Source organism: Abramis brama (genome assembly GCF_963993115.1).
Source record: "Abramis brama genome assembly, chromosome: 4".
NCBI classification, from domain to species: domain Eukaryota; kingdom Metazoa; phylum Chordata; class Actinopteri; order Cypriniformes; family Leuciscidae; genus Abramis; species Abramis brama.
This window is the reverse complement of record NC_139966.1, coordinates 8,689,763-8,833,941: the sequence shown is the minus strand read 5'-3', so window position 1 is coordinate 8,833,941 and position 144,179 is coordinate 8,689,763. Positions and strand designations below refer to the sequence as shown.

At 38.3% G+C, this 144,179-nt stretch overlaps 4 protein-coding genes and 1 long non-coding RNA gene across 9 annotated transcripts; 2 read left to right on the top strand and 3 right to left on the bottom strand.

The window, feature by feature from the left end:
- Positions 1-7,496: 7,496 nt before the first annotated feature.
- LOC311082050 (uncharacterized protein) lies at positions 7,497-9,925 on the top strand (the record flags this gene model as incomplete). Its single annotated transcript, XM_084112794.1, has 2 exons — positions 7,497-7,624; positions 8,956-9,925. The coding sequence occupies 2 exons, from the start codon at positions 7,497-7,499 to the stop codon at positions 9,923-9,925; spliced, it is 1,098 nt and encodes a 365-aa protein (XP_083968920.1).
- An 8,225-nt stretch (positions 9,926-18,150) lies between these two features.
- LOC311081886 lies at positions 18,151-21,288 on the bottom strand. The gene is made up of 5 exons (XR_014606042.1): positions 20,844-21,288; positions 20,553-20,618; positions 20,244-20,309; positions 19,352-19,511; positions 18,151-18,344 (listed from the first exon to the last, which is right to left on the bottom strand). It is a non-coding gene; the product is annotated as an uncharacterized lncRNA (long non-coding RNA).
- Positions 21,289-47,558: 26,270 nt separating this feature from the next.
- Positions 47,559-60,216, bottom strand: LOC311081696 (uncharacterized protein). Of its 3 annotated transcripts, XM_084112324.1 has the most exons (12): positions 60,185-60,216; positions 57,392-57,478; positions 52,760-52,831; positions 52,526-52,614; positions 52,326-52,428; positions 51,942-52,035; positions 51,792-51,844; positions 51,345-51,399; positions 50,251-50,446; positions 48,947-49,419; positions 48,695-48,849; positions 47,571-48,475 (listed from the first exon to the last, which is right to left on the bottom strand). In XM_084112324.1, exons 1-8 carry the CDS (start codon positions 60,212-60,214, stop codon positions 51,373-51,375), a joined length of 555 nt encoding a protein of 184 aa, XP_083968450.1. In that variant the 5' UTR covers positions 60,215-60,216; the 3' UTR covers positions 47,571-48,475; positions 48,695-48,849; positions 48,947-49,419; positions 50,251-50,446; positions 51,345-51,372. The 3 variants fall into 3 exon arrangements, with proteins under 3 accessions (XP_083968448.1, XP_083968450.1, XP_083968449.1); XM_084112322.1 differs by having other exon boundaries at positions 47,559-48,849; XM_084112323.1 differs by having other exon boundaries at positions 47,571-48,849; positions 48,955-49,419.
- A 13,509-nt stretch (positions 60,217-73,725) lies between these two features.
- On the bottom strand, positions 73,726-118,011 carry LOC311081635 (protein NLRC3-like). Of its 3 annotated transcripts, XM_084112222.1 has the most exons (8): positions 117,573-118,000; positions 117,001-117,294; positions 104,628-106,494; positions 104,104-104,277; positions 103,827-104,000; positions 94,972-95,145; positions 79,410-79,456; positions 73,726-75,208 (listed from the first exon to the last, which is right to left on the bottom strand). In XM_084112222.1, exons 2-8 carry the CDS (start codon positions 117,272-117,274, stop codon positions 74,670-74,672), a joined length of 3,249 nt encoding a protein of 1,082 aa, XP_083968348.1. In that variant the 5' UTR covers positions 117,275-117,294; positions 117,573-118,000; the 3' UTR covers positions 73,726-74,669. The 3 variants fall into 3 exon arrangements, with proteins under 3 accessions (XP_083968348.1, XP_083968349.1, XP_083968350.1); XM_084112223.1 differs by lacking the exon at positions 103,827-104,000 and having other exon boundaries at positions 117,573-118,001; XM_084112224.1 differs by lacking the exons at positions 73,726-75,208; positions 79,410-79,456; positions 94,972-95,145 and adding an exon at positions 103,253-103,532 and having other exon boundaries at positions 117,573-118,011.
- Positions 118,012-118,508: 497 nt separating this feature from the next.
- LOC311081874 (zinc finger BED domain-containing protein 4-like) lies at positions 118,509-123,540 on the top strand. The gene is made up of 2 exons (XM_084112574.1): positions 118,509-119,166; positions 121,569-123,540. Exons 1-2 carry the CDS (start codon positions 119,149-119,151, stop codon positions 122,475-122,477), a joined length of 927 nt encoding a protein of 308 aa, XP_083968700.1. The 5' UTR covers positions 118,509-119,148; the 3' UTR covers positions 122,478-123,540.
- The last annotated feature ends 20,639 nt before the right edge of the window (positions 123,541-144,179 follow it).

Sequence of the window (144,179 nt, the reverse complement as noted above, 5' to 3'; positions counted from 1 at the left end):
AAGTAATGTAGGCTATTTAAAACTTAAAACTTTTTTAAAACGTTAATTGCAGTTTAATTCATTATGAATAATCACCGTGTTTTTACTTAGTTTAGCCTACTTATTGTTTTCATGACTGTCATGTTCATGCCCCGTAGGCTATTAACCCTCTGGGGTCTGGGCTGTTTTTGGGGCCCTTGAGATGTTCTGACATGCCCTGACATTTGTGCTTTTTTCAGTTGCTTATAAACATATTAATGGCAAAGGTGTAAATTCACTCTATAAAGCACAAACAGGGCTACCATAATATGTGAGCCATGTGTATGTACATGTTTTCATTTTTGAGAGAATAATGTTTATGCGTGGTTATTGAAAAAAATAAAAAATAAAAATTCTGAAATAAGGCCACAAAACACATAGTAAATATGTGTCAATAAGACTTTTGACTAATGGATGTCCTCGCCTAGTGTTTTTTCTTCAAAATTATGTGAAAATAGTCTTGCTTTATCGTTCACATAAAACCATACATTGATTTAAATTGATGTAAAACAGGTTTTGCTTGGAAAGCCAATATGCGAGGGGGAGGAGTAGTTTACACCTTAGATTACAGTGTCCCACCCACTTTGCATAATGATGAGCCATTCACTCAGGTGTGAAACTGACTGAGCCACAATACAAGGACAACAGATATATTTAGAAGACTTATATTGACCATTTAAGATTTTGCTTACATCTATCTTGTAAATATGTTTTGCTATTTTATTAAAAAGGTTACAATTGCAACAATAATTACAATTTCAACAATATTTCAAGTGTACTCTTTCTTTGTAAAAAAAAAAAAAAGATTATAGGCCTACATTTTATCTATGTATATGTATGTATGCATGCATATTTCAGTCGATTTTTACTCATCTCAGTAGCAATACAGTTTGCTAAAACATCATCATTCATTCACACACGCGATTTAAATTTAACTTCTGGCAAAGATGAAGTTGACCATAGGCTATTGACTCGCGATCTTCGCAGTAGGCTAGTGTTTTGAATGGTTTGTTTAGAACCAGCTTTCTGTAAATATATTTCACATTTTTTAGACATGTGAGGCGAGTAGGCTATACGGTCTGGTTCATGATGATCTCCAGTTCAAGCACCTTATGTTGTGATTGCTAGCCTATATTTACTTTAAATCCAGGAAATTTGTTAATGAAAAAATTATTAAAATTAAGATACAATTGATACAAAACGAAATTCGTTTTAAAGAAAGGATTTGTACTTTCTGTTTTGAGGTCTCTGTGAAAGTTTGAAAGTCTTTTAGTGCTTTTTTTAGAGCGCTCCCGACCATAATGGAGAACTGTCACGTAATATTGTTTTTTCCTCATAAATGCGAACACGAAAAATAAAAGACAAAAGACTTTTAAGTAAAACTTACTCCGAAATTGTGTTCTCGGCGGAATTCGCTCTTCAAAATGCTGCCGTTCGTCCTCTGAGGAAAAGGTGCATTCTTCCTCGCTGTCCAGAATCATCTGAAGGGAGTCTTTATTACCGGAGAAGCGTGTCATACTCAAAACGCGATGAACTATCAGTCTGAAGTCTGATGAACAAACTGTGTTTTTATGGCATTGATCGGGGGGCGTATGCGATGCATACTAGATCAGGTAAACTATTTACATGTGAATCGCGCCGGGGGCGGGGCGGCTGCAGCTCATTTAGAGATAATGAAGGGAGAAGGAAAAACGGTACCTCTCCTTGCTTTCAAAGGGATTACACGAGTTAAAAACATTTGTTTTTTATATAAATTACTTCATTTAAAAGAGGAGATTTCAAGCTTCATAAAGACATATCTCACGTGCCTGTGTGAGAAGTATTCGCTGAGTTATGATTCATTTTCGGACGCGTTTCAGAATGGACTACACGGACAGAGAGAAGGCAGAACTCGCTTCGTGATTATTTTTCTTTATTTGGCAAAAAGCACAACATTTTGTTTTTATTGTGAGTATACACAAAAATAATACACATTTAACAGAATCGATTGATGTATGAAACTTGTTTTATAAAATCAAAGTCAAAAGAGTATTTGGGGTCTCAATTCAACTCATAAGGAAAAAAGCGAGCAGATCACGCCGGCGTGATCTCCGACCTCTGAGGGTTAAAAGATGTAGGCTGTCAAACTGACAAAATAGTTTCACACTTTCTATGTGGACGGGCTGATGCATTCTTAGTTGTGTTGATGGTTCATTTCCTCTGATTCCGACTCAAACATCATTGCAATCGCCATCGCCTCGCACGCATCACCATTACTATGGTAATGGTAAACACAGCAAAAGAACAGTATGGCTGCGTCCGAAATCGCGTACTATGTGAGTAGGTACTACATTTAAATTAGAACGTACTTCGCGACCGTTAAAAAAGTACGTTCTATATAGTATGAATACGGGTAGTATGAATGAAGTCCGGACGTACTACATGCGCCATGTTGGAAATGTCACGTGACATACGCTGTCAACAGAGCATGTCACGTGACATACGCTATCATAACAGCGCGAAAATTTAAAGAGCCCATTCCACTGACTGCATCAACTGCGAGCGATGTTTTTAGTTCTGCTTTCTGTTTTCATCGGCGTTTTTACGTCGTTCGAGCTTACAATCCAGAGGAGGCGTCGGTCAGCTACTCGCAGATCACGCCTTCGTCGAGAGCTTTTACGGAATTTCTCAAATAACGTAAGTATCATAATTTATTTAGCTAATAAATTTTACCTCAGAAAATTTGGCAAGGAAAAAGTAATTTATTTGCTTGTGCTATTACCATCGATGAATAAACATGAATGAATCAATAGAGATAACGATATGTAACTTATGTGTGTGTGTGTGTATCTTGATTCATTCAGTGATGGTAATAGCACAAGCAGTGTGCCTGTGTGCGTGTATATGTAACGTTATATATATATATATATATATATATATATATATATGTATATAAAATGTACAGCTTGTGAAATTACCATCAATGAATGAATCAATAGAGATACATTTTTATGTAATTTTAATGGCAATTTTAAATTTAATTTTAATGGCAGTAGCTCCTTTTCATTACCATTAGTGAAATTACTGAACATAAATATACAAGCTTGATACAAATAATATTTACATTTTTAATAATTATAATTCTAGGATAGAATTTCAATTGGCAGTTAGAGGCTTTTACAACTGATGTCTTCATTATATTTATAATATATATACATATATTCAAATACATCATGCATAAGAAATGGATTGTATACATATAAATACAGACATACTATATTTATAAATAAGCCAACACAAGAAACAATCTTGTTAATTAAAATTGTATTCTAATATAAAACTATATACACATTTACAGATTGTGAGCCCTACAACCTACTGCCACCTGAATGCTGCTGTGCCAATTCTTCGGCTGTATTTTGAAGATGGAGCTGACCTCTGCCCCAACCTCCGACTTTCACGGCAGTCCATCCAGTCCTTGATTGCTGCAGTGAAGCCTGAATGCGACCATGGGTGGGAAAAGGATGTTGAGGTGCTGGTTTTCCTCTACTGGCTGGCCCATGCAGCATCATACCGGGTAGTGTCACTCGCCTTTGACATCCTGAAGTCTACTGTGCACGACATTGTGCACAGAATGAGCAAGGCAGTCATCGGCATTTTGAGGCAGCTCATCGCTTTCCCCAGTGCAGATGACCTGGAGGTGGTGGGAGCAGGTTTTGCTCAACTGGCAGGGTCTCCAGCGTTCAGTGTAGTAGCTGGGGCAATAGATGGCTGTCACATCCACATCAAACCACCAGCAAGTGACGTGCAGTGCTATTTCAACAGGAAGCTGTTTAATTCTGCACAGCTGCAGGCCATCACTGACCACCAGGGGAAGTTCCTTGACATTTTTGTCGGGTATCCTGGGTCGGTGCACGATGCCAGGGTGCTGAAGAACAGCCCTGTGTACACTGGCCGCCTGTTTCCACCTGCAGGAAAATGCATCCTTGGAGATTGTGGGTATCCTTGCCTGAGTGCACCCATCTGCCTCATGACGCCATACAGAGAGCCTGTACAGAATGCAGTAGGACAATTAACACAGGTTAAAATCAGTTCTTGTTCTTAGATTGACAGTGTTCCAGGTTGTCTGTTAGTTATGTTAGTTATTATGTAAATAGTTAGGTGTGTGTGTGTGGGCACAGCCCACAGGGTGCTGTGATGCGTACAGTGCAGTAGTAGTAGTTAGAGAGGTGCATGGCTATCTGTGTGCATCCCTCTGTCTATCAGCTCTCTGCCGCTGGACAAAGCCTCTCCATCACCAAGACTCCTGTCGGGCCTCCTCGCGGCTGCACATGGTAACTGGGGATATTGCAGACCCAGGCTAATCGACAGGGGATCTCGGAGCTACAGTGGTCCCTAGAGGTGACACCCACCAACCACTGGCGCACTGCCTTAGGCTGTGTGTGAATTTGTATACCAAATCTTTAAAATTATAACATCACATACTTGATCTTAATTACAAATTATTTACTTCAAATCCAAATCCAAAATTACCCAAGGTGTAAAGTCCTCATCTTGTACACATACTTTGAAAGAATCATATATTGAATTATTTTAAAGTGATGCCCTACAAATGAGATTGCTAGTATCAAAGTCCCTTTAGATCTTTAAGAAACCTGTGAAAATTACCTTACTGAAGCTGCTGAAGTTCATTTTCTTTCCTCATCATGACACTATAATAAAAATGTTATTATACTTTTATAATACTATTATACCTTTTGGTGGTGCTTTAAGCTCTATTACACTACTTTATGTCAAAGTTGTGATTTTGTTTTAAGCTTTGTATTCTGTAAAAGTTATATACACAAAAAATAAAACAAATACACTTTAAAGGGTACATAACATGCACAGTTTCACCTAATCTCACGTTAATCTTGAGTACCTATAGAGTAGTAGTGCATCCTTAATATCTCCAAAAAGTGTTTAGTTTTATTATATTTATAAAAGAAAAATACAGCTTTCCGATTCTCTCCGGAAAAAGCCGAGCTCCTGGAGGCGGAGCTATAGAGTCAAGCAGTAGCTTTCCAGCAAAAGACAGAAATCCGATCCAGTTGTACTTACATGAATGGGGTCTTTTATCACTGGGACCGCTCCACGTTTTAATAGCAAACGATTTGCAAATCCAGCGTCGACCTGGGCCTTGTTAATAAAACATTCGTCACTGAAATGACCAGAACACACAACCGCACTACACTCCGTTGCTGCCCCGGAAAAACAAACTGCATCCACTGTTCCTGTAACACTGGGTTCTTTGGAAAGCTGAACACGGTAAGCTTTCCCTCACATCCAAAAACACACTTTTTTGGAGACATTCTTGAACAAATCCTATGCAGCGCTGCCGATGATTTCCTGTTGAAGCGCGTTGATGTGCGCGGTCTCGCTCTCCTCTGGTCGACGTGTGCGTGGGCGCGCTTTTCCGAGAGAAATGCTCATATAAGGAGTTCCACTCTGATCTACGTCATTAGATCCACGATCGGAAAAAAAACAGCCGAAACTTGTGCTGCGTTCTATAGAGCTGGTAAGTCCCGCCCCTTCCGCAAAACCCCGCTGGACCTCAAAGTTGAAAAACCGTCAATGCAAGTGAATGGGAGAAAATAATTATTTTCTGGTCCCGTTTGAATTGTGCCATGAATGTGAACATATGTTGTCTGTGAATTTTTTATATAACTTTTCGTGTAAAGAATGCTACAATTTAGCGGGTAGAAGTTTAAAACGGTTAGACTTTGTGTGAGAGCACTTTGTGGACTACAACCAGGGGCGGACTGGCCATCTGTGTGATCTGGAGAATCACAGAACGGCCGGTACTCCAGGACGGCCGGCGGGCCGGCCCACCACCCGCCACGCACGCAGTCATCGCCTGTTTTTTCCCCCCACTAATCTGTGTCACACTCCAGTACTGTAGGTGGCAGCAATGCACCTTTAAGTTGGATGCCAGCTGCACTGGCTGTGGCCGCCAAGTAAGGAAAAGCAAAGACGTTAGATAGAAGCATAGAAACAAGCAAACAATATGCATAACGCGGCCGCGGGTAAAAAACGGAAAGAAAAGGGTGTGAGAAGGCGAGAGAAAAAAAAATTGCGGAATTTAGATACTGAAGCCGCTAAATATCGCAAACTAACTGAAATATTTAGCAGCACAGCCAGCAGCAGCACCTCGCAGTTAAATATTAGCAGCAGTGAAGAAGTGAGCCAGACAGCTATGCAGCAACATGCCACCAGTGATGAGGGACAGAAAGATGAGCTGGTTCCACAGGCAGATCCAGGGCAAGTAAGTATGGAACATGAGAGGAGAAAGAGAGTTACTTGCTAGGGATGATGTTAGGAAGTGATATTCAGGTTGCTACGTTTTTAATGATTACAGTAGTTAAAACAGCTAAACTTCAACATTTTAGCTGTAAAATGCCACATGCAGTAGCTAATATTAAGAAATATGTTGTGCTTTTACTTTTAAAAATGTTGGTAACGTTACAGTTAATGCTTACAAACTTTGGTTACATTTGTAATGGTGTATTTTCATTTAGATGTGGTATTATTATTTGTGCAGTAAGATTAATTACTGCATACATTAATTAAGATTATTAAGTAATAAATTCATTTTAAGACAGCATGGAATAGATTGTATAATATGCTGTTATATCTATCTTTGAATAAAACCTGTTTTTTTTTTTTAAATCCATTCCATCATTTGTTTATTCAGGTTGAGCTTAGACCAAGTCCATTTATATGTGAGTATTCAAGTCAATCTAGAATAATATGCTTTTAACACAACATCTACTCAACATCAGTGCTATTGCTATAATTTGGATGGTATAGTATCATGAGCCACAATTAAAGTCTTGTGACACTCATGCCAGGCGTTATTGTTGTTGTTTTCGAGTTTCCGCGCGCCGATTGCTTTGGGCCGGGCCTAGTCAAAGTCCAGGGCCGTTTTTTAGTCCCAGTCCGTCCCTGACTACAACTCTCGACGCGTTTGAAACGTCAACACCACTAGCACACGGACTAGCTCACGGATCCCGCTAAACATGGCTGTGCCTTTGGTGCACTTCACCGCCTTCTTTCAGGGAGAGGACAAAATCGTTGAGGTTGGCGAAAACCACGGGTAAGTCAACTTTATGGGGTGACGTCACATAGGCGACATGTAGTCTTTTTTCGTTATGTCTTTTCCACAACTGCTAGCTGAAGAATCATACCATATACTGTCAAACTCGTAACATGAAAAGTTATATAAAAAATTCACAGACAACATATGTTCACATTCATGGCACAATTCAAACGGGACCAGAAAATAATAATTTTCTCCCATTCACTTGCATTGACGGTTTTTCAACTTTGAGGTCCAGCGGGGTTTTACGGAAGGGGCGGGACTTACCAGCTCTATAATGGTCAACGATCCGACTCGGCCCTCGGATATGACGTCACTTCCACACTTCAAGCGTTTTGCGCGTCCGAGTCGGAGAAAAAACATGGACGCCACCCGGAAAGCTGTTTCTATGGTAGCACTGGCCGAGTACCAGGCGCTCCAAAATAAGTATGTGCTTCACCTACACAACACAGAGGAAGAACTTCAGGAAGAGAGCACAAGACGCAGAAGGTATGCTCATATTTTAGTATGTTTGGTGAAGTTTGAGCCACGTTATAATAGATAATTTTGATGGTGATATTGAACTCCTTGCAGTATTGCTCTTCTACAGAACGTTTTTTTTGTCGTCATAAATAGATGCACTTAAAAGCTAAATGTAATGTTTCATGCATGTTTTTGACAACTTGTGCAAGATGCAAACTTTGAGCTGCCAACTCTCACGCATTCACCATGAGGACTCACGCGATTGACACTTTTCACACACTCTCACGCCACACATCCATTTTCTCACGCACAGAAAAAGAGGACTCGGAGACCGACAGACTAGACAGAGCAGGTTCCTTATCATGTAAAAAATCTCAGCTCTCAGATTCTGTCAATTTTATTACGAAATTCAAAAAATAAATACCGTTTTGGCGCTTTGTAAATGTGACGTGACAGATCCCTAGCGGCACGTGACCCGATCATCTCTAGCTAGATAAAAGTGACAGAATCTGAGAGCTGAGATTTTTTTATATCATAAGTAACCTGCTCTGTCTAGTCTGTCGTTTTTTCCGAATTGTTCTTTTAATAGTAAATAAACACGAATGAACACTGTTGAAAGATACAGTACAAGTTACCGAAATGTATATTCCTCATAAATGATATCGACCAATCAATCAAACAAAGGGGTCAATAAAACAGCTGGAGAACAATCATGTCACATAACAATTAGCCTACCTTAAGCCATTTGATGACCATAATATAGGCTATAGCACGTTAGTTGGCTAGAAAAAAAGAGCTATAGAGAGTATTTTGCTAAATATGTGTACTATATTACATATTTATTATATTTTTTACTTATATGCTATCATTAAATAAAGTTGTTATTATAATTAAAAAAAACGCATTATATTTAATTTGAGTTATTTTTAACCTTAAATAATACTGTCAGCTGATATGGCTCTCTCTATGTTTACAGGCGAGTTGTTTTTTTCTTGAGAAAAATTAATGCCTATCTTGTGTAGCCTACCTAATATTTATCCAAATGAGTCAATATTAAATCAAATCACAATAATTGAATTGAAATAATAAAAAAAAGTAACTTACCAGAAATTGTACCATGTAAACATTGTAGCATGTTGTCACTAAACCTACTAAAATTCAGTTTAGTTACTAAAATTGTTTTGGCAATCACAATACACTTATTGTGATGCAATATTTTTTTTACATCCCCCAATCCCCCCTAACCTATCCCCGCCATAAATCTCACTCCAAGCAAAACTCAAAAGTTGGCAGCTATAAATGAGTTAAAAGACATGTATTAACTTTTTTATCTCTATTTCTTTTTCTCATTCACGCAGGGCTGTGGTATCAGCTGTGCTGCTGTCCAGGCAGCAGATCATCCTCAAGTCTGGAATGGAGTGGGAGATCATGCTGGATATGGATGACAATACATTTGCCCGTCATTTCCGGATCAGAAGAGCCAGGTTTGAGCAGCTCCTTCGACTGCTTCAGGAGGGGGGCCTGCACAGCGAACACAGCCATGGACTTCCCCCCTTGCCTGTTCCCAAAAAGGTCCTCATGTTTCTCTGGTATATGGCCAACCAGAACAGCTTCAGAGAGATATCTGATAAATTTAATGCTTCCCAGTCAGCGACGCACAGAGCCATCCTTCAAGTGCTGACCATCATGTCAGGGATCGGCACAAACTTTGTGTCTTGGCCAAGGGGCTGTGAGAAGAGGATGTCTTCTGCTGTCTTCCAGCGCATCTCTGGCCTAGATGGAGTCATTGGGGCGATAGATGGTTGCCACATCAGGGTCCAGAGGCCACCCATCAGAGGAGGGGATTACATTAACAGGAAGTCCTACTTTTCTGTCCTTCTTCAGGGAATTGTCAATGATGAAGGTCGCTTCATTGACATCTTTGCTGGACCACCAGGCAGGGTGCACGATGCCAGGATGCTGCGGGGCTCCACTTTCTACACCGAATGGCAGGAGAAGATGGGGGACTATCGTCTGCTCGGGGACAGTGCCTATATTGGTCAGGCCTTCCCCTTCATTGTAACACCTAAGCGTGACAACGGGGCCCTCACTGATGCTGACCACCAGCAAAATTACAACATCAGTCGGGGGAGGGTCATCGTTGAGCAGGCATTTGGCAGGATGAAGTGCAAGTGGCGGCGCTTAAGAGACCTGCAGAACACCAGGATGGACATCGTGGTAATGGTTATCATGGCTGCATGCTTCTTGCACAACTTTGCGCTTGGAGCTGTGAATGGCTGTGATGAACACCCAGAGGGATGTCCAAGAGAGGAGGATGGCAACGAGTAGTTGTGACTATTTTCATCTAATAAATGTCTTTTTACACCTTTTAAACAGTTTCATTGTCAATTTTCTCCCCCTTTAAGTCGTACCTAGAACTGTCCTAAACCTAAAACCCACAGAGTTAGGTTAGATAGATAACACTCTCCTAACATAACTTTATATTTTTTCTTAGTAGAGTGGTGCTACATCATGTGATGTAATGTTCATGTATTTCTAGGTGTTGTAATACAAAGTGTTAAACCTTAACTTAATGCTTCATTGTGCTTCACAGGCCAGTGAGGTGTTTTTTGTAGCTGAAAAGACTGGTAACATTCAACCATGACAAGGCTTGGTTAATATTAAAACAATATTTTATTGAAATGACTTCTATAAATTGCACAGAACTGTGCTTTGTTTCCTTTTTTGTGGTCATCCACAAACACCATCCTCGCAGTCTGGGCCACTGACAAAAACGACAACACAGGATAACACTGAAAAACTGGAAAGTTAAGGCACTATTATAAATAATAATATTAATAAACAAAATAAATCAACTGTATAACAGCATGTAAACAATTCAACCCATACCAACATACATTAACATTAACATGAGAATAAAAATAATAATTTTACATCTTCTCCACCATCTGGGCAAGCAACCTCTGAAATCCCTCCTGGGATTCCTTCATTTGTGCCAGGGTCTCAGCGTGGCGTTTTTGGGAGGCTGCTTGGGAGGCTGCCTCTGACTCCCTAAGAAATGCCAACAGCTCATCCTCCCTCTGGCGCTTGCGTGGCCTCCTTGGGGTGTCAGGGGGCATGGTGGTAACAGTGGGATGAGGAACACAGGAGGACGAAGGAGGGCTAGATGGAGCTGGAGAGGGGGAATTGGTTAGACACACAGGTGAGGGAGTGCTAGTGGACTGTGCAGGTGAGATGTCTGGTGCAGACACATTGACCTGTAGTGCATCTGGCCTGCGCACATCCAGGCCCATGGTTGTTCCCACAACAGGGAAGACGATATCATGGTGACCTCCCAAGAGGTCATCCATCTCAGCAAAAAACTGAAATTTACTTGGGCCCCTCCCTGTGGACGAATTGTTGTCCTTTACTTTTTTGTATGCCTCTACCAACGTGTTCCATTTGCGAGCCACCTTGTCTTGCACAAAGGTCTGCTTGAAATGGTGGCTTAGCTTGCCAGCAATATCCTCCCACAGCAGCTTCTTGGACTTCCTGGCCAGCTTCAGGCGCTGGTTCAGGTCATGGAGGGACCTGGGAGGGCCCTTACCCTCTGCCTCTATTTGCAGCCGCATGAGGTCAATCAGAAATAATGTTTGGTCCTTCAAGAAAGTCTCGTTGGCAACAAGTGAGGCAGTGGCAGGCAGTGGGGCGTTTGAAGGCAGTGGGGTGGTGGCTCCCACCTGGCTGATATCTGAATCAGAAAAGAAAAAGAAAGAAAGATGTTAGCACAGCCCTCAGGGTTTAAAACAGCGCATGTGCATTAGTATCTCACCTGTGCTTTCAATGCACACCAAGTTAACCGAGGTCATGAGCGCCTGGTCCAAGTAATAACCAGCCGCTGGGTTGGCTTGTTGTTGAAACAAGGGCCCTTGAAAGGGCCGGGTCCTCTCCTGGTCCCAGTATAGATCCATCTTCCCATCAATAAACACTAAAAATGAAACGCTGTACATTACACTATGTATCTTTTGGGCAGTATGCTATAATGTACAGTTATCATTTTATCATTTTAAAGTCTGTGTAGAGAGAATGGTGTCGTCTTAGCGGCCCCTAATTTAATAAAAAATGATCGTTGCGACGGAGGCGAATCAATCTAAGCTAACTTTAGCTGTTAAATAACTTTATTAAAGAACCGCTATAAAGCCAAAACAATCTTACCTTAAATTATACGTTTATCTCTGTAAAGCTGCTTTGAAACAATCTACATTGTTAAAAGCATATAAATGAAGATGACTTGACTATCACACTTTTTTATTTTTATATAGGCCTGTGTTTTATATATAATATATACGATTTTTTTGTTAATATATCTTCATTACCTATATATATATATATATATATATATATATATATATATATATATATATATTATTATTATTATTATACAAAATTCAAAAAGTAGTCAAAACACAGAACATAACAGAATTTTTTTTACAACATTATGTGCATATTTTTTTAATTAATGAAATGTCAATCTTCATATTTATAACAGAAGATACAACACAATACAAAAGCAGGCTAATGATAATAAATATGTCTTAAAAAATAACGATGCATTTTAATTGTTTATTAATAAACTAGTGTTTTCTAAATCAGTGTCGGTTGCAAACATGTCTCCATACATCTCCGGTGTAAAGTGCGCTCCTTTAATAGAGAGAAATACAGTTTACATAATCCGATAATATTTGCTTTCGATTCGATTTTTTATTTTTATTTTCCGTTTAAAAAGCTTTACATATCAAGCTTTATATAGATATTTTTCTCATATATGTGATGACGTTATGTTTCTGCTTATTTTTTTTTTGACGCGCTCCAGTTCACGGAGATCATGAAAGCGCGCACTGATTGTTTTATTTTACGAAATCAAAGCGTTTTCTTGTTATTGTTAATTTACACAAATAAAAGTATTGCGACTGATGCATTATTCTGTTCTGTATGGCCAGAAATGTTGATAGGAAAATGCAAGTAATCGCGTCGGCGCCTCTATGTCATGCAGTGCGCGCTCCACACTCCGCACACACACTTGGTTATGCGCCTAATAATAGCGAACAATTATCTAGGTTAATGTTAAAGTGAGCGACCATGCCAGACGGATAATCCTCTTCATGTTTAACAAATCAAATCATGCATTTTCTAACGTTACAGCGAGGCGCTGCGCCAGTTTGAAAAAGGCGGGTGTACAGGACATTTTTTTAATGAACGTTTGTTGTAGGTCTACTAGGCATAGAGATATCTGAAAGAGATATCTCCCTAATACGAGTGATTAAACGATTAATTTCATTCATATATTAATGAAAATAATTCATACTTACAAGTCACACAGGTCGCAGCCATCTTGGATTCCGTCTCGGAAATCTTGCTCGGTGTCCTCAACAGCTGTCCAACTTCCGAGAGGCGAGATCCGAGGAAAAGGGGCGTGTTGGTGCGTGTTGCTAGGCAACGTCTGTCGTCCTAGTCGGAACTCCGACACGGATAAATAATAGAACGCACCATTGTACCAACCCGGAAGTAAGATTTTCGGCACAGAAATACTCCGTTATTCGTCCAAAATATTTTTTTTTAAACTTTGCCCATGTTTAGCATGAGAATTCATCTCTTTAACAGTGTAAACAACTCTGAATACATGAAACACCATTGTACCCCCCCTTTAACAGTGTCTGGAGTGTGTGGGTATTTCTCTACAGTGCTGCACTTGTTTCAAAAACCATCTGGAATCTGCTACAAAACACACACACAAAACACCTAAAAAATATTAATTACTCAATGCCACATATTAAGCACTTTACAACTGACAATCTAGCTACTGTAAATCCCTGGGAATTAAGTGTTTTGTAATAAAACTAGCAAAAACAGCATGCAAACTTACTAACAAATAAATGAAAAGAGAGTGTGTACCATTTGATTTCTTTATTTTTTTGCAATTATTTCTAACAGCTGAAGAAATCTTTCCTCTCTCTCTTTTGTCTCCCTTTCTCTCTCTCTCACTTCTCGGTCTCTTCGTTCTTCTCTTTCTCTGGCCTCCTGTTCTAGTCTCTTCTCATGCTCTCGTCGCTCTCTTTCTTTTCTTTCCTCCTTTTCCTCCATCTCTCTCCATCGCCTCTCCTCCCTTTCAATGGCATCTCTTTCTCTTTCAGCTTCCCTCTCCTCCATCTCTCGGATCACCTCCTCAAAATCTTTCCTTTTCCTCCCTACTCTTTCCCGCTCTGACCTCACTGAGGGTGGAGAGGTAACAGCAACATCCGGGCCAGATGAGGCAATAAGGGTGGGTGGTGTGATGGAGGGTCTGCCCCCTATTGCCTCATCCATGGCAGAATGCCATTTCCAGGATGCTGCTGTTACCCCCCCATCCTCAGTGCTCACCCCAGTCTGTGGACATTTCAGATCCTACAAATATTTGAAAACAGAATATCAAGACAAAATAAAAAATGTAAAATTAAAAAATGATCAAAATAAAAAATTGATTTGTTAAATGATTGCATTACAGGGCCAAACATGAGCATGATTCAATCATGACAGAATTCTCATTTTAGGGTGAACTACAATAATAATAATAAAAAAATCTTACTTTATATTTCTGTTTAAGGTTCTCCCATTTCTTTTTAATCTGAAGAGCAGACATTTTGCCCTCTAACCTCTGCTCTGTGATAAAAACTCTGCAATAAATGCACAGAAATCAAGCATAAAAGGAATGCAGTAAGAGCCAAGAGTAGAAATGTTTACATCTACAACTAACTTACCATTGAATCTACACTTGAATAAATTAACATATTACATTTGTCTTGTATACTTACTCAAAACCTTTAATTGCAGCGTTTCTTTTTCCAGTGAAGAGGGCTTCATTAGCCACTCTCCACTCAATGAGAACACGTGTGTGTTCATCAGCCCCTGCAAAATCAACACAGAATTGAACGTGATGAACCATGGTCAATCTATTAATACTGTTAACAAGTGTAACTTTACCTCAGCTTTTTTACCTCAGAAAAGCTGAGGTAAAGTTACACTTGTTAACAGTAGCTTGCTATGTAACCAACAATAGCAACACTGGTAAAGGAGAAATAAAATCGTTTTAATTTACTGTAGTTTTGTATCTCATTAAACTGCTAAACAACGAACGTCTTTGTTTAAAGAAAACATTTTTTCTTTTCTGAAAATATTTTTCTGAATTGGCTGGAAAAGAACACCCTCAATTTACATTATTTAAACTTTTAACAAGTCAATCGTTTACTTAAATGATGTTAAAATAATACGATTTAACCACAAAGAAACAAAAACTGTTTTATAAAGTACTTACACTTGAAAACTGCCGCGTCTCCGCTTTCCGCCATTTTCAAATATAACGACAACAACTCCTCCCCCGTGGCATCATGGGATAGTAAAGTGTCCATCGTATGCGCACTTCGGAATCTCGCCGGATGTAGTTGGTCATCCAGGTACTTCTCGCCTACTGTTTTTCGAATTCTATGATTTCGGACATACTACTCTGCTCGCGTACTGTTTTTCGCATACTATATAGTAGGGAAGTATTCGATTTCGGACGCATCTTATGTATTTGAAATAACAATCTTTTATAGCATTGTTTTTACTGTCACCTTTGATCAATTCAATAAAATAATTTTAATTTGACACGTGTGTGAGACACTGCAAAGGACGTGAGTGCAGAAGTCAAATATGTCTTTCTAGCACGTTTTCTCACAAAATCAGTGGAAAAGAAGTGCAGTGGAATGAAAAATGTTCTGTGTGAAAAGTTCCATATAAAATTACAAGGTGAAGTCTGTGAATAAGGGCAATCACTACTAAATTGAACACACCATACAGATTGCTACTGCTGAAGAAGAACTTTTTTATTTTAAAGCATTTAAATATATATATATATTTTTATGGTGACAATTAGAAAAACATTTTGCCTCAAGAATCATTATTAACAATAGATTTCCCCTACCCTTACTAAAAAAAAGCTGCTATGATGGTGTCTGTTACAGGAGATTCTGTTTTCATTGCTAAAACATGGATGCTGACAATGGAGGGCAGAGTCATCATGGAGCAACAAGAGCTAACAGATTTTCAATCTGCATTAGCCATCTTGTTTGGCTGCTACTATGTATTCAATGTGCAGTGCCAGGAAGAGGCAATGAATACGCTGGAGTTCATTCAGAGGTATTCATAAATTAATTCAAAACCATTATGATATTGACCAACAATGATGAAGATTGCTGCTGCATCTGGCGAGAGCCAACACTTACAATTTAAACATTTTTAAATTGCTAAAATGTGTTAAAAAAAAAAAAGAATGAATCTGCGGCTTTGAATATTTTATGAAAGCCAATAATTCAATGATTCATAATCATTCATAATTAGAGCCATTTGCTTCCTTATTGAATGAATGAATGCCTCACTCATAAAGACTGTGACTCGTCGCCACCTACTGGCGGTTTTAATTTAATAATATTAAATTAACCCTCTGGGGTCTGAGCTGTTTTCTGGGCCCTGGAGGTGTTCTGACATGCTCTGACATTTGTGGTTATTTCTGTTACTTGTGACATTTTCATGGCTAAAGTCTAATTACACTGTATTCAGCACAAACTCTGCTACAATAATATATCAGCAGCATGTATGTAAAAGTTTGTAGTTTTGAGATAATGACATTTATGCGTGGTTTGTGAAAATACAAAAATAAATTCTCACTGAAATAAGGTCATGAAACCCCTACTGATTATTTCTTCACAAGACTTTTGAAAATTGTATGACGTAGCCTAGAATATTTGCTCTAAAACTATGTGAGAATCACCCTGACTGCTCATTCAGAGAAGACAATATATTGATTTAAAAAATTTACGACGTGTTTTGTGTTAGAAAGCAATATGCGAAGGGGCGGATCATCTCATTAATATGAAAGCTTTCCACACCTGAGAAAGACAAAGAACCTCCCTAATGGCCCTATTAGGAGCTTATCAGGGCCCATCATTCTGACCACCCTTGCACAAAGAATGAGGAGATTTAAAAAAGAATGGCTTTTAAAATTGTTTGGATTTATTTACAACACAACATAATCCAAAGATACACAACAAAAAAGCACTTATTGAAGAAAGAGACCTTTGTGCCATTCCTAAAAACATTGTACATACCTTTCATTTTCTAAGGTGTTTGATTTTCACTTTACCATGTTCATGTACAGAGACATGTACTGTGAATGTTGAAGTCAGCAGGACTCAGTGGCATCTGGGCCCTGAAAAAAAAAAAAAAAAAAAAAAAAAAGTGAACATACTGATATCAAGAGAAAGGCCTGCACGATTTTGGGAATACATTTTAGATTTTTCTTGTTAAAATTGCTTTTTAAAATTCACAGAATACACACACTCACATAAATGTTTCCAACAATATATTATATAATGAACACCAGTTTTGTTGTGCCTTGTAGGTATAGGCTATGCGCAGTGCTGCATAAAATAATAACAATAGCAGCCTATATATATTTTCAAAAAGATTTCAGTAACAACTAAGCTAGAGAAAAATATATTGATTATCATGTTACTTCAAATGTTTCCATTCGTTATGATGATATGAAATGAGATAATAGAAAAAACATGAAGCCGTTTGGAGCGTTTTGCTTTTCCAAAATATGATACATTCAAACGCGATCGCGATCCAAAATATGATACATTCAAACGCGATCGCGATCAAAAATATGATACATTAAAACGCGATCGCGATCAAAAATATGATACATTCAAACGCGATCGCGCTCAAATATAAAACATTATGGTTAGGCCTACCATATCTACGTTTGAGCAGATATCCACAAACACAGTAACAGTAAACACGGGTCTAAATATTAAAATATTCACCATATATCTAGCAACAGTTCAACTGCAATGTGAAATTTATGCAACAATAGCAACCCAGATAGCAAACTGACTCCAGACCGGATCCGCCGCGGAGGTACCACAAGGTCCGGAACGGATCCGCAAAACGGGTCCGGAATGGAGTCCACTTGCACAGCGCAACGAATCCGGAACGGATAAGGATTGCGGATCCAGACCAGATCCGCGGCAGACCCTACCCGTATCCGCGGATAAAGCAGCTTATCCGCCGCGGATCCGATCTGGACCCGTTTATCAAGCAGCGTATCCGCCACGGATCCGATCTGGACCCGTTTATGAAGCAGCGTATCCGCCGCGGATCCGATCTGGACCCGTTAATTTCGGTCAGGAAACCTTTCAGATCCCACTTATCTGGCCAAAACTATAGCTACAGATATATTTAAAATCTAATGGTGGACGAACATTAGATAGACTGGATTGCTCTATAAAAGCTTGAATAGTTATTAATGTATCTGCCTTTATTAATATGAATAAAACATGAAATCATTAAACATTAATAATTGTTAGCCAGTAACAATAAAAAAATAGGCTATTACAGACTATACATGTATTTACTAATTTTTTTTAATAGTTTTATTCATGTATACATTGAATAGACATAACAGAAAAAATGAAATCAACCATTAATTGTACCAAGAACATCATTTTATTTAGTGAACATTACACTAAAATGATCAAGTATTTCTTTCATTACTGTTGGGTCAAGGTTTGCTGACAGGGGGGACGGCTCCTTGAGCTTCCCCTATCTGATGCCAGGTTGAACCACCGGATTACATGTTTTGTAATGTCGTCATCGGTGGCGGCACGGGAGACATGGCTCTTTCTCACAGCACCTGTAATACATAAGCAGATTTTCATTACATGTCATGAAATCACATTGAAGCTACCAGGTTGTTGTTTTTTAGAGGATAGACATAATCCTTTTTTTAAACTTAAAATAATGTTTCCAAAATCATTTCAGTGTTCATCAAGTCGTAACAGGGTGAAAGGCACTTCTGCCTCCGCTTTGCGGTCCTTTATCTGCTATATCCACGCTATGTAAGTTTGCCAGATCGGGTGGCGTTTCTGTAGTTCTAATGAGACATAAGAAAACTACAAATTTGACTTGCTTTACGTCAAGCATTACAATAGTCATTATTTAGTTTTTCTTCGTTTCTGATGTCGCAATACATCATATAAAATCATGCATCATACTCTACCTTGTCTCTGGACATCGTTCATTCCAAAGCCGGTGCTAGATAAACAGCGAGCGTGCGTGTGACGGTAGGATACAGTGGGCTAAATTATTTACGACAGTGGTAATGGACAATTCCGCTTCCAACCTGTAGGGTGATCGCAGAGGAAAAGTTTCTTGGTGTTGCTTTAAAACAAAAGTGTACAATCTGACATTTTTAGGTACACTGTAACTTTTGGTGCACTAGCGGTTAATGAACCGTATGGATCTTGAAGTAGAACATTACGATACTTCACAACGGTTGGCATCCTGCTATAATAACACTTATTATAGGTGTATCGCAGTAGTAAAAATAAAAATAATAATAATAATAATGCGTTACATTTATATAGCGCTTTTCTAGGTACTCAAAGTGCTTTCACATATGGAAGGGGGAATCTCCTCAACCACCACCAATGTGCAGCTCCACCTGGATGATGCGACGGCAGCCATATTGTGCCAGAACGCCCACCACACACCAGCTTACTGGTGGAGAGGAGATGAATTCATGATGTACTTGCTCCTTACATACATTTTTTAAATTTTAAACAAAAAAAGTGACAGTGTACCTTCAAGGGATAAGTTTGACTTTTTTTTAGCCAGACAATACTTTATACATTTACTTACACAGGAGTAACTTCTTTGACTTCATCTGGTTGAATGATTTTTTCCCATTCATGCCCTTCCAGTTGATCCTCCACCCAACATCGTCATGGAACATGCGGGAAAGGATGTTCCATGTGACTCGTTTCGTGTCATGGCCCCCAATAGTTGCCAGGGAGGAAATCTAAACTGTAACAAATATCTGTTATTTATTATAGGCATAAGAATAAGACTTTCTGATTGGCTGGAAGACCATTCAAAACATTTATAAAATGACTGATAAAAATATTTTTCTTAAAACATTCAAAATAATTAACTATAACAAAATCCCAAGGTCATTTTAAGGCTTTTAAGGCATTTATTATGGCTTTTAAATATTCCCTTTCATGCAATGTGTAAAATACATAGCTGTTTGTGAAATGTAAACGTTCTACAAATAATCATAAATAAAGTTATTTTCTCCCAATAGAAAGAATCGACTCTGAACAAAATTAGGAAATATCAACATACTTTAACAGTAAAATACTATGTAATGTAAACTAGTGATCGACCGATAAATCGGGCTAAATCAAGTTGGAAAAGTATTAAATCTTACTTTACTCAGATTACTCGGATAGATGAAACCGTAGATCAGACTGGTAGCACTTGAACAAACTGTAAGCTGAAACAGAACACACACACACACACACACACACACACACACACACACACACACAGTCTCTTAATATGATATTAAATAATTATCTGAAACAACATTACATGGGGAGGTGGTTGAAAATATATTTGTCATGATGTAAACCAAAATGAACTGAACCTAACCAAACCAGTGTACACTGTTAAATGCTGTAGTGGGGACCAGTGTCAGTATTTGACAAAATATCTGGCTAAAACAAGTTGGAAAAGTATTAAATCTTACTTTACTCAGATTATTCGGATAGATGAAACCGTAGATCAGACTGGTAGCACTTGAACGAACTGTAAGCTGAAACAGAACACACACACACACACACACACACACACACACAGTCTCTTAATATGATATTAAATAATTATCTGAAACAACATTACATGGGGAGGTGGTTGAAAATATATTTGTCATGATGTAAACCAAAATGAACTGAACCTAACCAAACCAGTGTACACTGTTAAATGCTGTAATGGGGACCAGTGTCAGTATTTGACAAAATATCTGGCTAAAACAAGTTGGAAAAGTATTAAATCTTACTTTACTCAGATTACTCGGATAGATGAAACCGTAGATCAGACTGGTAGCACTTGAGCAAACTGTAAGCTGAAACAGAACACACACACACACACACACACACACACACACACAGTCTCTTAATATGATATTAAATAATTATCTGAAACAACATTACATGGGGAGGTGGTTGAAAACCAAAATGAACTGAACCTAACCAAACCAGTGTACACTGTTAAATGCTGTAGTGGGGACCAGTGTCAGTATTTGACAAAATATCTGGCTAAAACAAGTTGGAAAAGTATTAAATCTTACTTTACTCAGATTATTCGGATAGATGAAACCGTAGATCAGACTGGTAGCACTTGAACGAACTGTAAGCTGAAACAGATGCACAGTGTTAAATACTGTAGTGGGGACCAGTGTAAAAAAAAATCTGTTTGAATGTCCGCTGCAATATCTTGTCCTTTTAACAGTAAAGGGGTTTTTCCGTGCCCATGTCAGTTGCGTTTTCCTTCTCGGTGATCACAAGTTTGATTCCTTTCAATGTAAAAGTCTTCTCTACTGACTGACTCACTCATAAAGACGGTCTTTGCCGCCATCTATTGGCGAAATAATGTATGTAACTTTTGTTGCTGTAGTCAGGGACTATTTTTTCCAGCGGAAGGAAGGCTTTTAGTGATTCATAAAAGTTGCATAGATACATGTTTTTCGGCTTTAATTAGTTGTATTGTGTGGTAACCGTTTTATAAAAGCAATAAGGTACTCGAGACAAGTGCTGTATCGTGAATAAGTCACGGCTGAAGGGGTTGCAGGCACTCCACGAAGGCGCGAACCCTTCAGCCATGACTTATTCACGATACAGCATAGCCTCTCGTACATACATATTACATGGGGTGGTGGAACTGTCAAAATTAAACAAAAATCGACATAAACTATAACTTTATACTAGACATTCCGTGAAAAAGGTAACTTGTTGTTAGGTAACGTAACGTTAACGTTAGGCCTAACATGATAATTTCTCGCCTGACTTACTGGAAAGGGGAGAAAATATGCTCAGGGTTTGATAAAAATACAGACAGCTAACGTTAAATCATATTAAATCACCTCACCTGCCAGAGAGAAATAAATCCATCCAAAAAAAAGCTTTTTACTCAGTTATTAATTACCAAAAAATGTTTTACTCAAATCTCCGCCAAATCTAATGACCATTTGCTAACTATAAGTTAACGTTATGGTTTGACACAATCATTTCAGAAATAAAATCATCGGTATGTTGTACCGTATGAACGGTAATGTTACATGTTAAGTAACTGTACAAATAAAGCATATTTGAACTATTCTTACCGTGTTCCGTGTTTGTCGACTCGACCTGCCATTGAAGGTTTTTCACAGTGCGGGATTCAGTGATAATGGCGACAGTTGAAATGGGCGCGTTTGGTCAGCGGGTCCGCCCAGCGTCTGTAGCGAGCCCGCGAGTTGACAGTGCGCTGTCAGGAGGCGGGGCATATTCTGTGCGCATGACCGAATTGAGTCTAAAAGAGCAGCGGACCCAGAGCGGACCTAGCGGCTTGAGGGCGGATCCGCCCCGGAGTCTATTGCTATCTGGGAAACTAATATGTAAGAATTTCTTACCTTATCTTTCTTGTCTTCAAATATCGTTCTTCTTCTTCTGATGTAAATCCAATGTAAGCTCAGGCACGTCTTTCAAACTCGACGAAAAGTGAAGTGAAGTGTTTTGTTGTTGAGGTAATGAGGGCGATCGCGTTCCATGTGGAGATTTGCATGTGAATATCTTTTGCGCGAGTGGGCGTGGTAAATTAAAAAATAATTAGGAAGCGTTTGAGAAGCTGGACATCTTGTTGGTTTTATACAAATTACTTAAACAGAGAATATTTGTTTTCAGTTTGAATCCGATCATTTAAAAGTACACACTTAAATGTTTATAAAGGTATATGGCTCATAAATGTGTGACAAGTATTCGCTGAGTTTTGTTTCAGTTTATAGACGTGCTCAAGAAAAAAAAGTTCACCGCGACAGAGAGGCAGAACGCACACCCTGTTTATTTTCTTTATTTTACAAAAGCACACTGTTTTGATTTGATTGGAAGTGGACACATACAAAAGTAGAAATACCACAGATTCTTTTTTTATATTTCTTTTTTCTGTATGACCATAAATGACGGAGAAATTTAAGTTTATAGTGCTACAATGTGGAGAAAATGCAGCAAAACGCGCCGTCGCGTTTGTCGACCTCAGAGGGTTAAAACCGCCAGTAGGTGGCGACGAGTCAAATACATATTTAAAGCGGGGCTCAGTAACTTCGGGATTTCTTCGCTGTATTCTCGCTTTTTGCTCGCAGGTTTCTCTCTAGAGCTCCCCCCACAGCTTCGGAATAGATATTTGACAACACTGTTGTAAAAACTCGTAGGCGATTCTCGGACACCAGCAACGACATCAAAGCAGATGGGACATTCTTTAAAAACGTCTTCTTCATTCGGGTTCGGACAGCGTGAGGGAGCGCAATAATGACAGCATTTTAGCAGATTTCTTTTGGCCGTAAAGCAATTGTTTACATCGCGAGACCTGATATCACGCGAGACTTCCTGACGCGGCGGCCGCCCGGCCCGCCGGCTCAAAGTTGCAAGTGCGAATTTTACGCTCACGGGCACCAGGGGGGTGCGAAACGACCACCATTCAACCCGAAATAAGTAATGTAACCATTCCAATGACTCCGAAGCTGTTCAGTTAAGGTAAAAAAGTTACTTAGTTCACCTTTAAAGCATCACTTCGTTTTTACCATCATTGCATATTTCTCTATTGAATTTTTTTTGTTGTTTATTTAAAGCATTATTTATTTTATAAAGGTATTTGTAAATGTAAAAAAAAGCTAATATTAGGAGCAAATATTGTCCCTTACTGAAAAAGGTGTGACTGCAGAGAGGGGTTACGCAGATGGATGTTAAAAGCCTCAGGGGGTACAACTCTAAAAATTTTGAGAACCAGTGTTCTAGACACAACACATCCCAGCATAAACATTCCCAATAAATTATCTAAATTCACAAACCACTGTTAAATTGAACAGAAAAGCAAGAATAGGCTACTGGATGTTTGATTTGGCATGGCAGAAAGCACACAAAGAGCTGTCCCTTTATAATCACTAAAAAAGTGTCCCTCGTTTTAATTGCAACCTCACAAAGTTCCATTAAAATCTGTCTAATTTGTTTATAATCTGTCTACAATGTACAATTAATTATTTATTTATATAGTACATATTGCTTATAAGTCCCCATTTGTATAGGTAGAGATCGTTCAGAAAGTCCCCACTTGTATAGGTAGAGATCGTTCAGAGTTGAGATTCCATCTTGGCATGTTTAAGGTTTTTTTGTTGTTGTTGTTGCATATTTGAAGTTATATTATGAAAAAAGACCTTAAAAGAAAATTGTGTATTTCATTTTTGTTTCTTCAAAATGACCAGATGCAGCAAGTCACCTCAAAAGTTTTGAATTTGATCTTCAAGAAAGGTCCACTGTTGGATGGTAACGAGCGACATACAGTATGTTTGGTTGCATTTAAACTGAGCAATATTTCAAACACTGAATATCTCTGTACATCAACATCCAAGAGACAAAGGAAACAGAAAAATAAGGACATATCTATTGATTTTATTAGAGTAGAAATTATGTTTTAATTAATAGGCCACAACAGAGAATGAATTTCTTAAAGCAATAACTTTCCTGTAATGTCCACAACATAACGCTTCTGATGTCTGATAGTGATTTCATCGAAAGTGTTATGATATTCTGTATTATTTGTTGGTATGGAACTGCTACTGAGGTACAGAAGAAATTATTAAGAAAATTAGTAACAAGTAAATTGTTAGGGACTGCATAACCAAGCATAGAAAGTATCTATGAAGAGAGAGCGTTAAATAAGAAAAATAATATTATGAATGATAAGAGGATATTCTCGCCTCTGCTTTTGAAATGTTGCCGTCGGGCCGTCTGTATTTTTTACCCCGTTGTAGATTTAAATGGTCTTTCCTAAAAAAATTCAATTTTTTTAATTTTGATAACTGATGGGTTATATATATATATATATATATATATATATATATATATATATCGTTACATAATGAAGACAGACTTCACTGCCAGTTCACTTCACTGTTCACACACACACACACAGTTCCATTGCAGGCTATAGAGTCCCCACTTGTATAGGTAGAGATCGTTCTGAGTTTCAGGTCCCCACTTGGCATGTTAAAAAAAATAAAATAAAAAACTTTTTGAAGTTATATTATGAAAAAAGAGCTTAAAAGAAAATTTTGTATGTCATTTTTGTTTCTTCAAAATAGCTAGAAACACTAGTCCCCTCTTGGCCAGTGTAGAGCGATAGTCCCCTGTTAGTAATATAGACGTGTGTGTGTGTGTGTGTGTGTGTGTGTGTGTGTGTGTGTGTGTGTGTGTGTGTGTGTGTGTGTGTGTGTGTGTGTGTGTGTGTGTGTGTGTGTGCCCCCTTCACGTGTGAGCTCTGACATCTGAAACAGGATCCCCCATCCACATTCCTGAGCACAGTGAAAGTGATAATAATGTTGTATATCTCACACAAATAATATAATATACAATAATATAAAATAAATATCTTACTAAAAAATCTACTGAAACCAATTATTTTAGTTTTAGATGAATAAATACAATTTATCTTACATGTTTAGAGAGTTGCAACTCTTGAACTTACATGTTCAAGAAGGTCTTAAGAGAGTTAACATAAATCACAGAGTGGTTCTCTCTCACACCAGCGTCTCTGACTCAGAGGAGTGTATTCAGTGATGGGATGAGACATTGTGAATGTTGTGCTGAATTTACTTCAAAGTAAAATCTTAAAAGTTTAAATGATATCTTTTAAAAATAACAGATGTTTTAAATACATTATTAAAAGTCTTAATAAAAACAAATATTCTACAACGATGGTCTGTGGAAAAACTTGACTTGAACTTAAAGTATATTTTTTTATTTATCATGGGTATGTAAAATAATTTGACATGTGAAGTGTCACAAGTCATCTCACGCCTGTGAAATGTTCAATAATTCCTTAAGTTGTATCTGTGAGAAAATGACAACATAGGCCTATCTTCAGAGAGAGCAACCATGAAAACATTTAGAAACCCTCAGACTGTCAGTCGGTCTCAGTCAGCCGGCTCTGAACGAACACGCGTTGATGGTGACACGTGTTGGGGTAGGCTAGTGCTTTTGGTCCCTCTTTGCTATTATAGTTTTTCAAGATGGCGGAACGACATGGAAGCCTCCATGGACTTACCCGCCCCATGTAAATAAAGATAAGAAATTAAGTCAGATCATTGGCAGAGGTCATTTTACACCAATGAAAAGACAATGATTTTAGCTAATAAAATACATTTAAAAAACTACTGTACCTTTAATTTCAGATGTTTAAATGACAACATACCATTTTTCAACCGAGTGAATCTACACATGAGAGACCTTCAAAAGTCATAACTTCAGGGGTCAACGGTTTAGGTCAGTTGGCGAAAACACTACATGTGTAAAAATCAAATACTGTATTACACTTTTCAAAGGATAATCTAGCTTTAAAGTTAGAATAAAAAGTAAAAATCCAAACATATCTTCATACCTGCTGTGTTCTGACACAAGGCCATAACTTGCTCTTTTTGTTTTATAAATGTATTTTATTAGCTAAAATCTTATTAGCTAAAATCACTGTCTTTTCATTGGTGTGAAATTACCTCTGCCAATGATCAATTATACTTTAGGTCACCGTTAAACAAAATCATTACAGTAATCTTGTAAAAGATAAATAGAAGATGTGTATGTATTCAAACTTTAAAGATTTAATTTAAACAATCAGTGGGAAGCAGACAAGGACATCAGTGAGAGGCGCTGGTCACGGCCCCGGCACATCTGAAAGGCTGCACTGCACGGTACAATATAATGCTGGATCATAGTTATGCAGAGCCACAGGAGAAGGAATCATCGTAGCCAAAAAGCAAAAATTTTATTTAAAAGGAAAGGTGACCGGCAAGTTCAAAACAAGGGTAAATATTGGGATAGCTTTTCCCAGGTGGAAAGAGCACTTGTAGGGTCTTTAACAACAACAAAAGCCTCCAAAATCGAGGAGGTCAAAGGTCATGCTTCCTGCTATAGAATCATCAGCTCTCCCCAAAGTCTGTTCATGCGGCCACTAGACAGACAGACAGCCTGTCGCATCAACAAATGCTAACATTTTAAACTTCTACATATATTTTGAGTAGATAACCGATAGTATATTCTCAGAAAAGGGTTTCAACCCGTGTGTTTCCACACTGCTTAAGGATAGTTCGGGAGATACAAGTAAGTATGCTATTGTCTTGCATATAATAAGTTTCAGACTCTTTTAGTGTGACTGCCCAAATTAGTCAGGAGGGTGGAAAATTATTTTATTGTCAAATAGAAATGAGAGAGAGGTGCGAAAGATCACAACCACCAATTGGGTTGAGACGTTCAATGTCCTGTAATGATAATACATTAGAAAAATATACCATTTGTTTTGTGAAGAACAATAATATCGTACTCGCGTCTACTCCAAATATGGGGATAGTCAGATTCAGGAAATCGACTCTTTTGGACTACAGCGCATGTGCTTCCACAGATCCTCAGCACATCACACGTGGAAGACGGCTGTCCCTGTCACAGTGTCTGGTTTATGTTCCTTGGGTCACCACTAGATGTCCTCCTTCCTCACGGTGTCCAGCACACTCTTGAACTACATTCCCCATGATCCTTGTCTTTTCATTGCACTCAGCTGTCCCTTATCACTGATCACTGCACTCAGCCTGTTCCCCATTAGCATTGTTATTTCCCTGTGTATTTATACCCTGTCTGTTTTAGTATGTGTCACGGAGTCCTTGTTGTATTTATCACGCCACTTCTGTGTTCTGTTTCCTGCCTGTGTCTTGTTTTGGATTGCCTATTCGGATTTTGACCCTTGCCTGGACTTGACCACTGTTTTTGGATTTTCCCTTAATAAATTGATTATACTGCAAATTGGATCTTCCCTGCTTCCCGTGTGTGGATCGTGACAGTCCCAGCGGGAAAACTAGGTACGTAGCTAATCTGATTAATTGTCATTAATATGTATGGTCAGTCAAATATATGTTTGATTTTATATCAAATAAATGTAATAGATAAAGTTCTAACCTCATTAAGGTTGCGATGAATCTGTGTTTCTGTGGTTTAATCGTGTAACGTTTAGCGTTTACGGTAACGGTTGATGGTTTGTTGAAGTGGATTAGGTCTAACTCCTTTAAGTTCTAACAAACTGTTCTTTAAATTTAAAAGAGTAATAACTGATGACAGACTTGCTGTAAAACATTACGAATAAATTACTATAAACGTGCACACATGCATAAGCTATAATTCAACGGTTCTTTGTCACTTATCACCAGTCGTTGTTTTACCTCATGAATGCCCGAATGTTGAAACAAATGTTTCCATATCTAAAACGTTCATGAGTCTGTAAAACAACATTTTACACCGTTTAAACAACATATGGCTGCTATATATATGTAGCCTTTTTGAAAATTCAGGGCTATAAATAAAATAAAAATAAAATAAAAAACTGGCAAAATAGTGAGTTTTATGTTTGTAGTATTTTTTTTCTTTCCTATTTTTTTTTTTTTTCTTCTAAAAACAAAATTGTTTGTTTAAAGGTTTTGCCAATGTAAGCTTTGTAACAAGAGTGTACCTTTAAAGCTACACTGTGTGATATTTTCCCCCATCTAGCGGTGAAATTGTATATGACTACCCAGTGAATATTAGTTTGTTACGTTATGTGTATTTGTTTTTGTGACTGTGTATGTTTTGTTTTTTCTTTTTCCTGAGTTTCAGATTACCGCTGATTTGATAACAGCCTGCCAGCGGTAATTGGGTGATCATATGATGACTCTGCCTTTAAAGACGCCTCTTCCGCTTGACATGGAGGACGGTTGCGGCTTCGGGTCGGTCGCAGCGGTTCTGGCTTCCTGTTAGCCGCCAGATCAAGATGTTGTTTTTCTTGTGTTCTTTGGTTGTGTACTTTGTTTAGAATGTGGTGATGTAGGAGAGACCTGACCTTTTGGTTTGGAATTCGTTTATTATGTTTTTGATGAGCGTAGCTAGGTAAGCTTAATGTCGTTTCTTTTGTTTTCTTTGTGATAGGTTACTTACGTGGTTTAATTTTATTAGATTGGGTTTTGTTTGTTATTTTGGGCCTTGGGTCTCTCTGACGAGAATACCACTTTATTTAGTTATTTCTGTTGATTCCATTGTTAATGAATTATATCCTTTGCTTTATTTGGGCCATGGGTCCCTTTGATTGATTTATTCTCGTTTGTGTTTACAATAAATTCCTTGAATTCGTTTTCGTTTGCATTTGTTCTTTTTGAGGATTTTCTTTTTTTTTTTTTTTTCCTGGTTGATCTGACGGCCTGCGGGAAGCTGGCTTTATTTATTTAACTACTTATTGCGTCTTACCCCTAGCGGACGTAATAAGTTTCTGTTCCTTTCAATTTCGAGGGCGTTTTAACTCCTACAGTGGCCGTATTATTCCAAGATTAACATGGCTTCCAGTTCGACTTCGTCCAATTGCGCCTTTAAAACTATTCATCACCTGTGATCCGTCGCAGCACAGAATTATGTTACAAGGTAAACAATACTTTTTCACCATTGACATGAGGAAAAGTAACGCAAGTTATATTAGAGGTCATTCTGGCGTTATGCACAACCATGCTATGGTTAGACAAGCAACTATAAAACTTCGAATTTGCACAAATAGGCTGAATTACCTGTCGAGAAGAAAGCAGGCAACTTCGGCGTCCGTTTTAAAATCTTTGCTCCTCATGAGCTCTTTCTATCTTGGAAAAGTTACTCCAGTATTGATTTTGGCTGATTTGCCTGTCGCGTTGACGTTTTAATTCTCTCTTTCGCTTCCTTGGCGACTCTGCTACATGTCCTCGAAAATAGGCGTGATCCTCCATCAGCAATCTTTCAAATCTGCCGGCAGTCGCGAGTAATCTCCCCCTCGCATTCGTCTCTGTGTCACTGAGTGTAAAGCGCGAAAGGCGAAGCTTGAATTTACAGGTATGTCCCTCTTTGGCTAATGTAGTTTCAAGATGGAGGGACAACATGGCGACCGGCATTCGAACCCCTCACCCGTATGTACTTTTAATGGCAGATTATAAAGTTAAGAGAATACTTTATTACTTGAAAGAAGTAAATATACATTAATGATAATGATATTTTTGAAAGAACTAAGTGTTTTTTGCTAAGAATCAACTAAAAAAGTTACACAGTGTAGCTTTAAGTTCTGTAAAAATGTTGACATTGTATGCATCTGTTCTTAACCAATGAGAGTTTGTGCTGGGGGTGGAGAAAGATTCCCTTTTTGAGAGAGGGGGAGTTCGGTGAAGGAGAGAAGGGTGCGTGATAATTTGTTGGTTGGATGAGCATTACGTTGGACCAGACTAATTCTTCTCTGCTGTCTGAACTGAGTTGATGAACAATTTTGTTTGCGATTCGTTACGAAATTTCGAGCGGTGAGGAGAAGACTGGATTAGAAATCTCGAGGGAGAGTGGAGGACTCGTTTGGAGCTCCTGGCGGAAATTCGCACGGCCTAATGGAGGACTGATTCATCGGGCATCTTTGATTTGAGATTGCTACCTCCTGATTTTTTTTTCGGTTTGAAGATATTCGGGACCTTGGACCACCATCGCGCATGATAGCCTTTGTGTTCATGCACATGCAGATGAGTGAGTAACTTACACTTGGACTGAGCCAGTGGCGTCATGCCCATTCAAAGTGAGGGGGCACGTGCCCCCTCAGATTTTTCCTCCCTGATCATTTTTTTGTCACAACTTTATTCCTATTATGCTCCATAATATACCAGAGCCTATAACGACTCAAATGTATTCTTCTGGATGTGTAATAAATCGGTCAGCATCAGCCCGCCTCTTTTTCCTAATGTTTTCCCTTTTACCTCAGGGTTTATTATAACTTTCTTATGTTCAACCTGTTTTTTTTTTATTCTCAAACCCCTGAGAATATATGTTTATTAACTGGAGGCACTGCGCTATAGAACAAATTATTATGATAGTATACTTGTAGCTAATGCCGCGTTCCAGGCAACCTGTAACCTGTGTTTTTCCAACTCGTAACTGGGAGTACATCGTTCCAGGCAACCTGTAACCCGTGTTTTTCCAACCTTATACCCGTGAAAGTGCACTGGAACGGCAGTCAAACCCGTGACTTCCCACCCGTGAACTCGTACTAGATCGATGTACTACCAGTTACGAGTTGGAAAAACACGGGTTACAGGTTGCCTGGAACGCGGCATAACTGTTCATTATTCAGGGGAAGGACCAGACATTACCCTTTACTCCCAGCAAACACAAAACGTTTTTACGTTTCACAACGTTGTTTTTTGGTTGCAATTAGGTAATGTTGCAGTGCAACGTTTTAAAAACCACACCTAAAATAAAAAAAATAATTTAACCAAAATAAAACGTTTTAGAAACGTTGTGAAAATACCAACCAGGTATGTTTTCTTTAGGTAGTCAAAAAAAACGTAAATATCACGTTTGTCTACTACGAGAACAAAACCAGACCAAAATGCAACTTTGGCGAGACGTTTTATCTAGGTGTTAAAATAACGTAGTCTGCACGTTGAAATAGGTTTTAAAAGAAACGTCACGACAGTATTAATACAACCATGCCAAATCTCCAATGGTACGTTCTGTTTGTGTATAAAATAAAAATATAACAGTATAACATTTTAACATTAAAGCGATTCTTCATTGACCAAGTAGCCTAACAGACGAGACCGCTGTAGGCAGTCTGATTATCAAGTATCAAAAGGACTTAGAGGTGATATGTGAATGCTTACTCTCAGTTGTCTCATTTAATAGCCTATAAATTTTCTGATAACATTTTTTACACTAATCATCACTGAACATGTCATACACACTTTTGGAAAAATGTTAATGTCCTTGCATTCATGCAGCCTGAGGGTGACGCTCTAATGATGATTGACATACTTTATGAAAATAAGTTCATAATTATATCATGTAGTTTTTGCTATTTTATTTCTACACCTCGTTTACCATTTCTAAAGGTAGACCTAATCTAAATGTAAATGCTGCGTGACTTTTACGAATTTAATGGGCGCGCGCTGAACATTCAAGCCGCATTTGAACTGCATTGGAGCGGAGGGCGTTACCATGGAAACGAGGCAGCAGCGAAACTGACAATCAGCGAAACTCCGTCTATCACTGTTGTTTTAACAACTTTAAGGTAAGTTTAGTTCATAAAATTACACAAATAGTACATACAAATGTTTCTGAGACTTTCTTTCATGTAAATCACTCGCTTCCATTGAATATTTACTTAATAGAAATGGTTTAGTGTCTTCGAAAAGTCTGTTAGCATCTAACTAACTTTAGCTAGCTAACGTTAGAGGTAACGTTAGGTTGACTAGACTTGAGCTGGAAGTTTGGGCTTTTAATCACTTGTGTGTAGATGAGATATTTTGATAGTTTTGTAAAGGTTTTGCTGACAATTGTTCAATGGATGAATGGAAATAAGCTAATTTATTTAACCTAAAAGTACGCACTGTATGGTTAATTCATAGTAGAGGTCGACCGATAGTGGATTTTACCGATAACGATAGCTAGGTAGGGCCATACTTGCCGATAACCGATTAATCAACCGATAGTTTTTAAAATTGATACTGGATAAAAACAAACATAACACTCCAAGTAAAACAGTGCTAAACTTTATTATAAAATAATAAAACTGTATTGAACCATGAAAATACGCTAAATGAAATAAATATATAATATGAATAAATATTGAAGTCAATAAAAGACATTCATTCAAACTGAAACAAAAAGTAATACTCTAAATAACAAATAAAACCAGTTTCATTCAAAATGTAACTGTTTAACTGTTCTTTTTCAAGCCAACTTAATGAATAAAAAAGTAACAAAATTTGATCGGTATAATATTTGAGCAATACAATTGCACCTTGATCATTCATGTTAGTTTGATAGTGCATTAACTATGGTTAACAAATAAAAACCTTAATTTAAAAATGTATTAGTACATGTTAATTAACAAATAATGAACAATCCTTATACAGAAGTTATTAACCTTAGTTAAAGGTAGTGTAGGTAGGATTGTTATAAAAAACTTTTTTCCAAATTTGTTTAAACTTTTTATATATATCAATGCATAATTAAAATGTAAGTACTCTGATAAAAAGAGTATAAAAATCGAGTGACTCTAGACCATTTAATCTGTATTAAACACAGCTCATTATTTCCATTCGGGACGAAACAAAGGATTGGCTTAGGCGACTGTCACTCTCTCGCAACCATGGCAACCACCCTTTTGCCACACAGGATCTGCCCATATGCACGCGCACCCGTTTGATTTGAGGAATTCAAGAGGCACGGAACCTAGGAATAGCAAAACAATGGCAGAGAAAGAGCAATCAAAAATTCACATTACCGGCATATGCAGTTAGCGAAGGCAAACAAGGCAAAAAAGGAAGACAGTACTAGAAAAGGTAATGAACAAAAAGTCTTTGAATAAAACGCGTGTCAATATCCTCGGACCCCAGTTGCACGGCCTCTTGCACGACCTCCTCTGCTTCGCCCTCGACCCCGGACCTGTCCTCGAGCTGATGATGCGGTACTTGTCTGGAGTGGTCCTCATCAGAGTCAACAATGTTTCCATCATGGAAACTCTTACATGCAGAACACCATATATGTTATGAATCTTACACGAAATTCATCTTCATCACAGTGTAAATGATGGTAATGGAAAAACGTGTATCATGCAACCTGTTTTAGCTTTGCCTTATAGATAATAGCTCGTTAGCGAATCAAAAAATATATATTTTAAACTTTACCAATATCAATATGCTAGCTTGATAGTGAGTACTAAAATACATCTTATTTGTTTATCTTCATAATGATAAAGTTAGATTTTTTTTATTACATGTGATTCTGACATGATGTCACTACATGCACTGTGCTCCTTCCTCTCCGCTCGTCTCAGGTAAATAATGCGTCTTCCAGCTCAGCGGTTGGCGTCGCGCGTTCATGTGTTTTGGGGGCGTGGCTTTGGAAGGAGCCCAGAAGGGAGGGGGTGGAGTGAATGGAAATAATGAGCTGTCTTTAAAGGGATAGTTCACTTTGAAATTAAATTTTGGTATGTTTTGGCTTACCTGAAGGGCATCCAAGATGTAGGTGTCTTTTTTTCCGCAGTAGTTTCAATTTTGATATTTTTAGGTCAAACCGTTCTTGTCTGTCAGTCATATAATGCAGGTCGATGGTCCCTGTCTCAAAACACAAGCACAGAGTCCAAATTAAAACAATTCCCCATCGTCCAAATTAAACAATTCCCCATCATAAGTACACATTGATGGCCTAAGACACGAAACGAGCGGTTTGTGTGAGAAACCGAACAGTATTTATATCGTTTTTACCTCTTATAAAACAACCACGTCGAAGTGATCTGAAGTCGCGGGCGCTTCCTGCTGTGTGACGTGTGCGCAGACCGGTGCATAGATATATATACTAGATTTCGCCTTGGCTACGGCAGTTCATTGGAACGAATGTCTTTAATGCGACATCTAGTGTATATACATCTATGCACCAGTCTGCGCACACGTCACACAGCAGGAAGCGCCCGCGACTTCAGATCACTTCGACGTGGTTGTGTTATAAGAGGTAAAAACGATATAAATACTGTTCGGTTTCTCACACAAACCGCTCGTTTCGTGTCTTAGGCCATCAGTGTGTACTTACGATGGGGAATTGTTTAATTTGGACGATGGGGAATTGTTTTAATTTGGACTCTGTGCTTGTGTTTTGAGACAGGGACCATCGACCTGCATTATATGACTGTCAGACAAGAACGGTTTGACCTAAAAATATCAAAATTGAAACTACTGCGGAAAAAAAGACACCTACATCTTGGATGCCCTTCAGGTAAGCTAAAACATACCAAAATTTAATTTCAAAGTGAACTATCCCTTTAAAGGGATAGTTCGCCCAAAAATGATATTTAAGCCATGATTTACTCACCCTCAAGCCGTTCGAGATGCATATGTCAATCTTTTTTCAGACGAACACATTTTCAGTTATTTTAGAAAATGTCTTAGATCTTTCAGTGGTTATAATGTGACGCAATGGGGTCCAGCTGCTTCAAGTCGCAAAATGTGCATGCATACTTCACAAAAATAATCCATCCGGCTCCAGGGGGATAAACGAAGGCCTTCTGAGGGTAATCCGTGCGGTTTTGTCGTAAAAATATACATATTTAAAACTTTATAAACGAAAATAACTGGCTTCCGGTGGCGGTCGCCAGTAAATCAATTATAATTGATTTACATAATTGATCAGTCTTTTTTCTATAAAAACAAATGACTTACTCTGTGTTCTTGCCTGGTAAGTACTTGAGGGTCTCGGTTCAGAGATTGTGTCCTCTAATGGATTATACAGAAAATTGTACATTTCCTAGTGTTAGGCTGTTATTCATTGGCAGTGTATGTGTTTCCTGCAGGGCCGGAGTGGGGCCACTTTTCAGCCTGGGAGTTTCAGGCCAAGACCGGCCCTCTTTTTCCATGGTGGAATTCCAAATTAGCACTTTTTCCAAATTGGATAAATGAAGCAACAGTTCAGCTCTTACCATTGTGTAGTTTTTATTAATAACATGGTTCAACAAATAATGTAAAGGTTAAATAATAATTCACTTAAGCTGAGAAGATAACAAAAAATGTTCCACTATTCCACAAGGATAGGTTGATAAATTAACAAAAGCAGAAAGAAAGAAAGAAAGAAAGAAAGAAAGAAAGCATTTGAAATGTATCCCACTCTTCCACAAAGAGGCATATTGAACTAATGTTTACAGATTTATTTGTATTCAAAAATATTCAAAAATAATGCTTTTTTAATCAAAAAATGTGATACCTAATGACATTTGAGGTTATTAAAACAGCAAGTCCCGCCCATCGACTGCCAAAAATAAAAGTGTTCGAGCGAGCAAAAGCAGGAGATCAAGAGCGTGGGGAATGATCATGCGCGCGCGAGGGCTTGTATTGCGTGCAGAGGAGATGTCATGCGCGCGCGCTGGGTTTGAATGAGCTCGCGAGTTCCCGTTTTCCTCGCTTGTAGATCTGTTATCCTCTCGCGAATGTCATTTACTGCACGCGCCAAGCATCAGTTGTGCGCTCCGTTAATTTTTTCATTGATTTTCCGCCATAGGGCATAGTTTGTATTTGGAAAACGGACTGTAGCCTATAATAACATGACTTACTGCTGAGCTATATATAAAATAAAGACATGATCTCTTTTGCAATTATCCTTATGACTTTGCATTATTTTACCTGCTGTGTACTTACTAATCCAGGGAGAACTCCCTCTCATGGTCCAAAAGTGAAGCGGCCCACCGGGAATTCTCCCGATTGCCCACCCCGGGCCTGGTTTCCTGCATGTGCTAGCGAATGTTCTGTTACCTCAACTGTTAGGCGAGTGATCACTCCAAGCATCTTGGGGCTCGTCAGCCTGGGACAAGCTCACTAGAGCAACTGGAGCTGAGAAAGGTGAAGTTGGTAAGTTGCATTTACTAACATGACAGTGCATGAAACTGGTACACAAGGCTCTTAAGTAATACCTCAATAATGACTGAAATTGACTTTAAAAGACTTCCCTGATGTGTAGATGGTCTTGGGTGTTGATTGGGTCTCGGGACAGAGAATGTGTTCTCTAATTAATTATACAGAAAATAAATGTCGTATTACTTTGTGTTAGGCTGTGACTCATTTGCAATGAATGTGTTTTTGATTTCCTCCATATACCAATTGATGCTCTTTTACCTTGAATGGTGTTCATGCCAAGGCTCGTCTGCCTGGGAGAAGCTCACTGATACATCTGGAGCTGAGAATGGTGGAATTGGTAAATTTTGTATGTAATTAAAATATTTACAAAAATAACAGTTTTAAAAATGTAAACCCACAATCGCTGAAGGATTTTCCTGCTCTACTTGGTGTGAGCAGGGGTCTTACAAAAGGACCTGGGGAAAAAAAAGTGCACTCAGCAGTTACATACACCTGCGTCTAGCAATCATCTAACTGGTTTCATTGTATTTTTACCTTTTGTCTTGATGTTTGCAGGTGGGGCTTTTGGTGCAGGCAGAACTTTTTCTCTATTAATAATTTTCTTTTTTTTGTGGGGGGTATCATGAGGCTCATCATCTGATGTGTATGATTTCTTTCTAAGAGTAAAATCATGGTATTAGATTATTTTACAAAGCAGGATTACATAAGTAATAACACTGGCCTGTTTGTCAACTACAAGCCATTACATTATTACATTTAAGTGTATCTATTCTTAAAGTAAAATATGCTTTGACAACTTACTTGTGAATTCTTTATCCAGGCATTTCTGTTTCTGAGATGTCAGAAGTTTAGCATGCCTTTTTCATTTTTTTTGAAATGTCGTCAAAAGATGCTGAAAGAAACAAAGTACGTGAATTTAATTCATGCAAGCATTAAGCCATGTCATGTATTAGTGATTTTACCATCTTTTTTGATAATGTTCATTTGCAGTGTAGTTTAACCTGCTTACCTGATTGGTGTACAATTCTGGTCTGATGTTTGGTCCACCCTTTGTCTGGCTGTGGTGCCTCCATCATCCTGACACTCTTCAGCAACTGGTCCAAGTCTCTGAATGGAGTACCAGGACTTTGCTATAGGTCCAGTTGTCCCTTCTCCCACAAACTCCACTATCAGGTACATGGTTTTTTTTACTGCAACAACCTAGAGCCCCATGATGTTGAACGACACTTCTTACATTTCAGTTGGTCATATGCATGAACATTTTCAATTAAAAATTTTCATGATTCAAATGTACAAAATATCTAATAAAACAAGAGCACATATATGTGTAAAAAAAAAAAAAAAAAAAAAAAAATATATATATATATATATATATATATATATATATATATATATATATATATAGTGTAATTATTGTGTGTGTAAAAGAGGCACTGAAACAAAACAACGGTCATAAGGAACTAAGAAAGCTTTCCCCTCAATGTTCTCAAACTTGCAGAAATTGGTTGTTCTTGAGAGGTCATCAACTAGATGAATACCAAGTGCCGAAGATGGAAGGGGATAGTCAAAAACAAGTACTGTAGGCTACATAAATTTCATCCCTCACTGAAATTATATTTTGCAGCTTTGCAACTTTACCCCCAATGTAAACAAAACTGTTAGCCTGGTCCAGTTTCAGAGTGTAAGAGCATGTTTTTAATTCTCTGTACTGTGAAGCTCCCTGAAAAGATTTGGGTAGAGGACCAGCTGTATGCAGTTTTCTGAGCATCTTTGGGTTGTTTTTCTTTTTTTCTTTGCTGCAGCTTTGCATCTTGGAGAACCTTCTTACAATTTGATTTAACGGACATGTAGGTTTCCGCAGGAGTCTCTTCAGCTTGTTCAGGTGATCCTCGAACTTGAAAGCGCTGAAGTTGTCGAGTACGCCATGGTGTTTTGAATCTTCTGCAAGATGTACAAGAGAGTGGACGTTGTAGGACAGGAATTTGGGGCCATATAGCTGTCCAATTTGTGTGACAAAAAGTCGCAGGATATCATTGGCATATTCAATGTGATCTCCAATTAGGCTGTTATTGCTCAGGATGAAAATTCTTATATAAAAAAGTTTTAAATATGTATATTTTTACGACAAAACCGCACGGATTACCCTCAGAAGGCCTTCGTTTATCCCCCTGGAGCCGGATGGATTATTTTTGAGAAGCATGCATGTACATTTTTGGACCTGAATCAGCTGGACCCCATTGCTTCACATTATAACCACTGAAAGATCTAAGACATTTTCTAAAATAACTGAAAATGTGTTCGTCTGAAAAAAGATTGACGTATGCATCTCGAACGGCTTTAGGGTGAGAAAATCATGGCTTAAATGTCATTTTTGGGCGAACTATCCCTTTAAAGGGATAGTTCACCCAAAAATGTAAATTCTTGTGTTACGCAGCACGTGTGAGCTAAAGCAAGAAGTTTGTTCTTGTGTGTCAAGCAAGTTCGGATGATCAATGTTTATGTGAATGAAAGCCTACATTCAATCTGTTCATCATATAAAGCAATCAAGTCTCTTCAGAAAAGTTGGACTAAACCACTCAATTCTTATGGATTAGTTTTACAATCAGTTTATGAACTTTTTGAAGTGTCAAAGTTTCAGTTGTGTAGCTGTCAGATTTCATTAAAATGATGTTCATTTGTGTTTCAAAGATTAACAAAAGTCTTACAGGTTTTTGAATGACATGAGGGAGAGTAATTAATCAAATAATTAAAATTTTTGAGTAAACTATCCCTTTAAAATGTGTATTTCCAAAACATTTTTCATATTCTGCATTTTCTTGGAGTGACAATCCCTATTCTATCGCCTTTTCTTAAACAAACAAACAAGAAAAACCCAGAAGTATTGTCATAAAATGCCTTAACGCATAACTATTGTTTTAGTGCAACTATTCTCGAGAAAACTATATATTTTCACAGAGAGCCGCTTCTGGATCTTCTGAGGTCACATTTGACCATAGCCAAATCAACTGTGTGAGACGGAGTGCTAGTATCTGGTGGAATAATACATGTTCCCTTTTCATTAATTTTACATTTTGAATCCAGCCCCTTCTCAATCATAGACTTGACACCATTAGAGAAGTCATCAGCCCACTTGATGCGCCCACCTGCTGCCAGCTCATCCATGTAACTGAAAATCACACAATCATTCATTAGAAATGTAAATTAGATGTATGTATGTATATATATATATAAGAATATATAGAAGCAAGACCACCAACTTGCCACAGCAACAAGGACGAGATATTCAAGACATCAGGTCTACTCTTGCTAGAAACATCTTTGATAGTCACTCGTATATCAGATGATGAAAACCTCACGGTCTTTCACAGTGATGAGAGTGTAGCAGAGTGATTCTCTGAGATGGGTGCCTTTTGGGTCATACCTTTTTTTTTATACCTTATATAGTTATATTTCTGATCATTTTATGTGATAGTGGATTAGTCAAACCTTTAAGAAAATACATTTTCCCACCTCAGGCATGAAATTCTAATCAATATTGAGTTTTTTCTTACTGAAAGTTGTTTTGGAGTTCAACCCCGTCACAGACCACTTGGACCCTGTTTAAATATGATTTTAAAAGATTTTCAAGTAAATTCTTGTAGAAGCTTTTCAATGAGATGTCCCTTGTTTGATATTATTTATTGCATGTAGAATTTTATTTTTAAATACTCATTTGAATACCAAATCAGGCTATGAAAACTGTATCTAACATTGGTCTTCATATCTTATCACAAAATATGCATTAACATTAGGATTTAATCAGGCTTTCATATTTTTCCGACTGTCCTGTAAATTCTGCAAACAGCAAAACGAACATTGACCTAATTTGTCTTCTTATCACGAAAATATTAATAAAAACGATTAAATAACAGGGTTGAACTCAGCATAACGGGGTTGAAAATGATAACAGGGTTGAAGTGATGATCATTATTTCAATATAGTATGGATTTCTTACCTGTAAAATTAATGATATCACATTCAATAAAATTGTATTTTATTAAAGTTGGCAAAAACAAACAAACATTTTAGTAAGTTTTTAACATTAAATCAAAAGCATTAAGCATTAATTAATCAAAAACTTCAATCGATCTTTCCATTTGGTCCAAAAAATCCCTTATAAAAAGAACATGGAAAACTACCTGGCTGGGATCTCATTTTTATTAAAACTTGTTTTTAGTGCTTAACATTGAACTTTGAAAACAGGACTTTAAGATGTCCATTAATTCATTCTTTATTCAGAAAGCCTGGCCCAAACATCTTTTTGAATTTCCATGTGCCGTGTTGTCACTGGCTTAGGAGGTGGGATGAGCTCAAGCACATCATCAAAAACATACCAAAGCACATCATCAAAAACATACCAAAGCACATCCTCACGAGCAGGCCAAAAGAACCTGTTTGGCCCGACACGGTGCATGCATTTTACTTGCACATGCGTTTCATCCATCGCAAGTATTATTCCTGGGAACAAATCTTTATCATATGTGAGCACACACCACTGCCCTAGCACCTCTGGGTCTTCCCAATGGATTCGTGTCTGCCTCTGTGACACAGCATCTGGTACCTTCTTAACAAAGCTGAAATGATTTGTGTTCCAACACTCGCATTGTAACTACTTCTGGGTCGAGCACATACAGCTGACATCACGAGACATTATATCTCTCCTGGAGCAAGAGTTACCACCTGATGTATCCGCATGGTTGCTGGGACTGCTGGTAGGTTTGATGGCATCCTCTCAAGTGCCTGCTCAACAGTATCACCATTGGCAAAGAACAACTTGATCGATGTGTTGGTCTCCAAAAGGGCCTCGAAGAGCTCATGTGCATCTTGGATGTCCCGGCCATGGCTTATTAGCATGTCAGCAGTCCTATTCAAGGCTGCTCCAACACCATCTGGTGCTCCTTTGCCATGGCTGGCCTCAAAAAAATTCCATGTCCCTGCCTTAATGCCTCTTATCCAGGGTGGGAATTATACCGCAGCCACGCGGCCATGGCCGCCGTTGCCCTACACTTTGGCCTTCATGCCCCGTGAAAAAAAAATCATCGTACGGCCACAGTGGCCTGTGTGCCCTGGCCCTGTCCAAGTTCCATGTATAAAGCAGAGCATGTGAGCGGAGTGGAGCGGGAGCGAGCGGGGGGATCTTGGACAGAGCGCAGAGCGGCAATTTCAAAAGGACGGAGCGTCGCCCTATTTCTCGCTCCAGTTTCGCTCCGCTCACACTACGAGTCTGGAGCATGCTCAAGCCTGATCCTGAATCCATCTGTCTTGCACAGTCGTCAACAGTAGACTATTTTCAGTCAAAACTCAGCTCAATAATGGAGTTCAAAAAGTACTTCAAAAAGGAAAATGAGAAGTCATACAGGTGTAGCCTACTATTAATAAGTCGCTCCGGAGTATAAATCGCAAATGTCAAAAAATGCGCCATGAAGAAGAAAAAACACATATAGGCCTAGCCTAAGTCGCACTGGACTATAAATCGCATTTATTTAGAAATTTATTTCACACACACACACAAAAAAAAACAATGTTACAGACTGGACAGTTCTCCGTTACGGACGTGAGCGCTCTGAAATCGGCACTAAAAGACTGCTTTATAAAACTTTCAAAGAGACCTCAAGCAGAAAGCACAAAGCCTGTCTTTAAATTTAATTTCGTTTTGTATTAATTGTATCTTAATTTTAATCAATGTTTCATCAACCAATTGTCTGGATTTAATAAATTAGAAGTGAATACATTAGAAAATAGATAATCACGTCACGAAGGCGCCGGCGAAACTGGAGCTTGTCTCATAAATGAACCGAAACTCAGCGTATAGCCTACTTGCCTCACAGACCTAAGACATATATATAAAGCTTGAAATGTATACCGTATTTTCCGGACTATAAGTCGCTCCGGAGTATAAGTCGCATCAGTCAAACAATGCATCATGAAGAGGAAAAAAACATATATAAGTCGCACTGGACTATAAGTCGCATTTATTTATAAATTTATTTCACAAAATCCAAGAACAGACATTTAATCTGGAAAGGCAAGTTATTCAACTACACAGTAGCACACAGAACAACAGGCTGAGTAGGTGTCCGGTATGATAACGCAACACATTAACAGTTATTCAGCTACACAATAGCATAAAGAACATTTACCTGGGAGGCTGAATAGGCTAAATTAACATAAGCCAGCGAGTCCAACAAGCAAGTTACCAGTAAACAAGTTCACTAAGCCCCCGCGATCTCATTCCACATCACTGAATCCATTGAATTTTCTTCATCCTTGGTGTCGCTTCTGAACAACTCCGCCAACTAGAGCGCCCTCTCGCGGCTGTAGACGGTAATGTTTTCTCTTGGTTCATCTCAGTCTGAATTAATTTTAATATATAAGAGGCACCTGATTATACGTCGCAGGACCAGCCAAACTATGAAAAAAAGTGCGACTTATAGTCCGGAAAATACGGTACTTTTAAACAGAACAATTCAAAACGAAAGAAAACAGACTTCTCTCTTATGTAATTCGTATGAAATGTGTATTTCTCTCTGGCGCGTTCACTACTGCGAAGATCGCGAGTCAGCATCTTTCCAGCCGACACAGACATATATATATATATATATATATAACAATTAAAATGTCTCCTGCTATATTTTACAAATTCATAATCATTAATTTTGCCGGTTCGTTGTGACAGCTTTTAGGTGCTTTATTGGCAGCAGCGCCACCCTTACATCGCATCAGCACCGAAAACATAGAGATTATTTTCTTTTGGGGGCATTTTGTTTGTGTTTCTCAGTTGTTTTTAGGCGCGATGTTAGAGGACGCTGCTAATAAAGTTGCTAGTAGGCCCACACATTGGATTCACGTTTATTATTATAGGCTAAAAAAAAATACCCCAGTTTTTATGCCGTTCGTATAATTTTATTTTGTTGTATTTATCCGCCACACCTTGAAGGCCGGTCCATGAAAATATTGTCTGATATTAAACCGATCTGTGGCGCAAAAAAGCTTGGGGACCGCTACAAGTGATATACATGTAGATTTTTTTCCTTTTTTTGGAGCGAGCGGGGGGCGATTTGAGTGGAGCGCGAAGCAAACTGCGTTGAGCGCAGAGCGATAATGATTGTGAGGGTGTATACCTTCTGGATGAAATGGTTCTCTCTCTCACACTTACATGATATAGAGCAGTGGTTCCCAAACCCACCTGATTCAACTCATCAGCTCATTATCACATGGGTTAATGAGCTGATGAGTTGAATCAGGTGTGTTTGATTAGGGAGACAAAGAAAACGTGCAGTGTTGGGGGTCCTACAGGACAGGTTTGGGAACCACTGATATAGAGGACTGAATGAATATTTTGAATGCTTTTATTGGCATTTGTGTTGTTTCTGAATGCTTTTATTGGCATTTATGTTGTTTCTATTGTTGTGTGAGGGTGTATACCTTCTGGATGTAATGGCGCTCTCTCTCTCTCTCTCTCTCTCTCATTAAAAATGTTTTTATTTTTTTTAAAAAAAGTCATAATCCATGTCTTATTCCAAATTAGGATGTTATGGTATCAATCTGAATGGGAAAACCATCGAATTGTACTAATGGCCTTTGTGCCCTGTCATATGGCCTTGGTGCCCCTAAAAAAAAAAAGAAAAGGTGGAGGCCAAATGGCCTTGCCCCTAAAATTACATAATTCCCACCCTGCTCTTATCTCCAGCTCAGTGCTAAAAAGGAAAAAAATTGCCCTTCTGCTTGTACTGGGTACAAGGCCCATCACTAAAAAAGTGTATCACAGAAACCTCTGAGTGTGTTGCCTGCACATAATCCAATACAGGGTTCAGATGCTCCCAAATAGCTGCTGGGCTTTTGTGCTTTGATGGAGATATTGTGCTGAAGCAGGTCGGTTCTTGGCTACCGCCTACACAAAGAATCCCTGTATGTAGTGTCGCCTGTTGATGAGATGATCCAAAGTGCACTGCTTGTATTTCAGAACTGTACTTGCAGGTGAAGTTCTCAGAAAAATCTATGTGTATTAGACATCATCAGTGGCCATGCTCTTTTTCAGCTCACGGTAGAAGGCATACTGTTGCCTAATATTGAATGAATGCTTCTTGAACTTGCTCAGGTGTGTGTGGAACTGCTCAGCAAGTTGCTCCTGGGTTCCCTCAACAATTTGTTTAACAGATATCTTTACTTTTGGCCCCTCCTAATCATCCATTTTTGCCTTCTCTTCTGTCCCCCACTGAGTATAGGACACTTTTTTTACACTGTCGTACATACTGGAGTGGGGAACTGTTTTATCTTTACAGTTCTCACACTCCCCATACATACAATCCTTGCGAGTGGTTTCACAGGACACAGTTTTAGTAAGTCTCTCAAGATCTGAAGTCTCGATCAACTTCAGCTGATTAAGCTTTTCTGCTAGAAAGCTTAAATTTTCATGCAGTTTGCACTGGCATGTCTCACGATCAGACAAAGAGGGGTGCACAACCCAACAAAGGGACGTAGGCGGCAAAATGAAGAGTATGTGATCCTCACATTATTCTCTGCTCGAAATCTTCTGTGGAGGTTTCTCATTGTGTCTACAAGAAACCTTTTTTGCATCTTTACTTTGTTTCTAGTAGTGGTTTGTTTTCTTCCTGTAGTTATCCTACTGACATCATCTCTGTTAAAGAAGCTCTTTATGTTCTTCTGAATAGATGTATCTGCAAACCTGTTGACAGTCTTTCTGGTAAAACTGGTCAGGCTTTTGCTCTTCAAAAGGTTTCTGCGTTTCTTTGAAAACCCCAACGCCTGTTCTGACCATCTCTGCAGCCTATACTTTTTGACAATCTTTCCCACAGTAACCTTGGCTAAGATTTGCTTATCTCTTTCATTTCTGGCATTCTGGTATTTTCTCTTGATGTCAGAAATGAGTGCTTCATGAAGTAGTAATGTTTCTCTGATTCTGCTGTTCACAGGACAGTTCTTCACCAGTTCACGGACTTTGGATCTTGGAGATTCATTTTGTTCTGGAGCCTCTTTTTGTACTTTTCTTTAAGTTTCCTCTCCTTTGTGAGTGCATGTTGGAGTTATGCTATCTCTTTGTGCAGTTTGTATCTTGCTCTTCGGGATTGTTTTTTTCCCTCCAAAAGGGAAATTTCTAAATAAATAATAATTTATAAATTATTATTATTAAATTAAATTATTAAAATAAATAATTACTAAAACTGCAGCCAACATTTAAAATCTCACATGGACAAACCCCTATATACACTTACAGATACAGTATACACTTACTCTCTCTAACACACACTAATTTACACTCAACTTCATCTAATCTAAATTAACTCCTTACAAATGACCTTGAGGACCCAGATCTAGGTTGCTCTGCATTTTGATTATCCGGACTTTGTGGAGGGGTGTCGCTATTCCTCAAAGCTTCCCTCTTCTTCTGTCTTTTTTTTTAGCATTCCTCCACATCTTTCGCTTATGTCGTTTAGCTCTGTCACCCAGATTGCTTATTTTTTTCTTTTTCCCTGCCTCTGTGTCCCTTTTCCACCTTTCACGCTCACTCCTGAGATATGTTTCCCTTCTCTCTGCGTTTGCATCTCTTCTTGCTCTGTACTGTCTTTGCCTCTCTGCTGCTGTTTTTGCCATTGGGATGTCTGAAAATATTGAACATAAAATACCATAATCGATTATTTCTGACAGTTCAGTTCACATCACAATACAACAAGTCTGCAATTGAGTAATCTACTAAGAAGTGTCAAACATTCAACCCTGTCACAACGATTCAACCCTGTTATAATAAAAAAAATGTGACGGGGTTGAAGTTTTTGGCTAACAGTAGCTGTAACTCCATAATTAGCTAAGACAGTAGCACCACATGGCATTTAGGACATCATAAAATTTGAATGTTTTGCAAAACTATTATTTAATTCTTCTTAAACTGTTGTTTACTATCATTTAGTCATACAACAGAGTTGAAATGTTGAGCCTGACAATCTTAATCTGACATTGAAAAACATGAAATATATGTAAGAAAAGATGCTGACACTTGCCTTTATTTGCAGCATGTTCTTCAAGAGACTTGTGTGATGTCACTTCCTGGATGTGATGCCACAGGGATTGATCCATTATTTTTTATAGGGGGGTAAATAGTATGGTGTGACGGGGTTGAAAACAAACTGGAGGACGTGTATAAATATTGCAATTTCATATATAATTAATGCATTTTTATATATATATGTATATTTTAGTTAAAGTAGACCAACATATGATTATATTAGCAGCAACATTTTGGTGTTAATTGCACTTTTTATTTGTTTAATATTCAATGAAAATGTAATGATGGTTAGTGAGGACATGCAAACATGCTTGTTGTCTACTACTTAGACAACCCATTATCTTTCAATTAAAATTTTAAAAAAGCAATTGTGTTGCATTATAATGCAAAGGCACCTGGTTCTATTAATTGACAGCATTAAAATGCATTTTGTGATTTCCTTCAATTGAAAATCTTTGAAGTAAGTTTGGGGGACTTGAAGACACCCAATTCAGAGAATCACCCAGCAACTATAAATCACAAAAGCCCCAATTTTTGTACATGCATATGTGATGCCCAGTAAATTGTTATCACATTTGTGGTAGTTTTTGTAATTTTATAAAGAAATGTTTTTGAACTTTGTTCAGGGGTAATTAACCTGTTTCTACCATTTATTTGCGCTAATATATTTTATATAGAAATCAGGAGTGATTGTGGAGTTCGTCAGCAGGGGCAGTGTGGCGCTTATTGTGCTCCCCGGGGCGTTACGTCAGTTTGTCCCACTTTGCGGTCTTTCTCTTTCTGCTGAGCTGAAAAACGAGATGAGAAACGGACGCAGACTTTGCCGTGTCTCATTTATTTCTCCTGTTTCAGGTTGGTAGATTTGTAAAGTTAAATAACTGAAATGTAATATGTTTACATGTCGCTGAATGTTTCAAGGTCCGTGTAACAAGGCTGTTTTATGAAAATATGGACACATATTATGTATAGCAGCAGTTGTATTTTCGCGCCCGATGACGTCATCTGTGATTACCAAGTCATGTCGAACAGAGTTTTATTTCTAGTTCTTTGAACATTTTTGTAAAGTTTAATAGTTTTGAAATGTATGATATTGTGTAATATGTGAAAAGCTAGTGTTAAAACCAAACGTTATAAAGTGGTTTAAAAACAAGTTAGAAGTCTGTCAGCTCATGCATTGTGGAAGAGTAAAAATGATTGCTAATTGAAAATGGTAAATGAATTAAGAAATTATATGCAAGTGATAACATAAGCTAGGTTTTATATTAAGTTGAAAAGAGACAACTTACAAGGTAACAGTGGTTATCATTTTGATTTATTTGATCAAATACAATTTATATCTCAGTAATTGCTGAAAGTTGAGAAAAGACAAATTGTATTTTATTTCTGAAACTGTCTATTTCATGAGAAGACATTGTGTGTTTGTAACCAAGTACGATTTTAATTGTGATTGTGTAATAAATCCTCTTGGCTCTCTTTCTGCTGAGCGAGATGAGAAACGGACGCAGACTTTGCCCTGTCTCATTTATTTCTCCTGTTTCAGAGCAAGAGCATATAAGCCGTTTACCTGATACCAGCCGGTACCTGTAACACATAGCAAATAGTCATAACGAAAAAATGTGACCGCATTTTGGTTCACAACATCCTCTACCTTCCACTTACACCTTCTGAATGAATCTCCAATCATCCAGATTGCCAGAAATCACTCAAAGAAAGCCAAAACCTGAACTCCAGACCATGTTAACAGACCTTATGGAATGGAGCCAATCAGAAACATACATTGAAAACAAGGAGCTGTACAAGATGGTAGAGAGGGCACACAAACTAGTTTTTTCAAACTTCAGTATTTTGTCAAGAAAAAGAAAAATAACCTCACTACATGCCTATCGGCAACTGGTAAAAAAGGCACAACAGGTAGTCACAATGAATTGCATTTGTAACCGAATAAACAGAAGAAAATGTTTTATTAAAGACTAAAAATATCTTTGGCATCTGCCATTAATAAACTGCATATAAATAGAAGCAAAACATCTGATATGACAATAGAATCAAAATATAAATGGGTGGTTCAGCGATCTCTGTGACGGGAGAAAGAGTTGGGAGACGAGCGGCAGTGATTGCCGTGAGGAAGCATAAAAGCCACCTGGAAGCGAGCACCATGGAGAGAGAGAGTGGCTGTGGATCCGTGTGTCTGTCGCCCCATGAGAAGAAGCCGCTGTTTTGTTTGAGGAGAAAGTTATTGACGACTATATGAGAGAGCGCACTGAGCGCAATTATTGTTTTGAAAAGACTTATCTAATAAAACACACAATCCACAGCTAGCCGACCCCGCCTCCTTCCTTCTACCCACAAACAAACCTTGCTACATGTACATCAACAAGAAACAGGCATTTGAAACAATGGAAGTACAAAATAAAGTGGGGGAAAACCTTACTCATCTGTGGAGTCTTTTGATTTCAGTGCTCTCATCTTCTCCTTGAGACACGCAAAAAAGTACCCTTTATAACAGCAGGGCCAAGACCACATGTTGCCATTTCAAATGTTTCCCAGTTAGTCTCTAAGGCATCCTTTACAGCTTTCAATGTCTTCCTGCAGTTGAAAATAGCAACAGGTATTTAGTTTTCCAGTTCAACTGATCTTTGAATCATTCAGTTAATGTCAAGTGTAGTAGTAAATTGTTACTTACTAAATTACCTGCAGTCTTCTGTTTTGGCCATGGTTTCATGAAGAAAGATGAAGTATGTGGATGCACTCAACGTCCACTTTATTAAGACCACCTATACATTCATGCAGTTATCTAATTGGCCAATCATTTGGCAGCTGTCATGATAAATCACTGGAAGCAAATGCGGGTGAACTAGTGTTTATTAGAACACAGCACTCAAAGAATAATATCAAAGTCAATGAGGAAGGTTCTCTCAGGGGAATAACTCGAAGACTCTCTCAGGAAGGACAAACAGGCTCTCTCAGGAGAAGACGATCAGGCTCTCACACGCAGGGATGGTCTGGTGCAGCGGTGCTCAGCAGTGAAGACCCCGTGGTGATCTCCGGTGCTCGGTGCTCGGGTGCGGTGAAACAAACAGGAACATCCACAGACGACGACAGGACCCGGAAGAACGGCACGAACACACATGAACAACTGCAAACAACGGATGGACACTGGAACGGAGAGATGAATGAGTATATATAGAGAGCGGGAATGGAAAACAGCTGAAGCGGGGAATTAGAGTGATTGCTGACAGCTGGAGCACTGAACAACCACGCGAGCGGGACAACGCCCACTCGCGCACACTCACAGACACGTAAACAAACAGTGACACGAGACACAAAGGAAACAATGCATAAATCAACCGTGACAGCAGCAGCACAATGTAAAAACAACAACAACAACATGCAGAAACAATTCAAGAGCTTTAGATAATGTTCACATCAATCATTGAATCAACAAAAACATAACCGTGGCATGGTTGTTGGTACCAGATTAGCTGGTTTGAGTATTTTAAAACCTGCTGATCTACTGGGACGTTTCATACACAAAAGTCAGCCCATCTAGAACCAAAAACAGAGATCACATTTTCCCCATTCTGATGACTGATGTGAACATATATTAAAGCTCTTGACGTGTATCTGCATGATTTTGTGCAGGGTGCATTTGCCACATGATTCTCCGATTGGATAACTTCATGAATGAGCTAATAATAATAATAATCGTGTACAGGTGTTCCTATTAAAGTGGACAGTGAGTATATATTATATTATATATTATATTCCAAAACTAGTTGTTAAGGGGTTATTAACCTATGATTATATTTACTTTTTATTTATACATAAATGTATAACAATACAGCTACAAGTAATATGGAAATTCAGTGGAAATTATGTTATGTAAAATATTACTATTAGAACAATTTTATAATTAAAAACCACAAAACAAGGATACAGGTCTCAGAATTCCCTTTAAAGTTATTACTACTACTATATTATTAATACCTTCACAAAGTTTGGAGCACTGTGAAGTTAACTTTGTGCGCTTTGAGGGCATCACCTCCAGCTCCTCCAACTTCTCTGTAATTTTCTTTTTTTGTCCCATGGCCTTCCGTAGATAAGCCACTACAGTGTTCGCAGAGTAGCTCTCTGGTAGAGAGCACCTCCTCCGTAGTTCTCCTCATCTGACGTGACCAGGTATCTGAAATATCAATGTGTTATGTACATTATAATGACCAAGTCAACCAAATTATAATGAGAAGTCTGAGGTGCTTTTTACACTTGGTATTAAGATGCGTTTTGGTCAATTGGATCACAAGTGGACGAGGGTAAATACAGGTGTAAACGGAGGCTCAAACGTTTTGATCTTGTACACTTTCGAACACTTCCAGAGGTAGGCGAAAACGCATTATACCGGATTGCTTTCGTAGTGTAAACGCTCATGTGGGCAAATGTGTTCAAACAGCCACTAAAAGACTGTCTTCTCTCCACCTACTGAACTAATGCGTGAACATTATCGGAAGTGCTCTAGCCAAACGGGGTCTTTGTCGGCTGAAGACCCAAGTTTGGTTTGAAGACGAAAAATGTACCACTCACAATGTTCTCTCACCATTCCTGATTTCTAACACACACTCACAGCGTTCGGCTAGTCTTGCAGCTGTCAGAGCAGAAATGAAAGCTGATTCTCTCCGTGTGTTTTTCTGTCGTCTCCGGTTGCGTTCATGTGTAAATTACGCAAATTTATTTTGTCCATTAGATAGAAAGATCTGAAAAAAAACCTTACATTTACCTGCTTACAGACCCTCCCCTTGAAGAAATCAGGACAGAAGGGGTTGAAAGTGGACAAAAGAGACGGATTAAAACACCACGTGTAAACGGGAATGTGTCTCCCTCGTCTACTTGTGATCCGATCAACCAAAATGCATCTTAATACCAGGTGTAAACAGGGCCTTAGATGCATAGGAATACAAAAGAAAGAATGATTTGAACCATGGCAATGAGATCATTAAATAACTCGTTTTAAAAAAATAATGGGGCTGATCTACAGGCAGCATAATTTGCTATAATTAAATACCCATTTAATGAAATATTGTCTTCACCTTTTTGCTTGGTGAAAATCTGAAACTTTTAAAACACTTTCCACCAGGAATCCCCCTGTAAGTGTGGAAAAAAAGAAAAGTAACTGTAACAATGGGGTTTCCTTTATTAATGCAGAATTTATAACATTTATATCAGTGTCAACTTGTTCTTTACCTGGCAAACAAATCACACTGTTCATAACATTAAAACTACTGACACTGTTCAGCCATAACATTAAAACTACTGAAAGGTTAAGTGAATAACATTGATTATTCCTTTACAATGGCTAACCTTCCAGAGGATATCATAATGATGGATAAACATAATGGCTAAGTTTATGTAACTGGCCCCAGGTGTACCAAATCAAAAGACCACTGGAAACAAGAATTGGAGAAACATCTGTTTAAGCTTAGAATGCTTCTTTAATTTCAGTTTAAAATATTGAAAGTGTCATTTGTGTCACTTGCCTTGTTCTTCCTAGGCACCGTGTTCTGACAAATACCGCAAATACCTGACTTATCTAAAGCACATAGAAAACATATTTGCTGCATTGTTACTTTTTCAACAGGAAACAACCAATGAGAAACTCTAAATACATCCATGTGCAAGGTACTTACCAAGTGAACGGAAAATAAACCACCCCAATCGCTCCCTCTCTTGCTGTACAGGTGCAAGGTATCCCTTTGTGCCTTCTAGAATGGCCTCAGCAAACTATAGGGTTTCCAAAAAGAATGATTAATTCAATGCCACAGAAGCAAAATTACTTAAGTTTAGCTTCACTTTTCAAAACGGTAGTGCCTTCAGTTCCATAATCAACTGGAATTTTGTGGTAGAATGAAAAGACCATTTGATCTAAAACCAATAAAAAAAATTGTCATATGGAATAAATACAATATCATTACAAATGACACCACAGTTTCATGATACAAAAATTACAATCATTTGCTGTAGTACAGTAATAATAATAAATAATATTAATGATAAATTAAAAGCATTTTTACCACAGCTGTGAAAACACCACAGGAAATACTGTCATACTGGAGGCTATGCTTTCTTGTTGCCCTTTGCCATGGCTCCTGGTAGCCTTTTGATGCAGCAAATGTGCTAAAATGTAGGTAAAGGTTAGAATATGTAAAGTAGATGTGCAAAACAGTTTATACAGAGTTTATATAGAAATACCTATAAATAAACTTGCCAGTACCTCCAGTTTTCTGCTATTTTATTATACTGCTGCTCAGTATCCCCAAGTGAATTCAGGTAAGTAACAGTCCGATCCACAATACTGCAGTGCTAGAACAAAGAAATTGATACATATACATATATATATATATATATATATATATGAATAAGAAATATGCCAATATGCTTGACATGTTCATAATATGCACATTACTACTCGCAACAAAATGTATGTTTTCTTAGTTGAGTGACTTACAAAAAACATCCAATGATTCCCGTCCTCCAAATAGGGACCAACAACCTCCGTTTTATTTTCAAAAATGTTCTTCTTAAAAGGAGAAAAAATATGAATGTAAAAGTAAAATGTATGTAATATCTTTAATTTAGTAGGAGCAAATTGACAACTATTGACTAGCAATGAATATTGGTTCTACCTGTAACACTGGCATTCAAAGTTTTCAGGGCTCAACAATAAGGACTATCCGGTGGCCCGGGGTTGGTGTGAAAGACACTCGGGCCAGTTGACGGAACTGCCATTTGCCCGATCGAGTCAGTGCTACATCTTCACAGAAGTTCATAATTTGCGTGTGTTTTTAAGCTTTGTCAACTTAAATATTCTAGCGCAAGCAGACGCGAAAGCACCCGCATCTCTCAGTTTGGTATTCGCATACTGTGTGATAAGTTTTGTGTGCTCAGCAACACACAACGAAAGCTCTGCGTCTCACAGTGTGTGCAGGCTCTTTCACGTCTTCCTGAGCTTGAACGGACAAATTCACACAAAATTGTCAAAATGACTGTTTTGTCGAATATCATCGTAAACATAGTCTGTTATGTCTTAAGTGAACGTAAACAAGAAAATTCACCATATATTGGATTCGTGCAGCTCTTAAAGTGACAACAGCCTAACATATTCCTGCTGAGAACTTGTAGTTAAGGATCGCGGTGATGATGATAGTGATGAATTGGATCCTTTTGTATCACATGATTTCAGTTGTTTTACAGGGTAGCCTTCATTCTTTCTTTTTAATGTGTTTCAGGCAACTAGTTCATAGGCTCGATGGATATTACTCGATGGTAACTTGTATTGTTAAGCCCATGGCTGTCACATCGTTTCATTTTTTTATGCTGCCAATAATCTAAAGGCGGTCGCACACCGTACGAGAAGTGCAGCGCCGCGTCGCGTCTATGACAACTCGAGGTATCGCACACCAGACGCGCACTTTGTCAGTTTATGGCTAGCAATATTGTTATGTTTAAGGATATTGTGGAATTAAGATCATGTCTGTACTATGTTATGATTGTACTGTACAATTAAATACAATCGTTGCTTAGTCTGCAGTCTGAATTCACTTTACCTCAGAGCGTCCGTTAACTGAATGAATTGAGAGTATCAGCTGAAAATCCGATAACATCAGCAATTTTCATTCAAGCAGCTGATTTCTGTAAATGAATGTAAAACTGAATGTATATTGCAGCACAGGGTGAAGTCAGTATATACATTAATGACGAATTGAGACAATGTACACTCATAGAGAATAATGTGTTCAAATTTTAAAGATCTGGGCCCGTATGTATAAAACTTCTAAGAAATGCTCTTAAGAATAGTCTTAAGCTTTGACTTAAGTGTCAGAAAATACTTAGTAAAGAGTAGGACTTTTCTAAGAGTAGGAGACTTTTATAAAGCAGCTAAAAGCAACTTTCAGTAAAGTATAAGACTGATTCTTAAGTGCTGACTGAAGTGGCACTTAAGTGTTGTGAACTAAGGACTACAGTGATGTCAACCCAAAATGGCCGCCCTCAACCACTGAATCAGCCAATAGTGAGCCTGCAAGGATGAGGTCACTACAGCATGACACCAATCATTTAATTTTATTATAATAAAATCGTTTAATTAAGACACTTTAATATTTAAATTTATTTAAAAAAATGCTTTGCATTGTGCAAAATTTTCGCAAATTAGTATTTATGCTGTGGAATCCTCTTCTGTTGATGTGTGTCTCCTCATTTACAATTATGCAAACATGTGTTCCATCAATGGATCCAACAACTCAGGAAAGCCCGAAATACTCATTAAAGTGGCTTTATTTTGCTGCGAGATTTGCATAGTCAATGAACTGCCATACAGTAGTGGCCAAAAGTGAGGCAAAGGAAAATTGTCAGATTCACCCTTTATTCAAATAGGGTTACAAATGTGTTAAAGAGTTTGTACGCGTATTGTGTAGTTGTGCTTAGAGTCAATTGTTTATTTGTGATAACACAATGAAACATGTCAAATTGTACAGAGATAATAATTTAACAGCCAGGCTGTCAAACAAATGAACAAGAGAGGACAATGAAATATTAATAACTGACTATGTTGCAGACAATGTATGATTTTTTTTTTCTCCTGTGAGCTGTTTAGTTTTTTTTTATTTTATTTTTTTACCTGTAGCTGTAGTTAGGCCTTTTTTCAACCATATTATTGATCTGCCTGCATTGACACCATTGTCTGAGCTGAATGATGACATCACTGTTTTCTCCAGAGCGACTGTATAATGAACTAAATAGATAACTAATGACTAATGATCTTTTACAATGGAAATGAATCATCATCGAACTTACTTAAGCTGTACAATGGCACTATGTTCTTCTAGAGCTGCTGTACAGCCCAAACTAACTTTGTTGCATTATTTTCCTGTTATCACTTAAAAGCTGCTTTGAAACAATCTGTACTGTAAAAAGCGACTTGAAATAATTTTGTCAGATAAATATCTTCACTAAGTTTATTTTTATATTTATATATTTCAAATATTGTAAAATATGAGGGAAGAACAAAACACCATTTTCCTCATATTTTGATGGTTTAAGCAAACTTGTAGGGTCATTAAAAAATTAAAAATAAAAACAAACTTTTATTGTTTGATCAACTCCGTCATCATTTACTGTAACTCCAATACATCATATTTTCATTGAAAAGTGTGTGGCCTCCTCCTCTCTGTGGCCATCTTGTTACTCCTAACTAGGGTTAGGAGACCTCTTCAGCTCTCTTAAGTAATTTAGGAGCTGAGACCTAGTCTTGACACTTAGGAACCTTTATGAATCATACTTATTCTTAAGTCTAGGAATAAAAGTAAAGTGACGTCATTCTTAGAATTTTGAGAGACTTAAGACTAAAATTTTACTCTGAGTGGCTTTATACATACGGCCCCTGATCTGTTAAACACAAACACATATTTGGTAACCTCCTATTATCATGCTCATCTCAACACTAAATGAAAGGCCTGTCTCATATAGACGCCTGTCTCAAATACAAGCCGGTGCAGTTCGGCGATTTGGGAAAATAAAAGCCTGGGGCCGTATTCACAAAGAATTTTAAGGCTAAAAGTAGCTCCTAACTGGCGAATTTAGGAGCAACTCCTAAAAATAATGGGCGTGTCTCTCGTAACTTTAGGACTCCTAATTTTTTTGACTAAGAGTAATTCACGAAGCATTTTAGCCCTAAAAGTAGCACCTAAGCCTGGGACAGCTTAAAAGAAGTCGAGAGGACTCCTAACTCACTAAGACCTATTCAAAAAAACGCTTTTTGTGGCATTTCACGTTGCGATGTTTTGAAATGCGTATGCGGCGGCTACAGGAGCTTCCAATCGCGAGGGAACAAGTTTGCATTGTAGGCATAACTAGGGATGCAATAATGCCACCAACAACAACCAAAACTAGGCTACTCATTGCATGTAAACTAATTGTAACGTTTCATTGTGAATCAAATTAAAATGTTCTTCTCTTTGCGTAGGCAGAGGCATATAGTGACAGATTAATTCAATAATGTTGCAAAGATATTGCATCAATCCATACGTTTCATTAGGCTACTAGGCTATTTGTTTTGCCTTACTCTTTATTCATTTAGGCTATTTATTCAGTTATTCATCATCTTCCGTCCTTCGCACTACTTGTGTAGCGCCTGTCACCTGTCAATCATCATCGTAGGGGAGGGGTTTGGAATCATTCCCGCGTTACAATCATCCGCCAATCAAGGTGGTCACTTCAGTCAAGCTCGTGCATGAGTAATGACGTCATCCATAGCAACAAAGACTCACTCTTAGTTTAGGAGTTGTCATTTTTCTTTACTAAGAGTAGGTCTGAAAGGCGTTGTGAATAACTTTTAAGAGAAAACTCCTAGCTAAAATCTTTTAGTGCGATTTAGGAGTACTCCTAGTGGTAAGATAAAATGCTTTGTGAATACGGCCCCTGGGCTATTATTTGAAGTTTTACGGTATTTTATTACTGAATGTCTTTAAAAATATTTAAAATGTATATGAGTTAGGCTAGTAGTTTTTACATGGGTTACACGGATAAAAAACAAAACTACTAGATAGATCTAGATTAGATAGATCATTTAATCTTGTAACAACTAGATAGATAGATAGATAGATAGATAGATAGATAGATATTTTTTATTTTTAGAAAATTGGATGATATTTCCGATAGTTTTTTAATTTGTAATATTTATTTGTACATTTATTGTATTTCATTTGACTTTTTTCAAGATAGGATCAGTCAAATGAAAAATGAAAATTTTAGTTTTTCAAGCTCAAAAATTTTCCCATCTCATTTGTCTCTTCTGCCTCAAATTTCTCTCATCTGTCTAATCTATGGATATCATCTGTCTCATGTGACAATTTATATTCAACTTTTGATAGTTTAGATTAGAAATTTTTTTAGATTTTTTTTTACAATTTTGATAGTTTAGATATAGATCAAAAACAACTAAAACAATAATTAGGCCTTTTTTATTTATTTTGTTTTATTTTATTTATTTATTACTTTTTGGTGGCCAGGCAAAACAATTTGAACCACTGGCCTGGCCGGGCAAGTAGAAAAAATCCTCTGATTTTTTTAGAGTAATTCTTACCTTAGTAAAATAACAGCTCCTTGCCATGCAGTACCATTCAGAATTTGAAAAGGTGTGGTTATTAATCACCAAAACATCTGGTCGCTTCTAAATGAAAAAATAAAATTAATAAAATTACTACAGGTATTTTAAACAAGGGCACAAACAAATGTGTGAACTTGTATAGAAAGTATTGTGTAGAAATAAAAGTATTATACAGTTATTACTCGTCTCAGAATAGGGCATTCAGGACTCAATAAAACTCTGCATTTAATAGGTAAACACATAAATGGTTTATGTACACATTGTAATCAACCTGAATCAGTAAAACATGTAATAATAGAATGTCATGCATATGAAAATAAGAGAATAATATTAAAAGAAAAATATAAAATTAAATTTACTTTGGAAAATATACTTGGGAAAGCACTAAGGGAAACACATGTACAGTTAATTTAATATCTAAAAGAAATAGGTATACTAGAACGAATATAAAGATAATAAAATAGGATTTTTTTTTTCGTTATCTTTCTCAGTTAGACTTTTGTTCCACACTCCAGTTCAGCAGGTGGCGGTAAAGCACCTTTCAGCTGATTTGCCAACCGCCAAAAACGCTTAAGAAGAAGAAGGACTTTTATTTTAAGTATTGTGTAGTTGTTCTGGTGCAAGTTCACAAGATCAACAAGGTGAGTGGTGTAAGCCCGCACTCGATTGGCCCAAAGTATAGGCATCTGACCAGCGGAGTGTTACTGTCTTTCCGCGTGGCAAAGTAATTTTGATTAAATCAAATACATTTTCTCATATAAATTAACTCGTTATTTCATCAGACTCCATAAATGAAAAGGTTTTAATGATATCTGGGCATCATTAAAAGTGAGCAAATGTTTGATTATTCTTTTTAACTCTTTACTGTATAATGAGTCCATTAGAATAAAACGAAATGTTTTCAATTTATTATGTCAGGTAAATGTATCATGCCAATTACATAATCAATTCAAAGATATCAATACAAAACATCAAATGCTCTGGAATAAAGAGAAGAGATGCGAAAGCGATATTACGAAATACATGGAGTGAATTCTTTGAGCTCCTTCAACATCATGGGCTGATCTGAGGTACAGAATCACGCCTGATCCTCTAATTGCATTTCATTATATAGAAATAAACTTCTTTCACATGGAAACATCTGCTAACAATGGGAATTTGCATTCAGAGTTGACACCTTTTGGGGGTAGGAGACCATTTGTCTAGAGACCCACCCTCCTCTGTGTGCCAGTTATCTCTAAACTCTTAAAAACCGCATTACCTTTTGTTTTACTTATTTGGAAATAAGACATTTGTACCAGTCGTACTAAGACATTTCAAATTCACATTAAAGTCCCTGTAAAGGCAATTCTACAAAAAAATTCTAAACACATTATAAGTGCTAGAAATGTATTGCTAAAACATGTTACAAAGACTGAGAACTGTGAAGTACTAAATTGTGGAGTTAGACCGTTAAACAGTTTTTCACCCTTGCTGTGAGCCGGATTTTTTGGGCGGGGCTAAAACGGGGGATTGATGACGCACTGCGACCCCCTGAGCTTGATTGGGCCCCTACTTGATGACGCACTAAGCCTATCGCTCAATCGCGAGTTACTATCAGACAGCCTACAGTTTGCTAGCTACTATGCCCACAGCTCTGGCTATGCCTTCGTCATGTAAATGCGTATTCCCTGGATGCAATCACTTAGAAAACAGATCGGTGTCCTTATTTAAATTTCCGAAAAATGATCATATCAAGAAGAGGTGGATTTATCTTGTGAAGAGCTAACGTTACCTTGATGGAGAGCTGATGATCACCACCACACCCGCCTCTGTAGAGATCAGGATAGTTTACTTTCGTTGGAGACAACTGGAATTCACTGATAATCCGCTGTTACTGGTGAATGGGGCCGAACCGACTATCTCCCGCTGTCCGCTTCGGCCTTCATCCTCCCGTCGCGCCGACATGCACGAGCTGTGCGCGAGTCATATTTCCCGCGAGTGGGCGTGGTTTCAGCGCAGCCAGCAGACACGCCCCCAGCGTTTGAGAGCTGAGACTACTGCTCATTTTTTCGAGATTTTGATAGCTTATTTTATTTAGTTGGCGGCTTTTTTAATCATTGAAATTGGGCTGGGTGGCTAATAACACATTTTTCGGTGGTATGACAAACTCAGAACACATACTTAATTTTGACTTTACAGGGACTTTAAACCATATATATTCTTGCATGAGTTTTTGGTGATCTCAGCATGAGGGAGAAGGAGTGGGGGATGAGGGGAAGAAATGTAGATTAGGATGATTTGGAGGTGAGACTTTCGTCTCGAGTGCAAAAGGGTGAGTTCAAATGTTAATTTCCTTTGTTCTCTCAGAGAGAGCCCTCTCTTCGAGTTTTTCCAGTCTGACAGTGGAAACAAAGCTAAAGAATTATTGGAACAGCACCGGCAACATTTGTGATTGGAGGGTTAGAAAATGGATCTGAAAAGATATTATTCTCACCATTTGAATCTCTCCATTCACAAATGTTGCTGGTACTGTTCCAATAATTCTTGTATGGCAACCCTCCTGCACTGGGCATGCAAACTCCAAGGTAGGGGAGGGCTATATATAAAAAATATAATATATGTAAAGACATTTTCACAATTCATGATAAAATATTCATATTGCCCACCCCTACACTCAGGTGAGTTAGATTAATGTTAGCACACATATCTGTAGGATGACGGCACTCAAGGAAGACGGGTGTCTTCCTCTTAAATATAAAATGTTCAAAGTAGCTTAGTTAATCTTACCCTGCTGAACAGATGGAACAAGGCATCCATTATCTGAGGAGGCATCAACAAAAGAACAAAGAGAGAAAAGTAGTGTTTTTGAGGAGGAATGTGAAAAGATGGAAGAACACAGAAAACTTCTGGATGCCTTACATTTGTATTTCTAACAATTGTATCCAAAGTAACTTGCAAGCATTAAAGGGATAGTTCTCTGAAAATTATATGCTATACTATTCTAGTCAATGGGGCCAATCAACTTTGGTTACCATTATTCTTCAAAATATCTCCTTTTGTGTTCAACAGAAGAAGAAAAAAATCATACAGGTTTGGAACAAATTTTGGAACAGAATTTTCATTTTTGGGTGAACTAGAGCAGCACGATTTTGGTAAAAGATCAGAATCTCGATTTGAACCTATTGAGTACTCCTGCCCTGAGAGCAGCGTATAATATTATTATCTATATAATATTATACACTAAAAATAACACAGCGATATGAACCTATTGAGTACTCCTGCCCTGAGAGCAGCGTATAATATTATACACTAAAAATAACACAGCGATTTGAACCTATTGAGTACTCCTGCCCTGAGAGCAGCGTATAATATTATACATTAAAAATAACACAGTAATATGAACCTATTGAGTACTCCTGCCCTGAGAGCAGCGTATAATATTATACACTAAAAATAACACAGTAATATGAACCTATTGAGCACTCCTGCCCTGAGAGCAGCATGTAGTACACAAAAAATAACACATTATGAAACTTTCTGTATGAGTATTTCTGCTCGCACGCTAAGGCAGGAGATAACTTATATAATTTTGACTGGCGAAATGTCGCTGAGATTTGAACGAGTTATGTGATCGCATATCGACTTCACAGACAGCGCGTGGTAGCATTGGGAAAGCATGTGCCAGTAACTTTAATGCTAATGTATTAGCTGCTTTGGTGTGGTCGACTGAAAAATGCATCCGATAGTATATTTAGACGATGATTATTAGTTTTGTGCATTTTTAATGTTCCCCAATTATCTTAGTAAACTTTAGAGGCTGTTTATCTGTGAATTTCAACAAAACATATAATAAAAACATATAATAAATTCACTTCCCTTACGATAAATGCGCCCTTTCTCCCACGAACAGTCAATAACGTACTCCGTCTGTAAATTCCTTCCCTCCAAATTTCCAAATGCCTTGATCCCACCTCTACTTTAATTTCATTGATTGAATCTTTAAACCAATCATTTGTGCTTGAAGTACTTGAATATGACTTTCTGAAATTTAAGTCCTGGAAAACAGCCATATTTTTGAAGAGGTACTTGAAAAGTGCTTGAATTTGATGCACCGATACCGAGCTCATGTACTTGTAAAAATGCTCCAATACCAACAACCGATAGGCCTACCAGGCAGCGCGTGTATAGTAACACATTGCTGTGGTGCGCGAGATGATAAGAGAAAAACGCGGGGTGGATTGAGCGCGCACCGGCACAGATGTGCGAGCTGGACGAGCCTTTAAAGGGGTCATATAATGGTATGCACTTTTGCATGTTGATTGTACCGAAATGTGTGTTGGCAGTGCCTGTACACAACCATCGTAAAATGATAAAAATCCATCCAGTGTTTTTTTTTTTTAATCTTCTTATATGTTTTCCCCTCTCTCAAATCAAGTCACACGGTCGGACGCCACTCCCACGATTGTTGATTGACAGCAGCGTTTCAACACAGACCCGCCCTCGCTCCTGAGCGAGCTGTCATCATAGTCTGCCGTTGTTGATATGCTGGAGCAGAATGGCGTCTAAAGCGATTGTGGTGTTCTGTTCTTGGTTGCAATAAGGAACACAGCAGTTTTGATGTTCCTAAATCCGAATCGCTAGCACGCTTCACGATGAATGAAGGTTTCATTCCTAAGGTAAAACCTAAGGTTTACACTCAGGGTGCATTACGGCATGTTTTCTATGTACGACGTTCTCAATATAATTCATGATCCCACGTTTATAATGAAAAATGCGTTATGGTTATTGTGTCATTACAAACTGTGTACGCAGGTGTTAAAGTTAACGTGGTAATACTACACTAAGCTTACTTTTGTAGATGGTTTATAACAGCGTCTGTTACTGATTAAGAAGTAAATGTCCAAAAAAAGGTTATAACTGCATGAAGATGAATGGTGAAACAAAAATCTTAGGTGTCCTTTAACTACTGTTAGAAACATTCCTGCCGTGACCTCATGTGAGTGCTTCAGCCCTGACAGTTGTACCTAACACTGCATAGATAACATTACGCATCACTGACAAGCCTACATTTACCAAAAAAATGTGTTCATGACCATTAGCTGTAACATCAATCTGTCAATGAACTAACTTATACATCAGTAAACACATAGCATTCGTATCTCGCTACTCTACCCTGCCAGTACACACAAAGATATATCAAAGTGACATTACGTTAACCAACCATTCAGAAACGTCCTGTTCGAGCCTTAATTGTCGAACTTTTTCGGGGTCGTCATCTTGTTCCGGGTCCGACTCCGATTCAAATTGATACGGTTGCACAGTGTCCTCAGAGACTCCCGCTGCCATTCTTCAAAATATACATAGTTCCCACAGGCCAATTCATGTCACGTGACCTCCCTGGAGACGCCATCTTTGATGGCATAAGCTGCTGTGTTTACAAAGTTTTACAAGCAAATTTCGAATATTTCTTTCTGTTTATAATGTTACGAAAATCATGAAGAGACAAAGTGACAGAGATTATAAAGAGATTATAAAGAGAGACTTTTAACCCTCTGAGGTCGGCAAACGCGCCCACGCGTTTTGCTGGATTTTCTTCACATTGTAGAACTATAAACTTAAATTTCTCCATCATTTATGGTCATACAGAAAAAAGAAATATAAAAAAAGAATCTGTGATATTTCTACTTTTGTATGTGTCCACTTACAATCAAATCAAAACATTGTGCTTTTGTAAAATAAAGAAAATAAACAGGGTGTGCGTTCTGCCTCTCTGTCGCGGTGAACTTTTTTTTCTTGAGCACGTCTATAAACTGAAACAAAACTCAGCAAATACTTGTCACACATTTATGAGCCATATACCTTTATAAACATTTATGTGTGTACTTTTAAATGATCGGATTCAAACTGAAAACAAATATTCTCTGTTTAAGTAATTTGTATAAAACCAACAAGATGTCCAGCTTCTCAAACGCTTCCTAATTGACCCTTCGCTAAGCCCCGCCCTCCTTAGTTACTGTTGCTACGCCTGTCAAGCTTTTGCGCCTGCCACGTCTATTACAGTATGTATGCACCGGTTTCAGACATTCCTAATGAGATAATTAGTCATTTTTGGCGAACAGGTGAAAATATGAGAGAGCAAGACTGCAGTATGCATTCGAGGGCTATATCCACGACATAATATGCAAAGGATTAGAGAATAATTTCATCAAAATTGAAGCTAAAGTCTATAATGTTAGGTCCCAGCAGCAGCCGCCTCATACGCTGACCATTCAAATGGGAAACACACAAATTGGGGAACAGCTTTGTGCATGCACAGAAGGGTAAATGAAATGTGAAAATATTCTAATATTTATAAATCAAACCGCTTATCCATATGTATTGTGGAATAAACACAAGACATTAGCCTGACCACTTTGCAATGATAACATTCTCCCGCTTATATTTGTAGTGCGCCAGGCTAACGTTAGGCTACTGCTCACACGTCGTGGGTCACATTAGTGACTACTGTTATGAACTGATTAAGTTTGCATAGGCCTACCAACCTTTTCCTTGGAGATCTCCGGCAAGCCCCCTGATGTTCCCTCCTTTTACTAACTTCCTTTTACTTTTACTAGAACTAACACCGGGAGAGTCGCGATCGGATTGGGGTAACGTTACTAGTTTGGCCGTCGATTAACAAAATGCTGAAATATATTTTTAAGTAACGTTAACTTAAATTATGTCAGTGAGCCTCCGTCTTGCCTTTAATCACACTGCTTGATCCACGAGCTGGACAATAACTTTATTCTAGAGCTGCTATAATGCCAAAACACTTTACTTTTAATTTCCTATTATCAATGTAAAGCTGCTTTGGAACAATCTACATTGTTAAAAGCGCTATATAAATGAAGATGACGCCCGGCATTTCTCCCGTTGGGTTTTAGGTTTCGGGAAGGGAACAACATCCACCACCCCGTCCAAACTTTTAGGATACCGGGTATCAGATTTGCACAATCCATTTGCACAACGCTTCGGCATGTTTCCCTCTCGCTCGAAAGCTTGCCAGACCTCCCGCGCCTAGTTACGGTTGCTAAGCCACGATTGGCCTGTGGCGGTTTTCGGGCGTGGCTTAGCGAAGGGTCAATTACTTTTAATTTGAACACGCCCACTCGCGCAAAAGACATTCACATGCAAATCTCCACATGGAACGCGAACGCGCTCATTACCTCAAAAACAAAGCAGCAAAACACCTCACAAGTCTCTGCTTTTCGTCGAGTTTGAAAGGCGCACGTTTGGAGCTTACATTGGATTTAGGCTACCTCAGAAGAAGAAGAACGCGATTTGAAGACAAGAAAGATGTACAAGGTAAGAAATTCTTACATATTAGTTTGTTATTGTTGCATAAATTTCACATTGCAGTTGAACTGTTGCTAGATATATGGTGAATATTGTAATATTTAGACCCGTGTTACTGTTACTGTGTTTGTGGATATCTGCTCAAACGTAGATATGTATATGGCAACCATAATGTTTTATATTTGAGCGCGATCGCGTTTGAATGTATCATTTGATACATTCGAAAAGCAAAACGCACCAAAGGGCTTCATGTTTTTACTATTATCATTTCATATCATCATAACGAATGGAAACATTAGAAGTAACATGATAATCAATATATTTTTCTCTAGCTTAGTTGTTACTGAAATATTTTGGAAGATTTATAGGCTGCTATGGTTATTGTTATTATTATTTTATGCAGCACTGCACATAGCCTATGCTTACAAGGCACAACAAACCTGGTGTTCATTATATTATTGTTGGAAACATTTGTGTGTGTGTGTGTGTGTGTGTGTGTGTGTGTGTATTCTGTGAATTTTAAAAAGCAATTTTAACCAGAAAAATCTAAAATGTATTCCCCAAATCGTGCAGGCCTTTCTCTTGATATCAGTATGTTCACTTTTTCTTTTTTTTTTCAGGGCCCAGATGCCACTGAGTCCTGCTGACTTCAACTTTCTCTGTATATGAACATGGTAAAGTGAAAATCAAACACCTTGGAAATGAAAGGTATGTACAATGTTTTTAGTAATGGCACAAAGGTCTCTATCTTTGGATCATTGGTTATCTTTGGATTATGTTGTGTTGTAAATAAATCAAACCATCTAAAAGCCATTCTTTTTTAAATCTCCTCATTCTTTGTGCAAGGTTGGTCAGAATGATAGGGGCCTGATAGCTCCTAATAGGGCCGTTAGGGGAGTGTCTTTGTCTTACTCAGGTGAGAAAAGCCATACATATTAATGAGCTCCCGCATAAAGCTTTGTGGCACAAAACACGTCGTAAAATTTTTAAATCAATATATTGTCTTATCTGAATGAGCAGTCAGGGTGATTTTCACATCGTTTTGGAGCAAATATTCTAGGCTACGTCATACAATTTTCAAAAGTCTTGTGAAGAAATAATCAGTATGGGTTTCATGGCCTTATTTCAGTGAGAATTTTTTTTTGTATTTTCACAAACCACGCATAAATGTCATTATCTCAAAACTACAAACTTTTACATACATGCTGCTGATATATTATTGTAGCAGAGTTTGTGCTGAATACAGTGTAATTAGACTTTAGCCATGAAAATGTCACAAGTAACAGAAATAAGCACAAATGTCAGAGCATGTCAGAACACCTCCAGGGCCCAGAAAACAGCTCAGACCTCAGAGGGTTAACACAAGACAGAGAGAGGTACAATGCGAAAATTTCTGTCATAAATGGTGTGGATCCGTATGCGCAAACGCTGTCTGTCTGTCTGTCTGTCTGTCTGTGTGTGTGTGTGTGAGTGAGTGAGAGAGAGGCGCAGGTGCGATCGAACAGTGGAAACAATGTTGTTTTTGTATGTTTTTAATACAGGACATCATTCAAACTGCAAAGTGTTAACTTATATTTGTGTACACTCGCAATAAAACACAACATTGTGCACCTGACACAAAGTGCTCTGAGCAAATTCTTGCGTGTTTTGAGGGATTTTCTTTCCTGTTTATCCTCGCCAGCCATAACCTCCGTCGTTGTTCTGACAAAAGCTTAGTTTTCTCACATTCATGAAGTCTAATGACGGGTATACTGTAAAATTCAAATTTAACTGAACCGATTTGAACATCCATTGACCCAGCAGGAGATGACCATTTTCACTTTTTATCACAAAATTAACTTGTTTCAGCTTCTTCTTCTAATGTTCTGCCCACAACATGCCCACAGAAATGGCGCCGGGTCGACAAATGCCCGTATGTTGTGACGTCATGTAGGAACTATGTATACCCTCAGCTGTTGTCAAGGCAACACTCCAAGTGTGTTGTGTCCGGTTGTGTGAAAAATGCCCTACAGAACAGAGGGGCGTGGTGAGCAAAGCTCATTATCATTTAAAGACACATGCACTTAAACGGCGTGCTGAAAACAGAGCTGTTTTTGACCAGGTAAAATTAGTGTTTTCTTACAATACTAATGAGAATTTTTAATTAAAGTATAATACAAACTTTTAATTTAGACCTTAAAGAATCATATTAGCTTGTACAAAAATGGCATTATATGACCCCTTTAAACAGACATCAGTGGAAAGTTTATAGTTCAGTCGGATGTCAATGGCAAAAAAAAATAAACGTTAACTGACGAGAGAGAGAGAGTGCGAGCACTTCTGCTGAATGCTCTTGATTGCTGATTGTTCACTCAGCACGTGTCATTTGGATTAAAACTAAATCGTATATGTCAGTAAAGTTAAACATGAACTGTTACCTGATTTATGTATAACGAGTGGTTCCCTACATTATTTCAGGACGTTTGAAGACGTCAAGAAGTTTAATGAACGCAAACATCCGAAGCGTGCGCCCCGCAAACCAACGTCTGGATAGACAGCACGCAAATACTGAATTGAATTGTCTTTCACGTCTTGCGCTTAAACGGACGAATTCCGGACGAAGTTTATGTAAAAACGCCCGTCTTGGTGAATATCCTAGTAAACAAAAGTCGGTTATAAGGGACCGTAGCCATGTTCAAATGGGGTCCGTGCGTTCGGTCTTAAAGGGACAGCAGTCTAATAAACCTGATGTTATGTTTTAATGTTAATCAAACAAAGGACAAATAAATTACTCACTGCTCTTGACTAAATTGGCTACCCTTTTCAACTTTACAAAAAGATCCATCTATATTTAATTTAGACAGTAATTAATATGCATTTTTTTCACATTTGATTACTTTATTCAAATTTCTGTACCTGTTAGATCTACCCGAAAAACTCTAAACACTGTTTATTTCATTTGTAGCCTTTCTTTGTTGTATTGTATTTATTTGTCCTATTTGTAATTTGATTATTGGTTCTCATTTTGTTACTGACTGCTTACTTGTCTTTAATAATGTTTTAAATTCACATTAATTAGGCCTGTAGTTTTTGTTGTATCTAAATTGGATTCAATAATTGATATTTCACTGGTATCTAAACATGTGTAGCGCTGACCCGATCCTCAGCACTGAGCCCTGCTGAAGCAGCTCTAAATATGTGCTGTGCTATTAAATGAAAGATAAAATATGATAGAGCAATAGAATGAACAGTGACAGTAACAGAAGCTCATACAATACATTTTAGTAGGCTTAATTAAGCATGGAAATAACTGAAATAAATATATATTTGATGAACAAATTAAGCCAACTAATTTGATTTATATTCTTTTGGTTTATCTACTAATATATTTAAAAATTACAAATGCAGTGACAAATCAAGTATCGGTCTCGGTACTTGGTATCGACGAGTACCAAAAATGAAAAAGTGGCAAAAAGTGGTATCCCTAATTAAAAAATATTTGTTGTTGTAAAAATTACAATCGTTTCACATTAAATTAACGCTGCAGCCCGTCTGAGATATAGAGCTATTTCACATGGCTATGAGCATGATATTAAGTATATGATAAGTATATAATCCAACTTTCATTCTTCAGGTCAATCATATATTCATAGGGAAAAAATCTGTTTCAGTATCCTTTCAATGGTTAAGGTAGGGTGACCATACGTCCTGTTTAACCAGGACATGTTTGGCCAGGATTTCGAGATCGCCCAAAATGCCTGGGATTCGGCTTTTGCTTTCTACAGTCACCATTCATTATGTTTACATTATTACATTATTTGACACTGACACGTACGTGCCAGCTTTGCAGGTCATGCATTCTGCTTCACACGGATCCCGATCGAGACGAAAACACAGGAATTTTCTTAGCAATGCTAAAACGCACATCAACCGATCACTTGTTTAGCGTTCATGTAAACACTACATTCAGATTCACCAATCGGAATCAATTCAGTCCTACTGAATCAAAAGGTGTGCATGTAAACAAAATGAATGGCGACGATAAAGCAAAAGCCGTATCCCGGATATTTTGGGCGATCTCGAAACCCCGGCCGGACATGTCCTGGAATATGGTCACCCTAGTTAAGGTGATTTCCCATGTCCTTGTGTATTGGAAGTTTATCTCTATAGTCTTTGACCAAATGGCTCGTGCCGTCTGGACTCTCGTGCTGTCTTTGAGGATTGCAGACACAGTCTCTTGCTGAGATCGTTCAGGAGAGAAGAGGTGATAACGCTCTTTGAAGAGAACTGAGGGACGATGACAACAGGGGAGAGGGGGAAGGTTTTATGATGTCTAGAGCATTTTGATTAAGTCCATACATTACACGAGCATTGAGAACATTGTTTGTGTAGGATCTTGTGAAATAATCCCAGAAGGTGCTCCTTGGTTGGGTTTAAAACATATACTATGGAAAGGAATCCAAGGCACTTCTTCTGGCCCAAAAAGTTAAAAAGCCTTTATTCACATCATGGCTATCACAATTGAAAACTGTATACTTTGTAGTGATTAACAAGATTATGGGTTCTTTTGGTTTCTTCTAACTCTACTGACTAAATACATCTACAGCTGTGATATATAAATGTCTACTTTTAAACCAACCCATTCAAAAACAAATACTCTCTGTGAGGAACCAAGCAGTCAAAGGCAAAGAACACAGGATTTCCAAACAAGAAATAATTTATTATATGCAAAACACTTAAAGTTACAAATTACATTAACTGAAAATTGACTGAATCGTAATAACATATAATCATGTGTTCACATTATCATTCCATCACAGTTTCGTTTAGTTATGTCTTTGATAATCAAGTCGATGTTCATGTGTGTTTAGAGGAAGATTTCTGCTGTCACACACCAGCATTTCAGACAGAAGTCGGCAGATGATAACACTTTAATTGTGAAATATTTACTATACACATTTCTACAGAGTCATGAGGGAAGGAAATAAATATGAGATGGGATTAATCAATAAGAAATATGAAAACAAAATAAATCTAATCATAATAATTAATAAATTAATGCATAATAATAAAAATACATAAAATATTAATAATAGTAGTAGTAGTGGTGCTAGTAATATCAAAAGGAAACCATGTAAAAAAAAAAACTAAAAAAAAAAAACTAATGGTAAATCTTGAATATAAGCACAATAATGTTTTCCTCACTTTTGTATTTTCAGAAACAGAGATCGTTACACTGAAGATGTGTTAAACTGTATGTGAAAGTAGCAACAGATGTATAAGATTAAACTCTTTTACAGTATTTTTACCCACATTAAAGGGACTGTGTGTAGGAATTTCTCCCATCTAGTGGTGAAATTGTATTTTGCATTCAAACGAATAATGCTCTCCAGCGCCTCGCTTTTTCAAATGCGCGTTGCATCTACGGTAGCCGTTATGTACCAAAAAGCTATGACAGGATGTCTTATAATAGCACTTCGAGTTTTTCTTCGGGTGAACAGGTTTGTTATTTAAAACAAACTGAAACTTGAAACAACGAAAAAAAGAATGTTACAGTATGAATTACTGACTGTGAAAAACATTAACTATGGTAATTAGTAGTAATGCCGCCTTTACTCGTTATATTTTTTGAAGTACGTGCATTGTTAGATATCATCATCATCAGAGCTTTCTCTAACGTTACTTTACTCAATAGCTGCTATTCATCAAAGAGCCTGTTTAACTTTTAACTATAAATGTTCTACTGTCTATATAATAAAGTACACAACCAAGCAATGAAAAAAAAAGCTTGTAATTAAGACCGTAACATTGACTTACCTGTCGAGAAGAAAGCAGGCAACTTCAGGGTCTCTTTTGAAAGCTTTCTCCTGCATGTTTTTGTAATCTCTGGTCACGTTTCCTTTTACGGTCTATTTTGGACTTTTTCGACGACGAGGACTCCTTATCCTGTGACTCAGCATATGTATGAATGAATGGTGTATAAATAACCGTACAGTGCAGCCTTTTAAACTTGCTGCGGCAGTGACAAGCGCCTCTCACTGCTCTGCTCCTCCGCTTCTGCTGGCTTCAGTCACGTGACGCTGGTTCTGAACGAAAACGTGTTGTGGAAACGCGTTGGCCTAGTACTTTTTGTCCCTCTCTGCTATTATAGTTTTTCAAGATGGCGGAACTACATGGAAGCCTCCGTGGACCTACCCGTCCCATGTACTGTATATAAAGATAATAAATTCTTCGTTTACGAGGATTAGTCTGATCATTGGCATAGGTATTTGTACACCATTGAGGGCATATTTATTAATAAAAATATTGATTTTAGAAAATAAAATACCTAAAAAGCTACACATAGTCCCTTTAATGAAGGCAAACTGCACATTTCACTCACACAATGTCAGTTGTTGAATTTCAAAATAAAAGCCTTATAAAATTATTTATTTATAAATTTTCACAAGATGTTGGTAACAACCCAAGTAAGCCATACATACAAAGAAACAAATAAAAATAAGTTCAGAAATTAAGTTATGTGTAATAATGTGAAATGACACAGGGAAAAAGTATTGAACACATGAAGAAAGGGAGGCGCAAAAAGGCATGGAAAGCCAAGACAACTGCTGAAAATTTACAGTAATTAAAAAGCAATCCAGCCCCCTGTCAGTGGAAATTAATAACAGCTGGTTCAGTCCCAAATTATATAATACGGAAGTGGAAAGACAATAATTTCACCATAAATTTGCCTCGACCAGTGCTCCTCGCAAGATTTCTGATAGAGGAGTGAAAAGAATAATCAGAAGAGTTGTCTAAGAGCCAACACCAAGTTGTATGGTGTTTTTAGGGTAATGTGCACTGCCATTTCTCCTCCAAATATGGTGTGTATTATGGCATCCAAACAGTTCAATTTTGCTCTCATGTGACCACACTATATTCTCCCAGTATTTCACTGGCTTTTCCAAATGTTGTGCAACAAACTTTAAATGAGCTTCAACATGCTTTTTTTTCAGTAATGGAGTCTTGCGTGGTGAGCGTGCATACAGGCCACGGAGGTGGAGTGCATTACTTACTGTTTTCTTTGAGACAACAGTACCTGCTATCTGCAGGTCTTTTTGAAGCTCTCCACAAGTGATCCTTGGCTCTTGGACAACTCTTCTGATTATTCTTTTCACTCCTCTATCAGAAATCTTGCGAGGAGCACTGGTCAAGGCAAATTTATGGTGAAATTATTGTCTTTCCACTTCCGTATTATGGCCCCAAAAGTGCTCACTGGACCATTCAGAAGCTTAGAATGGCGCCTATAACCAATGCCATCATTGTTTTGCAACAATTAGGTTGCGAAGGTCTTGAGACAGCTCTTCGCTTTTACCCATCATGAGATGTGTCTTGTGTGACACCTTAGCAATGAGACCTTTTTGTAGGCCATCATTTGGGACTGAACCAGCTGTTATTAATTTCCACTGACAGGGGGCTGGATTGCTTTTTAATTACTGTAAATTTTCAGCAGTTGTCTTGGCTTTCCATGCCTTTTTGCGCCTCCCTTTCTTCATGTGTTCAATACTTTTTCCCTGTGTCATTTCACATTATTACACATAACTTAATTTCTGAACTTATTTTTGTTTGTTTCTTTGTATGTATGGCTTACTTGGGTTGTTAGCAACATCTAGTGAAAATTTCGTGTCAATAGCACCTTTGGAAATATGTGACCCGTCACGGAGGGACACAAGTCGTCAGCACAACTTTTGAGAAAAATGAGAAAGAAGCGTTTTTTTTTTCAAAATTGGTGATTTTCGTTTTTTCCCAGAATCTGTTAGTTGAGATCACGAAGAAGCCTCTCCATGTTTGAGATAGCAGTATTGGTATATTTAAAAGCGTACATTTTGAGGTTGAAATCGGCTTGTTTTTCTGAGATTCTAGCACGCAGTAGGGGCGTGTCATTGTCGGTGCGTAATTCCATACTGAATAAGCCAGCTTTTGTTTCTTTTGTTATTGCCCCCGCCCTCCAAGGGAACAGCGTGGCTACTTAGGCTATTATGCAGCGCTCTGGCCGGCTCTATCTGATTTCAAAATTCAATGAAGATGGACGCCAATAACATTACGATGTCCAGCAATCAATTTAAATAGTAGGTTACATGGGGTTTAATTTGTCGTTTAATGAGATGTAGCCTAATACATGTTGTCAGTGACAATACATAGATCCGCCTATGTAACTAATGTGTATCTTAATGGTCCAGTAGTAGAGCTTTTGCTAACGGTGTCAGAGGTTCTTGGTTCGAATCCGCCCTCGTATAGGTTTTTTTTTTTCTCGTAGAGTTTTTTTCTCTCATCAAAATGATTATGTTCATCAGTGGTTGTATATCAAGCAGGGACACGCAAACGTTTGCATTATGTTTTGTGGTTTCACCAGAACGAATAGAGAGTATCCGCAACGCAACGGATTGAAGCGCGCGTCTGAGTGAAGACACTGCGGTGTGTGCGCGAGCCACACGAGAAAACACTGTGACCGCGCCACTGATCGCAGCGGCAACTAGCACTTTGATCAGTTGATTTAAAAAACACATTTCAGCGCCAGTCTCTTATTTAAAAAACGGACAAAATGAATGCTCTGCCAGTTAACTGGAGATGTTTTATTTATTTGTAGAATTGGTACATTCGTGCCGCAAGATGTTTTAAAAAGTGGTGGGGACAATATCGACCATGGCAAAAAGTGGTGGGAACATGTCCCATCCGCAAATTACGCCTATGCCTATTTCCATAGGTTATTGCTTATTATTTATCATTAGCAAAAGTTTGTTTCATGTTGCACGAGTACACCGAAGAAAATTCCTAGCAATATAATCTATTCTGATTCATACTTGGATTCATACTCATACTGTATACTATATATAGCCTATATCACATAGCACATCCTGTTTTTGATTTGAACATTGTCTAGAGTTTATCTTATTTTTTATTCAGTGTACATACGAGTTGCCTATACAGTTTTATCGGTAGATGCTAAGAGACATTTATTTATATATTAGGCTGAGTCTTTGATGGCACATTTTCCTGACCTTTTTGCTCCCCCCTGTGCTTTACAGCTTTACAGGGGGAGCTTTACAGGGGGTATGGCTTATCTAAATGATATGTAAATGAGCCCTATTGTCACTCCCAGCAGGAGAGAGAGGTGAGAACTGCACAATCTTTAGAGGCTGTTTTCTTCCCTTTAAGCTTTTTTGAGTGCCTACCTTCAAATGGCCACAATTTCTCCAAATATTATCAGATTTCCATGTGTTACACATCGTTGGAAAGCATGGAGACTACACTTTCAGAATCTGTGAATAACTCAAAATGCCCCAGAACCGACTTGTGTCCCTACTTTCCGTGATATATATATTTACTGAGAAAAGTGATGACGTGTTCAATACTTATTTCCCCCGCTGTATATATATAAAAAAAACACAACGTAATGAAATACAATTTCTGTCAGACACATGATGTAAAAGTATCAGACAGAACAATACTCAAAACTAATAACTAGGTTGACATTAACAAACTAGAAGCCAAAACCAAACACAAAACAACCAGGAGCAATTGAGCACACCATACAAACAAAGCCTAAGGTTTTCTAGCAGAAGAACAGGTGCACATCAGCAGGACAACACCTACAACACCAACCACACCTACAGCAGGAAGAGCAGGAGACCCGTCACAAAATTCAGACATTTAAAGGAATCTTCATTTTTCCACAGACTAGTTTCAGTCATGTCTTAAACTGAGTTTAGAGTTGAAAGTCTTGGTTTTGCTTGTATCATCCAGACATGTTTCATTGAGTCTCATTGTGTCTCATATTTCCTCTCTCTTCTCTGTGTATCATTGTCTGTTTCTCTTTATTTCACTGACAGAAGTTCAGCTGTGTTATTAATGTAATGAAGAGACAATAAGAGACTCTTGAACATCTCACTGTCACTGATTTATCATGCAGCTCAAAGCATTATGAGCAGAATCTCTCTACAGTCAGTTTCACTGATGATCCATTATAATAAACCCTAAACCCAGGATAGAGTGTGTCAGTGAATGTGGTCTGGACTGTGTGTATGAGGCTCAGTGTCTCAGAGACGCTGTAGAAGGACAGAGTTCCTGCACTGTGATCCACATACACTCCTACTCTACTGTTGATGGACTCTACAGGGAGTTTAGTCTCTATGTTATTGTGTTTGAATGAGTAACTGGAGGAAGAGCAGGACAAACTCCAGGACTGATCATTATATCCAAACACACACTCTTTACCCGATCCCTTCCTGCTGATGCTCTTATATGACACTGATATAAACACATACCCACTCCACTCAATCTCCCAGTAACAGCGTCCACACACACTCTCACTACACAACACCTGCTCATAATGATCAAATCTGTCTGGATGATCAGGATACGACTGGACTGTGTCAGTGCAAGTAATCTCTCTGTTGTCCTCAGGCAGATGGAGGTCTTTATTCACTGTGTTCAGATCCAGAGTGAGCTGATGGAAATCTGATGGAGAGAAAACACATCAGAATCAGGAATTATGAATCTGATCTTTTAAAGGGATACTCTACCGTTTTTTCATATTAAACTATGTAATTTATTCTAATTTTTAATAGGGAAAACGTTGATGTGTTTGATCACTTCTAAATTCATTGCTGTTAGATACCATTGAATATACTGGGGTAAGCTAAGTGCTTTCAAAGTGTCACCGTGCGCTAGAGCGATTAAGTGCACGCACTGAGATGAGAGAGGTATGTATCAACTCGTCTTAGATAAGGGAATAACATAGTTTAATATGAAAAAAACGGTAGAGTATCCCTTTAATGAAGCTGTCAGAAGAGATAAAGCACCCTGAGTGAGAACAGTCTGAAGGTCTTCTGCAAGGTGGCCATGTTGTTCACATGATCAGTGACTTAGAGCATCGTGGTAGAACATTAAAGTCAACTGGTCTGTGCAATAGGGGTGTAACGGTTCTCTGTCCTTGCATTGCTGTTCATCTCACATCTGATGACACATCTATGATATGGTTTGTTGAGAATAACAAGACGTAAAACAGACAGACAGAGTTTGGCTAATGTATGTGTCAGTCAATGGATTATCATCTGGCTTCCCAATATGTTACAACTGCGATGATCAAAAACATGGAAAAAAAGTCACTCTGTAAATTGTTCAATGCAAGTGTCATATGCTCTAATATGAGCAGTCATTTATTATTTAAGCCTTGCCAATTTAAACATTTAAGTGCAAGACGTTAAAGAGACTTGCACATCTCAAACAGCGCCTAAATACTGAGCTCCCTTTCAAGTCTTGCGCTTGAACGGACAAATTCACACAATTATGTCAACATACCCATCTTGGCAAGTACCCTAGCAAACATAGTCAGTTATACCTTAAGTGAACATAAACAGATGAGAAAGACATGTGTAACAGTATCAGTGTACTTGATCTGTGCATTATGTCTTAATGTATATCTAATGAGTGATTATAATCAAGGTTTTAATCAATATTTTCCTTCTAAATATCAAATGAGTTGAATGACAGGTGAGAATGAATGCAGGTCTTGTGGCCTAAAAGGGCCACTTGTACCTAACTCAGGGTCCTGGTGGCAGCCGTACAGAACATGGAGATGTGCTACTGCCTACCAGTCCATGTGTGTGAGGTGGGACATACAGAGTTCGTTTCTAATTATCCTAATGCTAATCTATCCTAATGCGTATCTAATCCTAATGATTAGGCATTGCCCTGGTTTATCGAGGAACTAAGAAGAAGGTGACAGCTGTCCAAAACCCCACAAGGCTGCCCGTCATGATTGAAGCAGTGGGCAGAGCTGTCAGCACTCAGACTGTGACTATGAACCACAAGATGGATAACATCATGGAGAAGTTCAGTTCGTTTCGGAGACCAAAATGGACCAGGAGCTGTGTAAATTGGAATGCGGCTACTCGTCCCAAGACCAAACAACCCCAATCTTATCTGCTTCGGCCCCCCTCAACCAGCACTGGCCTTGGCCGAGGCTGCTGCTGGAACAACAACTCTCCCGGAAGAGCACTGCAGCGAGACGCTCTTGCGTTCCTTCCCCCACTCCCCACAGACACCTGCTGATTGTTGACTCTGTCTGGGACCTGATCAAGGTTGTCTCCATGGCAATTGCTGTGTATCGCTATGACAATCCTGCGGACTGAGGCACCCAGATTAGGATGCCAGGCGTAGCGACTCTCCAGGCCTACACATACACGAACTCTTACATATATACAGATATGCAATCAGTGTTTTTTTACTGTTCCCAAACTGTACTCCTTACAGGAGCATAGTCTGGGGGCCTTTTTTTCTCCTCACCTCTCCTCATGTTATGCTGTATTTTTTCCTCAATCCTCTGTCTTCCTATCCTGTCTACGCCCTTGTCATATTGTATGTATGTTTGTATGGACAGGTTGATGGCTAATTTCGCTGGTACTTGTGACTAAGTGACAATAAAGGCTACTACTACTACTACTACTACTACTACGCTCTTGGGTAATTGTCCAATTATTTACCGTGAGGGAGCGTATAAAAGAGGATTCTAATGCACCGCTTGTGTGTGATCACCGTCTGTGCGTCACTGCCCGGGTTTGTTTCATCCCTTCCGCTTTGAGGTATGTGTTGTTTGGCTGACTAGTTAGCACATAGATTTGTGATTTTGTGTAACAGTCATTTGGTTTATAGCTTTATGGCGGATAGTTCGTTGCTGTGGGTTGTTGGCAGCTGCTATTTCCCATTCACATGCCCCTCCCGCATTCCCGTGCTTTGTTGACATGGTGAGACTCTTCTGTGTGTGTGTGTGTGTGTGTCACTTGGATTTGCGACCCGCTATAAAATGAAGGTACGTTCACTGCACAACGTTCATTTATAGTTATGTTGTGAGTAATTTTACGTTTAAAGTTTAGGAGGAATAGTCTGTGTTCTCGGATACCGTGCGTTCAGTGAGGCCTGCGGGGCAACACTATTTGATGCTGCTGCTTTGTCTATCCTGGTTTCTCCAGTGACAACTCGATCGTCAGCGCGTGTGCGCTCGGTTCATGTGTTAGTGTGACTCCTGCTCTCCAGCATTCATTTGATTCTGCGATTGCTGTTTTTTTTTTCAACCAGTCCTTCAATTTGTTTGTTTTGCTTTCTTTATATTTACTTTACTCGTTCTTCAGTGCATTTGTTTATAAATATTGTTTTGCTTAAATTTGTTCAGTTTGTATTTGGTTTGTTTCACTAAAGTTGTTTTCAGTGTTTTTGCTTTATCTCTTTTGCTTTGTTTAATGTGATTGTTGACTGTGAAAGTGGGGTGAATATCCCAATTCTGAACCTCAGCGTAGTTTGTTTCATTAAATGTTTTTCATTTTTTTCTTTCTTTTGTAACTTTTATTTAAGTTTCAAGTGTTGTTGTTGTTTTGTTTATTTGGAGACTATTTAGTTAATTTTGTTTTTCGTTACAGGAGCCGAGGCTTCAGGCCAGGTAGCTCATAGGCCCTCGTGTGCGGTGGTGGGATTCTGTCACGGAGTGCTGTGTGTTCATGCTTGACCTTATTCGTGTGTTGTGGTGAGACCTGTGCACAGGGTGGTATAGGAGCCTTGTGCTCATTAAACTAGTTTCCATGCCATTGGTAAGCCTCGGTCTCCTTTTCATGTTTGGTGTCTTTAATGTTTGTATGTGTTCACCTGGTCCTACAGTCTTTTTAATGTTTTTTAAGATTATTGCTTGATGATTGAAATAAAACTTTTGTATATTTGGTATCCACCTCTCCACCCTCCTTTCAAAAACCACACTCCTGTGTGTTCTTTGTAGGTGGTTAAATTCATTAGTATTTATATTTCCCTGGTTAACAGGGTGGCGTAGTCAGCTATATCTTAGAGGTTTGCTCTACCTCACATCGTTCCCATACATTCGGAAAATGTACTATGTTTATCTATTTCTTTGTCAATCAGAATAATTCAACCTGAAGCCATGGCGCCTCTCTGGCACACATCTGCAGAGCTGTCAGCTGGGCAACACCTAACACGTTCGCGAGATTCTACAATCTCAGAGTGGAGCCGGTTTCTTCTTGTGTGTTGGCTCTGAACAGGTAATGTGTTCCCCTCTAACAGGGGGATACGAACGCCTACTTATTCTTCAGGTAAGTTCCCCACTAGGTGAACCCTGAATTGGGTTCCTCCAGCGTCCTTCAGCAGTCAGATGTGGTGGAGGTGTTTGACACCAGGCCCAGTACTCGCATGCCCGGCCGGTCAGCCCTTGTAGTGCACCAGATGCCCATATGATGTCATTCCCTCTCGGTAATACTACATGTGTATTGTCCATGATAAGATTTCCCTGTGTGTAAGTGTGTGTGTGAGTGAAATGTGTGGTTGTGTGTGTAAGTGTGAGAAAGAATGATTGTGTTAGTGATTGCGTGTGTGTGTGTGTGTGTGTGTGTGTGAGAGAGAGAGAGAGAGAGAGAGAGAGAGAGAGAGAGAGAGAGAGAGAGAGAGAGAGAATGTGTGTGTGCGAGTGTGTTAGTGTGTATAAGAGAGAATGTGTGTGTGTTAGTGAGTGTGTGTCTGAGAGACTGTGTGTGTGAGTGAATGTGTGTGTAAAAGTTTTATGTGATGGCATTATGTCTATGGAGAGTCTGCACAAAGAAAGTGAACCAGATGTGTGTGTGTGTGTGTGTGTGTGTGTGTGTGTGTGTGTGTGTAGACATACATTTCCGTGGTCCTGCTGTAATCCTGATCTTTCCTCCATGATCCACACTAGAAAAAGCACACACAGTGACATAATCAATCATAATTTTTATACTGTACAAATTGTATATCCTCTCCCCCTACACTAACCCTACCCCTAAACCTTGCAACCACCCGAGTACCCTAACAACCATCCAGAATACCCTAACACCGCTCTAGAATATACCAGCAATGCTAAAACACATTCACATATGCTACAAACATGCTGGCAACATGCTAAAACTTATGTTAAAACAAGTTAAAATGCTAAAATATGCTATAAACATTTTATCTATCTATCTATCTATCTATCTATCTATCTATCTATCTATCTATCTATTGCCACAGATCTGCTGGGCTCCTCCTCCTCTTTGCTTTTTTCCTGTTTATTGCGTCTCCCCTACAGGTGGGTGAAGCACAGGTGTGGCGTGGTGCACGTGTGATTGCTTCCTGGATCTTGGGCTCTAAAATCTCTCCAGACCTGGTTGTGGACGGCGGCCACTTCTCCTCCTCTCCCGCACCTTTTTGCCGTTTTTGTTTCTTTATGGGATATTTTGGGGATATTTCATTTTTAATCTTATCAATCAATAAATTCCATTAGAAACAAACCTTGTTGTATTATTTTAATTTAATACTGTGAAGCTGCTTTGATACAATCTGTATTGTGAAAAGCGCTATACAAATACACTTGACTTGACTTGACATGCACGACACCTAATTTCTCTTGTTGCATACACTTTTATTTTCTAACCTAACATCTATACTGACTATATTTAACCTACATTGTTAATTCTTTGTCTTTAATAAATATATTTCTTTAAATGGCAATTCCGCGTAGTCTTCCCTCTCTGGTTTTAGGCAGGATGTAACAGATTGGGGGCTCGTCAAGGATCTGAAACGACGTCGGTAAATGTGAATTTTTTCTTTAATGCTTATCACTAGGTTTTGAATAGCCTAGGTGTTGGTAGGAGTTAAAAGCTTTAAATATATTAGGTTTGTTTTGTTTAGTTGCTTTTGATCTGGAAAGCGCTGTATACGGATCCTGTGAAGATCCGATACAGTTCATTGAGCTTAACGCGTGGTTTTGAATCATTGGGAAGATGCATGTGGATTAGTTTAAAGTTAATGGGGTTTGGAAATTTTGTTAGTTTCGTTGTTGGTGCGTGAGACGAGGAGGAGGTGTTGTTAACTTGTGCCTTGGCCGTTTTTGAAGTGAGTCAGGCTGAAGAATCTGTGATGGGCCATTGTTCGGTAAGTGTGGGGCTGCACTGCGTTTACAAGATTGAGTTTATTGATAAAGTTATGGATAACATAATTATCGGAGCTTTGTGAGTGCCCACCAAGCGTTTATGGCTTGTTTGTTATTTGGTTTTTATTTTAGTTTATTGTTTTTGTGCTATCCTGGGCAGAGGGCACCATCGTGAACACCTGCTTTAACGGCAATTTTGTTGGGGGAGTTTAGGCGCCTCTGATATTGTGTAATAAAAATCTCTGTCCTTGGGGTATGCATGAAGGGGATCGCTGTTTTTTACAGGGCAGCTCCGTTTTTCTCGTCTTGATGCACAGTATTTTGGCCACACTTGCATTGAAAAAGGTGAGCTCGTTTTTCTTTTGTATCTAAGGATTGTATGTTGTAGAACTCGTTCCATTTGGAGGATTCATAGCTCCATCTGTGGAGGTTTAAAATAGTTTGGACAAAGGATCAGTTGCGTCAAGTTTGCGAACATTATAACTTTGACTTGGGTTTACCCAGAACAGCGAAATTGGCCCAGATAAAAGTGTCAGTTCAGGCGGAATTGGTTGTCAGGAATATGCTTTCATCACCGGCATCTCTAATTATGGAGGAGTTAGAGCTAGGAGAAGCAAAGTCGACACCTCTTTCGACAGAGTTTTCCAAAATGTCACTTACGTTTGAGCAACAAAAAGTGCTAATAGAAATGCAACAGAAAGTAAGGGAAGCGCAGCGGGAAGCTGAACGTCAAGAGAGAGAAGCTCAACGTGAGGCAGAGCGGAAGGAAAGGGAAGCTGAGCGTCAATTAGAAATGGAAAGAATAAAAAGTGAACATGATGTGGCTTTAGAACGGCTGAGACTGGTCGACGAAGGTAGGCTTTCATTTGATGGGGGTGAGGGTACTACTCCTAGGGGGGGTTTGTGCGTCCTCCTGATATATCCAACATGGTTAGGTTGCTCCCGAAGTTCAATGAGAGAGACCCAGGTATTTTCTTTTCTTTATTTGAGAGTGTGGCTGGTTGGTCTGACTCTGAGAGAACATTGTTACTCCAAAGTGTTCTTGTAGGTAGAGCACAAGAAGCGTTAATTGCATTTCCTGTGCTAGACAGAAAAAAACATGTCAAAGTAAAAGAGGCAGTGCTTAAAATTTATGAATTAGTTCCTGAAGCTTATCGTTTGCGGTTTCGAAGCTGGAGAAAGGCAAAAAACAGACGTATACAGAGGTAGCGTGAGAGCTGAATAGCCACTTTAATCGTTGGTGCTCTGCAGTGGGGGTCGCTACTTTTGAAGAGTTGTCTAACTTGATTGTTTTAGAACTGTTTAGAAACATCCTTCCTAAGCGTATCGCTACACACATATCTGAGCTTAAGATGAAAAAAGCAGCGGAAGCCGCAGTTGTGGCTGATGATTTTGCTTTGACACAAAAGCATAGTATAAAAGAAAACAATACAGGTAAGGTTTATCTGGAACAACGTTTTGGACATTTCAATAGAGTTTTGGGGTCTTCTTCGTTAGGTTCATTTGGGTCACCTACTCAGAGTAGAATAGATTCACACGCTAATCAGTCACACAAGGGTGCTGTGAGTTTTCGCAGAGATTCTGGGTTTTCTGCTTTTACATCTGCCAGTCAGGTTAAGAAGGATGCTGATGTGTGTCGATACTGTTTGGACAAGGGGCACTGGAAGAACGACTGTCCTGTTTTAAAGGGAAAAAGTCAGAGAAATGGTACTGATGTTAGGGGGGGTCACACTTGCTATATCTAGTCAGGTGTACCTTCTAAAGTTTTGGTGGCCGGGACAGAGGCTAAACCTGCAGTGGTTGTGACTTCATCTCAGCTATCAGACCTCAGCTCTGCTGGGTCTAGTGAGAGCAACGGTAGGGCTGATTCATTTGAAGCGGGTGGAAATGGCTACTTTCATTTTGTTACAGATGGCTTAGTTTCACTGGTGGGTAGTTCCATCCAGGTGCCAGTTAAAATACTTAGGGACACAGGGGCATCTGAGTCCTTTATCTTAGAGTCTGTTTTGCCACCTTCTACTGACTCAAGCATTGGGAACAATGTCTTAGTCCAGGGGATTGGGTAACAGGTTGTCTCTGTTCCATTGCACAGGATTAATCTGCAGTCTGATTTGGTACAGGGGGAAGTAACCATAGCAGTCCGCCCTTCTTTGCCTGTAGAATGCGTCCATCTCCTCGTGGGCAATAACCTGGCCGGAGAGAGTGTCTGGCGTGATATACCGCCCCCTGTAGTTGTTAAAAATTCTCCCTCTATTCCAGCTAATAGTGATGTTAGTCGTCAGAATCTGTCTGATGTTTTTACAGCTTGTGCAGTGACACGGGCTATGAGCCGTGCCTCTAATGATGATGATGTTTCTCAGACTAGGGAGTTAAAGTCTGTTGTTTTACCTAATCTACCTCCTTCTCTCTCCCATAGCGATTTTGTTGCAGCTCAAAAGGAAGATGCGACATTAAAATATCTGTTCGTTGGGGTTTTGCCACCTGAGGAATTGTGCAGTGCAGCAAGGGGTTATTTTGTTCAGGAGGGGTTTTTGATCCTGAAGTGGTCTTCCCACACTGACGAAGGGGTCGAGGACCCAGTGTTTCAAGTGGTAGTGCCATTTAAGTTTAGATAATTGGTTCTACAGACAGCTCATGGGGATGTAGCTGGGCACTTGGGGGTAAGAAAGACCTATGATCGGCTTATTAAGTACTTCTATTGGCCTCGCCTAAAGAATGTATGTTCAGAGACGTGCTTGGAACATCAGCATAGTAGCGCTTATCACGCCCAGAGCCAAGGTGCTCTGGAGCGTTTTCTGTCTGTTTTCATCAGACATTGAAATCACTTCTCAGGGGTTATTGTGTTGAGCTTAACCGAGACTGGGAGGAAGGGCTCCCATGGCTAATATTGGCGGCACGAGAGGTAACTCAGGAGAGCATGGCATTCTCACCTAATGATTTGGTCTTTGGCCATAGAGTTCGTGGGCCTCTAGCAGTTTTGCAGGGGGAGCTGAAGTGTTCGAGTCTCCTGTTAACCCTCTGGGGTCTGGGCTGTTTTCTGGGCCCTGGAGGTGTTCTGACATGCTCTGACATTTGTGGTTATTTCTGTTACTTGTGACATTTTCATGGCTAAAGTCTAATTACACTGTATTCAGCACAGACTCTGCTACAATAATATATCAGCAGCATGTGTGTAAAAGTTTGTAGTTTTGAGATAATGACATTTATGCGTGGTTTGTGAAAATACAAAAAAAAATTCTCACTGAAATAAGGTCATGAAACCCATACTGATTATTTCTTCACAAGACTTTTGAAAATTGTATGACGTAGCCTAGAATATTTGCTCTAAAACTATGTGAAAATCACCCTGACTGCTCATTCAGAGAAGACAATATATTGATTTAAAATTTTTACGACGTGTTTTGTGTGATAAAGCTTTATGCGGGAGGGGAGGATCACCTCATTAATATGTAAGGCTTTTCACACCTGAGAAAGACAAAGACACTCCCTAATGGCTATTAGGAGCTTATCAGGGCCCATCATTCTGACCAACCTTGCACAAAGAATGAGGAGATTTAAAAAAGAATGGCTTTTAGATTGTTTGGATTTATTTACAACACAACATAATCCAAAGATACACAACAAATGACAAAAATCACTCATTGAAAACAATGATCCAAAGAAAGAGACCTTTGTGCCATTCCTAAAAACATTGTACATACCTTTCATTTCCAAGGTGTTTGATTTTCACTTTACCATGTTCATGTACAGAGACATGTACTGTGAATGTTGAAGTCAGCAGGACTCAGTGGCATCTGGGCCCTGAAAAAAAAAAAAAGTGAACATACTGATATCAAGAGAAAGGCCTGCACGATTTTGGGAATACATTTTAGATTTTTCTGGTTCAAATTGCTTTTTAAAATTCACAGAATACACACACACACACACACACAAAGGTTTCCAACAATATATTATATAATGAACACCAGGTCTGTTGTGCCTTGTAGGTATAGGCTATGCGCAGTGCTGCATAAAATAATAACAATATAGCAGCCTATATAAATCTTCAAAAAGATTTCAGTAACAACTAAGCTAGAGAAAAATATATTGATTATCATGTTACTTCAAATGTTTCCATTCGTTATGATGATATGAAATGAGATAATAGTAAAAACATGAAGCCGTTTGGAGCGTTTTGCTTTTCCAAAATATGATACATTCAAACGCGATCGCGATCCAACATATGATACATTCAAACGCGATCGCGCTCAAATATAAAACATTATGGTTACCATATACATATTTACGTTTGAGCAGATATCCACAAACACAGTAACAGTAAACACGGGTCTAAATATTATAATATTCACCATATATCTAGCAACAGTTCAACTGCAATGTGAAATTTATGCAACAATAAACTAATATGTAAGAATTTCTTACCTTATCTTTCTTGTCTTCAAATCGCGTTCTTCTTCTTCTGGGGTAAAGCCAATGTAAGCTCACGACGCGTCTTTCAATCTCGACGAAAAGCAGAGACTGATGAAGTGTTTTGGTGTTTTGTTTTTGAGGTAATGAGCGCGATCGCGTTCCATGTGGAGATTTGCATGTGAATATCTTTTGCGCAAGTAGGCGTGTTCAAATTAAAACTAATTGGGAAGCGTTTGAGAAGCTGGACATCTTGTTGGTTTTATACAAATTACTTAAACAGAGAATATTTGTTTTCAGTTTGAATCCGATCATTTAAAAGTACACACTTAAATGTTTATAAAGGTATATGGCTCATAAATGTGTGACAAGTATTCGCTGAGTTTTGTTTCAGTTTATAGACGTGCTCAAGAAAAAAAAGTTCACCGCGACGGATAGGCAGAACGCACACCCTGTTTATTTTCTTTATTTTTCAAAAGCACAATGTTTTGATTTGATTGTAAGTGGACATATACAAAAGTAGAAATCTCACAGATTCTTTTTTTATATTTCTTTTTTCTGTATGACCATAAATGACGGAGTAATTTAAGTTTAAAGTGCTACAATGTGAAGAAAATCCAGCAAAACGCGCCGGCGCGTTTGCCGACCTCAGAGGGTTAACTTGTTGGACTATGTTAATGGTTCTCATCATAGGTTGTTTCTAGCCTGTGAGATGGCAACTGAGAACCCTGACTTAAGCTCAACAGAAAATGAAGAGTTGGTATTAACGTCGGGCTGAGCCAAGGGTGTTCAGTCCTGGTGATTAGGTTCTGGCATTATGGCTGATAGCCAATTCCCCTTTCCTTGTAAAATACACAGGACCCTACAGGGTTGTTCGGCAGATGTCAGACCGGAACTATTTACTTTCTACACCAAATCATAGGCGTTCCACCCAGCTTTGTCATATAAATCTTTTGAAGCCCTATTACAGCAGGTCTTCGGTCTCTGGGGCAGAAGAGTCTGATTACCTGGTTACGCCTGTTTCTTTAGCCACAGCTGTTATAATGGTCACGTCACACACTGGCTGTCATCTATTCCACTAACTGCATTAGCTTCTACCTTGAAGAAAGAAAGTGAACGCCTGATTTGCTGAGAAGGTGTTTTGATGATTTGTATTCAATTTATGTTCTGTTTGTAATGTTCATAATGACCAAATATTGTTATTTTATGTTGTGCAAGTAAGAATACAAAGACCAGGGCTAGAAAAACTTGTCTACAATAAGCATTTGGTCTGCACATGTAGAAATCCATAGGCTACATGGTTAATATATTTGTCCTATCGTCAACCATAATATATTAGTTTCATGTGAGATTGCATGCTTTGTTTCTGAAGTGAGTGGTTCCATTTATATTCACTTACAGTGTCAGTGGTGAGTTAACAACAACAAAGTTTATTAACAGCTGGAAGTGCACAAGGTGAGTTCTTGTAGCAAAAGTCTCAGGTTACGAATGTGATCATAGTTCCCTGAAAGGGGAACAAGACTCTGCGTCCCAGCTGACGCTTTGGGGAGCGCCTTCAGCATGACTGCGTCTGAAGCACTTGTGAAACTAGTCCAATCTTGATTGGTGCTGCGTCACCCCATGACGTGTTCCGGCTTGAGGCAGCACCTGTAAAGGGAAGCCGACAATACAACAGCCTCTGCTTTTGATAGACTGAAGCAAGCTGCCGTTCCCAGGCATGCGGGAAGTATGGCAAGGGGATGCAGCATCTCGTTCCCCTCTCATTTCATTCACATTACCAAATTTCTGCTACTGATCGCCCTTTGCAATACTGCAAATGTTTTGGCAATACGAATGTAAAAATACTGGTCATGCGAATAAAAAACATAAAACTGAACAAGAAAGGCAAGTCATTCAACCTGTTCAATTCACTCTGGTTAAATGTGCTGAGTTCTGTCAAGATAAAAGTCTTCTGAGACCAGGAGAAAGTGTTACTGCGCACCTGCATCTAAACAAATATCGTTATTTATTACAGATAGTATTCCTAAATACAGGGAAATAAGATCTGAATTTTGGCATTTTGTGTATATAAGGCAATGATCAACATTACAGTTGTTTACAGTTTTCCTATGTAAATGCATATGCACTTATTAATTTGTAACCGATTCTGTGTAGCATTGGTTTGACTCACTGAATGAGTACTGCTCATCACTAAACAAGTCTTGTTGTAATCAGGCATCTTGTTTGCGAACATGGATCTGCTGGGTGACTGAAAAGGGGCATGTCGATCACTGAACTAAAGTCATTGTTTTCTTTTGATAGAATGGTGTCTGTCGTACAGCAGTGTGAGGAGGGAGACCTGCTGGAAGGCAGAGTCATCCTAAATCCCGCTGTCGAGATGCTTCTTTGCAATGATGATGTGGTTCCTGATGATTTTATAGAACCTCGGCACTGGTCTGGACAAACTACTTTACCCAGTATGACTCCCACAGATTGGTACAAGTTACAGAGAGAGGATATAGCCATCAGAAGGGTAATTGACCTTGTGGTGTCTGGGGAAACTTTAACTCATTCAGATAGGCTCAAAGAATCTAAAGAAGTGAGTTTAATGCTGAGGGAAAGGCCCAGACTAAGCTTAGTAGAAGGCATACTGTATTGTATGGTATCTGATCAGTATGGGCAAAAATATAGGCAGCTGGTGGTTCCCCTGAGTTTCAGAGACAGAGCTCTTGAAGGAGTTCATGACGAAATGGGGCACTTGGGGTATGAAAGGACTCTGGAGCTTGCAAGAGGCAGATTTTTTTGGCCTTAAATGGCAGAATATGTGGAGAGAAAGTGCAGGACTTGTGAGAGGTGCATCAAGAGAAAGGCTCATGCACAAAGAGCTAAACTAGTGAACACATGTAGAACCCAAACCTAATTATTTTAGTCTAGTACTTGAAATGATGCAACAACAAATGAGAGTGCAACAAACTCAAAGTGAATTGTTGTTTAGCCTTGTGAGACATGTACCAAATTAAGTATCTGATGAGGACATCAGAGTTTCAGCAGGGGAGGATGTAACCCACCCAATTATTAGAGGCTGTGTTCCTATGTATTTTCATGCATGTTTTTTTTTTTTGCTTTGTTTTGATTTTATATTTTTCCTTGCCTAATGCATGAAATGTTCAGACATATGTTTTATTTTTATTTTATTTATTATTTTGTTTTCGCTGAGGGACTAAAATAATAAAGAATTGCGTCGATGGGTGCTGACGTCACATGCACGCCAGCTCATTAAAGAGAGAGGTGTGAGCTACATGTGTGCCTATCGTTAATCTAATCCATCGTCGTCAATATTTTTCTAAATGAATGTCTGAACTGTTTTATTGCATTAGGTAAGTCACAATTTTTTCATATTTTCATTAATAATGTTTAAGTTTGTGTTTGTTCATATAAGAAAATGTGAATGGTTAACCCTCTGGGGTCTGAGGGGTTTTCTGGGCCCTGGAGGTGTTCTGACATGCTCTGACATTTGTGCTTTTTTCAGTTATTTATAAACATGTTAATGGCAAAGGTGTAAATTCACTCTAAATAGCACAAACAGGGCTACCATAATATGCGAGCAACATGCATGTATATGTTTGAATTTTTAAGAGAATAATGTTTATGCGTGGTTATTGAAAAAAATAAAAATGAAAGTGGCTGAAATAAGACCACAAAACACATACTAAATATGTGTCAACAACACTTTTGACTAATAAATGTTGTCGCTTCGAGTTCTGGCTTCAAAATGATGTGAAAATCATCCTGCCTAATCGTTCACACACAATTTAAATCAATGTATTGTTTTATAAGACAGGTTTTGCTTGGAAAGCCAATATGTGAGGGGGGCGTGAACGAGGAGTGGTTTACACCTGAGAATACAATGTCCCACCCAGTATGCGTAATGACTCTGCATAATGAGCCATTCATTCAGGTGTGACACTGACATGAGCCACAAGAATGAATGAAAGGACAAAAGATATATTTAGAAGAAGACTTATATTGACCAGTTAAGATTTTGCTTACATCTATCTTGTAAATATGTTTTGCTATTTTATTTAAAAAGTTACAATTACAACAATAATTACAATTTAAACAATATTTCAAGTGTAAACTCTTTACTCTTTCTTTGCAAAAAAATGATTATAGGCCTACATTTTATCATATGTATTCATTAGTTTGAATATAGCCAACAGTGGAACAGCTAACATCTTAGTTGATGACTTTATTTTTGACAAAAATAGCATGTTATATATATATATATATATACACACACACACACATGTACATATATATATATATATATATACACACACACACATGCACATATATATATATATATATATATATATATATATAAAACATATGAGCAGAAATTGCTAAACAAAAGCTTATTTGATGTGGCAGTATATTCTACAGTAAAAACTGTACCCAAATCTAGTCAACAAAATGTTGTCTTTCATATTTCGCCTGACTGTAACGTTGTTTTTATGAAATATTAGGGCATATAAATGTTAATTTGCAGTTTAATACGTTGCTTATACAAATAGCCTCCATTTTATTTCAACATATTTCAGTCGATTTTTACTCATCTCAGTATAGCAATACAGTTTGCTAAAACATCATCATTCATTCACACACAGAAAGGCGATTTAAATTTAAACTGTCTTTTTGCGAGCTGTGGTAAACAGCGCGCATCTCTACCGTTCGTTCATTCATTCATTCACAAACACGCGATTCACTTGAGAAGGAAAAAAAACTTACTACAGTATTCCTCAGCTCAGTCGGATCCTTTCTCCTCGAAATACCCACACTTCTGAGGTACATTTTCCATTATTATTATTCCTCAAAGCGCTGCGAGACGGTGTAAACAAGTAGGCTACAATGATCTGATTAAACTTGTGTTTTCTCAAGCTGATACGGGGGCGCACAAGTTTGCGTGGATTGCCTCAGTCATTTGCGTTTGAATAGCGCGCGCTCTCCGTGGGCGGAGTCACATTAAAAATAATTAGATGAGATGAGAACGACTGACATCTCGCTCTTTTCTTACAAATTACATGAACTGAGAATATTTGTTTTTTATATAAATTACTTCATTTAAAAGAAGAGAATTCAAGCTACATGCCTGTGTGTCTGTATGTCTGTTTGACTGAGTATTCGCTGAGTTATAGTTCATTTTCGGACGCGTTTCAGAATGGACTACACTGACAGAGAGAAGGCAGAACTCGCTTTGTGTTTATTTTTCTTTATTTGGCAAAAAGCACAACACTTTGTTTTTATTGTGAGTATACACAAAAATAATACACATTTAACAGAATCGATTGATGTATGAAACTTGTTTGTAATATCAAAGTCAACAGAGCAAAATTAATCTCTTTTGAACTGATAAAAAAAAAAGCGAGCATATCGCGCCGGCGCGATTGTTGACCTCAGGGGGTAAATGCTGTTCGTAATTGAGTATAAAGTGTGCAATAGAACAAATGTAAAGCGTTTAAATTGTAGTAGTATACATGTTAAAACCTGTTTGCACATTTTACAAGTTTAAAAGTTATGAATATTAAATGCATTTCGTGATGGATGCTGACGTCACATGCGCGCCAGCTCAGTGAAGAGAGAGATGTGAGCCACGTGTGCATATCGTGAATCTAATCCATCGTCGTCAATATTTTTCTAAATGGATGTCTAAACATCGATTTAAAAAAAAATGGATGGAAACATGTCTGTTTTATTGCATTAGTTTGGATTGTCTCAAAAAAAAAAAGTGTTGGATTCGCGCAGTGAGGGAGAACCGCGCTGGATTCCACTCTGGAGGAATTGCGTCATCTGGGGACTCTGCCTTTACGAGGAAAAATATTAGTTATCGTTCATCGTTCATTCGTGCAAAGACTGTAGTAGGCATTCACATTCGAACGAACTGAACTGAGTAAATTACACTTCCACACAAGGTGTAAAATTTACATATATGCGACTTCAACAACCAGATAGTTTCATCTGGAAAATGAAAAAGTGTCCTCTCTGTCGGAAGGCATTTACCTCATGACTGGATAGCTTTCCGATCAGAGAAAACACATGAAGTGAACAGATAGCCTATGCATGAATGAAGTTTCCACATGCATCACAGTCATTTTAATATGTTTAGAATGTTTAATACGGACTTGGTACTTGGTTCAAATTGATAGCATTAACTATTGTGGCGAGCAGGACGTGATTACTGATGAGCAACATCTGTGCGACGCACCGGACTCGTATCTCTCACGGAGGAGCAGAAGCATTAACCCCCTGGGGTCGGCGGTATCGCCGGCGATACCAGCTCACTTTTTTTCTTATCAGAACAAAAGAAACTCAAAATAGTCTGTTGATTTTGATTTTATATGTAAGTTTTATACATCAATCAAAACACTTAAATGTCTTCTTTTATTTGTGTACACTCATAATAAAAACAAAATGTTGTGTTTTTCTTAAAATAAAGAAAATAAACATGATGCGCGTTCTGCCGTCTCTCTCAATGTGAAAATCATTCTGAAACGTGACAGAAAATGACCTGTAACTCAGCGAATACTCGTCACACAGAACCGCATGTCTATACAACGCTTGGAGTCTCTATTTTTAAAGTATGTAAATTATATAAAAAACAAATATTCTCTGTTTAAGTAGTCTGTATGAAAGCAGCAGCATGTACAGTTTCTCAAACGCTTCCTCATTAACTCTAATATGACCACGCCCATGCGCGCACGAGCGATTGACATGCAAATGATCCATGTGGAGAAACGCAGACCTGTAAATGCCCTCATCAACTCAAAACAAAGAATCAGAGACTTCGATAACTTACTCCTCTGCTTTTCATCGAGTTTGGAGGACTGTGTTTGTGCTGTACTGTGCTGTTTCACTTGGATTTACCTCAGAAGAATTAGAAAAACGCGATTTGAAGATGAGACGATTTTTAAGGTAAGACATGTTAAACTGGTGGTGCCAGATTAAAATGTATGTTCTGAAATGAGATTGTAGTAAAAACATGAACTAAGCCTAATATCGTACATGTATATGTATCTATAAATAGACAACATGTTGAAATGTGAACTAGACTGGTAGGCAACCTTTCAGTGCTAATGTCTGACACGAGGATGTTTTTATATTCTATAATAAAACACAGCATGATAAAAGTAGGCTAGTATGAGTGTATACTATGGTGAATATTATAATGTTTAGAACCGTTTACTGTTAAATACTGTGTTTGTGGGTATCTGCTCAAACGTAGATGTATAATATGGTAACAATAATTAGTTTAATAGTTTTGAACGGCTTGATCACTTCAGTAAATGTTCTCTGCACGCGTTTGAAGAGCAAAATGTGCCAAACAATAGGCTTAATTTTTTTTAATATTTTTTTATAGTTCCCTATAGTTTCTCTTGATATCAGTATGTTCACAGCGTTTTTTTTTTTTTTCAGGGACCAGATGCCCAACTGAGGAGTCCTGTTGACTTCAACATTCACATAAGTCTCTGTACATGAACATGGTAAAGTGAAAAATCAAACACCAAGGAAAGAAAGGTATGTACTATGTTTCAGGAATGGCACAAAGGTGTGTGACTGGTTAAGTCTCTGTCTTTAGTTCAGTGTGTTAAATAATGTGCTTTTTTTGTCATTTGTTGTGTATATTTGGATTATGTTGTGTTGTAAATAAATCCAAACAATCAAAAAGTCATTATTTTCTAAATCTCCTCATTCTTTGTGCAAGGTTGCTCAGAATGATAGGGCCTGATAGCTCCTAATAGGGCCATTAGGGGAGGGTCTTTGTATGTGAAAATCCATACATATTAATGATGTGATCACACCTCCCGCATAAAGCTTTCTCACACAAAACACGTCTTACAGTTTTTAAATCAATATATTGTCTTATCTGAATGAGCAGTCAGGGTGGTTTTCACATAGTTTTGGAGCAAATATTCTAGGCTACGTGACACAATTTTCAAAAGTCTTGTGAAGAAATAATCAGTATGGGTTTCATGGCCTTATTTCAGTGACAATTTTTTTTGTATTTTCACAAACCACGCATAAATGTCATTATCTCAAAACTACAAACTTTTACATACATGCTGCTGTTATATTATTGTAGCAGAGTTTGTGCTGAATACAGTGTAATCAGACTTTAGCCATGAAAATGTCACAAGTAACAGAAATAAGCACAAATGTCAGAACATGTCAGAACACCTCCAGGGCCCAGAAAACACCTCAGACCCCAGAGGGTTAAAGAAAGAGCGATGATTGTGAAGGATGAGAGAGGACCAGGCCTGGACTGTTTTATTTTATGTTTTTTTATTATGTGTGGGGGAAGTCGTCTGTGAGTGGCTGCCGTCTTTTTGTATTTGTTTTATTTTGTTATTAAAGTCTTTAAATGTTTGCCGGTTACGGCCTCCTTTATCAAATAACAACGAACTGTATTACACATATTTACAGCGGAACTGTCATGATCCTGGCTCTTCCTTTTTACTCTGTCTCCCCCCTCTGGTCACACACATACATACACACACACATACCTCTGATTACCCCATTGGTCATTACGCTCATTCATCTCTCACATTATCTTCAGCTGTTTTCCATTCATTACTTGTTAACCTCATCTTCCTTCCCACACCTGTTATCTCTTTCCCTAATTGTCACTGCTTCTTCTAGTCCTGCTTTGCCCTGTCTCTTTGCCAGATTATTTCGAAGCTATGCGTGTGAATTCTCTGAGTAATATCCTCTCGTGTCTTGTCTTGTCCTGTCCTGTCCTGAACACGTAAGGAAATTGTGCTACCAGTGTTTTGCTGCTAAGCTGTGCTAATCACAGAGTACTTGTGACCGCGCTCGTTGTTTACTGATCTCCTGGAGGTCCCGGAGCTGGCTGGCTTCCATAACGGTACCCACGACTACCAGAGACGCTCCGCTGCCTACACGGAGGTTTATTGTTTTTTACCCGGCTGCTGTTTCACCGGAAGATTTTCGTTGTCATTATAGTATACTGAAGAATTCTGTTCTTACCTCTGGACTTCTTTTCTGTTCATTAAAGACTGTATTGCTGCATTTCGCTCCTGGGTCATCTTTCTCTCCACGCATTACAGGAACAAGCTTTAAGCTGTAAGTCAGTAACTTGTGTGCGCAGATGCGCAGTGGTCGTGCTAATGGTTTCTTAGAGCTGCACGCTTTCATTGACTTGTGCAGTTTCATTCTCACACGTTAAAAGTATTTATTTAATAAAACAACAAGCTGTAATTACAAGGAATTATTCAATCAAAATGTAGATCTGTATGCAGGTGGGAGGTACTTTATCTGAATGAAATACCTAAACTTTTCTTGCATTTGCTTGCGTGCCAGCGATTAACCCTGCCTTAGGTTGCCGACCCTAACCAAGATGAAATTTACCATTAGGTTAAGAACAAATAAGCCTCCTAAAAGTGTGAACCTGATCAGATCCTTTGTGAAAAGAGCGTACTTACCATAGATAATAAAATGTAATTTTGTCTAATAGTTTGTCATTTTTATCTTTTTCTATATTTATTTGGCTGGTCAGTGTCTTTGTTGTTTTTGTTTTGTTTTGCTGTTGTAAGGTGAAGCCTGAAATAACTGAAATCATTTGACGAAGTGATATGGAACTGTGATGTGATTAAGACATGACTGGAACTACTTTAGCTGTGGGTTTACTGGAAAATAATTACACACCTTAGAAAGTTCATCAACCAATCAAAATGAAGCATTCAATTGTATAACTACAGCTAAATCTCTGTTAATGAACTATTATAACTTTTGTTTAAATATATGAAAGAAATAAAATCAAACTAGTTTGTAATAAGTGAAGATGGTAATGCTGTTTTGGGGGGGATTTAATCAAAACTCTTCCTGCTTCACATACTTGAGTTTATCCAGTCTGTAGTTTGGATCCTCATGTTTTCCAGAGAGCAGCTTGACTCCTGAATCTCCTGGGTGATTGTAGCTCAGATCCATCTCTCTCAGGTGTGAGGGGTTTAAACTCAGAGCTGAAGACACATAACCACAGCCTTCCTCTGTCACCATACAGCCAGACAACCTACAGACACACACAACAATAGTCCACATGACTTGAACATTTATACCTATTTCAAGCATTCATTAAGTATAATTTATTTGTAAATGTAAAAAAAATTATTTCAGCAGAAAACTGCGAGGAGCTAATGACAATAAAACATTAGTAGTGAGTAGTGATGTCCGGTTCATGAACGTAACGTTCTTTTGAAGCTTTTCTTTTTAGGATACTGGTTGAGCCACTTCACCAAATCGGACTGAATCATTCTAAACAGTTTGCGTCTCGACAATGTAGAGTTGGGGTACTCAGACTCGAGTCCAATTTTGAATGAACTCGGACTTGTCACGCACTCGGGTGAATTTGTACTCGGACTTGACACGGACTCGGACTTTAGACTAAAATTTGCCGAGTACAGTCGAGTCCGGGCACTGGAGGACACAATATTTTATTATTCAAAAACTAAACGAAGCTAACGTTACTTACATTGTGTTGTTTCAGCGTTGAGCATTGTAGCCAATCACAGACATGTATATTACGCGCATGAACGCAGTGGCAAATCAGAGGCGTTTTAGAGTCACCATGCGGAGAATTCGCTCAAAATGTTCAGAATCAGCGCAAGCTTCATCCTTTCGCAAATCTCCTCCTAAACAACAAAGTCTAGACGCAATGTAAATAAGAGATTCACTGCAGTGCGGACAACTTCAGTGTTTATGACGAGAGTTTCAGTGAGAGTGCAGAACGCGGTAAGAGTGATGGCTTAAAGGGAGCGCTATTGATGATCTAAATAATAGTTTTGTTTTCATGCTTATGGAGGACAAGTGATTACATTCACACTGTAAAGTTTAAGGAGTGATAACTGCATTTAAATGTGGGAGTGAACCCGCTATAGTCCTGTGAGTCATGAAATTGCGATGATTTGACATAGTAACCATAGCAACATGAGAACGTGGTAACCATTGCAACATTTTGGGGTCTAATAATGTTATAATTTTTGTTACATTTATACTTTAGTCATAAGTTTACATACACCTTGCAGAACCTCCAAAATTTTTACTTTATTTATTTTTTAATAATAAGGATCATAAAAACGTTTTTCTTTTTATACTGCCCTGAAAAAGCTTTTTCACATTACAGATGTTTAAGTATAGCCTAGTCCACAAGACAAAATACAAACACAAAATACAAGACAAATTACATAAGCATGATTTTTAATACTGTGTGTCATTTCCTGAATGATCCACAACTGTTTTTTGTGTTTTTTGTTGTTGTTTTTTTGTAATGGTTGTTCATGAGTCCCTTGTTTGTCCCGAACAGTTAAACTGCCCAATGGTCTTCAGAAAAATCCTCCAGCTCCTGCACATTCTTTGCTTTTCCAGCATCTTCTGCATATTTGACTCTTTACTAGCAGTGATTGTATGATTTTGGGATCCATCTTTTCACATTGGGATTCATACACAACTACCAGTATTACAAACACTGCAAACATTCAGTGATGCACAAGAAGGAAACATCCATTCAGCGCCAGGGCATGTAAATTGGTGTAAATTGTTCTTATTTTGTTTAAAAATTCATTAATTAATTTAATACTGCCCTTCAGAGGCTAAATACGATATTAAATACGATATTACAATATTGTTGCATTCTTGAGCATTACCTTGCAGATTCTGAATAATGTGACCAATCATAATGCAGATATCCACCATTTTTGTCTGGCAAACCAACCAAACCAAAACCAAAAGGTGTGTATTGACATCTTATTGCATTTCTAATGTTCATTCATGTTTAAATCGTGCTATAACTAAAATAGATGATCAGTTCACATGCTGCTTGAACTAAGGCACTATACAGTAAAGCGCCACAAAATGGTATTTATTGTTTGAATTGCACAAAAATTACTCAATTTTAAAGCTGAGACTTTATTTTATACCAAAAGGAACCTGCTCTGTCTTGTATGTTGGCGCATTGTCAGTATCCTATTTGCTCCGCAATAAATTTTTCACTGTGTGAGAACATGTGGAGTGAGAGCAGAATGGCTTGTCAGACGTAGCAACAGTAACTAAGAGGGGCGGGTCTTTGTGAAAGGTCCATTTCAAATCATTGAAATCTTTGTGGACTCGGCCGGACTCGACTCGGACTCGGATATTAAGGACTTGGACTCAAGTCCGACTCGGGCCCATTTGGACTCGGACTTGGACTCGGACTTGATTGGTAAGGACTTGGACTTGACTCGGACTCGACGGAACCGGGAACACTTCCCATAAATTCTGATGTACTTGTTACATCATAAGAAGAATGGCGTCTACACTAATATTAGTCTCTCTGTTTACCGCAGTCCGCCGTATCCAGATCTGATGAAGGACCTGCGCCTGGACGCGACGACAACGCAGTCCTTAAGTGTCAACGAGTCTCTCCCCTGTGAAGGCCTCCCTCCCCTCCCTTTACCTCTGTACCTCAGATAAAATGTTGTCGGGAGGAGTCCAGTTCGCGTGAAGCGATACAAATTCTGTATTATTAATTTTAAGGCCAGGCAAGTAGTTTGTTGGGGGTTGGTTTGTAAAGAAGGACTACACGCCTGTGCACATATATATTCAAACATGCAAACCTATTGACTAAACTCGTAATACGCATGTGCACGCCATCAGCGTTCTCACAGGTTCGCGTTTTTAAAGTTTGCGCAGAGAGAACTTAAGGGTTTTCTGTTGGAACGGTGTCGTGTAATGAAAATGAAAATGTTCATTGCGACGGAAGTGAATCAATCAAAACTAAATTTAGCTGGACAATAACTTTATTCTAGAGCTGCTTTAAAGCCAAAACAATCTCTGTTACTTTAATTTCATATTATCACTGTAAAGCTGCTTTGAAACAATTCATATTGTTAAAAGCGCTTGTAGCATCTGGGCTATGAATCACTCTTTCATTTGTTATAAATTAACAAATTCTAACTCTGTGTTTCTGGACACAGTCTTTCATTCAGGACTAGATCTTGATAACATGTGCTTTCTCTCAGGTCTCTCAGCTTTTAGACCGGTGAGACATCCATTGTAACTCACAGCCTTGGTGCCGCTAGGTCTGCACTTGTGACACCTTTAGGGAGTCCTTGAGACACTCCAGGACTTAAAACTAACATCCCTTTACCTGGCTTTGCAAGCTTCAAAAGAATTCCAATGCACCCCTCTCTCTCCCTCAGCCTGAGAGATAAGGGAACTTTCTACGTGACTTTCCGGACACATACACACGCACCACACCAACCAAGGACCTTTTCGGATAAAATTACCTTTAAATGTATTAAATGTATCCCTTTTTGTGCTTAGATGTCTTTACATGTCATATTGGAGTAGCTACAATTTTTATCGTGTGTTAATCAAACTCTAAAAGCTTGTAATCATGAATGATCATGTACCTCTGTGTCACTGTCTCGCAAAAATGTCATTTTTGGTGTCTCTGTAATCGTCTAGGCCCAACTGAGTCGAATCTCGACGACAAGTTACAATAATATGCATTATGTTTGTACATATCATCCTTCTGGGTATAACTGCTGAATTTCAACATCCCCGTAAATCAGGCAAGTGGGCCATGCCGGACAGGACAAAGGAACTTCTTCCCGCTCGAAAATCTCTGAAGGTGATTTATTTTAACAAGGATTTCCTTAAGAGAGAGGGACATCCAGTTCCTCCCCACTTCAATTTCTCTTCAGTTCTTCATCTTCAGTTTTCTTCACTTCGGTTTTCTTTTTAGCTTCAGTTTTAGTCTTTTGTCTTTGTTTTTCATATTCTCCTTTGTTCATTTCCACCTACGAGGGAAAATGAACTTAGCCTGAATTATTTCTTTAGTAATTTCACTTTCAAAGGACCTTTAAATTCCCCGCGACTCCGCTCGCCCTAGACACAACGAGAGAACACGCCCAGCTCCGAAAGACCGACACACGCCTTTTTTCCTCAGCAACACAAAAGACTATATGCAAGTATCAGCTATCGAGCTTTTAATGCGTTAAGGTTGTCTGCCCCTGTTTCAGGTGATTTGATTCCTTATTGTCTCTCAAAGGTTACCTTGTCTGTGATTTTGCCATACTGTGATCATTCTATGATCTCTCCCTATTCCTCTTTAACTTTCTCTCGCTCACTCTCTCTCACTCTCATTCTCTCTCTCTCTCTTACTCTCATTCGTTATTCGTTGTCTTGTATTGTTTTACTGTTTGTATTGCTATATACGCATATTTACTCCGTGTGAATCGTAGTTGTGTATTCCTTAGTTTGTTTTATTAAACCCAATAATCTTCATGAATTGAATCTGCTTTATTGCTCACCAAATCGAAGTCCCTGAAAACGTACGATCTAAGCTACGAAGCTTTTATTATTTACTACGTTGAGTAGTTTAATTTTATAAACACAGGAAAATTAATGTTCATGGCCAGGAAATTAATCTTTCTTGGAGTTTGTAAGAAGGGTACTTTTATTGATAGTTGATAAGGAAGTCTTACATGAAGTTTGCGGGACAAACAGTTTGTTTAGATAACTGAAATTAATTCTGGTAAAGGTTACCCGAACAATTGATCAAATATTCCCTCTTTGGGTAATTTAATCTGTGTAGACGATAAGCAAATCATATTCATAAACTCATGAATATTCCCTTCATTTGAGTTAATTATTCCCCAGAAGTGATTGTCGCTACACGCTATATAAATGAAGGCTTGATGATTTGACTTGACAACAGTAGGAATATTAGTTGTCTGCTGTCACTTGCCGAATGCATGGACCATAAAACAACCGGTTTCTTTCCCAACTGTTCACTTACGTCATAAACGAGAGAATACTTGCCGAGACGGGTATTTTGACATAATTTTGTGTTTATGTGTCTGCTCAAGGGCTCAAGGAAACGCAAAGGAGGAGTCAAGCACATAGTTTGTACACAAGCAATTTCAGATGCTGCTTTTATGCCACCTCTGCAGCACAAGATGCCTTTTGTTGAAACAGCATTTAGTGTCAAACTCAAATTTTATTGACTTAATTTAAGAATAATATACCCTACATGTTTATTAAGATTAGAAATAGATCTAGGTATTATACCGTTTGTCTTTCACTCTATCGTGACCCTTAGCCTCTTGGGTAATGCAGTTAAATATATAACAGTTCTGCCAAATATTACCGGTATTTGTCTTAATTTCTGACTGTGATATATGCCAATAAATATAAAAATACTCTTCATCTCTGGCTTTATTATTCAAAGTGTTATTTCATAGTCTACCCTTGAATCGATTCTGCTCTGCGCTTCACTACAATGTAGATTGTACATTCTCTCAGTGTTGTCCAGTGTGTCGTGCAGCTTTGGTACACAGATTTTGAGAGTTGGTCAGCTAAATAAAAGGTGGTGTGCCAAATAGGTATGCTATGGGTAGTTGTGCGAGTAGATGCCACGTAAATTATTATTTAGGCTAATACAATAAATTAGTATTTCACAGAAGAAAGCTCTGTCTAAACTGACCCAGTACGGACCAGATTGCCATTAATTTGCTGCCCTGATTGCCTATGCGCAAATACACTGAAGGCTCACTCTCACTCGTATCCAAGGTAAATCATCAACACTATCATCCCTTAAATGTGTTTTATTGAACTAAATACATCGTAAGGACTGATTTTCCTGCTAAGACAAAACTCACCCTGCAATAAAGCAATAAAACGCACCCTGGACACAAGATAGCAAAGACAGATTCCCCTCTCCCTCTTCCATTCCTATTCTCGTGAGTCAAGTCACAAAAAGTAATCAGCTAAAATGCACAGGAATACTTCCTGAACAAGTGCGCACCCAAGTCTGTGTTGCTTTCACATTCACGCGAATCGCGGCACAGTTTGAGTGCAACTGAACTCAGACCACCTCCTCCAGGTAGTCTCAGGTTTGGTACCCCGGGCTTTCACATTACCAATTTATCATGCGAACCATACCGCTCTCCGAACTAAACTGCCAGAGTGAAAACGCCATAAATGAATACTGTGCTGCATTTCACTCTGCAACATGGAGCATGTCAGAATGTATATTTTCATAATTACATCACCACCTTCAAAACTCATACTCATACATCCCATTGTCTCATATGTATTGCTAGAATTGATTTTAAAAAATTGCTAGCCAACTGATGAGTGTAATTTTTTCATACAGTCATCAATTGACATGTGGTGTTAATTTTGAACCCTGCCTGATATGTTAATTGTTTCCCGTACACAGCCACTAGATGGTGCTACTAGCCTGTTCAGTGCTATCAGAAGCAAACCATGCATGAAATAGATGTATTTGAAAAATATACATTTTACAGTTTCAATCTTCATACAGTTCACTCCTGTCCGTCCACCCCCAACGATATTTTTTTCAGACTTATGCAGTCCACATGAATCATACTTCTGTATACATGTGTATAAATATGGAAAAAAAATAAATAAAAATGCAAATGTTGTTTTGTTGTCAGGAACTGAGTGAAGAGAGGACTCAAAAACAGAGGGTTAACCTGTTAAGCTGCAACCCCACTTTTGAAAAATCCCCAGAAATTACATACCCAAACTGAAACAGATACAGTTCATGATCCCTTTGCACTAAAAGCACAAGTATGATCTCATTTGAAAGCTGACACCTGCCAGTTTATTGTAAATGTAGAATTAATTATTGTCATAATGAAAAATATAGTTATAAATAGCTTAAAATTTTTGTAAAGTTATTAGAAATGTATTTTTATGAAACATTTTCATGAAAATAAAATTGAAGTTGGCCCTGTAGCAATCTAGAAATGCACTGCAGCTAAAGCCAAATGTCTGACCATGTTATATGTAAAATATGAAGATGATAAGTCTAAAACTCTGTATTTAGTTAAATGTTTTTCAAGATCATGTCATGACTTTATTTTGATTTGACTCTAAAATGCTGCTGATGTTCATAGTCATCTTCTACGTCATCTATTCAGTCTTTTGTCTCTATTGTTTTGTGGTGCAAACGAGCCCCATTCAGTCTCCCCCTGCACACATTCACACCTCTCCAGCCTGGTTATGGCTCTAAATATGCATTTCTTTTGTCTGCATTATAGCTACTAACGACTGGCTATTCACAGGCTATTCATAGGGTTTCAATCCCTAAATTCTTTTATCAAAGTTCTCACTGTATCTAACTGTATCAAATGCCCTTCTGGAATAAAGAAACATTTCAGCAAGCATTCCTATTTAGAAACAAAATCATAAAAGATAACTTCTAGGTTGCAGGTGCACCTAGAGATAGCTAGCATGTTAGCTTAGCACACCATCAATACACGACAATTTATGAGATTAAAACCATGTTTGTGCTCCAAACTTACTTTATAACGCAAGTCGAGTATTTTAAATAATCTTCTGTGATCTAATTTGGCTTCAGATAAAAAAATCTGAAAGAAAATATACTATTGTATGGTATTCTGCACAATGATAGTCTATATAGATTAGCATTACATTATAAATATAATCTATTATTATGAAAATACCTGGCATGGCTTGAAAAACACAGGTAATTCAAATATCATTGCAATCATGTTTATTATCTCCAAAACTTCTTTATCTGCATGTTACAGCGCGATCTCTGTTAGCTTTGTGTGTATCAGTGACGTCCTGGAATGTCACATGATCATGGCTCTTCTTCATGTTCCATATATGGACTATTATTGTGCATATAGCGCCCTCAGGCTATTGGTATGAATTGAAAACACAGTATCAGAGTATCCAAGCGCTCATAATGATCACATCGACGCATTTGGGTATAAATTCAATAAAAATTATTCCTGTCTATAGAAATCTGATGTAAACCTATGAGAATATATCAATATTTCTCCAAATCTGCACATTTTTGAGCTAAAGCCCTGAGGGACGTTGTTTTGTGAATCGCTGTCATGACGACAGCACGGGAGTTTTTTTATGAATGAAAGCGGCTGACGCGCAAAAATCATATTAAAGGTATCGACTCATTTTTTCATTTCATAACTCCTGACACAAATTAAGAAATAACTGTCGCTATAAGTTTCTCAGAATACAATAGTGGTCAAATACTGAAACTTGAGTCTTATATCTTTTTAATGATGTATAGTTTGTCAAGGTATAACATTAAATCTGATAGTAGCTTTGAACTATATATAAAAAAAAACGCTTCAGTGCGCCCGCGCACTGGCAACGGTTAACAGGTTAATGCAATTGTTTATTATATATTCAAGAGAAGAGACAAACCAAAGTGTAGTAGCAAACACACGGAACACAAAGGATGTGAGAGAGCTCCAGAGCTGTCTGTTCAGACACCTGTGGACACAGGCTGTGGAGACCAACTCAGGTGCACACCCAACGGGACGGCAAGCGAGACAAGACGAAATAGATGACAGCAAGCGCACGGCAAGCTGTATAATTCCTCGCCTAGGCGTCCTGGGCACAGCAGCAAACAAAGGTAAGACACAACGACACAGCAAAGGACCAGCAGCATGACAATACACACAAAATGATCTCCTGACAACAAGGGACAGACACAGCAGAGAATATAATGGAAACGGAATTAGCAACAGGTGAGGGAAATCAGCTTAATCAGCTGAATAATCAGTACTATCGCCCAGGTCACGAGATGCAGGAAAATGACAGGACGTACACAGACAACAGGTGAAAGGTGAATATAAAGTAATTTATTGTGAAAGTATTTCTTTCTTTTTTTTTACAAACATTTACCTCAGTATCTCCAGCTGACAGTTTTGACTCTTCAGTCCATCAGAAAGAAGCTTCACTCCAGAATCCTGCAGGTCATTGTTACTCAGGTCCAGCTCTCTCAGAAAGATGTTTGAGGATTGTAGAGCTGAAGACAAACTCTCACAACTCTGAGCAGTGAGATTACATGTGAGAAATCTGAAGAAGAAAAACACAATGTAATTGCATACAGAATAAATCTTAGCAGTTGGATATTTAATAATTAACTCATTGCTATAAAATAAAGTATTTTAACTCAAACCTCAGTATCTCCAGCTGACAGTTTGGACTCTTCAGTCCATCAGAAAGCAGCTTCACACCTGAATCCTGCAGGTCATTGTTACTCAGGTCCAGCTCTCTCAGAAAGATGTTTGAGGATTGTAGAGCTGATGATAAACTCTTACAAGAATGAGCTGTGAGATTACAGCTATGTAGCCTGTGAAGAGAACAAAACAACAGTAATGCAATAGTCATTTTTATTAGGTAGGGTTAATCTGGAGCACAGATCATTTGGAAAAACCTTTGACTGAAGTGATGTAAGCAAAGCTATAAAAAGTTTATTTTTAGTTTATTTAATTAATGATACAATTAGGAATATTAAAATGGGTTAAAAATCAGATTGCTGAGTTTTGCCTGATGCCTGACCCAAATGATAATGAAGGTACTTTGGTATTTAATATCATCACACTCATTGATACAGTCTTGGCCAGCAAATTACCTGTGTAAGATTAAGCCCAATTAAAATGACTAACAGTGTATATAAATGACTGTACAGTAGACTCTTACAGTGCTCTTCTGGTGTTTTTGATCACTGGCAGCAGTCTCATCACTGCTTCATCAGATCTTCTGTATTTCTGCAGTTCAAACTTTTCTTGAGTCTCTTCTGACATAAGGAGCACAAACACCAGACCAGACCATTGAGCAGTGGAGAGATTCTGTGCTGAAAGTTTTCCTGAGCTCAGATTCTTCTGGATTTCCTCCTCAAAGTCATCTTTCAGTTCACTCAGACAGTGGAAGAGATTGATGGTCCTCTCTACTGATTTCTCCTCCTCTATTTTCTTTTTGATATAGTCAACAGTCGTTTGCATGTTCTCTGTTGTGAGTTTCAGTCCTGGCAGTAGTCCCTTCAAGTCACTCTGATTGGACTCCAGTGAGAGACCCAGGAGGAACCGAAGGAAAAGGTCCAGGTGCCCGTTCTTACTCTGTAAAGCTTTCTCGATTGCAGCCTTATGAAGCTTAAACAGTGGCTTTTTGAAAATTTTCCATATCAGTTTTTTTATCCAGGATTGAAAAAATAGGTCAGCTTTCTCATCTTTGCCCATCATAAACACAAAAAGAGCAGCGAGGAATTCCTGTATGCTGAGATGTACGAAGCTGTAAACGTTTCTTCCTGCTACCTTTTCCTCCTGAAACATTCGAGTGCATAACCCAGAGTACACTGAACCTTTTCTGACATCTAGTCCACATTCCTCAAGATCTTCTATGTAGAAAATCAGGTTTCCTTTCTCCAGCTGTTGAAAGGCCAGTTTCCCAAGCTTCAGAATAATCTGATCAAAAGACTCTGCATTGGAATTAGGTTTAGGGCCATCATGGTATTTTTTTTCCATCTGTTGCTTCTGAGAAATTAAGAAGCTTGTGTACATCCCTGTGAGAGTTGTGGGAGTTTTGGCATTGTTCTCTTGGGTCAGTAGAGGCTCAAGAACAATAAGAGAGATCCAGCAGAAGACGGGGATGTGGCACATGATGTACAGACTCCTGGATTTCTTGATGTGACTGATAAGTTTTCTAGCAACCTTGGGACTGTTTTTGATGAAGTATTGCTCTTTCTGCTCATCGTTAAATCCTCGCACCTCTGTCACTTGATCAATGTAGTCACGGGGTATCAGATTGGCTGCTGCTGGTCTGGATGTGATCCAGATGAGAGCAGAGGGAAACAGGTGTCTCTTGATAAGGTTTATTATTATCTTACTAACTGCTGTTTTTTCATTTACATTTATAAATGTGTCATCTTCTTCAAAGTTCAAAAGGAAGCGACATTCATCCAGCCCATCAAAGATGAACATAACTTTACCATCAACTTCAGGAAGAGAGAGCAATTCTTCAGGACTACTAAAAAAGTATTTGTTGAGTAGTCCCATGAGACTGTAATCTTCTTTAATCAAATTCAGTCTACGGAATGGAAGTGGAAATATGAAGACTATATCCTGATTTTCTGTTCCTTCAGCCCAGTCAAAGATGAATTTATTGACAGAGACAGTTTTTCCCACTCCTGCGATCCCAGTTGTCAGCACTTTTCTGTTTCGCCGACCCATGTCACACACTCCTGCGATCCCCGTCGTCAGCATTTTTCTTTTTCGACGACCCGTGTCACACTGGACTTTAAACATGTCATTACACTTGATTGCAGTCTCCTTGGCAGTCAGTCGGTTGTGATTTGATTCGATCTGTATCACCTCGTGCTCGTCCACTCTTCCTCCAGTCTCATTCTCCACCACATATAAATCAGTGTAAATATCGTTCAGGTATTCCCGATGACCCGTCTCTGAATTACCAACCAATATCCGTTCACACTCCTGTTTTAATATGTTCTTCAGTCTGCGGCTGGCCTCTGTGTAATCGGGAAGAGTGGTTGGACTGTCGTTTGCAGGTGAGACTTTAAAAAAAGAGGGGAAAGACAGCAGAGACTAAGTGATCATGTTTTTCATTCTTTCTCTAATAAAACCAATATGTAATTTGTAACGTGGTCTGCAGTTCCCATTACAAAAATAACTACAACACGTGTGATAAAACTGCACTTCTGCTGTATTCAAATTAATCACACTTGTACTGAAATAGTGTTTACATGCACATCTTACACTGATCATGCTGAAGTTGACAACATGTATGGTGATGGAAACACCTTTACAAATGCTGACTTGAATGCAGTTGGTTTCAGTTTTAAAATGTCTAAATAACTTTATTTTTTCTAATTCCTACCTGAGCATTTATTGATTTGTACCATTGGACCCAGTCTAGATCAACTGATCAGGCCATGCTGACCAATATTATTAAAAGCTTTTTGATTAAACATTGACATCTAACATGAGACTGAAAAGAGTACAAGTTGCTTTCAGAAGTTTAAATTAATGGTTTTAATTAAGACCATTTTATATAATTTAACTAATTGAAAAATCAGACACTGTTCTATTAAATATACTTGTATAAGATTGCAGCTGTTCTTCTTGGCCCTGTTTCTGTCAGGACCACTACCGTCAAATATGATTGACAATTAGCATACAGTTTGGATTGGCGGTATGGTTCCGTTCTGGGCGAGAACTCCCTGCGCATCTATGCAGCCTAGCATGGATAAGAGCAGGGAGAGCAGCAATAATCCCCCTTGGGTAAACAGAACAGAACCAACATGAAAATTTGCAAATATATTTAATTCAAGACTTTAAAGTACAACATTATTCGCTAATTATTCTGATTCAAGGGGAAACAGAATGTCAAATCCTGACTGAGCGAGAGGAGGAGCTGGGGATGGAGGAGGGTAATTAGCTCCTGAGAAACGTGATAGCTGCTGATAATACTGAAAGAACTTATATATGTATATGGTGATAGGTGTCGTATCCTATAGGTAGATGTGGATCAGCTGAGGGTCAGCTGATGCGAGGTTGATTAACGTGACCTGCCAGAACTAACGCTACGCTTGATAATTGTTGCTTGCTGTTATATTTTTTTGTTTCCCGGTACAGGCAGTGATAACCCTAATAAAAAATAAATATACTTAAATCTATCTGAAATACATTTATTTTATGCTAAGTATGCTACAAATACATTACATATTTATGTACTTAATAAAAATACCCTGCCAATGTACTGTTAGTATACTCAATTTGTATACTTAAAGTCGACATGAAATCAAAATTGACCCTATTTACTTTGTTAGCGCATATTACTAGTCTTGTGGTGAACAATTAATCCGTGCAAGTTAATACACAGAAAAAAATTGTTTGCCGTGGTAATCTTTAATCAAAGTCTGAAAAGTTACTTCCGGTCTGAAATGGCATTCCTTTTCTGATGACGTAGGCTTGGCGGCTTGGTTTGAAAAACGCTTAACCACTCCCCTCAAACTGTTAGTCTGCTATGAGCGAGAGATGGAGAGGAGGAGCGCTGATACTAAAACCCTGCCCTCTGTTCAATATTCTGTCTCACTTGGAAATACGTCACAACACTGGAGAAAAGTCATTTGCAACTTCCGGTTAACGCGGACTTTAACCCTCTGGGGTCTGAGGGGTTTTCTGGGCCCTGGAGGTGTTCTGACATGCTCTGACATTTGTGCTTTTTTCAGTTATTTATAAACATGTTAATGGCAAAGGTGTAAATTCACTCTATATAGCACAAACAAGGCTACCATAATATGTGCTCAAGATGCATGTATATGTTTGAATTTTTAAGAGAATAATGTTTATGCGTGGTTATTGAAAAAAATAAAAAATGAAAGTTTCTGAAATAAGACCACAAAACTCATACAAAATTTGTGTCGCTTCGATGTTGTCGCTTCGAGTTCTGGCTTCAAAATGATGTGAAAATCATCCTGCCTAATCGTTCAAATAAAACAATACATTGATTTAAATTGTGTAAAAGCCAATATGCGAGGGGGGCGTGAAGGAGGAGTAGTTTACACCTGAGAATACAATGTCCCACCCATTATGCGTAATGAGCCATTCATTCAGGTGTGACACTGACTGAGCCACAATGCAAGCACAAAAGATGTATTTAGAAGAAGACTTATACTGACCATTTAAGATTTTGCTTACATCTATCTTGTAAATATGTTTTGCTATTTTATTAAAAAGGTTACAATTACAACAATAATTATAATTTCAACAATATTTCAAGTGTACTCTTTCTTTGTAAAAAAAAAAAAAGATTATAGGCCTACATTTTATCATATGTATTCATTAGTTTGAATATAGCCAACATTGGAACAGCTAACGTCTTAGTTGATGACTTTATTTTTGACAAAAATAGTATTATATATATGTTTTTTTATATATATATATCTATATATCTATATATATATATATATATCTATATATATATATATATATATATAACATATGAGCAGAAATTGCTAAACAAAAGCTTATTTGATGTGGCAGTATATTCTACAGTAAAAACTGTACCCAAATCTAGTCAACAAAATGTTGTAAAAACTGTAACGTTGTTTTTATGAAATATAAGGGCATATAAATGTTAATTTGCAGTTTAATACGTTGCTTATACAAAGACATTTTATTTCAACATATTTCAGTCGATTTTTACTCATCTCAGTATAGCAAAGCATTTTAGTTGATTAAAGCGGTTTATTCTTTCACACACAGACACGCGATTCATATTTAGGCTAAACAGTCTTTACAAATATGTACCCTTCATTCATCTCACAGAAACGCGTTTCTATAATATGAAATATGATTCATTTTTTTGCGGTTTACATAGACCTACACTAACGTTATTCCATAACGTTATTCCACATTAACACTTGAGAAAAGATAACTTAGCCTACCTCACTCCTCAGCGGAATCTATTGCTCCTCATATCAGCAGTGTTCTGAGGAAACTTTTCTCCAGGATTATTAAGGAAAGCTAACGTTATATTATGCCTCACTCGCGGCGCGCTGTGTTTACATCTGATGGGCGTTTCACAGGTCTGAAATGGTTCTCAGAATTTGCGTTTGAATAGCACGCGCTCTCCGGGGTGTGGTCACATTACATTTGAATGAGCTCTAATGAGCTCGACTGGAATCGCTCTCTTTTAATACAGATTTCACAAGATGAGAATATTTGTTTTTTATATAAATTACTTAATTTAAAAGAAGAGAATTCAAGCTTCAAGCCTGTGCGTCTGTATGCCTGTTTGACTGAGTATTCACTGAGTTACAGTTCATTTTCGGACGCGTTTCAGAATGGACTTAACTGACAGAGAGAAGGCAGAACTCGCATCACGTTTATTTGTCTTTATTTGGCAAAAAGCACAACACTTTGTTTTTATTGTGAGTATACAAAAAAATAATACACATTTACCAGAATCGATTGATGTATGAAACTTGCTTGTAATATCAAAGTCAACAGAGCAAAATTAATTTCTTTTGAACTGAACTGAAAAAAAGCGAGCTGGTATCACCGGCGATACCGCCGACCCCAGGGGGTTAAAGGGGTCCTGTAATGGTACATGCTCTTTTACAAGTTGATTGTACTGAAATGTGTGTTGGCAGTGCCTGTACACAACCATCATAAAATGATAAAAATCTATGCAGTGTTTTTTTTTTATCTCCTTATATGTTTTCCCCTGTCTCAAATCAAGCCGTTTGATTTTGTGACGTCACACAGTCAGACGCTCCTCCCACGATTGTTGATTGACAGCAGCGTTTCAACACAGACCCGCCCTGAGCAAGCTGTCATCATAGTCCGCCTGATACGCTCTGATGTTGATACGCTGGAGCAGAATGGCAATCTAAGCGATTGTGGTGTTCTGTTCTTGGGTGCAATAATTCTTGGGTCACGAAATATTCCTATCATGCCTGAGCGATGCTGTGCAGTTGGATGCGATCAGATACGTGATCATACAAAAGGAATATCTTTATACCGTATCCCAAAAGAAACAAAACGGAGAAACAAGTGGTTGGCGGCAATAAACAGGCAAAACGTTGATGGCGGTGTTTGGTTTCCAACACAACACACGCAGCTTTGCAGTCTTCATTTTGGATCAGGTAAGTTGTCCCCTCGAAGGCTAATGAATGATTTCTCTGAGTTCGGAATCAAATGTTATAAATTCACTGTTGCCATAGAAATCCACAATGTTTGTGTGCACTACCAAGCATTCAACATAACATGACCCACATAACATAACCCTAACCCTTAGTCGGACACATCAGGCTGCAAATTTTATGATATATATATATTTTTGCTTTAAACAGAAAATCAATTGTTAATCAAACGTTTAGCTGTCACCCTTTATGATAGAAATATTGTGCATTTTTTTCACGGTTCTAACGGTGTATGGGTTGACTACATTTTTCTACGTTTTTTTTTTGTAGCAGTGGGAAAAAAAACTACCAACATTAGCTAGAAACACTATTAAAGTAGTAGTAAAGAGTAATGAAGAGAGCCGTGGAACTGCTCAGTTAGCTTCAGAGTCACTACTGGTAAATGCATTTACCTAACACACTGTAGCCCAATGTCAAAACGTTTTTATGTGAACGTTAACACCAGGATTTTACCTTTTAAAACCTCCATTAATTTATTATGGAAAAAGCCTACCACTAATACCACAATGCTTAGCAACATGACATCACAATCCTGAACTCTTATATCAGAGAAACAGTTACATCTGTGATTCTGTGTACTTCCTCCAGCAAATTGACTTTAATCCAAGGGTTAGCATCTGTGCGGATCCACGTGGAGCGTGTCACTGGCCTTACAAGACAAAAATGTACAATTCTTGATGGACCCATTCCATTGTCTTTGTTAGAGTCTTTGAGTGGAGAAATGCCATTGGACAAAATAGTACATATTTGTTGTGCCATTTACGAATCTTTCTGAATCAGTTGTACCATTTGAATGAAAACTGTGCCTCATATCAACAGATTCTATAACGCTTGTGTTTGAATCCTGCGGTGGGACATTCCAGGTTGGTGCTTGACGCTTATTAGCCATGATAGCGCACTACAAGCTCCCTAAACCCAAATATATGAATGACTTTTTTCATGAATTTGAAATGTGTTCAGAATATCTGTCTATTGTAACAATGACAGTAAATAACAATGGGTTGAAATATATATCATGTTTTATTGCTAAATAACTTTGCAGTCAAGTTCAAGTACATTCATGTCAGTTGTTTGTGATACAAGAAGTAAAATGTAAACAAATTATAAAAGTGCATGTAAAATATACAATAAAGTTTAAACAGTGCCGATGCTAGCCATTTTGGTGCCCTAAGCATAATTCCTTTATGATGCCCCCCACCCCGACCCCGAGACAAAAAAAAACGTTTGTTTTTGCCAATTTAACATTAACTTTTAATTACCAAACATATAACTCAATACCAATAACACAATAGCAGCATCACAGTATAAAACTTAAGCACACTAAAAAGAGAAAGTAAAATCTTCACAGCTTTGCTGACTTAGTAAACATATGTAGAATAGCCAACACACACTACACATTTGAAAGTGCAAACTTTTCTTCAGTAAACAGCAAAATAAAAAAAAATAAAAAAATATCCAAATAATTCAGACACGTTTTTCCAAAATTCAGTGTCACTTTGAATAAATTACATTTATTATACAAAATATTCAAACAAGGAATCTTATACCGGAAAAAATGATAAACATTTAAAACCACCGTCACGTCAAAATAAACCATAAACTACTGCTATCGAAAGAAAGATAGTAAAGAAAGTAACAGCTAGCTGGCATCAGTTATTTGTAAAATAGGTAATGTTTAACAGTAAAATCTCAATTTAGCTTGCACCGAAGTTATAAGTTTTAATAACACAGTTTGCTAACATTAACGTCAGCAAGTTCGAGGTGCATTACGATTAGCAGCAGCACATTTCCCGTATTTAAGAATGATTAAACATGGACTTACCTGCAAGTGATGCACGGGCATCATCTCGCAGTTTCTTTTTAATTCTTTTCTCAGATCCTGACTCCTGCTGTCTTTTAGGGGCCATTTCCAAAAAAGTTGCCTACTGTCTGTCTGACTCTGTAAAACTTCTTCAGGCGCCCGCGCGAACAACCGGCACGGACCATCCAACGGGGCGGGGGGGTACTTTCTAGACTAGAGCAATTCAATTATCTTGTTCCCTTTTTTTTTGTTACATACATGGCTAAAATGTGCCTAATAATATTCTATAGGCTAATTAAATAATATCGGCATAATTATTTTTTTTCATTAAGCTATTTTTGGTGCCCCCTCAGCATTTGGTGCCCTACGCACAGCGCGTGATTCGCGTGGTGGGAGCGGCGGCGCTGAGTTTAAATGAAATTATACAAGGTTACTTGACTGATCTATTCAGTTTTTGTAACATGTCCATGACAACATCTAGTGTTAAATAACTGCATAGTGTACCAACTTTGAATGCATAAAAGAAAGTCACCGACCCTAAGACCGATAAATGTACTCTTTTAGAGATATATATAAAAAAAAAAGAACCTGTATTATTAATCAGAAACAATAAATGTAACACAATCTTTATTATTTGTTCAATTAACTTTTTGTGATGCTAATAACTGCGATGACATGACGTGAAGAGTTAGCTGACGGCCGCTGCGCTAATAATAGATAGTGGTGGGGGAAAAAATCGATTCTGTTCAGTATCGAGATATTTTGCGCACGCAATTATGTCAATACTGTAGCGCAAAGTATTGCAATATTTAGGCTAATTATAAAATAATTATACTAATAATTATATTAGTATAATAATATACTAATAATATATATTACCCACCCCTAATAATAGATCCATTGCCACTGAGTAGCTGACGGATGTATTCCGTCAAAATGGCTGACACGCGGCTAGGGGTCACGTGACTGGGAGATCCCTATAGTATAGCGCTGCGCGGATCATAATCCGCGGGTTGGGTGGGCCAAGTCATAAAAACATAACATTCCAATTAACCAAGGGTGGATGACAGATCAATCATTATAATGTGTTGAGTTTAATAAAGACACGGAACTCTCATCACGGTAAAACGCCATGAACGTGCGTCACTCTTTTTACTTTGGTTTTCAACAACGTAATTCTCTTCAGTGAAAACCAATCAAGGAAACATATCAGGGCTCGACATTAACACTTGTCCGGGATACGTGTGTTTTTTTGTGTGTGTGTTTTTTAAGGGACAAGTGAGAGAGAATTGTACTTGCCGAACGGGACAAATGCCCTGATTAAAAGGCCAATATCAAAAAATAAAATAAAAAAATAACAAGGGAATCACCGAAACCGTGAGGATGATTCTGATTTTATTTCATTTAATGTAAGTGAAGATTGATAGCCTATAGTTGATAATAATATAGATGTCTTACCGTGTTTCCCAACGTTTTGATTGTTTACAGCCTATCTCGTATTATTCTAATTGAATGTATTGATCAAATTGAAGAATTTTAAATGAAAGATGGAGCAAGATGCCCTTTATAAAGGTAAAAAAAATTCTGATAAGAGTGTTTTCCAACAGTGATGTAATGAGACAGTAATCATTTAAGTTTGAAGGGAGTAAAGCCTCTGTTTAGGTTATTAAGGAAATGTAATTTTGCCAAAAGAAGAACTTTTAATTTAAATAAATGTTAATTTTAAATCAGCCTACTTCAGTGTGATATGTTACCATATCATCATGCTTAACACTGAGAATTTAAATAATAATGTAAAGTGATGATCAGATGCAGATGTCTAAATCAAAGAATATCATATTTTGGGCTGTTGGCGGTGGATTATTTATTTTTAACAGCGGATCTGGGTGACTCAGAGTGCACCAGATTAATGAATTCATCTTTAAAAAAAAAAATTCCCAGGGAGCAATGCCCACAGACCCCCCTAGAGGTACCGAACTGAAACCACAAAAATACTGTGGGAAACATGGTACCTTATATTATGGTCTACGAAAAATACTATTTTAATTATCTTTCTATTAAAAAACATGATCAGGATTTTCCGATTTTACCACTTCCGCCTCGTTTTGAGCTAGGAAATATATAGTATGTATGCACAACAGATGAATTTTACACAGTTATGGAACTGAGCAGAATCAATACTGAACTGACTTGAGCTGAATATTGACACACACACACACACACACACACACACACACACACACACACACACATATAATGATAGTCTCAAGCAATATGTCAGTAAATATATTAATGGGTTTGTATTATAGTTAGTATGAAATAAATGTAGGGCTATTTTAAATACATTTTGGCATAGGTTTTTTTCAGGAGGGCAGACTCTGCTTCCATGTTTTCTCACCGTCACGCACCTAACTCGGAAACTCTTAAGAAAATCCTTACCAAACCTTGTGCTGTGTGCTGATGTTCATGTGCATTTTAGCTCATAAATACATTCTTTCTGACATGACTTGAAAACACTAGCTAAACCATTGGCCTGCCCCAACGTCCTATTATTGGTTGAACCAGAAGTTGACACGTCAGACCGCTATGCTTGATCTATGGCCTCGTTTACACTGCAGGTCTTGATGCTCAATTCTGGTTTGTTGCCTATATCCGATTTCTTGGACCATCCGTTTACATGTTCTTTCAACTGTGACCCATATCCGATTCATGTGTTTACACTTGACATACTATCTGAAACATCGCGCATGCTTAAAGGGGGTTCTTGCACAGATGGACGAACTATGCTTGATGCTTTGTGATATGCGAAGTTTGCCAAACATCATCATGATTTTGAGACGGAGGAGGACGAGAAGGGCCATCATTGCAGCCTGCGCATATGCTTCAGTTATTGTGTGCAAGAGAGATCTCAGGACTGGTGGGAACATACAACACGATCTCATGAAAGTGCGTATCTATAGTACTAATTTTATTTCTCGTGCCATTTATACGCCAAAAATAGTTTTTGCGTGCATGATACGCACTGTCAGGGGTGTGGAGTGTGTGCATATTACATGCCATAAAGTGCATATCATATGCAAGCGAAAACTGCGCATCATATGCACGCAAAAAAAATTTCTGTCGTAAATGGCACGAGAAATAAAATTCGTCCTATAGATACGCACTTTCATGAGATCGTGGCGGGCTTTAATGAGGAGCAGTGGGTTCGAAATTTTAGGATGAGCAAGCCAACCTTTGATATGTTGTGTGTCCACATTCCTCTCCTACGACGAGATGTTTCGTCGGGCCATCCGTGCAGATGCGCGTCAGGGTTTCTCTCGTCATTAGACCGTGGATACATAGCCTAATGCCTCAGAAAATCCGATCTAATTCTGAAGCTGTGGCATTATTTATAAAGATTACTTTATTGTAGCCTATTTGAAGCACACTATATTGATGCCATTATCACACTTAAAGTTTACTTGGAATGCCATTGCAATGTGTTTAAAATCATTTAAAATTTTTATCAGTATAATATTAATGTATGTTCAACACTCGTACAGTGTAATTGAATTGCAATTGAAGGAATTCTGCATTTCAAACCTTAAATACAAGAGTATATTTAAAGTGTACTTAAGTATACTTGCAATAGTTCCACTTTAGCACAAGCAAGTATATTAAATACAGCTTTAGTTGAACTTCAGCAATGCTTTTGTACAACTAAAATGTATTTAGAACAAAATTAGTTTAACGGACATCCCAGATTGGCTGACCCGGCATACACGCTCATTCAATGGATTGACGATCTGACAGGATTAACGTCAACGCTACGTCCGTTTGAGTGGCCTGACTTCTACACCTACCCGATAGAGAAACTGAGGGTAAAGAGAAACTGAGGGCATATACAAATTTAGATGCCTATAACTGTACTAAATGGTCACGTACAAGACTTGTGTGGTAGTCTACGATCCGCAGTTCTGCCTAGCCAGCGCCACGGCCAGACAGAAGACGACAATGTAAAGAGTGACATTACGGTGCAATTTTAATGATGTGAATATTTTCTAGAAATAAAAATTCCAGATGCAGCATATTCATTTTTTAACTATGTATTTGATTATACTCTTACCAGGTTCTTCCAAAAATCTAGTCACAATCAATCAAAACAATGTACACAATCATAGATGATTCACAAATAATCACAATAATTTAGAAAACATTATGCGATAAAATTTCAAATGGGAGCCTGTACTCCATCGATTCTTGCACCCAACAACACAACAAGATGACATTTAATAACAATAATAATAATTTAAGATCCTTATTATGTAGCCGAATCTGTGCTGGTTTGTATTAGCCGCCTCCAGTTTTCCCTTCGTTTTGCCTCCAGCTAACGCTGTGACGTAATTGTGACGTCAAAAGGGGTCTATAGTACATAACAATAAATTGTGCTAAAGTATATTATTTTTTTCACCAGGGTATTTACACCATTTTATTTGAATGTGCTCCAACAGTGACAGCTGTTTTCATATTTCCGGTCAATTACATTACAGTCACAGTGAATTAAACATTACCTTGCTTGAGTTGCTTGTGTTTGTTCTCCAGCTGCTCAGCCAGATTATTCTGGTTCATCTTCCTCAGGATCTCCACTGTGTTATTCACAGCTTTTTCTGATTTAAAACATGCTACCATCTTATTCACTGTGTCTAAGATATCTGCTTTCTCCATTTCAGACTTTTTTATACACTCATGATCCTTCTCTAAGTGCCACTTAAACTTCTTCTGTTCAGGTTCTACCAGATCACTCAGTGAGTTCTCAAGCAGTTCTTTAACTTTAACAGACGCCATCGTCCTTCACAGATTCACAGCTGCAGGATAAAAAGAAAAAGTTCTGAAGTAGTTTCACTCCTAACATTTGGACCTATGCACTCAAATGTTATTTGGATTATGAAATGAAGCTGTGATCGGATCAGGACTTTCAGAGACAACTCATCCAAACTCCTCTGTTAAAGAAGTCCTAAAAGTCCTTTTTACAAGATAATATAATAACACAAGATAATATGAGACTCAGATTATAATATAGCTTGGATGCATGATACTGTTAAATCTATATATGTCAGTATTTTATGAAGTAGTATTTACTAACCATGAATACTGATGATGAAGATGTGTCTTGATCCTCCACTGAACTTCAGCAGAAGTTGCTTTGAAACTGCTTTCAGTTCTGCGTTTTCATAAAGGACTGTGAGAACTTTGGAACTTAAACCGATTAAACCAGAACTTCTTCAGAAAACTAGTAGAGATTTAATTCATAGAAATTACATTTTTCAAAAGGATTTGTGACATAAAAGTGCAACTATGTGGAGAATCACTGTCTGCCATCAAAACATTGTAGTTACTTTAAGAGTTTTCTGCTTAGTGGAAAGTTTGTTTCTTCAATATAAATGCAAATGTTTGTGTGACAGGATGTGGCCGAGAACCTGCTACTTCTTTGAAGCGTTTCCTGTGTAGGGCATCAGTGGTGAGAGATGCTTTTCTCACAATGGTTTAGATCTTTAACTAAATGAACATAACAGGAAACAGCAGAGTGAGGTGTAAGTGATGCACATAAAGGCACTGGGTGAGACTGTCCGTCTCTGCAGAAAACTCTGTCTGTACACAGGCCCGGATTAAGATTTCAGAACCCTGGGCACATTGTCTTCTAGCCCAAACACACACACACACACACAATCAAGGTTTTATCAAGGAATTATAGGGCCTCTATTACACTGACATCAACACCTGTAGATATTCTCCATCATACAGGATTTACACCACATAATTGCAACAATGCTTTCCAGGACCAACAGTAACAATATCAAGACATTTCTCTGCATAGTTTAACTCACACACACACACACACACACACACACTGTATACCTCTTCTCCAGTGGCTGCTTCTCTCTCTCTCTCTCTCTCTCTCTCTCTCTCTCTCTCTCCCCCCCCCCCCTCTCCCTCCTCCCCCCCCCTCTCCCTCCTCCCCCCCCCCCCTCCCCCCCCCCCTCCCCCCCCCCCTCCCCCTTTCTTGTCTTCAAATCGCGTTCTTCTTCTTCTGAGGTAGCCTAAATCCAATGTAAGCTCAGGCACGTCTTTCAAACTCGACGAAAAGTGAAGTGAAGTGTTTTGTTGTTGAGGTAACGAGCGCGTTCGCGTTCCATGTGGAGATTTGCATGTGAATATCTTTTGCGCGAGTAGGCGTGGCCAAATTAACTGTAATGAGCAAGCGTTTGAGAAGCTGGACATCTTGTTGGTTTTATACAAATTACTTAAACAGAGAATATTTGTTTTCGTTTTGAATCCGATCATTTAAAAGTACACACTTAAATGTTTATAAAGGTATATGGCTCATAAATGTGTGACAAGTATTCGCTGAGTTTTGTTTCAGTTTATAGACGTGCTCAAGAAAAAAAAGTTCACCGCGACGGAGAGGCAGAAAGCACACCCTGTTTATTTTCTTTATTTTACAAAAGCACAATGTTTTGATTTGATTGTAAGTGGACACATACAAAAGGAGAAATATCACAGATTCTTTTTTTATATTTCTTTTTTCTGTATGACCATAAATGATGGAGTAATTTAAGTTTATAGTGCTACAATGTGGAGAAAATCCGGCAAAACGCGTCGGCGCGTTTGTCGACCTCAGAGGGTTAATAAAACACCTGAAAGACCGACACCCGGATCTGATGAAAGAGTTCAAGCAGGTAAGTTTCAAACTAATTTTAAATTTAGAGCTTCTGTTATGAATTATATATCATATTTTAATTTGAATGTCAGAATCAGTCGGATATAAAAGAACAGCCGTTTGTGTAGTAACGTTAAATCGTTAGCATCCGTGATGCGGCTAACGCTAATATAATAAGTGTTAAAATTAAGATTCTTTATTAACTATTTAAAGCTCCTATACATTTAATTAGGGTAAAAAAACAAACAGGACGACAAAGGCGTTTACTGCTTGTAGCGTTTATACGCCCACGTATAAATATTATTAATTATTATTCATAACGAATTATGATCAATAATTAATAATTTAATTATTTTCAATTATTTACTGTAACAGAATCAATAATATGATAATTTATCAGTTCATCCAATGAACAGAAAGCATAAACAATTATTAACTCTAGGAAATATAATATCTTCCTGGCCAAGAAAGAATAACCCCCTAACAGTAAATTAAGAAATAGGGTAACAGCATAGGTAACTTTTGATCGAAGTTCAAGACAATAAAATTTGATAAGCACATACACAAGCAATCTCTTTTCAAATACAAACAATACTTTATTGATTATATACTAACACGTACAGCTAATGTCTAACACAAACACACACACACGCACACACACACACACACATTCATACGAGTTGCAGAAAGGAAGAGAGTGAGGAAAGAGTGGGTTTAAGAGTGAAAGGATGAAATCTCACGATTCCATAATGCACTTAGACATGACCTGAACGAACCATCAAACATTAATTTAACCCTTCTATCGTTTTAGGCAGGTTATTAAAGTTATATAAATACACCAGTTTAGCTTTCAGTCTGGAGGTTACTTGCTTGTCTTCTCGTTCCTTTTTGGGAATTCCCTTCGTTGCGTAACAGAGGGTTCCCCCGGGTTCGTTCGTCGGCTGTGGTCTCCTTGTGCATGGATAGATGGGGCGAGAACCAGTCACGTGTGGCTGGCGGTTGCTGATGGTTGAATGAGTCTTTGAAGTTGAAAGCGTGCGTTGCAGCCGCGAATCGTGGAACGAAACTTTGCAGCAAAACTTAACTTAAAACCGAGACTTTCAATCGGAAAATAAAGGAAGACTTAGAAAAGAAAAGAAGACTTAGACGAGAGTAGTAAGACGGCTTGAATGAAACTGTTTAACCCATGTTCTACAGATCTTGATTTGGGTTATTTCTGCTCGTTTGTTACATGGTACTAGTCTGCCGGAACTTAGAGAGCTTAGAGCTTTGAGAGCAGCGAGAGAGAGAGCTTAGTTTTGGGTCTAAGGTTTTAACTAAAAGTTTGTCCCCCCTCCTGAAGAGAGCGGACCAATTAGACACTGGCTTTGTCTCATCGTAAATCTGGAGTGTTGGTGTGTTCTCTAACTTTTAAGCAGAGAGGACAGAGGCCACAGTTTAGACATGATTTCTAATTAAAAGAAGATCAAAACATATTACACCGATATCATTCAAGCCATCTTGCTAGTTGTGTTCGTAAGATAGCATTGATATGAAACAGTACACACTGTCATTCACACACCTAATAATTATAACAATTACATGAATTATATGGGATTAAAGCATATCTTATTAGAATATGCATATAAGTGGTGGAAACACACAGGATTATGTAGTTGCGTGATTGTTTGATTGTAAGTCCATTGAGAATTGTTCTTAAATGATTTTATGTAGTTTATTGGTAAGAATCAGTTCTCTGGTTTGAAGAGACAGAACACTGTTTGTTCTGTTCAGAGGTCTTAAGGAGGAGGGGTCAGGAATGCTGTGGTGTCATTTCTGAACCAATTTGTCTTTTAAAAACCCCCTCATATTGACAAGTTCTTCCTTTAGCTGGGCTCATAAAAGTTCTTAGTTGGGGGGTTTTCGTTGGTTTGGTCATTAGAAGGGTCTTTTGCAGACTCTGTGGCGCCAGGATGGGTGACTTAAGGCTCTGGACTGTGAGGACACTGTCTTTATCTTAACCAGTCCGTAGTTGGCCACAAAGCTAGCCATTGACCAGTTATTTAGTTAGTGTTGGGGGAGGCTCTTTTAAATAGCCAGAGTGATGAGGATCATTTGACGTTCTGAACCAATCTTCTGTTTTGTTCGGCAGGAAGTAGAGAGTTTGAATTAATTTTTTGGAAGAAAATTAGTCTGTGGTTGATTTCTTCTCATTGTCGTTACATGCTTTTACACACTAGAGTTTTTTTTTAATGATTGTATATCCAAAAGGTGTACAAAAATGTATGGTTCAGTGTTTAAGTTATTTTAAACTTATCTAGATTTATTATAAAAGCTGAGGTTTGCTATTTAGAGAAAAACTAATGTTTCATTTGTTCAGACTCAGCCCATTGTTTGACTTCTATACTTATAAAGTATATTTATTATATTTTCCTTTTACAGCTGCAGGCTGAGGAAGACCATGGAACACCCCAGCAAACTCATAAACAGCCAACAGTTACAGAAGCTTTTCAGTGGCAGCAAAAATATGACAAAAACTCACCTGAGGCAAGAAAGCTGAACCGAGCTGTTGCTGAATTCATATGTATGGATAAAGTGCCCATTTATACAGTTCAAAAATGTGGATTCCAACAAATGCTCCATCATTTCAACCCAAAATACCAGCTTCCAAGTCGAAACTCTTTTATGTACACTGAGATTCCCCGCATCTACAATGACACCAGAGACCTCATAATCCAGCATCTCAGAGAGAAACCGTTTAACAGCTGCACAACAGATCTTTGGACAAGTAGAACTGCAGACACTTTCATGTCTGTAACTCTGCAGTACATTACTAAATCGTGGGAATTGCAATCCTGGTGTCTTGGCTGTTGTGGTCTCAACACAGATCACACTGCTGAAAGTTTGAAGGAGGCCTTTGAAGAAAAACTTGAAGACTGGAAGTTGGACATAGCAAGAATGTCAGGCATCACAACAGACAATGCCACAAATAACAAAAAAGCCTTTGAGGACTACACCTGGATTCCTTGTTTCAGACACAATCTCCACCTTGCTGTAAATAAGGTATTAGACATAAACAGGGTGTCCGCAGCGCTGTCAAGGCTTCGAAAAACTATTTCTGCCTTTACAAGATCACCAAAACTTTCACGCCAGCTGACCAAAAAACAGAAAGATCTGTCCTCTCCAGACCACAAACTCATTCATGATGAACCCACTCACTGGAATTCTTCATACGATATGATGGAACGCTTCTTGGAGCAGCAGCAGGTTGTCTGTGCTGTGCTGGCTGAAGATGAAAAAATGTTATCTGATGCCAAAAGACTCAGATATAACAGTTTTAGAAACTGTTAAAGCAGTTCTTGAGCCACTCAGTCCTTTTACTGATGCACTTAGCGGGGAAAAACATACCACCCTGTCCTCAGTCTTGCCATTACTCTGGAAGATATTTGAGTGTCTCAGTCATGAACAAAGTGACTCTGCATTAGCCAAAGACATGAAGGAAAAGATAACGAGTATCTTCAGCATCGCTATGATGACCTGCAGCTGAGGTTTCTTTTGAACACTGCAACCTACCTTGATCCACGATTTAAGAACAGCTTTGTCTCTCTAAAGGATGATGTGAAGAAAAGTTTCCTGGATGAGGTGAGGAAAATGGGCAATGAAAATGAAGGAAATGCATCTCGGGTGTCTGGAGGAGAGTTAAGTCAAGAAGTCAGGTCATCAAAAAAATCCAAAAATGACCTGAAGTTTCTGCTTTCCACCATACAAGGGGAAAAGAAAGAAAAAGGAGAGCCAACATCCTCAAGTCAAGCACCTCTTTCTGCAAGTGACGAGATAAATGGTGAATTCTTGGTGTACGGTCAGATGCCTGAGGTCAGTGCTGAGGATGATCCACTTTCCTGGTGGAAAACAAATATGGGTACACTACCTCAACTATCAGAGTTTGCCAGGAAGTATCTTTGCATTGCTGCATCAAGCTGTTCATCTGAAAGAGTGTTCAGTACTGCCGGGTACATTGTTAGCCCAAGACGCTCAAGACTGAGTCAGGAACATGTTGATATGTTAGTGTTTCTTTCGGAAAATCTGGAAATGGCAAAGAACATAACTTAAGGAATAACTGTGTAGGCCAGTATTGTTTTGGGTGAAACTTTAAGCATAGAGTAAGTGAAACTTGTTTGAAAAAATGCTTGTTATTTATCTAGTTATTTACTCAAATGTTTACAATCCTTGGCTTGAAATACTTAAATTATGCCATTGTTTTGTTTGTTTTTTTACATTTATAATAATATTTTAATTTATAACTTGTTGTTCAGTCATGGCATATTTTGTTTAATTTATAAAAATGTTGAAGTTTATAAATAAGAAGAGTGTTTATTCAGTCATGGCTTATTGTTTTGTTATTTATCTAGTTATTTAATCACTCAAATGTTTACAATCCTTGGCTTGAAATACTTAAATTATGCCGTTTTTTTTTTTACATTTAAAATAATATTTTAGTTTATAACTTGTTGTTCAGTCATGGCATATTTTGTTTAATTCATAAAAATGGTGTTTTTTAGGTTTGTAATTTATTTTCATTTATTACTTGTGGAAAAACTTGAAACACAATTTTAGACAAGTATAAAGAATGGCAACTTTATTAATAAAAATAGTGTGTTGTTCAGCTAGCATGTTTTTGTGTTTTGCTTTGGTACCGAGAACCATGAATTTTCAGGGTTCTCAAGTTTTATCAAAAGCTTGGAGTGAGATCACATGCGGTTAGGGGAGGAGCCCTAATGGAGCCCCGCCCCCCAATTTTACCCATTGTTCATAATTAACCAGCACAAATTGAAATTATAACAATTGGTAAACCTGATAAATGACAGAGCAATTCATCACATCAAATATACTATTTAATGTTATATTTCAAATTACAAATATACAAAAATATAACAAATTGCTCCAAACAGTTTGGAAAAACAAATCTTTTTGCATTTTGAATGTGTCTAGTCGAAATGGTATAATGATTTATTGTGTTGTGGGACATTGTGAACAAATTACATATTAGAGTATTAAGGTGTGTGTTTGTGTGTGTGTGTACACAAGAGCAGGGCTGGACTGGGACAAAAAAATCGGCCCTGGCATTTTGGCCCAAACTGGCCCACTATATGATCATAAACACCACCCATCTTTGCACGCCCTTAAATATATGCATACCATCTCCTATTCCTTAAAACCACTAATGCCATGTAATGAGTGAGTATAGGAATGAGTGAGAGTTAACAGATGAAATAAGTAAAAATTTGACATTTATTAATACAGTTGAACTATACTCCACAGTGATGAATCCAAAAAACAAGCTATAATCTGCATTGGCATAGCAATACCAGTGTTTCTCACAGGATTTTTGGTAAAACTGTGGTGGGTGGACCTCTGTCCTTCTAGGGGGGTTTGGGGGGATGCCAAAGAAAATTTTGTGCATTTTAATGTTAAATTCATCAATCTGGTGCACTTTGAGAGTTTAAAATTAAAAGCTCCAACCCATATTCAGTGTGCAAATTAAACAAAGAAAAATTGAAACCTCTTTTAGTTACAGTGTCTATTTACATTACACCTACTACATAATAATGTTATAATATTAATCCAATGACAGTAATAGCCATATTTTGTAAAAACAAATGCACTAAAAAATAAAGGAAACTTTCATAGTTAGATTTGTACCTATTTCTATACTTGAAAGAGATAAGCACATGATCTTTTATTTTGACGGAAACTGCATCAAGCTTTTATTTTGGCGGAAAACATGGTTTACAAACGGCTCTCATTCAATTTCTAGTGAATTGCGGTAATCGTCAACTATGCCGATGTGGAAATAATGCGTAACTGGGTTATGGGTTCCTACACTCATGACATAGCCTAAGTGTTTTGAAAGTAGTTATGCTTACCGCAGGCTCTACAGTTTCTCAGCTCTCTCCTGATCCTCCTCACTATCATCATCATCACAGGAGCTGATGAAGGGCAGAAAACATTGACACATAAAGCGTCTGCTTTAAGGGGCTTTTTCAATTGTTTCACGCTATTTCTCTGCACATTCCTTGCGTTTCTTCTCCATCTCGCTGACTATTTTGACAGATACACACTGACACTGCTGCACGCTCGCTCACTCGTTTAAAGTTGTGATTGGGCCAGCCCACTGTCAATCAAGAAAAGAACCAATGGGCCGCTGATGTACGTGTTTCATGGGCTGGTGGTCTGTCAGAAAAAAAAAAAACTAACGCTGACTTTTTTTGACCAATGCATTACACCAGCACAAACCCAGCGAGTTCGCGCGATGTTGTTGGTTACCTAGTAACGAACGAATGACGTGCGTGCACACTTTGGGTGCGTGCGCCTCGTACACAACGTTATATATAAAGCTTGCAGGACAACTTGGTTGGCATTGCCTTTTCAGCGTGAGAAATACACGGTGTGGCGTGTGAGCGTGTGAACTGGTTGAATTGCGTGTGTCTCACGGCCAATGCGTGAGACTTGAGAACCCTGAATTTTTACTGGTAAATTTAATCTAAATTAAACTTTGGTTTGAAATTGGTACCGAGAACCGTGGATTTTCACTGGTATCAGTACCGAATACTGAAATTTTGGTACCGTGACAACACTACTAAAGCTTTGAAAATCGCGGTGCACCACACACTACAAAACGTTATTAAGATTATCATGCCAGAGGAAGCGCCTCACGTGATCTCACGCAGCAGATCTGAAGTGGAAAAGCATGGAAACATATGGGATATACATTGCCATGAGACACACACACACGCACGCACATACACATGCACAGAGACTTTGAACCTACCGGTACTTTGAGTTAAGAGCTTAGATCGGGCCCAAAACATCAAGCCAGACCCTACCCGAGCCCATGCACGTTGTGTCCGAGCCCGGCCCGGCCCGACACAACACAACACATTAACATAACTGTAATTATGAGCCCGAGCCCTATTTAAACCCGACCATTTTTTTAATACGTGGGCCGTTATAACCAGGGGCGGTGCCAGATATTTTTTTAACGCAGGTGCTGAGGGGGGTGCTAGATATATAGCCTATATAAATACTATTACAAAAACTGGCCACTTAATATTTAATATTTAATTATTTTAATTGACACAATTAAAGTCTTAATTTTATTAAATTGACCAAGCACAACATTCAGCATTCAATCAAATATTGAATAAAGATGTATTATCATTGGGCTAATAATGTTATTTCAACATAATATCTCGTTATTTCGACATAATATGTGTGCGTGCAACAAGCTAGATGTGCATTTGTAAATCCGGTGACGCGTGCATTGATTTTATTAATAAACTAGTGTTTTCTGTCGGCTGCAAAGATGAAGTTGGCGATCGCCATCTCCGTAGTGAACGCGCCTATCGAGAGAAATGCACATGGATTACATAAATCAGAGAGTAGCCTATTTCTTTTCGTTTTGAATTGTTTCGACATTTCAAGACATTTCAAAATTCGATGTATTTCTCATGTCTGTGAGGCATACACTGAGTTTCGGTTAATTTATGATGAGATAGGCTACGCTCCAGTTCACGAGCAATGCAAGTGACAGCGCAGGCGCCTCCATGTCATGTTGCATGATTATTGTCTGCTATATTTGCTTCCTATTTATTAAATCCAGGCAATTGGTTGATAAAAAATGATATAAATTAAGAAACAATTTATACAAAATGAAATTCACTTTAAAGAAAGGCTTTCTACAAAACAAAATTAATGAAGTGGTCAAAATCATGTCTGATCCACTCTATGTCTCCCGATACATTGCACATCATATCTTACTCGTGCTGTTCACTTTTCATAATCAACATAGCCTAAATGGAAAAAAAATAACATTATAATACTTTAACAAATAGCACAAAAAAACTCAAGCATTTTTGGGGGCGGGCCCAGCCCCCTGGCCGCCCAAAACGACGGGTGTGCCTTCAAATCAAGTCATATTGGTGAAAAGGTAGCCCTGACCAAGGAAAGCGAAATCTTTCAAAAATCATCCTTTTAAGGATATGTCTCATGAATGGCGTCAGCGCTGGTCAATACAATAAATCAATGCCGGCGTTGATCATGGAGTGACGCGTCAGCTTCAGCGTTGTCCTGCTCAGCTGAGTCTTGTAAAGTGGAGCTCAAAGTTTAAATTAAATATTAAAATAATTAACAGCTTGTTTCATTACATCTAGCACCTATCTGTGAATGCATCCGCATTTTTACATTTCCGTTGAATGAACAGTTTAATGACTGAGTGACAGTCTCTAATGCGCAGAGACTTTCAATGTCAATACTGGTGAAATATCAGCAGAAAGCCTCTCGTAAAGTGAGATTCAAGGAATTAACTGTTATATAACAATGGTCTAACAAGGTCATTGTCAGGTTTATTGTGTTTATTATATTATGTGGACCCCCGACCCTTATTTTGACGTGTCTTCATTTTAATCCACTTCGTTTTAACGCACTTTTTAGTTTCGGTTTCATTACTGAACATACTCGTCTTTGTGCCTGCTGACCACAGCGTAACACTTATTTATTTAGCAATAAATAAATGGAGATAAAAACGCATATCGAGTTGAGTCACTCAAAATTATCTCAAGGGAAATTCCTTCAGCACGACAGCCCTACTTGTTTCCTGGCTATTTTGACAGTACTGACGTAATCACAGACTTGCTCATCCCGATTTAAAATCTTAAATATCAAACATGTTTGATATGATCGGGGCGAGCCCGATTTGTGTGAGAGCAGATCGGGAGGTGCAAGATTCGATCTGTGAACGCCTCACATTACCAGATAATCTGCGCCGAACATCGGAACCGATCAAGGTCCTCGACAAGATTTTTTCTCCGATTCTCGGGAGGGGGAAATCGGGCATAAATCGGCCTAAAACTCCTGTAGTGTGAGCCAGGCATTAGACTCCATTCTGCTCATAGACAGTGCTCCAGTGCTCCATATCAACAATGACCGCGCCGGTCCACGCGGACTATGATTGACAGCTCACTCACGAGCGAGGGCGGGTCTGTGTTGAAACGCTGCTGTCAATCAACAATCGTGGGGGGGGGCGTCCGACCGTGTGACGCCACAAAATCGAACGGCTTGATTTGAGATGGGGGGAAAACAAGAAGATTAAAAAAAAGCACTGGATGGATTTTTATCATTTTATGATGGTTGTGTACAGGCACTGCCAACACACATTTCAGTACAATCAACTTGTAAAAGTGCATGTACCATTATTTGACCCCTTTAAACATTTTTTACATTTGTACCTACATTCAGACATGCTAAGACTATTTCTGACAATTAAACACCATGTTTTCCTTTTCCTTTTTTAAAAGACCTCCCCAGTTTTTTTGTAACATAGAATCACTCCCAAGATAAACTCCCAGATATTTTATTCCATCACTTTTCCAGGACAGGCCTCCTGGTAATTTAGGAGGACCAGCCCATTTACCACATATCAATGTTTCTCTTTTTGACCAATTTACTTTGGCCAAAGAAATAAGGCAAAAATGATCAATAATTTTCTTTACTGTAACCCATTAGTAGGAATTAACACCTACTAATGAAAATGGAAAAATATCTACTTGGGGTCCAATCTTTAGATTCCAAAGTGAGAAAGTTTAGCAGCGGTTATGATGATTATATCAAGAGATTCCTGCCAGTCCTGTTCTCTAAATGAGTCAATGGCTGAAGACTCTCACCCTCACCCTTTGTCTTTATGCATTTCCTGACCATTAAGCTCAATGTACAGCTGTGCTTTTGTCTCTGTGATCATGTGAAGGTATGGGTGATACTGTCAGGCTGATTGGATCATTTGAATGATAGTATTATGCTGATTGGGTCTGTCTCTCTTGAGCAAGCCAGATAACCTGCCAAACTGGTTTTCATTTGATAGAATCAAATCATCCCTATGCTTTGTCTTGATTTGTCTCCACCTCCAAAAGTCCCTCCCCCTTGGAAGGTATATAACTTACAATGTATAGTGTTTGAGTTAGACTTGATGATGATGAACTACAGACTTGATGAACTACAGACTTGAAAGAATAAATCTCTGCTTATAAGATATCTGCTTATAACCCCTTACAGGAGAAAAACATTTTCAAGGACCCCCTCATATTTATAACAGTGACCGAGCCCAAAGTTAATGTGGGTAAATAAATATTGTTTTTGTTTTTTTTTTGCACAAAATGGTCTCCACCAAAGGACGTATGCAGGGTTTTCTAAATACTGAGGTCCCAAAACTTATCTTGCTAGGGGGGGTTATCTTGATTGGGAAAAGTTATCTTATGTGTTGTTAAATTTACCTTATATCCATTGTAATTAGAAAAGAAAAACATACAGTATATTTGTGTTAAATAGGAATCCATTGTAATAAATGTTAATTTCATCTTGGGCACAGTATGCTTGATCACCACGTATCACACATGACCAGCATCGGCCAAAAGTGAGCCTACGTGGTGACTTGCAACACAGACAAGCTACGCTTAAACACTACGTGCAAAGACCCGAGGCCCAGAGAGAAGGAAATGAAAAGTGGAATAAAGTCGTTATTTTTGTTTGTTTTTGCGCACAAAAAGTATTCTCGTCGCTTGATAAACTTAAGATTGAGCCACTGGAGTCACTTGGACTATATTAACGATGTCTTTAATACATTTTCTGGGCCAGCAAGTTTCAGTCCCTTAGAAGCCTATGGAGGAGTTAGACAACTCTCAGATTTAATCAAAAATATCTTAATTTGTGTTCCGAAGATGAACGAAGGTCTTACGGGGTTGGAACAACATGAGGGTGAGTAATTACTGACAGAATTTTCATTTTTGGGTGAACTATCCCTTTAAAACTTCTATTGTAAAACAGCTGTTTAGTTAAACTATTTACATCTTATCTCGCACTTTATGATCATTAACTGAAGCATCATGCAGGAATTTGAGAAACTGAGAAAGTTTAGCAGCGGTTATGACGATTATATCAAGAGATTCCTGCCAGTTAGGGATGGGCGATATCTTATCGTTTGCGGTATACCGTTGAAAATTCTCCTCACGGTAAAAATTTGTCTCCTCACGATAATAACGATAAGTCTAATTGATGACGTAGTTTTGTGCGTGCGCGCGCACGCCCGATTCACTGTTCACGTGCGGAGTGAAAACAAGCATGGCGGAAGGCGGACGTGAGGCTGAGGAGGAGCTTGTTGTTAAGCGAGGAGCTACCTCCACAATTTGGAACTGGTTTGGTTATAGAAAATCAGATGAGGAGCAAACTACCGTAATATGCAAAGTTTGCAGAAAAACGGTGGTTACAAAGAGTCCAATTTGTTCCACCATCTGAAACACAAACACAAACCGGAGTATGAAGAATGTCTGAAAATACGCGAGGCAACGGAGGCGAAAACTACAAGTGGACCTAGGGGTAAGAAAATTCCCACCCAGATGAAAATTGCCAGCGTATTTGCTAATTGCGTCCCTTATGATAAGCAAAGTAAACGATGGAATGAATTGACGGAAGCAGTGGCGTTTTGTTTGACAAAAGACATGTTGCCATTCCAAACTGTCGAAAAAGAAGGATTCAAGCGAATGATCCATAAACTGGACCCAATATACAACATGCCCTCAAGGAAGTACTTTTCCAAAACAGCCCTGCCAGCGATGTATGAAGAGTGCCGCGGTAGGGTACAAACATCACTGTCTACGGGTGATTTTTATGCTTCAACTGCCGACATGTGGAGTAGCAGAGCGACTGAGCCGTACATTAGCCTTACGGTCCACTACATAACGAGTGACTGGAGTTTGAACAGCTGTTGCATCCAGACAAGTTTTTTCCCAGATGACCACACGGGTGAAAACATCGCGAGTGGCTTGAAGCAGTTTCTTCAAGAATGGAATTTAGATGAGGAGAAACAGGTGTGCCTAACAACGGACAGCGGGGCCAATATACTAAAAGCAGCCACTCTAAACATGTGTCTTGCTTTGGCCATTGTCTACACATTGCTATTGGTAAGTTTACTCTTTCTCTCTTAGTGTCAGTATATTTAAAGGGATAGTTCACTTTGAAATTAATTTTTGATATGTTTTAGCTTACCTCAAGGACATCCAAGATGTAGGTGTCTTTGTTTCCGCAGTAGTTTCAATTTTGATATTTTTAGGTCAAACCGTTCTTGTCTGTCAGTCATATAATACAGGTCTATGGTCACTGTCTCAAAACACAAGCACAGAGTCTAAATTAAAACAATTCCCCACGTCCAAATGAAACAATTCCCCATCATAAGTACACATTGATGGCCTAAGACACGAAACGAGCGGTTTGTGTGAGAAAACGAACAGTATTTATATCGTTGTTATCTCTTGAAAACAGCACACGTCCAAATGATCTGACGGCGCGGGCGGGTATAGATATATACATAGATGTCGCCTTGGCTACTGCAGTTCATTGGAACGAAACCGTAGCCAAGCGACATCTAGTGTATATATCTATACCCGCCCGCTGGCGGGTATAGATGTATACAGTGCTTTAAGTGGCCCAAAAGAGGTGCCGGTACTCTATTATTTTTTTTATTTTTTTTTATTATTTTTTTTGCTGACTCCCTTCCTCCCCTGAGGTAACAACAACGGAAGGGGTTTTATATACAGCAGTCAACAGACGACCTTATAAAAAATAATAAATCCTTTTATTAGTTTGTGGATTTGTTTGAGCTAGAAAGAGCTACTGAACATAAATAAAATGTGCAAAATGGTATTGAAAAAATACCCTTAGAAAGAGCTACTGTAGAAAGAGCTACTGAACATAAATAAAATGTGCAAAATGGTATTGAAAAAATACCCTTAGAAAGAGCTACTGTAGAAAGAGCTACTGAACATAAATAACGAGCTCGAACTTCTCACCACACCGGCACCCAGTTTGCAAGTCTAAATTAGTTGCTTACATTTAAAAAATGAGCATACAATAGCATTAAAAGTATTTTTAATGAACATAAAGGTCCATGTTTAGTAAAAATCTTCACGAAACTTAATGAAATATTTAGTAAATATATAAGATATTGTTAATTTATTTTGTATACACAGTCTCATATCCATATATTTTGTTTTATTGTCACGAGTAATAATCTCAGGGTTTACTGGGTTTTACACGATTCTGTTTGTAGTGTGTTATTGGTGGTGGTGTACTAAAATAAACATTGTCACGTGTGTATAGCTTTCATCTTCTCACCGCTGATTCCTGATGGTTTAGAGGACAATTACTCGAGTCGCCCCTATCGTTAGTACAACGGCGAGCGCGTCAAGTATAAACACCTCGTCCATTTGGGGAGGTGCGCGGATTGCGCGCGCAGTCTGCGGAGACTCGCGCTGCGGAGCCAGGCGAAAGTATAAACAAGGAGGAAGCGTGCATTGTGAAGTAAAGCGGCAGCGCAGACAAAGGATTAAAACAGATGTGCAAACGAGCGTACCGGTACGCTAAAAGCACGTTCTGGGCGCACGGACAGGTGGCGGTACGCTCAAGAGCTATATTTGGAAGTGGCGGTACTGAGTACCGGCGCGTACCGGCCCACTTAAAGCACTGGATGTATACACTAGATGTCGCCTTCGCTACTGCAGTTCATTGGAACGAAACCGTAGCCAAGGCGACATCTATGTATATATCTATACCCGCCCGCGCCGTCAGATCATTTGGACGTGTGCTGTTTTCAAGAGATAACAACGATATAAATACTGTTCGTTTTCTCACACAAACCGCTCGTTTCGTGTCTTAGGCCATCAATGTGTACTTATGATGGGGAATTGTTTCATTTGGACGATGGGGAATTGTTTTAATTTGGACTCTGTGCTTGTGTTTTGAGACAGTGACCATAGACCTGCATTATATGACTGACAGACAAGAACGGTTTGACCTAAAAATATCAAAATTGAAACTACTGCGGAAACAAAGACACCTACATCTTGGATGCCCTTGAGGTAAGCTAAAACATATCAAAAATTAATTTCAAAGTGAACTATCCCTTTAATGCATGCACACCTAGCAAACATGAGCTTAATATTAACTGTATTTATGTATTTGTTTCTGCATTAGTAATGTGACTATGCAGTATTTTGAACAGTAATTCATTACATTAGCTAATGTTTATATTATGTGCATTTAATATTAAATGTTCATTTATTTTAATTTGAACTGAACTTTAACTTTTTTCTTTTAACTTTTTTTTGTTTTTGTTTGTTTTTTGTTTTATTTATTTATTGTATTCTTGTGCAAAAGAAAAATAAATAAATACATAAAAATAAACAAATAGTTTTGTTGTTGTTTTGCAGAGAGAAGCATGAGGGATACCAGGATTGACAGAGCTGTGGGAGTCTGTAAGAAGATTGTCAGTGTTTTTTCGCACAGCTGGAAAAAGCAGCGAACACTCAAAGATGCTCAAGTAGAACTTGGCCTTCCGCCACACAAACTTGTGACTGAATCGGCAACACGATAGGGATCAAGGCAGAAGATGATCGAGCGGATACTTGAGCAAGAGAAGGCCATAACGCAAGTCCTGGCTGCTGACAGGTCAACCAGGCATCTGGTGCCTACTTGGCAGGATATTGATGTCCTAGACTCTTGTCAGTAAAGCACTTGGGCCTCTTCTTGATTTTACAGATGCCCTCTCTTCTGAAAACTATGTCACAGTGTCATGCTTGAAGCCTACTCTTCACCTATTCAACAATGAGCTGCTGCAGGGGAAAGATGAAGACACAGATCTCACCAGGACAATTAAAAGTTCAATATTGGACTACATGAACACCAAATATGGTGACCAAGAGGTTCAGGAACTGATCAACATGGCAACAATTCTTGATCCACGCTTCCGCACTCAGTATATGAGTCAAGAAGAGATCCTGGTCATCAAAGCCAGAGTAGTCAGAGAGGTGGAATCCTTTTCTGTCATGCCAAGTGATGCTGGCTCTTCTACCCCTGTAACGTCATCTGAATCAACAAAAGAAGCTCAGAGTGCATCTAAAAGGCAGAAGAAGAGTCTTGGAAGTTTTTTCAAGAAACCAGCTGCTGAGATGACCACCCTTTCTGAAACAGAGAAAATTGAGGCTGAATTAAACAACTACCTGCATGGGCCACCTGCATATGGTGAAAGCAATCCCCTTATGTGGTGGAAGGTACATGAGGTGAATTTCCCTAACATCAGTCGTTTGGTGAAAAAGTACTTGTGCATCCCCGCCACTAGTACACCCTCAGAGAGGGTGTTCAGCGCTGCTGGGAATGTAGTGACATGCCAAAGGTCTCTTCTGAAACCAGCTACAGTGAATATGTTGGTCTTCTTGACCAAAAATCTTAAGGTGTGAGCCCTTTTTGAAAGCTACTGAATCACATTAGTATGTGTGTTATACAACTTGCACTACCAGACATGTTCATGTCAGCCTCATTTCTACATTTTGCAAGAGTATATCAGTGTTTACAGTTTAATTAAACTTTTATTTAAATTTAATTTATTGATTTGTTTTTTAATTTATCATCTTGTTTCGCACTATTTTGTAAACAATCTGAAGACATAGTTGGGATTGTTACTTTTTGATACAGTGTTTGCACTATTTTTACAATTTGTTCCATGGGACAAGAGTGTTGAAAATTTAACTACCTAATTGGTGGTAGCATGTTCCACTTACGTATTATATTTACATTCTAGGAGTGTGTCATTGACTGTTTCACACTGAACTTCTTTACTTTATCAGGTTACTTTAAAATGTTTGTTACTTTATCAGGATTTATTTACAGTTGTACTCTGTTGTAATTTTGAAACACAACTGAAGACATGGTTGGTGATTGTTACGTTTGCTGTTTGCACTATTTTTGTGTGACGGGTCACTCCATCCTACTGTTGCTTCTACACATCACCACGGACAACCATTTGGATCAGGTTTCTTTATTGCTGGAACACAGTATGACAGTTTGGAATCGTGGGTTCAGCAAATAGATCTCGGGACAACAATCCATTATCTCTTTATCTCCAGTGTGGGTAAATGCTATACAAATAAAGGAATGTATTTGTGCTAGTTACAAATGTATGTGATACTACTAATGTGGAATAAATCAAATTAGATATCAAGCATATTCACAACAAAAATGCATAACTTGTATGTCTATGAAACAAAATAAAACTGTGTGTGATCGTATAGTGGTTTTAGAATATCTAGGCTGAATTATAATCTCTACATACAACATACAGTACATTTCAGCAGTACAATAGTGAAACTACTTGATCCATTTTACATTATATTGAAATAACAAAATAAGGAACATTATCATTGCAAACGCAGCACTCGAGCACATGTGTGGCTAATCTCAAGACTACCACGCTGGTCTGCAAGATAGCTAAACTCGACTTGCACACAACAAATAACATGACGATAAAACCATTTACACAACATAAGATTATTACCTGGAACACAGTATGACAGTATCACAGTATCACAGTGTGGAATGGTGGGTTCAGCAAATAGATCTCGGGACAACAATCTAAATAGCATGTAAAGCAAGTGACAATTAGCACGCTAGTTCACATGAAAATATGCTTGGTTGCAAATCTCTAAAACATGGCTTTACAAGACACATAAATCATCAACTAAACTCAAAATAGTTAACTGAAATCATTATAAGTACATTACGTTACAAAATACGAGACATATGTACTTACAATTATAAGAAAACATCGATTGTCCCAGACCTCCCAAATTGCGTGACTTACCCATTATCTCTTTATCTCCAGTGTGGGTAAATGCAACGCAAATCCCACTTTCACACTGAATCAAACTGCCCCTAGATGGCGTAGTTGCATCACTTTTAATATAATTGAACTAGCAACTCTTTTTACTCCGTTACATTTGCACCATGAGAGTATAAATAAATACAGAATCTGTGTTTACATTTTAAACTAGTAATTGATTTTAATTATTATTGTGTAATTGTTGTTGTGTGATGTTTTTCAGCACAGTCACTGGAACAGAACTTAAACATAACATAATCTGATATTTTACAGAAGAAAATAATTTATCGTCATTTGTATCGTTATCGCAATAAATACCTGAAATTATCGTGATACATTTTTTAGGCCATATCGCCCATCCCTACTGCCAATCCTGTTCTCTAAATGAGTCAATTCCTGAGACTCTCACCCTCACCCTTTGTCTTTATGCATTTCCTGATCGGTAAGCTCAATGTACAGCTGTGCTTTTGTCTCTGTGATCATGTGAAGGTATGGGTGATACTGTCAGGCTGATTGGATCATTTGAATGATAGTGTTATGCTGATTAGGTCTGTTTCTCTTGAGCAAGCTAGATAACCTGCCAAACTGGTTTTCATTTGATTGAATCAAATCATCCCTCTGCTTTGTTTGAATTTTGTCTCCACCTCCAAAAGTCCCTCCCCCTTGGAAGATATATAACTTACAATGTATAATGTTTGAGTTAGACTTCATGAACTACAGACTCAGAAGTATAAATCTCTTCTGCTTATAAGATCCATCTCAAGTCTCCTGGTTTTCTGCTTCGATGAAGGAATAATAAAAGTTTCCAACAGGGGTCTCACACCTTGCATTAATCAAAAGAAAAAAAAAGATTAATAACTTTAAATGTGTGTCTGCGCTTGTTTAAATGGTTATCTACAGTACTAACTAAAAAAATAAATAATAATAATAATAATAATAAATATAGCTGCAAGCAGCAATTACAGGGGCCAAGCACAATCAGATGACAAGACATGCCAACATTGCTGAAAGTGTCAGACCAACTGCAACAATGAGCAATTAAAGACATTTAAAGAGGATTTAAGGCAAAATGGCTGAAAAATCATAGAAACAGTAAATAAAAATATGATTTGATGGATTATCACGTTCGACCAATAGGTGGCGCAGTTACAAAACTGATGTGATGTGGTCAGACCCTGACAATGACACATAAAGTTTGGTGTCAATATGTCAAGGCCTTGCAGAGATAAAGCCTGAATAGTGCTTTTGGCATCATGCCTCAACTTTGCGGATGCGCTATATGAAAACGGTTTCGTCTATCGACACGAAATCAATAACTTTTAGTCGGCAAAGTCTGGTGATGATAGGATTTGATTTTTGTGAAAATCGGACAAACAGTCTAGGAGGAGTTCGAAAAAGTAGGTTTTGAATGAAAATCAAGATGGTGGACAGGAAGTTCAGCCAAATAAGGAAAACCTGGTATCTATGTTCTCGGCTTGACCCAGGGAATCTATTAAGACCAGTGGTATTTCAATAGCCAGATTTATTCAAAAGTTATTAGCATTTTTGGAAATGTTGTTATAACTTTTGACCACTAGGTGGCGCTGTCTCTAAATATTTTGAGTACCTTCAGGGGATGGTGCTGATGGCACAATATGAGTTTCGTAATATTACACCAATGCTTTTGTTAAGTATAGCATTTTATTTCACAAAACTGTATTAAAGTCAATGGGAATTTCATGTTTTGTTCTATTATAGCGCCACCAAGAGGCTCAGTCCCACCATTTTTTTTATGTGTCCTCAGAGTGAGCCCATACATTTGTGTGCCAATTTTGGTGAAAATATCTCAATTCACTTCAGAGTTATAGACATTTATATGAAAAAACACGTAAAAAATGACTGACACATGACTTTGATTGGAATTTACTACCCCTAAACATCAATATTTTCGTATTTGGGCATTGCCGTTTAGCTATCGACCTATGTTTCCAAACTTCTGACGGTGGTTTCGTCTCGATCGGACAAGCGGTTTCGAAGATATAGCCAAATGTTTTTTAAGCGCTAAATCACAACGCTACACAAATCGTGAGGCGAAACCTACCATGTTTGGTATCGTAGGACTCGGCAAGGTTTCAGGAGTCTAATTAGATGAGTCTCGTGAAAATAAGTCGACCACACCCAAAGTTATAAGCATTTGAAAAAAAATTCACCACAAGGTGGCGCTGTTTCAAAACTTCTCACGCTCCTTCAGGGCATCGTGCTGATGACCCATACCAAGTTTCGTAACAATCCGTTTATGCGTTCTTAAAATACAGCATTTTAGCACAAAATTCAAAATGGCCGACAGTCAAAATGGCCGATATGGCAAAATTGGATATCAGTCAACTCGGCATGTTGCCCTGAATCTAACAAGACCAATTTTATGATTTTTGGACAAAATGTTCAGAAGTTATAAGCAAAAATAGCCATTTTTCATATCTCCGGACCAGTAGGTGGCGCTGTGCCACATTCACACCTGCCCAAACGAACCGCACCAATGGGGAAAACGTACTCTAGTGCGATTCAACCGAACTAAATGAGGCAGGTGTGAAAGCACCCTGAAACTCTGGGGCATAGGGACATTGGCACATTGGGACCTTCGGTTTCCACATTCTCATCACAACATTCAGCCTCCATGTCCCCTTCCAGCTCACGTTTACGCCTCCTGCATGTAACTGCTCCTTCAACAGCCGGAGCCTCATCAATCTCATCAGGACTGGTTGGAAGAAACCCACATGGGAGTAAAAGATCTCTGTGCAGGACACGCTCAGGGCCTTCACAATTCTCAGGCTGCATAACATTTCTGCATTAGGCTGCTTTACTACCACATAGATGGTGGATTCCCAACGATCTGCAATCTTGTGCTTTCTCCGGATGTTTACATTTCTTAAAAGAATCAAATTGTCATGAGCTCAGGAATCAGAGGAAACAGGAATCTTGTTGATTGGCCTTACGGTTCAAAAGTTATTAGCAAAATAAAAGTGAAACTTTGGACAGGTGGTGGCGCTAGAGGGAATGACTTAGACACACCAAAATTGGTGTATTTAATGTTGGGACTGTCCTCTATCAGAATGTCAAACCAAAACAACTTTCCCGCAATCGGTTCTATGGGCTGCCATAGACTCCCAGTCGGAAGTATAATAATAAGAACGGGAACAGATACAATAGGTGCCTGGCCCCTAATAATTGAACCAGTGAATAAAATTAAATATGAAAGAAAATTAATTAATGAATGAAACAATCAGTTCACTGAAAAGTAACTATATTCACTGAAATTTCTCTCACTTCAATTCAACACTCACGTATCACTTTGCACACATCACATGAGACTATCTTTGCCCCTTTACAAATCACCACTTGAGAACAAAATATATCATTCATCAATGACAATCAAATAAAAAAAAGAAGAAAAAAAGAATGAATCAACCTGTATGTTTAACTCTGAAGTCTGAGTTCAATGCAATTGACTTGCTCAGTTCAGTTCGTGTGAATGTAATGGACTCCGTTCAGTTCATGTGAATATATAATGGACTCGGTTCAGTTCGTGTGGAAGTGATTCAGCTCGTTCGAATGTGAATGCCTACTACAATCTTTGCATGAATGAACGATGAACGATAACAAATATTTTAGAGTCCCCAGATGACGCAATTCCTCCAGAGTGGAATCCAGGTGGTTCTCCCTCACTGCACGAATCCAACACGATCACAGAGCGTTGAGACAATCCAGACTAATGCAATAAAACAGTTCAGACATCTATTTAGAAAAATATAGACGACGATGGATTAGATTAACGATAGGCACACATGTGGCTCACATCTCTCTCTTCAATGAGCTGGCGCGCATGTGACGTCAGCATCCATCACGAAATGCATTTAATATTCATAACTTTTAAACTTAAAACATTATTCCCATTACATAAATGTGCAAACAGGTTTTAACAAGTATATTACTACAATTTAAACGCTTTACATGTGTTCTATTGCACACTTTATACTCAATTACGAACAGCATTAACCATCCACATTTTCTTATATGAACAAACACAAACTTAAGCATTATTTATGAAAATATGAAACAATTGTGACTTACCTAATGCAATAAAACAGTTCAGACATCCATTTAGAAATATATAGACGACGATGGATTAGATTAACGATAACTATAACGATGTGGCTCACACCTCTCTCTTTAATGAGCTGGCACGCATGTGACGTCAGCATCCATTGACGCGACTATTATTTTCGTCCCTCAGTGAAAACAAAATAAAATAAAATAATAATAAAACATATGTCTGAACATTTCATGCATTAGGCAAGGAAAAATATAAAATCAAAACAAAACAAAAAAATCATGCATGAAAATACATAGGAACACAGCCTCTAATAATTGGGTGGGTTACATCCTCCCCTGCTAAAACTCTGATGTCCTCATCAGATACTCAATTTGGTACATGACCCACAAGGCTAAACAACAATTCACTTTGAGTTTGTTGCACTCTCATTTGTTGTTGCATCATTTCAAGTACTTGACTAAAATAATTAGGTTTGGGTTCTACATGTACACCCTGCATCCCACATTGTGCTTTCCAAACAAAATCTTTCATTTTACTTGGGGGTCTCTTCTCTCTTTGGGACCTCCTAAACTCAACATGAGAATCAAGTTTCCCTTCAGCACTCAACTCATCAGGATATACTGATTACGGGATGTACTCATTAACATCATCCACTGAGGATGAAACATCCTGTTGAATTACAGCCTCATGGCCCTCTTCCATGTCGAAGAGTATGCGGCTCAAAAATAATGTTAATAATAATTTCTATCACGCACTCCTCACAACTCCAAGTTTGTCCGCGAGCTGCAAACAACAAACATTTCTCCTCATCCTATAATGCACAGCGCAGCTGACTACGGCAACTGGCTCCAAAAATGCGCAGTTCTTTGGCAGTTGGTTCTGTTCGAGGTCGGATCACGTTCTCACCACAAACGAACTGCTCCAGAGTTCGTTTCAAAGCGTACCGAGACCACCTCTTCGAGCAGGTCTCGGTACGCTTGTTTGGTCCGCTTTTGGTGCGCACCCGAGTGCGATTGCCACATTCACACCTGCCCAAACGAACCGCACCAATGGGGAAAACGTACTCTAGTGCGATTCAACCGAACTAAATGAGGCAGGTGTGAAAGCACCCTGAAACTCTGGGGCATAGGGACATTGGCACATTGGGACCTTCGGTTTCCACATTCTCATCACAACATTCAGCCTCCATGTCCCCTTCCAGCTCACGTTTACGCCTCCTGCATGTAACTGCTCCTTCAACAGCCGGAGCCTCATCAATCTCATCAGGACTGGTTGGAAGAAACCCACATGGGAGTAAAAGATCTCTGTGCAGGACACGCTCAGGGCCTTCACAATTCTCAGGCTGCATAACATTTCTGCATTAGGCTGCTTTACTACCACATAGATGGTGGATTCCCAACGATCTGCAATCTTGTGCTTTCTCCGGATGTTTACATTTCTTAAAAGAACACGGTCGCCAGCTTCTACTGTGGCAGCTGTCACTTTCTTATCCCATCTAGCCTTGTTCATCAATTGCCTCTTTTCTGCATTTTGAACAGCCAATTGATAAGCGTACTTCAGCCTTCATTTCAACTCGCTGACATAATGAGTATGAGTTTTAGAATTATGCCCCTTTGGGTTAATCCCACAGCAAAGGTCCATTGGGAGACGAGGTGGGAGTCCGAACATCAGAAAGAACGCTGAGAAAAATTATTCGTTGAATTTAAATTAATCAGTTATTTTATCGCCAGTGGTTGCACACAATTGATTTTACCTACATTTAAACAAATGCATTCAGTTGAACTTAATCAGTTTTATTTTTTAATTTTTTAATAATAAGGATCATAAAAACGTTTTGTTGTTGTTGTTGTTGTACTGCCCTGAAAAAGCTTTTTCACATTAGATGTTTAAGTAAAAAAAGTTATGTGATTACATAATGTATGCGCCTCGTTAAAAAAAAAGTAATCTGAATGCGTTATGCATGTTACTTGTAATGTGTTACCCCCAACACTGCTCATTTCTCATAACTGTTTACATTTATTCATTTAGCAGATTTTCATTTAATTTATTCATTTAATTGCTACTTGTTTGATTTTCTTTGTATTAAAACCTAACGGCGTAATCAGTCACCAAAACTAATCAATCGCCTGTGTTTTCATTTAAGTTCGGCCCTTGCCTCTTTTAATGGTTTAAATGAGCTAAAGTTGGTTTTGATCTTAAACAATAAACTATAAATGAAGAGTTCAGATGCAAAAGCCTCTAAGTGCCATCTGAAATTTTCTTCTAGACTGATCATTTTTATCAAGCTTGTATCTTTAAAGTGTAAGTTGCAGGTTAACCACCACAGCCAATTAATGTGTAAATTAAAGTGCTCTATATATATATATTAAATTATTTCTGTCTTAAAATGCGTTAAAATAACATTTATTGGGGTTTCTTCAAAGGTAGCGTGTTTTTTCAGTAACTGGGTGATGACGTCACAAGAGGAACTCGCAACCCATACTCTGCTAGATTCTTATTGTATTATGGCTATTTGGAGAACGACTGAGGATGTGGGAAACCATCAAATTCTTTATGGACCACAGCTCTACAATTTTTAACCGGTCAGACGTGAGAGAGGGGAGCCATGGCACTCAAAGAGTTATTAATGCTTGGTGTGAGGAGAATGAGTGGAGGGCTGGCCAGGTGTCCTGGTGAGTAACGTTAGCTACGTTAGAGCTAGTCTAGCCTGGTGCAAACTTAACCCGGATAATATAACGGAACAAGCAAGTCTTTTCAAAATATTGCCGTCATGTAGAATAGCAAGGAGGGACAACGACTGAAGACATTATATACTTACAGTAAGTCAGTCCAAATCAGAGCTGTAACGTTAGAGATGCACACACTGCACAGGCATCAATCGCTACTCTCATCGACGCCTCAAACGTCATGTAATACCCTTCCTCAATCCACGCGTTATCAATTTCTCACGATTTAATTAGCAATGTTTATTGTCAGAAAAGAAAAAGAGAGAACGATGTCCCCATCACTGTGTTTGTGTGGGCTATGCCACCCAGTTGAATCAGCAGTGGAGAGTGTGTGCTGCCGTGAGGTGAACGCGTTTTGGAGTTTAGTGGAACAGCTCGACCTGCGACCGGCTGATCTGATGCGCCTGAACCCGTTTGTTTTGCGAATAGCTTATTCTCATTTCAGGCAGGATCACGGTCCTCTTGAAGTCAGCACACACGAGTATGTTTACAATGGAGTTATTTTATCCATAATTTTTTTTATCAAATAAAACATACAACCAACTTTTCTGAAGTTATGTAAGGCAAATATAGCTGCTAGCGTACGGTAATTCTACTAGTGAGTTCCTCTTATGACGTCACACCCCATCTAGTGGAAGGGAGCGGGAGCGGTTAAAACCACTGTTAAAAGTGCCAACTTTTCATATTATATCAGCATTTTGGTATAAAAAACAATGGTGGGCGGTTTTTATCTTTATGTTTAATAAAGACATTGCATTACTTCGTGAAAAATTTAACCTGCAACTTACACTTTAAGTTCAGTAATTTCACTTAAAGGACAATTCATAGGTAATTTGCATTGCCCTTTAAGTGAAATTACTGAACTTAAATATACGAGCTTGATAAAAATGATCAGTCTAGAAGAAAATTTCAGATGGCACTTAGAGGCTTTTGCATCTGAACTCTTCAAATGTAAAACAATAAAATAAAAAAAACAGTCAGCTTAAGGTAGCTACAAGTATTTAATGCGGTTAAATGTCAAAATAACTCCAGTATCATACACTAGAGTTGTGTGGGGTGGGGTAAATTAAGCGTGATCTGCTGTGACGTCACAATCGTTTTGCATTGTGGTCTATGGATCTGCCTGAAGTGAACATGTTGAGTGGACTCACTCCCTCAGTCAAAATTGAGGGTCTGTCCTTTTGTAGCAGTTGTGTAAAGTAGGGTTGCCAACTTCAGAAAAGGAAAATAAGGGACAATCGTGATACTTTGAACACTCCGAAAATTTGTACTGTACCACACAGTGTATGTCATTTCAGTGTCTGCAGTTAAGTGTGTGTACAAAAGGTTCTCAGATATAAACACATTTGTTTTGCTTAACCTATTTATGGATACTTTAATTCTAAAAAGAATTTTAATGTGATAAAAAATGTCACATTACACATAAACCATCATTCAAAAGAACAGCAAAAATAGCTGAAATATATCTATCTGAAATAGAAAGC

Bases quoted from the DNA above. Each gene is read 5' to 3' on its own strand.
- LOC311081696 (XM_084112322.1), bottom strand. From the start codon at position 60,214: ATGGATGCCTTGTTCCATCTGTTCAGCAGG. The intron at 52,615-52,759 runs GTAAGTCACTCA...TCTTTGTTCTAG, and splicing joins GGAATCATTGGATGTTTTTT to CACTGCAGTATTGTGGATCG. The intron at 52,036-52,325 runs GTAAAAATGCTT...GAAACCCTATAG, and splicing joins GTGGTGTTTTCACAGCTGTG to TTTGCTGAGGCCATTCTAGA.
- LOC311081635 (XM_084112222.1), bottom strand. From the start codon at position 117,274: ATGGCGTCTGTTAAAGTTAAAGAACTGCTTGAGAACTCACTGAGTGAT. The intron at 104,001-104,103 runs GTTTGAGTTAAA...TTTCTTCTTCAG, and splicing joins TGTCAGCTGGAGATACTGAG to ATTTCTCACATGTAATCTCA. The intron at 79,457-94,971 runs GTATGTGAAGCA...TGCTTTTTCTAG, and splicing joins TACAGACTGGATAAACTCAA to TGTGGATCATGGAGGAAAGA.